The 144,179-nt window shown below is 41.9% G+C and overlaps 3 protein-coding genes across 5 annotated transcripts; 2 read left to right on the forward strand and 1 right to left on the reverse strand.

Moving 5' to 3' along the window:
• Positions 1 to 11,599: 11,599 nt before the first annotated feature.
• Positions 11,600 to 33,196, forward strand: tbcb (tubulin folding cofactor B). The gene is made up of 6 exons (XM_059951394.1): positions 11,600 to 11,909; positions 22,681 to 22,824; positions 29,189 to 29,285; positions 30,592 to 30,783; positions 31,636 to 31,708; positions 31,826 to 33,196. The coding sequence occupies exons 1-6, from the start codon at positions 11,787 to 11,789 to the stop codon at positions 31,941 to 31,943; spliced, it is 747 nt and encodes a 248-aa protein (XP_059807377.1). The 5' UTR covers positions 11,600 to 11,786; the 3' UTR covers positions 31,944 to 33,196.
• A 3,458-nt stretch (positions 33,197 to 36,654) lies between these two features.
• sdhaf1 (succinate dehydrogenase complex assembly factor 1) lies at positions 36,655 to 67,795 on the forward strand. 3 transcript variants are annotated; one of them, XM_059951396.1, is made up of 3 exons: positions 36,670 to 36,835; positions 37,918 to 37,974; positions 50,683 to 51,835. In XM_059951396.1, the coding sequence occupies exon 3, from the start codon at positions 50,713 to 50,715 to the stop codon at positions 50,980 to 50,982; it is 270 nt and encodes an 89-aa protein (XP_059807379.1). In that variant the 5' UTR covers positions 36,670 to 36,835; positions 37,918 to 37,974; positions 50,683 to 50,712; the 3' UTR covers positions 50,983 to 51,835. The 3 variants fall into 3 exon arrangements, 2 of the variants coding, with proteins under 2 accessions (XP_059807379.1, XP_059807378.1); XR_009508120.1 differs by lacking the exons at positions 37,918 to 37,974; positions 50,683 to 51,835 and adding an exon at positions 63,419 to 67,795 and having other exon boundaries at positions 36,655 to 36,835; XM_059951395.1 differs by lacking the exon at positions 37,918 to 37,974 and having other exon boundaries at positions 36,676 to 36,835; positions 50,683 to 51,824.
• Positions 67,796 to 72,519: 4,724 nt separating this feature from the next.
• On the reverse strand, positions 72,520 to 74,782 carry LOC132381806 (mRNA decay activator protein ZFP36L1-like). Its single transcript, XM_059951397.1, has 2 exons — positions 74,292 to 74,782; positions 72,520 to 74,001 (listed from the first exon to the last, which is right to left on the reverse strand). Exons 1-2 carry the CDS (start codon positions 74,328 to 74,330, stop codon positions 73,171 to 73,173), a joined length of 870 nt encoding a protein of 289 aa, XP_059807380.1. The 5' UTR covers positions 74,331 to 74,782; the 3' UTR covers positions 72,520 to 73,170.
• Positions 74,783 to 144,179: the final 69,397 nt, after the last annotated feature.

Here is a 144,179-nt window from a genome sequence, read left to right on the forward strand (position 1 = left end):
CAGTTTTCTTTCATTCATATGCGTATCTAAGGACCTGAAAAGTCCCTAATGTATCTGCCTCTACCCACCATCCCCAGCAATGTGTTCCATGCACTTATCATGTGTATAAAAATTCCCTTTGACAACACCCATAATTTCTTACAATCATCTTTAAAATATGTCCTCTCTTATTAGCCATTGCACCTTTGGAAAAAGGCATTAGCCGTCCACTGGTAGTAGGTATTTCCTAATTACAGTTCCTACAGTAACAATAAGGTGGATAAATCCTCGGGGCTGTATGTGAGGCTAGAGAAGAAAATCCTGATTAGGATAAGTTGGCATAACTTTGTGAAGACAAAGCCTTGCTTGATGAAGCTTCTGAGTTTTTTGAAAAGGTAACAAGAAAGGTTGATGAGGGTAGGGCAATGGATTTCAGGTAGGAAGCTGAGGGAGGTGGTTGAAGGTTCCTCAATATGGAGGATGCTGATTATTGATGTACCACAGGGGTTAATGTTAGGTGGTGGTGTTGACAGTGAAGGTTACTGTAATTTTGAGACGGGAAGGGAAGTACGGATCTTGATCAGATAAGTGGGCTGAGGAATGGCAAATTAATTTCAAGAGATAAGTGTGAGGTGATGCCCCTTGAAATAATAAGGCACTAAGGAATTGTACTGGAACAAAGGGACCAAAGAGTACGAGTGCACAGTTTGATGTCAAAGGTAGACAGTGGGGAAAGGTATTTAGCACCCGGTCCTTAATCTATCTCAGGGCACTGAGTGTAACAGTTGGGACATCAGTCGGGGCTTTGAGCAGTGTAAGAGTTGAGACACCAGCCAGTGCATCGTAGTGCAACACTATTACTGACTGGGACTTCCCGAAGCTCAGGGTTCAATTCCAGCACTGTTCTGTAAGGAGTCTGTGTGCGTTGTTGCCTTGGAATGCTTGAGCTTTCTCTGGATCCTCCATTTTCTTCCCGCAGTCCAAAGATGTACTTGGTAGGTTGGTTGGTCATTGTAGTTGGGTTAGGGTTATCAAGTTTATTGAGGGTTGCTTTGGCTCTAAGGGTGAAAAGGGCTTAGTCAGCACTGTATCACTAAATAAAGTGAAATTATGTTGCAGTTGTACTAGTCATTGGTGAGGCTGCACTTGGAGTATCCTGGTCACCGTGGTATAGCAAGTATGTGATTAAACTGGAAAGAATGCAGTAGATGACATGTGGCTGCTGCAGGAACAGCAGGGCTAAGTTTGGCTAAGGAAGCGTTTGAGGCAGAAAGCATACGAGGTGGGACTAAGAGCGATTACAAGCTAAACATAGAAAATTGGGACTAGATGGGTGGACACTTTGGTCAGTATGGCCTTGTTGGGCTGTATTGCTCTATGACCTGTATCCTGGAATGAAAAACTACATCACATGGCAAAGCTGTCAGTAGGTTGAGAGATGAGCTAATGTTTGAAATAATAAAGGAATTCTATAAAATATAAATTATTTCCACTTGGGGAAATCTGTGACCATAGAGTTTAAAATTATGCCTTTTGTAGCTAGACCATTTAGGATTGGAAAACATCAGAATTGGGCTCCTCATTATTTGGATTGAGACAATTGAATTTTTCAAATTCATTTTCTAGCCATGGTGTAAAATAAGGAATATGAATCATTGTTTGATAAATGTCATCAAGATATAGATCAACAAAACTGAAAGTCTTCCTGTTGTATTAATCTTTCCCCACTTTCCCTATCCAAAGTCTTTTTTCTCACCTCATCTGATTTATGCACCTTTTAATTTCTCCCCTTTCTTCCTCCATCTGTGTTGGAAGGAGTGACAGGAGAGTTACACTTTCACTTAGATCTTGGTTCAGACATATTCAATGTCTCTCGTGAGGCTCTCTGGATGGAAGCTGATTTTTTCTGTTCCGTACTTGGGACACCAGTTGAGAGAAAATCCAAACAAGCCTATGGTTGGTCAAAAAGAGGCAAAAGATGGATTTAATAGAAGAGGGGACAGTACAACACAGGAACAGGCCTTTGGCCCATGCTGTTGTGTTCAACTAATTAGGCTAGTGATACCTAACCTTTTCTATTTGCATATGATCCATATTCCTCCATTCTCTACATATTCATCTGCCTTTCTAATAACCTCTTGAACATCTCTACCGTTTCTACCTCCACCACTCTATGTATATTGCCTTTGAAGTTTCCTCCCCTCACTTTAACTGCATGCCTTGAGTATTTGACGTTTCAACTCTAAATACTTTATTTTTAAATATAGTCTGTTTCAAAACTTAAACCCTTGTAGAATCAAGTCAAGGTGCTCTCCCATTGCCCAGGACTCTTGTTGCTGATCCTTCATATTTATTTGTTAATTGGGTCAGTATGGTAGGGTAGCGGCTATTACAGCTTGGAATGTTGGAGTTCAATTCCAAAGTCATCTGTAAGAAGTCTGTATGTCCCTCCCATGGAGCTTGTGGATTTCCACTACATGCTCCAGTCTCCTCTCGTTCCAAAGACATACCGGTTGGTAGGTCATTGTAAATTATCCTGTGATTAGGCCAGGGTTAAGTAGGTGTGTTGCTGGATGGCGAGGCTAATTGAGCCAGAAGGGTCTGTTCTGCACTGTAAATAGCCTCTTTTGATCCAACAAGCCCGTGTTGCCCAATTATACCCATGTGACCAATTAATTTACTAAACTGTGTTTTTGAAAGATGGGAGGAATCTGGCACATTTACGGTGAGAACATTTATCATTGGCTCCTTTCATTTTAATTTGATTATAAATACTAAAATTAAACATGGTGAGTATGCAGGTACATAAGAGATTAGTACCAATTTCATGCTCACAATCAATAAGGAGTCTCCTCAGAAGCTGTATGGGAAACCCATTACAATTTCATGAGCAGTGTAGAATAATCACAGAGTGACAGATTTGTAATGTAAGCAAACCAGTAGCACCTGCAATTAAGGTGTGTTTTGGGTATCATAGAGACTAACCTCCAATTTGTGTGGCAACTTTGTTTGTTTACTGTTCTCTGGGCATTTTGCATGAATGAACATGCAAGGTGGCCTTGATGTACTTTCTGAATCTTATGACCCTTCCTGTGAGCAAATCCTCATTTGTCCCTGATGTTTAACATTTCTCCTGAATGTTTTGGCATCCAGCCAGTTCTTACTATACATGCCAGCTCCCCAGATAATGCTTTAGATTTACAGATTTTAATTGAAGATCAGTGGGTCATTCAGTCAAATCACAGCAGATGTCTTGTAACTCCAATATCTTGGAGTCCATATTCCCTTAGACCCTTGCCTAAAAGAAAGAACACCGACCATTTTCTAATGATTCCTAGCCGCAGCATTTCCTGGGAAGGAATATTCCAAATTTCTACAACAGTACTATCCTGTTACTGTTACTTGTTTTAATCGCTGGATCACACGATCAGTTAACACAAGTAAAAGATGCATTTAACCACAAGCAATGCTATTTCTTTGTGCGTCTATTTCTTTATTTAGAGATACAACACAGTAACAGGCCCTTTCAGCCAAACTAGCCTGTGCTGTCCAATTACACCCATGTGACCAATTAACCGAGTAACCCATATGACTTTGATATATGGGAGAAAACTAGAGCACCCAGAGGAAATCCATGGGGTCACGGGGAGAACTTCTTACAGATAGTGGGGAAAAAACCCGCGACACTGGTGCTGTAATAGCGTTACAGTAGCCACCACGCTACCATGCCATTCTTAACATATAGTTTCAGTACATTATGGAGCTTTGTTCTAGTACTGGAAGCCGGTGGCTAAAGGCGTGTCATAGGTGACAGTGCTGGAGGCCTCACTGTTATATGTGTAGGGAGTATGATTAGTACATTTGCAGAGATAACACAACAGTTGAAAGTATTAAAAGAAGTCAGAGAGTACCAGACTGCTTGGAGGGAGTGAACAGGTCAGTCAGCACAATGTACATGCCACACTCCCATGGAGACATTTCATTGTGTGTAATTAGGCACTTGACAAAGACTGATAAAAAGAAGTTAGGTTTAAGTGGAGCAGCCATTGTGTGCATGGGCCCATATTAAGAGTGGGGAGTTGAGGCTTTGATACATTAAGACTTTAGCAAGGAAAACTTAGGTTGTGTATGTTTCTTTCATTATTCATTCTTTATTTCTTACTGCTTGTTTAGAGCAGTGGGGATACCAGACAGGACACTGGAATGTTCCTCTTGTGGAGAGGAGGGGTGACCTTCAATGTCCCTGACCATTAGAACTGCGAGAAGTGAATCCAGCTGCAGCTTCAACAGACTGTGTTAAGGAGCTGGAACTGGATGAACTCCAGACCATTCGGGAGGCTGAGAGGTTGATAGGCAAGGCATACATAGATGAAATTACACCCCAGGTACAGGACAACAGTAACTGGCAGACCATCTGGAGGGTAAAAGGGGTAGGCATCCAGTGCAGTGTATCCGTGGCCATTCTCCTCTCTGAACACTTGGGAGAAATGACCTAGCAAGTCTGGCTCTGTGGCTCAGAAGGGAAATGGGAGGGCGCGAGACAAAAAACAAGCTGTGATGATAGGAGATTCATTGGTTATGGGAACAGAAAGGAAGTTCTACAGACGATTCTCGGATGGTTTGCACCTCCTGGGTGATAGAGTAATCTCAGATTGAGTCCACAGCGTTCTTAAGTGGGAAGGTGAGTAGCCAGAGGTTGTGCTCCACATCAGTACCAAAGACATGGGTAAGAGGGAATGTCCTGCAAAGTGAATTCAGGGAATTAGGTGCTAAGTTAAAGGGCATGGCCTCCAGATTTGTGATCTCAGTCTTGTTACCCGTGCCATGTGCTAGTGAAACAAGAAATAGGAAGATCTTACAGTTTAACTCATGGCTAAGGAGTTGGTACAGGAGGGCCTCATATTTTTGGATCATTGGACTCTTTCAGAGAAGGTGGGACCTGTACAAAGGGATGTTTGCACTGGAACTGAAAGGGGACTAATATCCTAATGGGAAATTTGCTAGTACTGCATGGTTGGGGTGGGGGGAGGGGTTAAACTAGAGCTGTAGGGGGATGGGAACCAGAGCACAGGAGAACATAGTGGAGTGGTTGTGGGGAAAGATGTTGTTATATCTAGAATGAAAAGGCTAAGCATTGTGGGACTAAAGCTCTAAACTGCATATATTCCACTACAAGGAGTATTACAGGAAAGGTGGATGAGTTTAGGGCATGTGATATAGCAGGAGGGACACAGAGTCTATAGATGTGAAGCAATGCAGCAGCAAGGTCATGGGCCCTATACAAACTACAGTGGAGGAGGTGCTTGCTATTGAGGCAAATTAGACAATAGACAATAGGTGCAGAAGTAGACCATTCGGGCCTTCGAGCCTGCACCGCCATTTTGAGATCATGGCTGATCATCTACTATCAATACTCGGTTCCTGCCTTGTCCCCATATCCCTTGATTTCCCCTATCCATAAGATACCACCCTATTAGGGTGGCCAAATCCCCAGGCCTGACAATGTGTTCCCTCAAAATCTACGGGAGGCTAGTACAAAAATTGCAAGGGCTCTAGAAGAGGTATTTAAAACATCCTTAGCCACGGGTGAGGTGCCAGAGGATTGGAGAATAGCTAATGTTCTATTGTTTAAAAACTGCACTAAGAATAAACCACGAAATTACAGGCCAGTGAGCCTGACATCAGCAGTATTCTAAAGGTCCAGATATACAAGTACTTGGATAGACAGGGTCTGATTAGGGATAATCACCATGGCTTTGTGCATGGTAGGTCATGTCGAACCAATCTTAAGAGTTTTTCAAGGAAAGGAAGTGGATGATATCTACATGGACTTTAGCAAGTCATTTGACAAGGTTCCATGTGTGAGGTTAGTCAAGAAAGTTCAGTTGCATGGCATTCAAGCTGAGGTAGTAAGTTAGATTAGACAAGGCTTTGCAGAAGAAGCCAGAGAGTGCTTGTAGATGGTTGCCTCTTTAACTGGAATCCCTGAAAATCGTAGCTCAGATGGTAAGAAGGAAAATACCCATCTTCAATGAAATATAACAACAGGGAGATTCTGGTACAAAGACCGATTAGGCCAAAGCTGAAGAAGGGTTATACTGGAGAAGATGCAGAGGAGATTCATTTATTTGTTTCCTGGGACGCAATGCCTCAGTTATGCAGAAAGAGTGGAGAGGTTGAGTTTGTTTTCCCTGGAGCAGAAGCAGCTGAGGAAAATTGAAGGTCACAATTAGGTAGAAAGCAGGATAGCAACACACACAAAAGTGCTGGAAGAACTCAGCAAACCCGGCAGCATCTATGGAAATGATTAACAGTCAATATTTCGGGCCGAGACCAGGATGGCCTGACAGTTTGTTTCCATGCAAAACTTCTCATGATTTTGCATTTGGACCCCAAATATATTAGTTGATCTGCGAAATAGCAGCTCCAATGGAGTAGAAGGCATCCATTTTAACTTCCATGTTCACCTCATCTCTTGCTAACCAGAAGCTACTAGTAAGACAATCAATAGCAGATAAGTACATATTAATTCACTTTAAAGTGTGGATGAGGTTTCCTTTGGTCTCATGCTTGAGACTCAGAACAAAGCTAACCCTTATACTATATCTAAGCTTATTGTGAATCCGGCCAGTGGTGTAGCAGCATTCCCACTAGACTTCGAGGCGGACGGTCCTGAGTTTGAATCCAGCCGCCTCCTTGAACGCTTTCCATCCATGCCATATTGAGCATCAAGCCTCATTAAAACATGACAAAAATGCTAAAGAACACCTGAAATGCCACAAGGCGTGGAAAGGAATAACAAACAAGCTGATTGCAAATGGTTTTTACCGTACCAGCTCAAATCAGGCTCTGCTATACTGTGGAATTACATCAAGGCAACACACATTAAATGCTGGAGGAACTCAGCAGGCCAGGAAGTATCCATCAAATACAGCACAGTTGACGTTTCAGGCCAAGATCCTTTGGCAGGACTGGAAAAAGAAAGTTGAGTAGCTTTAAAAGGTGGGAGAGGGGAGAGAGAAACTCAAGGTGACAGGTGAAACCTGAAGGGAAAGGGATGAAGTAAAGAGCTAGGAAGTTGATTGGTGAAAGAGACACAGGGATAGAGAAGGGGGAGTCTGATAGAAGAGGACAGAAAGCCATGGAAGAAATAAAAGGAGCATCAGAGGGTGGTGATGGGCAGGCAAGGAGATAAGGTGAGAGAGGGAAAAGGGAATGGGGAATAGTGAAGTGGGAGGGCATTACCGTAAGTTTGAGAAATCGTCCATGCCATCAGGTTGGAGGCTACTCATAAGGTGTTGTTCCTCCAACCTGAATGTGGTCTCATCACACTGGAGGCCATGAACATACATTTGAATGGGAATTGGAAATGGAATTAAAATGTGTGGCTATTGGGAGATCCTGCTTTTTTTGGCGGAGGTGCTCGGCAAAGCGGTCTCGCAATCCACGTCAGGTCTCACCAATGTACAGGAGGCCACACCTGGAAGGACTGTTTGGGGGCCTGAATGAGGGAGAAGGTGTAGCTCTTGTTCCACCTGCAAGGATAAGTGCCAGGAGGGAGATCAGTGGGGAGGGACAAATGGACAAGGGAGTCATGTAGAACTCCCTGTGGAAAGCAGAAAGTGGGAAAGATGGAAAGATCTCTAGCCCTATTATCTATTTCACCAAACAACTTCCCAGCTCTTTACTTCACCCCCCCACCCCACTTTCAGGTTTCACCTCTCACCTTGTGTTTGTTTCTCGCTCTCCTCCTCCCGCCTTTTAAAACTACTCCTGAGCTTTTTATCTCCAGTCCTGCTGAAGGGTCTCAGCCCGAAACGTCAATTCTACTCTTTTCAATAGATGCCGCCTGGCCTGCTGAGTTCCTCCAGCATTTTGTGTGTGTTGCTTGGATTTCCTGCATCTGAAGATTTTCTCTTGTTTGCAATGGAATTACATGATAGGCTGAAGGAAAAATATGTTTGTTTATTTATTTATTGTAATATAGCACAGTATTTGTCTGTTTAAAGTATTTGAGATTCAGCGCGGAACAGGCCCCTTGAGTCACGCCGCCAAGCAACCAGATTTAACCTTAACCTAATCATGGAACAATTTACAATGACCAATTAACCTACCAACTGGTATGTCTTTGGACTGTTGAGAGGATACCAGAGTGCACAGAGAAAACCCACACATTTCAAGGAGAGGATGTACAGATTCCTTACAGGTGACCCGGATTTGAACTCAAATGCCCTAACTGCTATGTTATTGTAGCCCGTAGATAGTAATTTCTTTGGTTACTAAGGTAGTTATTCCCATTTCCTAAAAACATCTAAGGTTCTCAGCAAATTCAGCTCAGCTTTCAGCCCATGGGTTTATCTAGAAAATTATAGAAGTGTTGCATTTTGTAATGTTCTAAATGGAATTAAAACTTTCCTATTTGTTTCAGTAAAAAAAAGATCATGAAGTAACAAAAGGGAGTTGTGGGCCATGGGGTGGCAAAGACACACAAACATAAGGAAGATTGCGAAAGAGGGGAGACATGAATCAGAGGGCAGCAAGTAGGTGTAAAGTTGGAAACTCTCTGCAATGCCTTTCTACATTAAAAATGGTATTTAAATAGAAATTGATAGCCAATTTTTAATTTAATTAAAGTGAATACTACACAGATCACAAGACTGGACTTCCAAGTAATAGGTAAGATGCCACTGTTTCTGAAGCCTTGGCTCGTGTGATCGTTCTACAGGGAATAATATTGTTTTGAGATTGTTTTTGGTCTGCCTGTCCATTCTTACCCTGTATTTGCCCAATAGGGCAGGTGGGGCTCATCAGAATTGGACGGCAGCCTGCTTTAGGAGAAGGAAAACTCTGATTTTAAACCTCCATTGCCTCCATGGGAAGGGCTTCAGGAATAAACCTCCGAGGAAGAAATCCAGAGCCAGGGTCCCTAAGGTAGTTTGATGTTGTTTACAACTTCGCTCTGACAAGCTCTGCAAAGACACTGGTGCCAACCTGTACTGGTCCTTCCCTTGGACTACACCAGTGATGCGGAGAAGGGAAACTCACTGCATGGGCATCAGCCGGTTCTCCAGGCTTGCACCCTGGAGAGGACACAGTCCACCAGAGGTGCAAACCCATGATCCCCTGGGATCGGTGGTTGCCTCCTACTATTTGCCCAATTATTAATGCAACTGATCAGATGTTCAGTTCTTTTGTAATGTGGAATTTGACCTCAATCTTCAAGCTTGATAATGCAGGTACTGTACTGCACTCTCCTACTGGGGAAAAGGTGAAGGATTGTACTGTACTTTACCGATTTATCTGTAAATGACCCCGATCCCTTCCCAGCCAATACACAGAAACACTACCACTCACCAACATCTGAGCTGAGTTAGAAGTAACAATTTATCTGTTGCCTTCTAACCACTCAGCTTCTCATATACTGCCAGAGTAATTTTATTTTGTGATACAGTAACAGACCCTTCCAGCCCAACGAGTCCACTCACACCCATGTGACTAATTAACCTGCTAACCTGTACATCTTTGGAATGTGGGAAGAGACCAGCACATCTGGAGGAAACCCACACGGTCACAGGGAGAATGTTCAGTTAATGAATCAAATTTCAATTTACACACATTATCCTTCTGTGATAACACCAAAGCCTCAGCATCCACTAAAGTCTTCCATTTCTCATGTCAGTTGTGGCAGGTGACACTCTCACCCACTGAGTTCAAATTTTGTGGTTTCAAGATCAATTCTACTGACTTAACCTTGAGATCTTTACGCCATCGAATGTGCGATCTCAGAAATCTCGGGGTCCTTATGCCATTGAATGGTCTATCACAGAAAACTCTGGATCCTTATTCTGTTGAAGGTGTGTCATTTAAATATGATGAAAAAATAAAGCTTTAATATCCCTCTTAGGCAGAGATAACGTGCTTGGTCAAGGACTTTTACCCAAGACTAAATTAGCTAGATTTTATGCTACCACTGAATATTGTGGGACCTTGCTTAGCTTTTGTGTCCTACAGTTCACTGGTGACCAGATTTCAATAAAATATCTACTTATTAGCAATAATTAGAATATGTGATTATAAGATCAGAAAATTTTACTGCTCATTCTATTGGCTTAACTTCCCTAACACCTGCAAATGCAGTCCATCTCCCAATCTGTACATATTAAACACAGCTTGCCCAACTTTAAATATATGCCCTTCCCTCCAGTCCCTTTTGCTCACATCTTATCTTTACTTTGCCCATCCCATTTCCCCCAGCTTTCCCTCTTTACCCACTTTCTCCTTATTACACACCCCAGCCTTCTCCCAATTTCTTGATAGTTCCTCCCTCCATCAGCCAGTTCCTCTCCCAGCTTGCAATTCTCCCCGCAAAAGTTCTGATGCAGGGTTTCGACCAGAAAACTCCAGCAATTTCTTTTCACCCCACAGTTCTGCGTGACCAGCTGAGTTCTTCCACCAGATTTTTCACTCCATATTCCAGCACCTGTAGTCTCTCGTGTCTCTCATTTCTCCCCTTTTATACCTCTCAAGCCTAGTCCCATTTTTTTTCTTTCCTTCTATCTGACTCTCTGCCTTCTACAAACATCTGACAGATGTCTATACATGTAGAATAGCACTGACTGACACAGGAAGGCAAGAGGCTACAGCGAGTAGTAGACTCATCAGATCAGAGGGGCTGGCCCTGGAGAGAGTACCAAGGTGCTTAACAAGAATGATCCTAGACTGAAAGGCTTAATGTCTGAGAGATATTTGATGATCTGGACCTGTACTTGGCATTCAGAAGGATAAGAGGCATCTCATTAAAACCTACCGAACACTGAAAAGCCTGGATAGGAAAAGAGAGCTCAGAATTCAATGGCACAGCCATCAAAGGGACATCCCTTTAGAAATGATATGAGGAATTTCTTCAGCCAGACAGCAGTGAATGGTGGGTTCTTAATCGGTAAGAGGGTTAGAAGGCAGTAAAATGGAGTTGGAAAAAAAAATCAGCCACGATTGAATGGGTGACTGGACTCAATGGTCTAAATCTGCTCTTGTATATTATGATTAGTGACATTTAGAAGTGATGTCTCAAGAGGTCATTGTCAGCAACCCTCATCTCTTGCCAAAGCTGACACCAGGCAGCAGCTTCCTCAAGCTTTAGAACAATTCCTTCACCACATGAACCAACCTGAGGACTCTTAACACTACTTCAGACCGTATTTCATTTTCACTCCGTCAATCTTGCACCAGTGTTACATTTATTTTGCACACATATGCTATGTATAATTTGATTTAAATTCACATTTAACTGACATTTGTATTACATAGCAGAAAGCTAATCTCCATGGCTTTATATTATGTATGTATGTCTATAGACAATAAACTAACTTCCACAAATTACCTCTCCATTTGCCACCTTTTTTTGTTCCTTCTCTCTAGCCTCTCCTGCTAATCGTTCCATTAACCTGTTTAATGTTTATCCCTACAACCCTCTCCGTCCCATCCTATTCAAAATCCCCCGTCCTCCTTCACCAATTATACCCCTACCTTCTATTCCCGCCCCTTTACTCAACGCGGCGTCATGATTGGACGTTGGGAAACAGAGGCTGACATAAGATCAGCCAATCAGCGTCGAGATCTGAGTTGTGGTGGAATATTCCAGAAACGGCGGGGCTGCGCCAGAGCAACGGCACAAAGGTTTAAACCGGCACTGGGAGCGGCTGAACATCGTCTCCGCTAGCTTCAAACCTGCGGCCTTTCACAATTTTGAAGCCGACGGTCGGAGCAGGAGGTCCATCCCACGCGGTGTCGAACTGTGACTGGCGGAGATGGAGGCGAACACATATCAAGTGGTATCGTCGGCGGTGGTGAACCTGCGGATTAGCAGCCCCCTAACTTCGTTTATCTCGGAGAAAAGGTTCAACCGTGGCATTATCGTGTCCGAATTCAAGGTGAGAAACTGGTCTGGCCGCGCACGGAGGTGAAAGGCCCGGCGAGTGGGCGTGGTTTGGGAGGCGCCGTGATTATCTGTGGGCGGGGCATGCTGGCACGTGATTGTATGTGGGCGGGGCATGCGGGTACGTGATTGTGGGCGGGGCCTGCGGGCACGTGGTTGTGGGCGGGGCATGCTGGCACGTGATTGTCTGTGGGCGGGGTCTGTTCAAGTGAGACTGAGGGAGGTCAATCATATCGGGTGGACAACACACACAAAATGCTGGTCGGCGTTTCGGGCCGAGACCCTCCGTCAGGACATCGGGCGGAATGGGAATTGTCACATGTACCGGGGAACAACGAAAAGTTTCTTTGATGTTGTTCATACCGATGCATTCGATATTCAGATAATACGAAGTAAAACAATAGCAGAACGTAGAATCAAGTGGAACAGCTACCGATAAAGTGCAGTGCTGCTATAAAATAAAGTGCAAGATCATAATGTGTGGTCAAGAATCCATTTTATACTAGGAACCACTCAGTATCCTTATAAAGAAAGTATCTTTGAGCCTAGAGGACGTCATCCTATCATATCAACCTCTGCTTTAAATACACCAATTAACTTGTCTCCACAGCTGTTGGTGACGATGAATTCCACAGATTCACCACCTTTTGGCAAAATCTCATCTCTATTCCAAAGGGATGTCCATCTATTGTGAAGCTGTGCCCTCTGATTCTAGACTCCTCTCTTTGTCGGCCTTTCAATATTTGATAGGTTTTAATTAAATTTCACCCCCCCCACCCCCAGTACTTCTAAACTCTAGCGAGTACAGGCCCAGAGTCATAAAATGCTCCTCGTGTAAACCTTTTCATTCCTGGGATAATTCTGGTGAATCTCCTCTGGGCCAGCACATCCTCTCTTACTTAGGGAGTCCAAAACTGCTCACAATACTCCCAAGTGAGGTGTCAACAGTGCTGTCTAAAGCCTCAACATTAAGTCTGTGCTTTTATATTCTAGTCCTCTCAAAGTGAATACTAACATTGCATTTGCCTTCCTCACCATCAACAGAACCAGTAAGTTAACATTTTGGGAATCCTGCACGAGGACTCAGAAATCCTTTGGCACCTTCAATTTCTGAATTTACTCTCCATTAAGAAAATTCAGATCAGATTCAGTTTATTGTCATTTAGAAACCACAAATGCAATGCAGTTAAAAAATGAGACAACGTTCCCCCAGAATAATATCACAAAAGCAGGTGACAAAACAGACTACACCAGAAAATCCACGTCACGTTTGGCAATCCCCAATCCAGTGCCCGGAGAGGCTGCTGCATATTAATATCGTGCTACCGTCCAGCGCGTTCCCCAGAAAGGAGGTCCAAAATGGTCTAAACCACAGGCCCCTCGGTTAATGGTAGCGGTCCATCACATAAAAAGTTTGGGAACCCCTGGTCTAGACCCTTATTCCTTCTACCAAAGTGCATGACCTTGCATTTCCCGACACTATTCTTTTGGCCACTTCTTTGCATATTCTCTTAATCTGTCCTGCAGATTTCCTTCCTCAACACTACCTGCCCCTCCAGCTACCTTTGTTTCATCCACAAACTTGGCCACAAAGCCATCAATTCCGTCATCGAAATCATTGATATTTAATGTGAAAAGAAACAGTCTCAACATAGAACCCTGTGGAACACCAGAAGCCAAGCAGAAAAGACTCCCTTTTTCACACTCTTTTCCTCCTGCCAATCTGAACTGACTGGTCTACAACTGAGGAAATCCAGGGTCCGAAGGCACATGGAAGTATTGAGGCCAAGATCTTGGAACTTATTAGTTTTGGGGGGGGGATGATGACGTTGAGTACTGAGCTGTAGTCAATAAAGAGCATCCTGATTTATGCACCTTTGCTGTCCAGATGTTTCTGGGTTGAGTGAAGAGCCAGTGAGATGGCATCTGCTGTAGACCTGTTGCTCCTGTAGGCAAGATGGAGCCTGCCTGAAACAGGTGGTTACAACACACTGCTGGAGCAAGAGGTTAAAGATCTCAGTGAACACACCAGCCAGGTGATCTGCATAGGTATTTAGTACATGGCCAGGAACCCATCCGGGCCAGATGCTTTTCCTGGGTTCACCCTCCTGAAGCTCGTCAGCTTCAGGGACTGAAATCATAGGATCTTCAGGATCTGTGGGAGTTCTTGATGTTCCTCCAAGTTTTGACAGTCAAAACGTAGAAAGCATTGAGCTTATCTGTCTTTCACTGTCTCCTATGTCATTTGATTCAACTTTTTAAGAGGTAATAGTATTCAAGCCCTGGCACAACTGTCAAGTGTCCTTCATTAATTCAAGTTTGGTCTGGAATTTTCACTTTGCATGTGAGAAGGCTTTCAGGAGATTGTCCCTGGGACCTCCTGTAGCTTTCTTTGTTACCAGACTTGAATGCTTCTGATCCGAGTCTCGGCAGATTTTGAATCTCATGGTTCATCCAGGGCTTCTGATTGGTTAAGATTATTATTTAGTGGGGACACACTGGTCTACAGCGGTTTTAATAAAGTCTGTTTAATAAACCATGGTGTATTCATTCAGATATCTAGGTAAGTGCTTGAATGTGGCCCAGTCCACTGATGTGAAGCAATCGTCAGCTACCTCCTGCGACCACTTCTTTATTGTCTTAATCGCTGGAGTTCTGCTCTTTAGCTTCTGCCTGTAGCAGGGAGGAGAAGCCAAGCGAACTGGGGACTGAGCAAGGAACAATAGGCATTCCTTATCTTAGTGTTACAGTGGTTTAGGATGTTGGGATATCTGGTGCTTCAGGCTATATGGTTTGAAGCACATCGGGGTGGACTGTTTGGTGACGGCATCATGCTGTATCACGGGTGCTTGATTATAATTGGCCTCTGGTTCTAAGTAAACTGTGGTCAGGATTATGCAGTCAGGATTCCAGCAGCCCAGTCAGCAGCAGGAGTAGGCCACAGCGACGAGGCTTATTGCCGGTCGGCGACACTTGTTTAAAAGTACAGAAGGGACAAGTGGGGCAGCCGTTGTTGGGAGTAGGCCAGTGGTGAGAGTTGGCTCAAAGGAGGAATTGGCTGTTGGTAAGTTTCTGTTTTTTTTCCCCTCTTACTGTGCCGTTGTGTGTTCTTCATGCCAAATGTTGGAGTCCTGGGAGACCCAGAGTCTCTTAGGGAACTGCATCTGCATGAAGTGCCTCCAGCTGCAGCTCCTTGAAGAGTGAGGAGAACATCAATCAAAGTTACTAGGAAGTAGTCATCCCTAAGTTGCAGGAGGCAAGTAGCTGGGTGACTGTCAGGAGAAATGAAAGTGTGGATACGCAGGTGGTGCCATTAGTTCCCCTCAATAATAAATATACTGTTGTATTCCCCAGGGGAATGCCACAGAAACCAGGTTACTGGTGCTGAGTGTGGGTTCATGGTGCAGAAGAGAATGAAGGAGCTGAGGCAAGCGGTTGTGATAGGGGACTCAATAGTCAGGGAACAAACAGGAAATACCGTGGATATGAATGGGACACCCGAATGGTATGTTGGCTCCCCGGTACCAGGGTCAGGGACGTTTTGGATCGTGTCCATAGCATTTTGGAGGGGGAGGGGGAGTAGCCACATTGATACATATTGGTATAGGAAGGAAAATCAAAGAGGTCATGAACAGTGAATTTGGAGAGCTAGGCAAAAAGCTGGGAATCAGGACCTCCAGGGAAGTAATTTCTGGATTGCTGCCTGTGCCACACGCCATTGAGGGTAAAAGCAGTGTGATTTGGCAGATTAATGCATGGCTGAGAAGCTGGGATAGGGCTTCAAGTTCTTGTACCTTATGACCTGTACAAAAGTGCCAGGTTACAGCTGAACCCGAGGGGGACTAATATCCTTGCAGGCAGGTTTGTTAGAGCTGTTGGGGTGAGTTTAAACTAATTTTGCAGGGGGGTGGGAATTGGAGTAAAGGGATTCAAGATAGAACAGATGGTAAAAAAGCAAAGATAGCGTGCAGTCAGACTGTCAGGATGGCAGGCAGACGATAGGACAAAATTGCAGCCAGCAGTGTTATCAGTGCAACAGGGATGCAGAATCTAAAAGGGTAGCAAATACAGTGCTCAGTGTTATATCTGAATGCACAAAGTATAAGAAATAAGGTGGATGATCCTGTTACAATATTTCTGATTGTCAGGTATGATGTGAATCGTGGCTGAAGAATAGTTGTATAGGTAGTCCCTGAGTTACGAACGTCCGACTTACAGACAACTCGTACTTACGAACCGAGGAAGGAGAATGACACTGTGTTGAGTGTTTAACTTTGTATTTGGCTTAAATTTTTCTTAGTAAGATTCACCCTGACCCCGCCCCCCCCCCCCCCCCCCCCCCCCCCCCCGTTCCAGTCGGCTGGTGGCGCAGTGAGATCAATGCAGGAGAACAGAATAACAGAATTTCCCGGGTTCGATCCATTGATAGACTGTTCCCGTGCTGGGTTAATGTCGATCCAGTGACTCCCGTACCATCCATGCTTGGGTAATGTCGAGCTTGCAACTCAACCTCATAAAAAAAGAACACTGCCACTTCCAGTTTAAATTCCCACACAGAATATTGTGGATGATCAAATACCCAAACCCAGCAGGGCCCCCACTTGTCCCATTTAGCTTGTCTCAATGCGGTGGTCCTTAGGACCCAGCGGACCTCGGGAGCCACTGCCTGTAGTGTTTCTGTTCCATTGACAGGAAGCAATTGCGATTGAAAATAAAGTGTACATAATAAAGCATTTGAAAAAAGGTGAAACCCCATCGGTCATTGGAAAAGCATTAGGCTACAGTCGGTCAACAATTGGAACAATTTTAAAGGATAACGGATAAAGTGAGAATAATGGAGCATGTGAAAGGCGCTGCCCGGATGAAAGCTACAATTATTACTAAGCAATGCAGTGGTTTAATTATTGGAATACATACATTTCTTAAGTGTTTTATATGCATAGAAAGGTAAAAGACTATATACTAAGACAAACGTTTGACTAACTGATGCTAAATAATTCCGGATGTACTTGTTCCAACTTCCGTACAAATCCGACTTAAAGACGGACTCAGGAACGGAACTCGTACGTAACCCGGGGACTGCCTGTAGTTGGAAGCTGAATGTCCAAGTTTACACTTTGTATCAGAGGGATAGGAAGGTAGGTGGGGAGGGGGGTGTGGCTCTGCTGGTAAAGAATGGCATCAAATCAATGGAAAGATGTGACATAGGATCAAAAGATGTTGAATCCTTGTGGACTGAGTTAAGAAACTACATGGGTAAAAAGATCCTAATGCTGGGATGTGGACCACAGATCACAAAGGGAAATGGAAAAAGCATGATAGTCCTGGGAGATTTGAACATACAGGTCGATTGGAAAATAAGGTTGGTAATGGATCTCGAGAGTGAGTTTTTTAAATGCCTATAAGGTGACTTTTTAGAGCAGTTTGTTATTGAGCCTACTAGGGGATCAGCTATACTGGATTGGGTGTTAATACAATGAACTGTAAATTGATTAGGAAGTTTAAGGTAAAAAAAACCCTTAGGAGACAGTAATCACAATATGACTTGAGTTCATTTTGAAATTTGATAAAGAGAAAGTAAAGTCTGACGTAGCAGTATCTTAGTGAAGTAAAGGAAACTACACTGGTATGAGAGAGGAGTTTGCCTAAGTAAGTTGAAGGAGATGCTGGTGAATTGTAAGCAGAGCAGCAATGATGTGAGTTTCTGGGCAAAATGAGGAAGGTGCAGGATAGATGCCTTCCAAAAAATGAAAAAATACTCAAATGGCAAAATAGTACAACCATGGCTGGCAAGGGAAGTCAAAGCTAATGTAAAAGCAAAAGAGAAGGCATACAACAAAGCAAAAGTTAGCAGGTAGATAGAGGATTGGGAAGCTTTTTTAAAAACCTACAGAGAACAATGAAAAGAGTTATTAGGAGGGAAAAGATGAAATGTGAAAGCAAGCTAACAAACAATATCAAAGTGGAGAGTAGAAGTTTTTTTCAAGTATGTTTTAAAAAAAAATAGGTAAGAGTAGATATAGGATTGTTAGAAAATGAGGCCAGAGAAATAATAATGGGAGCAAGGAGGTGGCAGATGAACTAAATGAGTATTTTGCATCAGTTTTTACTGTGGAAGATGCTAGCAGTGTGCCAGATGTTGAAGTGTGTGAGGGAAGAGAGGTGAGTGCCGTTACTGTTACAAGGGACAAGGTGATCAAAAAGCTGAAAGGCCTAAATGTACATTAGTCACCTGGACTACATGAACTGCATGCTAGGGTTCTGTAAGAGGTAGCAGAGGAGATTGTGGAGGCATTGGTGATGATCTTTCAAAAATCATTCGATTCTGGCATGGTGCCAGAGGACTGGAAAATTGCAGATGTCACTCCACTCTTTAAGAAAGGAGAAAGGCACAGAAGGGAAATTGTAGACCAGTTAGCCATCCTCAGTCAATATTGGAGATATTGGAGTCGGTTGTTAAAGGATGAGGTTATGGAGTACTTGGTGACACAGGACAAGATAGGACAAAGTTGATATGTTTTCCTTAAGGGCAAGTCTTGCCTGACAAACCTGTTGGAATTCTTTGAGGAGATTACAAGTAGGATAGATAAAGGCGATGCAGTGGATGTTGTTTATTTCGACTTTCAGAAGGCCTTTGATAAGCTGCCACACATGAGGCTGCTTACCAAGTTAAGGGCCGATGGTGTTACAGGCAAGTTACGGGCATGGTTGGAGCATTGGCTGATTGGTAGGAGACAGTGACTAGGAATAAAACGATCTTTTAGTGGTATTCTGCAGGGGTCGGTGTTGGAATCACTTCTTTTTATGCTGTATATCAATGATTTAGATGCAGGAATAGATGGGTTTGTTGCCAGGGATGATACAAAGATTGGTGGAGGGTCAAGTAGTGCTGAGGAAACAGACTGCAGAAGAACTTAGACAGATTAGGAGAATGGGCAAGAAAGTGGCAAATAAAATACGGTGTTGGAAAATGCATGTTCATGTACTTTGATAGAAAAAATCAGTGTACAGGCTACTTTCTAAGTAGGGAGAAAATCAAAAAATCTGAGATGGAAAGGGACTTGGGAGTCCTTGTTAACGCCCTAAAAAGGTTAACTTTAACTTGCAGGTAGAGTCTATGGTGAGGAAGGCAAATGCAATGTTAGCATTAATTTCAGGAGTTCTAGAATAGAAAAGCAGGGATGTGATGCCAGGGCTTTATAAGGCACCTTGAGTATTGTGACAACACACACAAAATGCTGGTGGAACACAGCAGGCCAGGCAGCATCTGTCGATGTTTCGGGCCGAGACCCTTCGTCAGGATTAACTGAAAGGAGAGATAGTAAGAGATTTGAAAGTAGTGGGGGGAGGGGGAAATGCAAAATGATAGGAGAAGACCAGAGGGGGTGGGATGAATCCAAGAGCTGGAAAGGTGATTGGCAAAAGTGATACAGAGGGAAAGGATCATGGGACGGGAGGCCTCAGAAGAAAGAAGGGGGGGGGGAAGCACCAGAGGGAGATGGAGAACAGGCAAACAACTAAATATGTCAGGGATGGGGTAAGAAGGGGAGGAGGGGAATTAACGGAAGTTAGAGAAGTCAATGTTCATGCCATCAGGTTGGAGGCTACCCAGCCGGTATATAAAGTGTTGTTCCTCCAACCTGAGTTTGGATTCATTTTGACAGTTGAGGAGGCCATGGGTAGACATATCAGAATGGGAATGGGACGTGGAATTAAAATGTGTGGCCACTGGGAGATCCTACTTTCTCTGGCGGACCGAGCGTAGATGTTCAGCAAAATGGTCTCCCAGTCTGCGTTTTGGGCTCCTCATCAAAGAAAAGATGTGATGCTGTTGGAGAAGGTTCAGAGGAGGTTCACAAGGAATATTCTAGAAATGAAAAGGTGATCATACGAGGACTGTTTGATAGCTCTGCATCTGTACTTGCTGGAATTTAGAAGGATGAAAGGGGAATCTCATTGAAACCTTTCGAATGTTGAAAGGCCTAGACAGTAGATGTAGATAGGATGTTTCCCATGTTGGGGGAATCTTAAGACAAGAGGTCACAGCCTCAGGATAGAGGGGTGTCCATTTAAAACTGAGATGTGGAGAAATTTCTTTAGTCAGAGGGTGGTGAATTTCTGGAATTTGTTACCATAGGCAGCTATGGATGCCTAGTCATTGGTGTACTCAAGCAGAGCTTGGAAGTGGCATCAAAGGTTACGGGGAGAAGGCTGGAGAGGGAAAAAGGATCAGCCAAGATTGAATTGCAGAACGGACTTGATGGGCCAAATAGCTTAATTTTTTGTCTTGTGTACAACTCCTGAGATGAATAGAACAGATGGTATTTTACCATGTTCATTGTTGGGGAACACGAGTCTGATAAAACCATCACATCGGAGTGCCAATGAATGTTTATCACGTCTTTCCTTTTGCCTTTCCTGAATCAGCAGTTTGATCCATTCTGTAAATCAAGAAGCCTTTGAATTTTGATTGCTGTATTTGGCATGCCCAGGGAAAGCCACGTTTCAATCAAACATACAATGGAACAGACCCTCAGTTTTCTTCGTTACAGCAGTCTTGCCCTTGGGTCCTCATTCTTTTTCTCTCGCAACTGCACATCTGCCAACAAGACATTGAGTAGAGGAGGCCTCAACTCTTTGCATTTCAGCCTGGCTTGGAGTGTTAACTATTTCTTCCCCCTCCCCCCCCAACCACCTCGCTTTCAGCCATGGCAATGAGCCTTCAACCTCTTAAATATACTGTCTAGTCTGCCGAATCTTCAGTCATTCGTGAGATCTGAAGATCATTCAGTCGATTTAAAAATGCATTGCTTACAGGGAAATTACATGCAGAAGATTGCAGTAAGAGTAGATCAAAAAAAAGGTATATTTAAAAGAATTTTTGGAACAATTTTCTGCAGCCCACAGAATGTCGCCAGTGATCACTGGCACCATTTTGTAACTAGGTGCCAATGCATTTTGTAGACAAATTTTCAAATAGATCAGTATTTAGAGTTGGACACTCAACCAGCCACAGTATGGTAGAATCCGTAAGGGAGTGGATGTGGTATGTTTGGAATTTTGGAAGGCCTTTTGGTAAACTCCCACATAAGAGGATAATGTGTAAGATTATATCACATTAGATGGTGGTATTTTGTACATGGTTTCTGGATTGGTTGACAGGTAAGAAATAGAAGTTGTTTTTGGAGTGACAGACAGTGGCTAATTGGTTATCAAACAGATTATTGTTTGTTAATGATCAAATTGACTTGCCCAGGTTGAACAAGTAAGAAGTACATGGCATATACAGCATAGTACGTAAAAAATTCAAAGTTATCCATTCTAGCAAAAAAACAAAAGGCAGATTATTATTTAAATAGTGATAAATTAGGAAGTGTTCTTGCACCAAATGGACCTGCATGTTACTTAAAGCAAATATATACTGTGGGTTTGTGAAGGCAAAAGATATCTTGACATCCATTACAAGATGTTTTGAGTACAAGAATCAGAATGTCTTGCTAACACTTTAAAGCCTTGGTGAGACCACACTAGAGTGGAGTACAGGTGTCCCCCGCTTTACGAATGTTCACTAAACACCACCTCACTGTTACAAAAGACCTACATTAGTAACCTGTTTTCGCATTACAAAGACAATTTTCGCTTTTACGGAAATTTTTCCCATATAAATTAAAGGTTCTTTGCTTTACGCCATTTCGGCTTAAGAAATGTTTCACAGGAACACTACCTTTGTAAAGGGGGAGGGGGTACCTGTATTGTACTGTTTTGCTCTCAGTAGCTAAGAAGGAATGTATTGAAGATTGATTCCTGGGATGTCAGGAATGCCATCTGAGAAGAGATTAATTACTAGGGCTACGTTTACTACAACGTAGGTGAATGAGGAAGATTTCATTGAAACAAAAAAATTGTGACATTGTACATATCTATGGAGGCATTAGTAAATGATCTTTCTAGAATCAATTGAATCTGGCATGGTTCTGGAGGATTGGAAAATTGCAAATGTCACATCACTCTTCAAGGGAGAGAAGCAGAAGATAGGCCAGTGGTTGGAAGGTGGAGTTGATAGTTAGGATGTGATTTCGGGATACTTGGAGGCTCAAGATAAAATAGGCCAAACTCTGCATGGTTTCCTTAAGGGAAAATCTTTCCTGACAAATCTGTTGGAATTCTTTGTGGAAATGACAAGCAGAATAGACAAAGGTGAATTGGTGGATGTTGTGCACATGGATTTTCAGAAGGCCTTTGACAAGATGACACACATGGGGCTACTTATCAAGCTACCACGGTCAAGATACTAGCATGGATGGAGTATGGCTAATTGGCAGGAGGCAAAGAGTTAGAATAAAGGGAGCCATAGTGATAGGAAGCTCAAAAATACAAGATGTGGTGTCTGACAGGGATCAGCATTGGGGCATAGGTTTCATTTTCTTTATAATGTTGCTTGGATTTTTGAATGGACCTTTAATGGATGTTACAGAGGGAGCTTGCTGTTAAGTGAAGATGAGACAGGAGTGTAGGCTGACAGTTGGAAAGGGATGCCACACACTTAAGTCACATATTTAGAAAGCAGAAGGCTGTTCAGTTGCATTGAGGAGATTTGAGTGAAATTGGTTCAACAGGTGAAAACTTGTAACTATTATTCTACAAGAAGAAAATATACTAATTTTAAATTAAAAATTGAAGACTCTATTTGCCCACACTGTTTAAATTCTAGGTAAAGATTGATGTGCTTACTTTCTATTATTTTTAATTGATCATTTTTATAACAGTGTAAACTAGAACTGATTGTGGGTTCTCCTGCCTCATCCATGGAGCTGGAGTTATTCAATGCAGATGACAAATTCATTGGCTTGCTGGACCAAGATGATGCATTGCTTGGATCTTATCCTGTGGATGATCACTGTCGGATACATGTGAGTACAATGAAATTATTTCATAAAGTTCCATGAACGTAGCTCATCCAACTGTTTAGATTGTAATTTGAATTTACTTCTAAAAGTCTTCATTATTTTACACTGTGTCTTATTACATGGGCGATCATGGTCTATGATCATGATTGTTCTTGGCAAATTTTTCTACAGAAGTGATTTGCCATTGCCGCCTTCTAAGCAGTGTCTTTACAAGATGAGTGACCCCAGCCAGTAACAATAATCTTCAGAGATTGTCTGCCTGGCGTCGGTTCATCACATAACCAGGACTTGTGATGTGCACCACCTGCTCCCGTAGCTTCACATGACCCTAATTGGGGACCTAAGCAGGTGCCCAAGGGTGACCTGCAGGCTAACTGAGCACCTTGCACATCCTTAAATAGAGACATATCTCCACTGCCACCCATATTTCTAACAAAATAATTAATCAGTGCTTATTAATATTTTAAAATTACCTTGGATACGTTCTAATGTAGCTGTAACAGCTCAGGTTCTGTGGGCTGCGTAAGTCTAGGGAAGGCAATCTCTGGTCCTGCCAAACGGTTGAGATTGAGATGCGAGTCCACCCTGAAAACCCTGTTTGTGTGGATACTGCATGATGTGTTACTCTGTTACAAATCAGGCAGTGCACCGCATACAATTAAACGATTTAGCTTTGTAATCTTAATTTGACTAAAGGGTTAGTGAAGAAAAAGCGAAAAGAAAAGGGGCCCATGTTTATGAAATATTCTAATGAGCTCAAGTTTTCCTCTCCACCGATTCTCCTTCAATCTCCTGGCTTTCGTCGGATGGTGGTTCTGCTCCGGCATCTTCTTTCTTCATCTCCCGCTGAACAAAGACCCAGATCATCCTGGTGTCAGGCACACGGCATGAAAACACCCTCCCATCATTGGACGGCTCACATTCCGAAGCACCTGTTATCTCTAACCATGACCCAAACACTGCTTCTACAGAAAACCCATTACATGAGAAGTGAAACCTTTCCCAAGGTGTTACATAGCCTAAATGCAACACATCAGTGGTTCATCTTTTTGGATAGGGCTAAACCAATGACCAGTGTTTGTTTGCGTTCTCAGTGCTACTTGATGATTAGGAAGCCGTCTGAAAACAACTTAACTGTTTTCTGCAAGAGATTACTGAATAGTACTTGTTGTAGTTTGCAGAATTCATAAAGCTTTGTAAATCTTGAGTAACACAAGACTTGCAATGTGTCAATGTATAGTTTTTATTACTATTTGTGACTATGTGGATTTGTACTTGGTGATCTGGTTTCCTCTCACATCCCAAAAACATGTTGGTATGACTGGAAAATTAGACCCAAGTTGCAAAAGGATTGACGGGAAGTTTCTGGTTGGCAGTCAGTGACTAGTGGTGTTCCATGGGGACCACTTCTTTTCATGTTATATATCAATGAAGAAATTGGTGGCTTTGTAGTGTTACGTATTCAGGCAACAATAGATATATGAGTTCGGCAAGGGATTTTATAACAAACAACACTTTTATTAAACACTGAAAACAAACCCCCCCCCCCCCCCAAAAGTAAACAAACACTAACGTAACCGGAAACAGCTGCTGTGCGGCAGCTTAATCAGTTCTTAAAGGGATGTTGCAAAAACAGTTCTTTAAAGTAGTATTGCCAAAAGTTCGAAATGCTCACAGTCCATTTAAAAGGAGACTTTATAAGACGATTTAAATTCTCTTTCACGTTGTTTTGCTTCGATCCCTGACGTCGAACTTTTCCCACGAAGAATTTACGAAACGAAACGGCTTAAAGGCACTGACCTTTCCTTTATCACACTGTCCTCAATCTTCTGCTATCCCGCAGAGATTAACACGAGAACAGTCAACGAATTCCTTCCAAATAAGGATTAAATAAGGTCGAACCCATTTCACCGTCTAAATAGATTCTCCTCGATCTTTAACTCCCAAACTCCGATCTTCATTCTCCACTGGTTTCTCCAACTAGCAGTATTGTAAAGAACCTGCTGGCAATGACCTTTTAAACTTTAGGCATTAGATAAAACTTCATCTTTCAACTAAACTGCGTCATCACATTAAATCACGCAGTGGCATGAAGTCAACTTGGCAAATCCAGTCACGAACTGCCCCTCCTCACAGGGTGGGGTCTTCCTTTTATAACCTGTTTTAAAAAAAAACTGTCACATGACCTCTACTGGCAGGAAAATGACATCACTCCACCATCACAAGACCATTACCTCAAGTCCAGTATAGCTTCAACCCTAGTCACGTGACAAGGGTACCACTGTCATGTCACGAGTACTTAACAGTAGCCACATTTGCGGATGATACAAAGATTGGTGGAGGGGCAGGTAGTGTTGAGGAAGCAGGGTGTTGCAGAGGAATGAATCCATGTACTATTTTGTAAATGGAGAAAAAAATTCAAAGGGACTAGGGAGTCCTCGTGCAGTATTCCCAAAAGGTTAGCTTGCAGGTTGAGTCAGTGGTAAGGAAAGCAAATGCAATGTTAGCATTCATTTTGAAAGGACTAGAATACAAAAGCAAGGATGTAATGCATTGGTCAGACTGCACCTGGAGTATTGTGAGCAGTTTTGGGCTCCTTAAAAAAGTCCTGGCATTGGAGAGGATTCAAAGGAAATTCACAAAAATTATTCAAGGATTGAAAGGCTTATCATATGAGGAGCATTTGATGGCCCTGGGCCTTTAATCACTGGGATTCAGAAGAATGGCGGGGGGGGGGGGGGGGGGCGGCCTCATTGAAATCTATTGAAAGGCCTAACTAGGGTGGATATGGATAGTATGTTTCCTATAATGGGGGAGTCTAGGTCCAGAGGCACAGTCTCCAAATGGAGGAACATCCATTTAGACCAGAGATTAGGAAATGTTTCTTTAGCCAAAGTGTGATGAATCTGTGGGATTCATTGCCATAGACAGCTGTGAAGGCCAGGTTATTGAGTACTGTATATTTAAAGCAGAGTTTGAAAGGTTTTTGGTTAATCAGGGCATCAAAGGTTACAGGGAGAATGGGCAGGGACCACATACCCTTCAGTTAATGATAAGGGTCCATGGCATAATGAAAGGTTGCGAACCCCAGGATGTTCACTTGTTAACACTGGTAAATAGATTCTGCTATTTGTCTGTAAATTGATCTCACTCTGTCCCAATTATTATACCCTATTCCTTTGTTTCTGCTTCATCGTAATTATCTGAGATAGATGTTAACAATTACTTTACAGCTGCTAACAACAATGTGTGATTCCCTCCTGAGTTGGAACCTGATGCCTTAAGAAATGATTGGTATCCTTTTGGATATTAAGGGAAACAATGGTTATTGGATCAGATCAAGAGAATGCCTTCGAGGTGACAAGTTCTGCTGTGAACTTACTGAATACTTCCTCTGCCTCTTGTATTAATTTATATGGGGTAGTTTTACTTCCACAGTCTGCTGAGGCAATACACAATACTAGGGTAAGTCAGCAAAGTCAAGATGTGAAAGGTTAATGGTCCAGGCAGCACTTCTAGAGAGAAAGGGGCAGTTGAACATTTCAGGTCTTGATTTTGCTGAGTTACTCCAGTATTTTATATGCTGCTCCAGAGTCCAGTATCTGAAGTCTCTTGTGACTCCAATCTAATGGTAGCATAGTGAGTAGTGTGAGGCTATTACAGTTGGAGTTCAGTTCCAGCATCCTCTGTCAGGAAGTTTGTACATCCTCAGGGTGGTGCTGTGCTTTGGGCTGGAGGGACCTGTTCTACACTGTATCTCTAAATAAAACTGTGCAAACAGAGTACCATCTCTGTGAGAAAAATATTTGTCTACACTCTAAAGTTCTTCTGATGATGCTACTTTCCTGAACTGACCTCATATCCTGTGATTCTCATAATATTTTAAAATGTATTTATATTTCTAATGATTTAGCCAGCTTGGGTAGAGAAATCTTAACAATTAAATGTACTCTAGGTAAAGAAGGTTCTAACCTTTAATGGCTGGTAAATTAGTTGATCTGTAAAATAATAAACTAATTTACAACATTGCATTGAGGTAGAAAGGAAAGCAACAGAGTTGAGAATAAAGAATTACAGTCCAGCGTGCAGTGTATATAGATAGTAATTGTAGGTGACAATGTGAATTTGTTTTATTTTCACTTCCAGTCTTTAAGATTATAAGACATAGGAGTAGAATTAGGCCATTCGGTCCATCAATTCTGCTCCACCATCCCATCATGTCTGATCCCAGATCCCACTGAACTCCATACATTTGCCTTCTCAACTTCTGCCGATATACCCACGGACTTGGCCTCCACCGCAGTCTGTGGCAGAGCATTCCACAGCTTCACTACTCTCTAGCTTAAAAAAAATTCCTCCTTACCTCTGTTCTAAAAGGTTGCCCCTCAATTTTGAGGCTGTACACTCTAGTTCTGGATACCCCCCCCCCCCCCCCCCCACCACAGCATACATCCTCTCCACATCCACCTTATCTAGTCTTTTCAACATTTGGTAAGTTTCAATGAAATCTTGTTCTCCCCCCCCCCCCCCCACCACATTCTTCTAAATTCCAGTGAGTATAGGCCGAAAGCTGTCAAACCCTTATTGTATGTAAGCCCTTTCATTCCCAGAATTATCCTTGTGACCCTCTTTTTAATCCTTTGAGATATGGGGCCCAAAACTGATGACAATACTCTTAAGTGCAGCCTGACTAGTGTCTTGTAAAACCTCAGCATTATCTCTTTTCTTTTATATTCTATTCCCCTTTAAGTAAATGACAACATTGCATTTGCCGCCTTTACCACAGACTCAACCTGTAAATTAACCGTCTGGGAGTCTTGCACAAGGAATCTTCAGTCCCTGTGCACCACTGATGTTTGATCCTTCTCCCCATTTAGATAAGTCTGCACTATTGTTCCTTCTACCAAAATGTATTATCGTACATTTACCAACACTATTCCATCTGCCACTTTTTTTGCCCATTCTTCTAATTTTTAAAGTCCTACTATCACCATGTCTCCTCAGCACTACCTACCCCTCCACCTATCTTTGTAGCATCTGCAAACTTTGCCACAAAGCCATCAATTCCATTATCCAAATCATTGATAAACAATGTGAAAAGTTACAGACCCAATACTGACCCCTAAGGAACACTAAACTGGTCACTGGCAGCCATCTAGAAAAAGCCCCATTTATTCTTACTAGCTGCCTCCTGTCTGTCAGTGGTAGATTAAGGTTAAGTCCATGTTATCATACTAAGGAAACATTCAATAGTCTTAGAACAGTAGGGTAGAAGCTGTACCAGCCTGTTGTTGGGTGCTTTTAGACTTTTGTATCTGCCCAAGAGAGGGGAGAAGAGAGGATGCCTGGCCTGCTTCTTTTGAGGCTGCGATCCATGCCTTCAGACAACTTGGCTAGAAGAAACATCAGTTGCACTTGTATCTGGTCAACTTTTTTTTTAAAATAAGGTTCCTTTCACCTCTTGCTTTGCTAACTAATTTCTGGTGTGGACCTGTCTGCTTGTAAACAAACCTTGAAAACCAGGAAGTATCATTAACTGGACTCCCTCTATCATAATTAATAGTCTGCCCAGTTAAAAAAGAGCTGAGATTTGCAAAGACTTGTGGAATTTGTGTAACAGGAGATACAATAAATCAAAAGCTAATTATTCTACTCCCCATAAAGATTCAATAAATCAATCACAAGCTATGCTTGTTTTGACAGACTTAAAGCAAGCAGAACTTACAAGTCATTCCTCCATTGGCCATTGTTTCCAGATGCAGCAACTTGGACGCCCAAGAGACTTGTTTTCATATTTTAAATAGCTTGTTTATTTCACACTTATTCCCAAATGTGAGTGCTAAATGCTATGTTTTCATTGACCCATATTTGAAAGAGTTCTCCTCATGTGTTCTGTCCATGTTGTTGCACCAAATGAAATATTTACTCTGACAAATTAAATGAAATTCTTGTCGCAGAGAATCCTTTATGAGACCTGCAAAATCCTTCCTTAGCCAGGGAAATCAGACATGTTTCAAATATTCAAGATGTGATCTCAGCAGAATGTCTTTTGCATTCAAATTGCTTTTTTTAATGTTGCAACTTTTGGGGTTGGATAAAATCATGCTGAAGTGAATTCTTTTGGGCTGTCAACTAAAATGCAGTTAACTGATGTTAAATGTTAATTCTATATTTAAATCCATTAAAATAATTGGTGGGGTATTATCAGATTCAGTGTACACAGGAAGTATGTTTTGGGACAAAACTGAAGCAGTGCAGTTGATAAAATTTTGTTTGGGTTCTGGGGCAGGTTGCCACAATGCAGGATAGTTATTGCTACTTTTCTTAAAGTTAACTGGGATGATTGTTTCAAATCTGTGTTTTCTAGGTAATGGACAAAAGTGGAGTGAAAATGGGAGAATATGAGGATGTTTCTAAAGTTATTAAATATGAAATTTCAAATGAAGCATATGAAAAGAGAACAGGTAAGACACTGAGTAAAATCACGTTCTAGTTAATTTTGACAAGTTTCTTTCCCATTGAAAATAATAAATTTGAAGGTATTTCGCACGTTAAATTAACTGAGTATTTTGCTATCATCTTTGATTTTATTTCTGTAACTATTACTTGGTTAGATAGCCAATGTTGTACTACATTGGTATTGAACAATACACTGAAATTCACAGAAGATACAGATGTAATGCAATAGAATTTGGATGTAACATCCATTCTTTTTGACCATGTTGTTGACACCCCTGTTGTCCTTAAGTTAAGATTTGCTGCAAACTAAACATGATGCCTTGTTGGATGGGATGGAATTTATGTCAATTCTTTTAATCTTTTCATTATCTTTTTCTTACATGGGTATTATTCTCAAAGAAAAAGTGTATACTTCATTAAATGGGAATATTATTCTCAATGTACAGTACTGTGTGAAAATCTTAAGGACATGTATATAGCTAGGGAGCCTAAGATTTTTGCACAGTAACTATATTTATCAATATGGAGCAGAGAGCGCGTTTTTAAATCTGGTGGATCAAAGGGTGTTGGGAATGACGAGGATGTGGACTGGTGACAGAGGATGAGTGCCAGGTGCGAGGGTTGTGGGTGCAGACACACCGAGCCCTGAGATGTCAGGCAAGATGTTTTGATTCCAGACGATTGGTTTATTGATCATTACAGAATGTCTCTCTTGTGCTTTCTGCTTCCTTCCCTTCCCTTTTCCCCAGATATGATTCCCTTCTCCCTGCCCCCTTCCCATTCTCAATCCACAATAGACCCATATCTGAATCAGATTTATCATCACTCATGGATTTTATGAAGTTTGTTTTATTTGTTGTAGCAGTACAGCAGTATAAAGTTACTACAGTACTGTACAAAAGTCTTAGGCACCTGAGCTATGTATATAGAACCATAGAACACTACAACACAGCAAACAGGCCATTTGGCCCTTCTAGTCTGCACCGAAACTTTATTACGTTAGTCCCATTGACCTGCACTCAGTCCATATGCACCTAAGACTTTTGCACATATAGATGTAGCTTAAGCACTCCTAGGCAAAACAAAAAAAAATCACACAAAGTCACAAAGCTTTTTTGCTTAACTTGTATACGAGTCTGACTTGCTTCTGTGACTTTGATTATTTTTTGTTTTGCCTGGGAGTGGTTTACGTGTTATTTATTGCTTCTAGCCATTCAGATAATTAACATGTTAAGTTACATCTACAGTTGAAGTGGTTTTAACTGAAAGTACTTCTGGCTGCCTAGTAACAATGACTTATTTTTATTTCAGATTCAGCTCGTTTATTTATGAAACGCAACAAGCTGGGCTTGCATAATGAGGAGCAGCGAGCAAAAGAAGAGTTGGAGATGGAGCAGAGACGACAAGAGGAGAAAGCTTTGGCAGATGGCATCCTAGTAGGTTCAAGGTGTGAGGTTATAATATCAGGACAGCCAACCAAACGAGGCACAGTGATGTATGTTGGTAAGTCGGCTGTGAAAAGAAAGTTTTTACAGAGGATAATACAGTCCAAGAACATATTGGGTGAACATAATGCAATAGTAATTGAACCAGATCAGTTGAATCAGGACTGAAAATATTGGCATCACTTGGGCAGTCTGGCCTCTCACCATCAGAGATATTCTCTTTGTTCTACCCAGCAGTCCCTAGCCTCTCAGCAACTTAAGGTCAGTTCTTTTTTTCATTTCCAAGTCTCTGATTTGTAAAGTTCCTCTTTTCGTGAAAACTGCAACCTGCTGAGTGTTTCCTGCATTTTTAGACCAGCAACATCTGCAGTTTTTTTAATGAAGTACAATTGTTAAGTCTGTGATTTGAGCTAAGTATAAATTACTTGATGTAAATTAGAAAGTTACAGACACTAATTAAATATATCTGTAGCAAGCCTAAAGTAGATCAGACTCCTTTACATCCATGCAGCTTTGCTTCCACCTTGAATTAAAATTTTATTTAGCCAACCATTACATCAAGCTCAAACACAGAGTGGTAAGATTTGAGCTACTATCAGGAGGTAATACAAGTTATGCTTGGCCGTTTATTGTATTTGCAGCAGATTTATTCTTTATGGGCCTCAGTTATGTTGTACTTCTGATAAATGCTGCATATTTCTACAGATCATTCATTTAAGTAGGCTAAAAAATATACCTCACATAAAATAGTGAATTAGATCTGCTTGTTGGTTCCAGTGGAATTTTTTTTCTAATAACATAACAAGAATCCACAGGCCTGTTAAATCAGTTACTGTCAATTAGAAACCTAGTAGGAGTGATTTTTGGATCTTGGCTGAACTTCCATCTAATTCTAATCTTGCTGTTTCAGGTCAAACAGAATTTAAACCTGGATACTGGATTGGATTGAAATATGATGAACCTTTAGGAAAGCATGATGGCAGGTAAAGTCTTTCCTGTGAATCCCAAGACCTCAGCACTTGGTGATTTTGAATGAAAGAAAAATATAATTGCAAATGTTCATTCACTGTTCCTCATCAATAATTTTGTTTGTTCTGCAGTGTAAATGGAAAAAGATACTTTGAATGTCAGTCCAAGTATGGAGCATTTGTGAAGCCACAGTCTGTAACAGTGGGTGATTATCCAGAGGAAGACTATGGCCTGAATGATGAAATATGATTACTAATCATTCTATATCTTGAAGGCATTGCACAGTGGACTTGTATCCTGATAATCCTGAATTCAATGATTCCTTGTTACAGTTGCATTCAAGTTGCTGGAGTTCCTGAATAGGTTGGGACTATGCACTTATTTGGCTAACATGCTCTGCAGGTTGTTTGCCTCATGATGAAATAGAGGTGTCCATTCATTTTTACATTTGCAACATTTCTAGTTGGCAACTGACACTAGATATTGAAAATCCAGACAGAATTTGCAAAACACATTAACTTGATCAAAAGACACTTAATCGACACTTAGACTCTTTGTAAAATTGCAGTGTAAAATTATTGGTCCAGATGTAAGCAATATTACACTTGTCCATAATTAGGGCTGAACAATGCTCATCATTACTGTGGGTCATGGGTTCCCAACATCCCCTTGGATAATGGTATAGGCATAAACGGCATAAAAAGGGTTGGGAACCCCTGACATAGGGGTTCCCAACCCCTTTGAAGCAAAGAGTTATCTTCTTTCGTGTTCTATCTTTTTATACTTGTGTATTTTGTGATTCTGTTTACTGTGGTAGATACCAGCTGAAGAAAATGATCTATTGATTGCCAAAGTACATTTAGATAATACTGCCATAAACTGTGGTAATTATCACTGAAAGTTGGCAAATTAGTTCAGTTGTTACTCAATTTTACTTTAATTTATTGTTGGGAGACATAGGTACAAACTCTAAGTATTTGCAATCTTTCATCAGTTCTGCCTTGCTTCCATACTGAGCTAAGGTGTTTATGCAGTGTTGCATCAGCTATGTAAAATGTGCTTCATTATTTTACTTCCTAGGAGTTTATAACATAAATCTTTAAAGTTTGTTCTCTTGCCAAACATTCTTTTCTTACCGTTTAAAAGATGAGCTAGTGACTTCTTCCACATTGCTCAAATGTTTTTTCGGCCAAGGTATGGGTGTGCAAGTAAGATTTCAATTTCTTGATATTGAAAGGAAAGTTTTTTTTTTGCCTTAACATGTACATGTTGTTATTGCTGCTGGAAAAGGTTAATCTCTATTGCACAGACTCACTCCATACTTCTCATGCATACTTTTTTTAAGGTTTCTTACTGATTTGTTACCTTATTAGCACGTTTTGAACACATTTGACATTTGGCTGCACTACCGAGGTATTTCTTGCAACAAGATTTCAACACGTGTACATCAATGTTTTCTGCTCTGTAAAACAAAGTGGCGTAATAAAGCATCTTTACCTATGGCGGTGTTTCATTGCAGTTGGGTCTTGGTTATTAATTTGACCATGTAGTTCAATTTCATTTCCAAAGATAGTGCTTTATACAACTGCAAAATGGGTACTGTAATAAATCTTGACTAATGATTCCAGTGCATCCAAATGGTTCTTATCATGTACAGCAAAATAGTTCTTTCCCTGAGGCAGAGAATAGCCATAGCAACAGCATGAAGGGATGTAGATATAGTAGCAACATTAGCATTTACTGGGTAGAGAATCAGTATTTTTTGACCCTCGTGTCTCTGTGCAGGCCTTTCTGCTTTAAGTGTTTGATTTTTATTGATTCAAAAATTGATCTTCTTCATCTTCTATGGCTACCTCTGCCAGAGGTAGAACGGGGAAGCAACATCCCAATCTTTACTCTGTGCTCTGTTTTTAAAAAAAGAACTGTTTAGTTTCATTACAATTATTTCTCATTCTTGTTAAATAGAGTACAAGTTCAAGAGAAATTGTCATTCAACTGTACAGGAATACTAGCCAAATGAAAAAGCATTTGTCTGGGGCCATGGTACCAACAGTCACATACAGCACATATAATTATGATAGTAGAGAAACATAATTGAAATACAGGCATTCCCTGAGTTATGAACGCCCGACTTACAAACCGAGGAAGGAGAACGCCATTCGCCAGTTTAAGTTGAATCATGACGCTGTCCACCATTTTAAGTCATTGCTGTTGACACTGTGTTGAGTGTGTAACTTTGTACTTGGCTTAAATTTTTCTTGGCAAGATTCACCCTGAACCTTTTTCCAGTTAGCACCACCCCTACTTGTCCCTTTTAACCAGTTTCAGTGCGGTGGACTTGAGGACTTGGCGAAGCTCGGGACCCGCTGTCCACAGTGTTTCTGTTCCGTTGACGGAAAACAATCATGGATAGAAATGGACAGGAGCTCCCAGTGGCCACGCATTTTAATTCCACGTCCCATTCCCATTCTGATATGACTATCCATGGCCTCCTCTATTGTCAAAATGAATCCAAACTCAGGTTGGAGGAACAACACCTTATATACCGGCTGGGTAGCCTCCAACCTGATGGCATGAACATTGATTTCTCTAACTTCTGTTAATGCCCCTCCTCCCCTTCTTACCCCATCCCTGACATATTTAGTTGTTTGCCTGTTCTCCATCTCCCTCTGGTTCTCCCCCCTCCCCCTTTCTTTCTCCCGAGGCCTCCCGTCCCATGATCCTTTCCCTCCTCCAGCTCTGTATCACTTTCGCCAATCACCTTTCCAGCTCTTGGCTTCATCCCACCCCCTCCGGCCTTCTATCATTTCACATTTCCCCCTCCCCCCACTACTTTCAAATCGCTTACTATCTTTCCTTTCGGTTAGTCCTGACGAAGGTTCTCGGCCCGAAACGTCGACAGTGCTTCTCCTTATAGATGCTGCCTGGCCTGCTGTGTTCCACCAGCATTTTGTGTGTGTTGTAGTTAGAGGGCGCTGAGCTCGGCGGACTCCGAGTCGTTAGAGGGCGCTGAGCTCGGCGGACTCCGAGTCGTTAGAGGGCGCTGAGCTCGGAGGAGCCGGAGTCGTTAGAGGGCGCTGAGCTCGGAGGAGCCGGAGTCGTTAGAGGGCGCTGAGCTCGGAGGACTCCGAGTCGTTAGAGGGCGCTGAGCTCGGAGGACTCCGAGTCGTTAGAGGGCGCTGAGCTCGGAGGACTCCGAGTCGTTAGAGGGCGCTGAGCTCGGAGGACTCCGAGTCGTTAGAGGGCGCTGAGCTCGGAGGACTCCGAGTCGTTAGAGGGCGCTGAGCTCGGAGGACTCCGAGTCGTTAGAGGGCGCTGAGCTCGGAGGACTCCGAGTCGTTAGAGGGCGCTGAGCTCGGAGGACTCCGAGTCGTTAGAGGGCGCTGAGCTCGGAGGACTCCGAGTCGTTAGAGGGCGCTGAGCTCGGAGGACTCCGAGTCGTTAGAGGGCGCTGAGCTCGGAGGACTCCGAGTCGTTAGAGGGCGCTGAGCTCGGAGGACTCCGAGTCGTTAGAGGGCGCTGAGCTCGGAGGACTCCGAGTCGTTAGAGGGCGCTGAGCTCGGAGGACTCCGAGTCGTTAGAGGGCGCTGAGCTCGGAGGAGCCGGAGTCGTTAGAGGGCGCTGAGCTCGGAGGAGCCGGAGTCGTTAGAGGGCGCTGAGCTCGGAGGACTCCGAGTCGTTAGAGGGCGCTGAGCTCGGAGGACTCCGAGTCGTTAGAGGGCGCTGAGCTCGGCGGACTCCGAGTCGTTAGAGGGCGCTGAGCTCGGAGGACTCCGAGTCGTTAGAGGGCGCTGAGCTCGGAGGACTCCGAGTCGTTAGAGGGCGCTGAGCTCGGAGGACTCCGAGTCGTTAGAGGGCGCTGAGCTCGGAGGACTCCGAGTCGTTAGAGGGCGCTGAGCTCGGAGGAGCCGGAGTCGTTAGAGGGCGCTGAGCTCGGAGGACTCCGAGTCGTTAGAGGGCGCTGAGCTCGGAGGACTCCGAGTCGTTAGAGGGCGCTGAGCTCGGCGGACTCCGAGTCGTTAGAGGGCGCTGAGCTCGGAGGACTCCGAGTCGTTAGAGGGCGCTGAGCTCGGAGGACTCCGAGTCGTTAGAGGGCGCTGAGCTCGGAGGACTCCGAGTCGTTAGAGGGCGCTGAGCTCGGAGGACTCCGAGTCGTTAGAGGGCGCTGAGCTCGGAGGAGCCGGAGTCGTTAGAGGGCGCTGAGCTCGGACGAGCCGGAGTCGTTAGAGGGCGCTGAGCTCGGAGGACTCCGAGTCGTTAGAGGGCGCTGAGCTCGGAGGACTCCGAGTCGTTAGAGGGCGCTGAGCTCGGAGGACTCCGAGTCGTTAGAGGGCGCTGAGCTCGGAGGAGCCGGAGTCGTTAGAGGGCGCTGAGCTCGGAGGAGCCGGAGTCGTTAGAGGGCGCTGAGCTCGGAGGAGCCGGAGTCGTTAGAGGGCGCTGAGCTCGGAGGACTCCGAGTCGTTAGAGGGCGCTGAGCTCGGAGGACTCCGAGTCGTTAGAGGGCGCTGAGCTCGGAGGACTCCGAGTCGTTAGAGGGCGCTGAGCTCGGAGGACTCCGAGTCGTTAGAGGGCGCTGAGCTCGGACGAGCCGGAGTCGTTAGAGGGCGCTGAGCTCGGAGGACTCCGAGTCGTTAGAGGGCGCTGAGCTCGGAGGAGCCGGAGTCGTTAGAGGGCGCTGAGCTCGGAGGACTCCGAGTCGTTAGAGGGCGCTGAGCTCGGAGGACTCCGAGTCGTTAGAGGGCGCTGAGCTCGGAGGACTCCGAGTCGTTAGAGGGCGCTGAGCTCGGAGGACTCCGAGTCGTTAGAGGGCGCTGAGCTCGGAGGACTCCGAGTCGTTAGAGGGCGCTGAGCTCGGAGGACTCCGAGTCGTTAGAGGGCGCTGAGCTCGGAGGAGCCGGAGTCGTTAGAGGGCGCTGCTCTCGGAGGACCGGGAGTGGTTGGAGGGCGCTGCTCTCGGAGGACCGGGAGTGGTTGGAGGGCGCTGCTCTCGGAGGACCGGGAGTGGTTGGAGGGCGCTGCTCTCGGAGGACCGGGAGTGGTTGGAGGGCGCTGCTCTCGGAGGACCGGGAGTGGTTGGAGGTTGCAGCGCTTGGAGGACTGGGGGAGCCGGCGTAACTTGGCTTAGCCCTGATAGAAGCGAGGTTGGTAAAAGGTGGAGGGTGTTTGCGCAGTTAATCCACATAATTACTGGGCATATTCGTTCTCGGTTTATTGGCCGGTAGCTGATGGAGTTGGAAGGGCGGGCTGCTGGTCCCGGGCCCGGTAACTGGTGGGGTCCTGAGGGAAATAAAACTCAATGACAGCAACGAAAACACGGAGTTCAAAGTAAATGTGTAAATCAAATTATGTATATACTACCGTGAGATTCATTTACTTGCAGACATTTAGAAGAAAAATACAAAAATTATTTTACTAATAACTATAAATGAAGACTGACAACAACCAATGTGTAAAAGAAGACTAAATGCAAATGAAAATATCACTGAGAATGTGAGTTGTAAAGATGAAATTAGACTGCAGGTTGTAGTATTAGTTCAGAGTTCCTAGTGAAATTATCCACGCTGGTTCAAGAGCCTGATGGTTGAAGTGTTATGATTTCCTGAAGCTGGTGGTGTGGGTCCTGATGGCAGTGGCGAAAAGAGAACATGTACTGGATAGTGGGAGCCTTTCATGGTGGGTGCTGTGCTCATGTGTTAGTGGCCCATGTAAATGTGCTCAGTGGTGGGGAGGGTGTGGACTGGGCTGTATTTACCTCTTTTGATCATAGGACAAAATAGGAGTTCGACATATGGTGTAGTGCTGACTTTTTAACTTACTGCAAGTTCACTTTAAGTCTTCCCTTCCTCATAACCCTCCAATTTTTCTTATATCCGTGTGTCTCTAATGCCTCCACCACCGTCCCTTGACACTATGTTCTGCGCACCCAGCATTCTCTGGTGTAGAATACGCACCTCTGACATCCAATCATTAAAATTGTGACCCCCTTTGTATTAGCCATTTCTGCCTTGGGAAAAGGCACTGACTGTTCAACTTAATAAGATGATAATGCATCTGATAATCTTACAGGGGCATGCAAAAGTTTGGGCACCTCAGTCAAAATTTCTGTTACCGTGAATAGCTAAGCGAGTAAAAAATGACCATGATTTCCAAAATGCATAAAGTTTAAGATGACTTATTTTTAATATTTTAAGCCAGATTACTTTTTTAGTTCCATCTTTTACAGTTTCAAAATAACAAAAAAGGAAAAGGGTCGGAAGCAAAAGTTTGGGCACCCTGCATGGTCAGTACTTAGTAACACCCCCTTTGGCAAGTATAATAACTTGTAAACACTTTCTGTAGCCAGTTAAGAGTCTTTCAAATCTTATTTAGGGGACTTTTGCCCATTCTTCCTTGCAAAAGGCTTTTGGGCTGTCTTGCATGCACTGCTCTTTTGAGGTCTATCCACAGATTTTCAATGATCTTTAGGTTGGGGGACTGTGAAGGCAATGGGAAAACCTTTCTGCTTTTGCCTCTGGAGGTAGTCCATTGCGGATTTTGAGGTGCACTTAGGATCATTATCCTGTTATAGAAGCCATCCTCTTTTCAGTAGTAAGGTGAAAAGTAAAAGTGGCAGGCAGGCAAATCCAGGGCAAAAAGCAAAAAGGGCCACTTTTCAACATAATTGTATAAGGGCTAAGAGTGTTGTAAAAACAAGCCTGAAGGCTTTGTGTGTCAGTGCGAGGAGCATTCGTAACAAGGTGGATGAATTGAATGTGAAGATAGCTATTAATGAATATGATATAGTTGGGATCACAGAGACATGGCTCCAGGGTGACCAAGGATGGGAGCTCAACATCCAGGGATATTCAATATTCAGGAGGGATAGACAGGAAGGAAAAGGAGGTGGAGTAGCATTGCTGGTTAGAGAGGAGATTAACGCAATAGAAAGGAAGGACATTAGCCTGGAAGATGTGTAATCGATATGGGTAGAGCTGCGGGCAGAAAATGCTGGTGGGAGTTGCGTACAGGCCACCTAACAGTAGTAGTGAGGTTGGGGAAGGCATTTAACAGGAAATTAGAAATGCGTGCAATAAAGGAACAGTAGTTATAATGGGTGACTTCAATCTACATATAGATTGGGTGAACCAAATTGGTAAGGGTGCTGAGGAAGAGGATTTCTTGGAATTTATGCGGGATGGTTTTCTGAACCAACATGTCGAGGAACCAACTAGAGAGCAGGCCATTCTAGACTGGGTATTGAGCAATGAGGAAGGGTTAGTTAGCAATCTTGTGGTGCAAGGCCCCTTGGGTAAGAGTGACCATAATATGGTGGAATTCTTCATTAAGATGGAGAGTGACATAGTTAATTAACAAACAAAGGTTCTGAACTTAAAGAAGGGTAACTTTGAAGGTATGAGACATGAATTAGCTAAGATAGACTGTCAAATGAAAGGGTTGACGGTGGATATGCAATGGCAAGCATTTAAAGATCGCATGGATGAACTACAACAATTGTTCATCCCAGTTTGGCAAAAGGATAAACCAGGGAAGGTAGTGCACCTGTGGCTGACAAGGGAAATTAGGGATAGTATCAAGTCCAAAGAAGAAACATGTAAATTAGCAAAAAAAAAAGTGGCACACCTGAGGACTGGGAGAAATTCAGAGACCAGCAGAGGAGGACAAAGGGCTTAATTAGGAAATGGAAAAAATATTATGAGAGAAAGCTAGTAGGGAACATAAAAACTGACTGTAAAAGCTTTAATATATATACGTGAAAAGAAAAAGATTAGTCAAGACAAATGTAGGTCCTCTACAGTCAGAAACAGGTGAATTGATCATAGGGAACAAAGTCATGGCAGACCAATTGAATAACTACTTTGGTTCTGTCTTCACTAAGGAGGACATAAATAATCTTCTGGAAATAGTAAGGGACCAAGGGTCTAGTGAGATGGAGGAACTGAGGGAAATACATGTTAGTAGGGAAGTGGTGTTAGATAAATTGAAGGGATTAAAGGCAGATAAATCCCCAGGGCCAGATGGTCTGCATCCCAGAGTGCTTAAGGAAGTAGCCCAAGAAATAGTGGATGCATTAGTGATAATTTTTCAAAATTCCTTAGATTCTGGATTAGTTCCTGAGGATTGGAGGGTGGCTAATGTAATCACACTTTTTAAAAAAAGGAGGGAGAGAGAAACCGGGGAATTATAGACCGGTGAGTCTGACATCGGTGGTGGGGAAAATGCTAGAGTCGGTTATCAAGGATGTGATAACAGCACATTTGGAAAGAGGTGAAATCATTGGACAAAGTCAGCATGGATTTGTGAAAGGAAAATCATGTCTGACGAATCTTAAAGAATTTTTTGAAGATGTAACTAGTAGAGTGGATAGGGGAGAGCCAGTGGATGTGGTATATTTAGATTTTCAAAAGGCTTTTGACTAGGTCCCACAGAGGAGATTAGTGTGCAAACTTAAAGCACATGGTATTGGGGGTATGGTATTGATGTAGATAGAGAATTGGTTGGCAGACAGGAAGCAAAGAGTGGGAGTAAATGGGACCTTTTCAGAATGGCAGGCAGTGACTAGTGGGGTACTGCAAGGCTCAGTGCTGGGACCCCAGTTGTTTACAATATAAATGATTTAGACGAGGGAATTAAATGCAGCACCTCTAAGTTTGCGGATAACACGAAGCTGGGCGGCGGTGTTAGTTGTGAGGAGAATGCTAAGAGGATGCAGGGTGACTTGGATAGGTTAGGTGAGTGGGCAAATTCATGGCAGATGCAATTTAATGTGGATAAATATGAGGTTATCCACTTTGGTTGCAAGAACAGGAAAACAGATTATTATCTGAATGGTGGCCAATTAGGAAAAGGGGAGATGCAACGAGACCTGGATGTCATTGTACACCAGTCATTGAAGGTGGGCATGCAGGTACAGCAGGCGGTGAAAAAGGCAAATGGTATGTTGGCATTCATAGCAAAAGGATTTGAGTACAGGAGCAAGGAGGTTCTACAGCAGTTGTACAAGGCCTTGGTGAGACCGCACCGAGTATTGTGTGCAGTTTTGGTCCCCTAATCTGAGGAAAGACATTCTTGCCATAGAGGGAGTACAGAGAAGGTTCACCAGATTGATTCCTGGGATGGCAGGACTTTCATATGAAGAAAGACTGGATCGACTTGGCTAGAATTTAGAAGATTGAGGGGGAATCTTATTGAAACGTATAAAAATTTAAAGGGATTGGACAGGCTAGATGCAGGAAGATTGTTTCCAATGTTGGGGAAGTCCAGAACGAGGGGTTTAAGGATAAAGGGGAAGCCTTTTAGGACCGAGATGAGGAAAAACTTCTTCACACAGAGAGTGGTGAATCTGTGGAATTATCTGCCACAGGAATTAGTTGAGGCCGGTTCATTGGCTATATTTAAGAGGAAGTTAGAAATGGCCCTTGTGGCTAAAGGGATCAGGGGGTATGGAGAGAAAGCAGGTACAGGGTTCTGAGTTGGATGATCAGCCATAATCATACTGAATGGCCGTGCAGGCTCAAAGGGCCGAATGGCCTACTCCTGCACCTATTTTCTATGTTTCATATAACCATGCCTGGACCATATAACCATATAACAATTACAGTACGGAAACAGGCCATCTCGGCCCTTCTAGTCCGTGCCGAATGCTTACTCTCACCTAGTCCCACTGACCTGCACCCAGCCCATAACCCTCCATTCCTTTCCTGTCCATATACCTATCCAATTTTTTCTTTAAATTACAATATCGAACCTGCCTCTATCACTTATACTGGAAGCTCGTTCCACACAGCTACCACACTCTGAGTAAAGAAGTTCCCCCTCGTGTCACCCTGAAACGTTTGCCCCTTAACTATAACCATATAACAATCACAGCACGGAAACAGGCCATCTTGGCCCTCCTAGTCCGTGCCGAACTCTTAATCTCACCTAGTCCCACCTACCCTCAACTCATGTCCTCTTGTTTGAATCTCCCCTACTCTCAATGGAAAAAGCCTATCCACGTCAACTCGATCTATCCCCCTCATTATTGTAAATACCTCTATCAAGTCCCCCCTCAACCTTCTGCGCTCCAAAGAATAAAGACCTAACTTTTTCAACTTTTCTCTGTAACTTAGGTACTGAAACCCAGGTAAGCATTCTAGTAAATCTCCTCTGTACTCTCTCTATTTTATTGACATCTTTCCTATAATTCGGTGACCGGAACTGTACACAATACTCCAAATTTGGCCTTGTACAATTTTAACATTACATCCCAACTCATACTCAATGCTGTGATTTATAAAGGCCAGCATACCAAAAGCTTTCTTCACCACCCTATCCACATGAGATTCCCCCTTCAGGGGGCTATGCATCATTATTCCTAGATCACTCTGTTCTACTGCATTCCTCAATGCCCTACTATTTACAATGTATGTCCTATTTGGATTATTCCTACCAAAATGTAGCACCTCACACTTATCAGCATTAAACTCCATCTGCCATCTTTCAGCCCACTCTTTTAACTGGCCTAAATCTCTCTTTGCAAGCTTTGAAAACCTACTTTATTATCCACAACGCCACTTATCTTAGCATCATCTGCATACTTACTAATCCAATTTACCACCCCATCATCCAGATCATTAATGTATATGACAAACAACATTGGAGCCAGTACAGATCCCTGAGGCACACCACTAGTCACCGGCCTCCAACCTGACAAACAGTTATCCACCACTACTCTCTGGCATCTCCCATTCAGCCACTGTTGAATCCATTTTACTACTTCAATATTAATACTTAATGATGGAACCTTCCTAACTAACCTTCCGTGCGGAACCTTGTCAAAGGCCTTACTGAAGTCCATATAGACAACATCCACTGCTTTACCCTCGTCAACTTTCCTCGTAACCTCTTCAAAAAATTCAGTAAGATTGGTCAAACATGACCTTCCACACACAAATCCCTGTTGACTGTTCCTAATCAGACCCTGTCTATCCAGATAATTATATATACCATCTCTAAGAATACTTTCCATTAATTTACCCACCACTGACATCAAACTTACAAGCCGATAATTGCTAGGTTTACCCTTAGAACCCTTTTTAAACAATGGAACCATATGAGCAATACACCATCCCTGTTTCTAATGACATTTGAAATATTTCTGTCAGAGTTCCTACTATTTCTACACTAACTTCCCTCAAGGTCCTAGGGAATATCCTGTCAGGACCTGGAGATTTATCCACTTTTATATTCCTTAAAAGTGCCAGTACTTCCTCCTCTTTAATCGTCATAGTTTCCATAACCACCCTACTTGTTTCCCATACCTTTCACAATTCAATATCCTTCTCCTTAGTGAATACCGAAGAAAAGAAATTGTTCAAAATCTCCCCCCATCTCTTTTGGCTCCACACTGATTCTCTAAGGGGCCAATTTTATCCCTCACTATCCTTTTGCTATTAATATAACTGTAGAAACCCTTTGCATTTATTTTCACCTTACTTGCCAGAGCAACCTCGTATCTTCTTTTAGCTTTTCTAATTTCTTTCTTAGGATTCTTTTTATATTCTTTATATTCCTCGAGCACCTCATTTACTCCATGCTGCCTATATTTATTGTAGATCTCTCTCTTTTTCCGAACCAAGTTTCCAATATCCTTTGAAAACTGTGGCTCTCTCAAACTTTTAACCTTTCCTTTCAACCTAATAGGAACATAAAGATTCTGTACCCTCAAAATTTCACCTTTAAATGACCTCCATTTTTCTATTACATCCTTCCCATAAAACAAATTGTCCCAATCCACTCCTTCTAAATCCTTTCGCATCTCCTCAAAGTTAGCCTTACTCCAATCAAAAATCTCAACCCTGGGTCCAGTCCTATCCTTCTCCGTAATTATATTGAAACTAATGGCATTGTGATCACTGGACCCGAAGTGCTCCCCAGCACATACCTCCATCACCTGACCTATCTCATTCCCTAGCAGGAGATCCAACACTGCCCCTTCACTAGTTGGTACTTCTATGTATTGCTGCAAAAAACTATCCTGCACACATTTTACAAACGCCAAGCCATCCAGCCCTTTTACAGAATGGGCTTCCCAGTCTATGTGTGGAAAATTAAAATCTCCGACAATCACAACCTTACTACAAATATCAGCTATCTCCTTACAAATTTGCTCCTCCAATTCTCGTTCCCCATTAGGTGGTCTATAATACACCCCTATAAGTGTTACTATTTATTACCCTCAATTCCACCCAAATAGGCTCCCTAGACAAGCCTTCTAATCTATCCTGCCAAAGCACTGCTGTAATATTTTCTCTGACAAGCAATGCAACATCTCCCCCTCTTGCCTCATCAATTGTATCACACCTGAAGCAATGAAATCCAGGAATATTTAGTTGCCAATCACACCCCTCCTGCAACCATGTTTAACTAATAGCTACATCATGTTTCCAGGTATCAAACTATGCTCTAAGCTCATTCACCTTTCTTACAATGCTCCTAGCATTAAAATAAATGCATTTAAGAAATTCTCCACCTCTTACTCTCTGTTTATCCCTGACAGTGCAAACAACTTTACTATCTTCTTTTTCTTCCTTCTCTCCTACATCTTCAGTCTGAGTGCTCCCCTTCTCTATCACCTGCCTATCCTCCCTCACACACTGTCTACAAGCTTTCTCTATTTGTGAACTAACCTCCTCTCTCCTAGTCTTTCAATTTGATTCCCACCCCCAACCATTCTAGTTTAAAGTCTCCCCAGTAGCCTTAGCAAATCTCCCCGCCAGCATATTGGCCCCTCTAGGATTCAAGTGCAACTTGTCCTTGTTGTACAGGTCACACCTGCCCCAAAAGAGGTTCCAATGATCCAGAAACTTGAATCCCTGCCCCTTGTTCCAATCCCTCAGCCATGCATTTATCCTCCACCTCATTCCATTCCTACCCTCACTGTTGCATGGCACAGGCAGTAATCCCGAGATTACTACCTTTGCGGTCCTTCTTCTCAACTCCCTTCCTAACTCCCTATATTCTCCTTTCAGGACCTCTTCCCTTTTCCTACCTATGTCATTGGTACCAATATGTACCACGACCTCTGGCTCCTCACCCTCCCACTTAAGGATATCTTGGACGCGATCAGAAACATCCCAGACCCTGGCGCCAGGGAGGCAAACTACCATCTGGGTCTCCTGACTGTGTCCACAGAATGGCCTATCTGACCCCCTAACTATCGTCCCCTATTACTACAGTCTTCCACTTCCGTTCCCTACCCTTCTGAATGACAGGGCCAGACTCTGTGCCAGAGGCACACTCTCTTAACCGTGACCCACTTGTCTGCCTCCCATGGCCCTGGTGTGACCACCTGCCAGTAACTCCTTTCTATCAACTCCTCACTCTCCCTGACCAGACGAAGGTCATCGAGCTGCAGCTCCAGTTCCCTAACACAGGAGTACTTATTGTCAAAGAGTACAGCCACTGGGGTACTCTCTAGTACCTGACTCTTCCCCTTACCCTTCCTAACCGTGATCCACCTGTCCATCTCCTGTGGCCCCAGTATGACCACTTGCCTGTAACTGCTCTCTATCAACTCCTCACTCTCTCCGACCAGACGAAGGTCAACGAGCTGCAGCTCCAGTTCCCTAACACAGTCCCTTTGGAGCTGCAGTTCGGCGCACCTGCGCAAATGTGGACGTCCGGGAGGCTAGGAGACTCCAGGACCTCCCACATCCAACACCAAGCTGCCCTCACACTCATAATTCCCCTTTCCTCAAATAATAGGAAAAATTGAAAACTAAACCTACCTTGCCTCGCCCGTTTCTGCCTAAGCCCGTTGAGCCAAAGCCCTTAAGCCTTCACTCCGCTGCCCACAAACGACGCTGCCCGCAGTACATAAGGCTGTGTTCCTTTTAAATGTTCCGCGCTTCACTGCTTGATATCACACGCCTGTGCAGTCCCGCCTCTCTTAACCCTGATGAGAAGAAAAAAATCAAAATGGCTCCCACAGCACTCCCATTCTGATTCTCAGGCTTCCTTCTCCAAATTCAGCTTTTTTACAGTTGGTGTGATGTATGCTTCCAGAATCTGCTGGTATTGAATTTAATTCATTCTTCCCTCTACCAATGAAATGTTCCCCATGCCACTGGCTGCAACACAAGCCCAAAGCATGATTGATCCACCCCCGCACTTAACAGTTGCAGAGGTGTTCTTTTCATGAAATTCTGCACTTCTCTCTCCAAACATACCTTTGCTCATTGTGACCAAAAAGTTCTATTTTAACTTCATCAGTCCACAGGACTTGTTTCCAAAATGCATTAGGCTTGTTTAGATGTTCCTTTGCAAACTTCTGATGCTGAATTTTGTGGTGAGGACACAGGAAAGGTTTTCTTCTGATGCAGGTCATATTTGTGCAGGTGTCGCTGCTCAGTAGAACAGTGCACCACCACTCCAGAGTCTGCTAAATCTTCCTGAAGGTCTTTTGCAGTCAAACAGGGGTTTTGATTTGCCTCTCTAGCAATCCAACAAACAGTTCTCTCAGAAAGTTTTCTTGGTCTTCCAGACTTCAACTTGACCTCCACCATTCCTGTTAACTGCCATTTCTTAATTACATTACAAACTGAGGAAACAGGTTACCTGGAAACGCTTTGCTATCTTCTTATAGCCTCCTCCTGCTTTGTGGGCATCATTTATTTTAATTTTCAGAGTGGTAGGCAGCTGCTTAGAGGAGCCCATGGCTGCTGATTGTTGGGACAAGGTTTGAGGAGTCAAGCTTTGAAATTCGCATCACCAGGCCTTTCCTAATGATGACTGTGAACAAGCCATAGCCCTAACAAGCTAATTAAGGTCTGAGATCTTGATAAAAGTTACCTGAGAGCTCAATTATCTTGGGATGCCCAAACGTTTGCATGGTGCTCCTTTCCTTTTTTTCCACACTAAAATTGTACAAAACAAAAATAATACACTAATCTTGCTTAAAATGTTGAAAAGAATGTTTCATCTTTAACTTTATGACTTTTGGAGATCAGTTTACCTTCTACTCACTTAACTATTCACAGTAACAGAAATTTTGTCCAGGGGTGCCCAAACTTTTGCATACCACTGTATTCACCTCCTTCGCTCCGAAGAGAAAGCCCATGCTTTCCTCATAAAGCATGTCTCTAATCCAGGCATTGATTTGGTAAATCTCCTCTGCACCTTCTCTAAAGCTTCTACACCCCATACCGAGGCAACCAGAACTGCAGACAATGCTATAAGTGTGCTGTAACCAGAGTTGTATAGATTTGCAGCATTACCTCATGGCCCTTGAATTCAGTCCTTTGACTAATGAAGCCAACACATTATATGACCTTTAACCACCCTATCAACTTGCATGGCAACTTTGAGGACTCTGGATATAGACCCCCAAGATCCTCCAATTGCTAAAAATCCTGCTGTTTAACCCTGTACTCTGCCTTCCTGTTTGACTTTCCAAAGTGAATCACTTCACACTTTTCTAGATTGAACTCCATCTGCTATTTCTTAGCCCAGCTCTGCATCCTGTCAATGTCCCATTGTACCCTTTAACAACCTTTTGAACTAACCACAACACCAAAATCTGCAAATATACCAGCCCACTCTTCCACTCCGCCATCCAAGTCATTACTAAAACTCTCCAAGAACACAGCTCCTAGAATAGATCCCTGCAAAATGCAACTGGTCTGGGACCTACACTCCCATTTACAACCAGTCTGTACCTTCTGTGGGCAAGCCAGTTGTGAATCCACACAGACAATTTTCCCTGGATCCCATGCATCCTAACTTTCTGTGTGTGCCTACCATGGGGAACCTTTGTTATATGCCTTACTAAAATCTACGTACACCATATCAACTGCAGCACCTTCATCAATGTGTTTTGTTACTTCCTCGAATAAGTTCCTGGGCATTGGTGTTGCAATGGAACATGGTGCAGCCAGACAGGGTACTCTCACAACTATGTGTTGCTTTGGATTTCCAGCTCTACACATTTTCTCATGTTTAGGATACTCTCCACAGTGTATCTATAGGAGTTTGTCAGAGTTTTTGGTGACAAGCCAAATCTATGCAAACCTCTAAGAAAGTAGAGGAGCTGCTGTACCTTTTTGATGTTGGCTCTTAGACTCAGTGGCACTTAATTAGGTACATCTGCTTAATCAGCCAATCTCGTGGCAGCAACTTAATGCCTAAAAGCCTGCAGATGTGGTCAAGAGGTTCAGCATTTATTCAAACATCAGAATGGGGAAGAAATGTGATCGAAGTGACTTTGACCACCCAACGGTCAAAGGAGCCAGACAGAGTGATTTGAGTATCTCAGAAAATGACGATCTCCTCGGATGTTTACAGAGATTGGTGTGATGAAACATCCAGAGGCACACAATGCTTAATTGACCAGTCCTCTTTGTGTAATCTCTTTAGATTTGTGTCATCTTCTTTATGATTGATGTCTCCTATGATCGTAGTACTTACGTTCTTTTCTCTCCTTACTCCTTTTCCTCCACCAAACAACTTATTTATCTCTAATTGGTAGCTCTCATTTAAGCTCACCAACCTGAAATACTTATTCTTTTCCCCTCTTTTTATGGACCTGACCAGCTGCTATCATTTCAGAGGAACTGTCCTGACTCCAACACGCATGGCCCATTACAAAGAAAGCACGGCAGTGCCTCTACTTCCTTAGAAGTTTGCAAAGATTCGGCATGAAATCTAAAACTTTGATAAACTTCAATAGATGTGTGGTGGAGAGTATATGTCATGGCCTGGTATGGAAGCACCAAAGCCTTTGAATGGCAAATCCTACAAAAAGGAGCGGAAACGACACAGCCCAGTCTGTCACAGATAGAGCCCTCAATTCTGGGGTACTAAATTAAGGGTGATCTCAAAGTGGGAGTTCAGTGAATATCATGAGCATATCTACATGGAGCGCTGTTGCAGGAAAGCAGCATCCTACCACCCAGGCCATGCTGTCTTCTCGTTGCTGCCATCACAAAGAAGGTACAGAGATTCAGGACCCAAACCAGCAGCTTCAAGAACAGTTATTACCCCTCAGCCATCAGGCTCTTGAACCAGAGGGGATAACTTCACTCACCCCATCACTGAACTGATCTCACAGCCTATGGGCTCACTTTCAAGGACTCTTCATCTCAAGTTCTCAATATTACTTGCTAATTATTACTAATGTTTGTATTTGCACAGTTTGTTGTCTTTTGCACATTAGTTGTTTGTTCTGTTGAGTGTGGTCTATTGATTCTATTGTGTTCTTCAATTTACTGAGTATGGCACAAGAAAATGAATCTTGGGGTTGTATATGGTGAGATATATGTGGTTGGTTGGCATCCATTTGTCTCAAAGAATAATGGGTGATGATCGTTATCACAAGCCTAGGCAGAAGGTATCCTGAGGTGCCCAGTCAACAAGATTTTCCTCTCGGCCTCACTGGTGTAGTCCAAAGGAAAGCTTATGGAGCAATACGTTTGGCACCAGCTTGGCTACAGGAGCTGCCGGAAGGATGTTCAATGATGTCCAGCTGCCTTAGAGGCTGCACTCGAGATTTGCTGTCTGGGTTTACTCCCGTATCCTTCATCTCTCCCAAAGCTACCCACAAGGCAGTTGTTGGAAAAAGAGAGAGAGCTACCGCTTTTACCTCTTCCAACGGTTCTGAGTGAGGCACAGAGAGATCTGTATTTACTGACAATTACCTTTATTGTTCAAACTAACAAATACGTGAATTCATACACTAAATACCTTGTGCGCACACCTGACTCTCCTGGATAGTCAAAGAATAGCAAAGCTATTACCTGGGCGGAGGAATTTACGCTGGCCAAGCGCTCTTTGTTCCTCGTGGTCCGAATTTATTCTCCACGTGTTTCATGCAGGGTTCTTCTCACTTGTATCTGCGATGGTTATTCTTCGAAGTTACCGCCACCGGCACACACAAAGCATCCACTTTTATATCCATTGCTTATCAATTCAAATGTCACATTCCCGTGTCATTGGCCGCAGGTCATGTGTCTGGCCTTTAACACCTGGTCATTGGCTCTGGTCCAAGCAGCCTCATCTATTATCCTCTTCCCATCAAGGGACAGTTGCTGACTCATGGCTCTTTGTTCTCAGTCAGCAATGAGTTTGAATTGCCTCAGACATTCACAATCCTGCATGTTATAGCCAACCAAAGAACACCCCACAAACAACTCCTTATCTGGAAATGACCTCCAGTCCAGCAGATTACCTGAAGAGTCTTTGTGCCTTCTTTAAAACACTAATCAAGTCCAGCATGTCAAGCTCACAAAATGGAGAATCGAGTGTCTTCACAAAATGGCAGCCTCCATCCCCCAAGCACACGGCAAAAACAAAGACTGCTTCCACTGTCCTTGATTCATTTGAATTCACTGATTTGAAGTTTGTCATTCTTTCTGGCCAACACAGTGGAGCTATTTACCCGTAGCTGGGGATCTGGTTTACGAGCACCAGGGTGTGTCCACACACCGGTGGGCCTGCGTGCTAAATACAGGGGCCAGATCTCCTCCCCGTCCTCGGTAGTTCAGCCCGAGTCCGAAAGGTGCAGTTTCCGTTGTCGCTGGCGAGGAGGCAGCTGTTGGAGAGACTTACACACTCAGCTCTCCTTTTCGCAAAACTGCTAGCCAGCGGTGGAAGCTGAAAGTGAGAGCAACATGCACTACCACACAACAATCATTTTGACAGCGACATACATGTATTTTGATAATAAATTTACTTTATATCCAGTATTTTCTGTGTTAATTTTTGCTAATGGTCAGCCATTAAAAAGAATGAACTATTCTGATAATGATTTCATTGACCCAACTCATTTTTTTTCCATCTGAACTCTTAATTATTTGGAATTAAATCAATGTGATTTGAGTGTGTTAATTTGGCATTTGGATCCACTTTGTTGAGCAAGAATAATTTTTAAAACTATACTTGGTGAACATTTTATTTTGATTGTAAATGACTGACAGAAGGCTTCATAACCTAATTTCTGTGTTTCTCATAGATCCAGATTAATTCAGACTGATTTGACATCATGGTTAGACACAGCAAATTACAGAAACAGGTGTTAAAACTTTACAAGCAATTCCTTCGAGCTGCTAAAGATAAACCTGGCTCTTTGCCTCTGATTCGGGATGAATTTCATAAAAACTCCCAAATATCCAGAACGGACGTGATGCACATCGAGTACCTGCTGAGGAGAGGACAAAGGCAGCTGGAACTTTTAAGGGAGTCAAATACCAAACAAGTTACAGCTTTTATTAAATTCAATCCATCAAACAACCACGTGGCACAAAAGAATTGACATCTTAGTTTTAAAGACTGACTGAAGTTGGTTAATACTATCTTTATGAAGTATGTCTGCAGTGATTGTAACTTGGTTAAGTGTTAGTGCAAGATATGCACTTAATTCAAGAGCCAGATGCTATGGTCTTTGATATATATATATACACATTTATATACCAACTTTCATGACCACACCCCACCCTATGAAGCAATTTTGACTGTAATTATGGCTGAAGTGCAGTAAACTGTAGGTGCATATTTTAAAATAAGTTGAAACAAGTACACCTACAGTCTGCTAAAGTGCAGCTGTAATTGCAGTTAAAATTGCCTCATAGGATGGGGTGTGGTCATGAGAGCTGGTTATAAATATATACTACAGGTGCTCAAATGTATTCCGTCTGCACTATCAGTCCTAATGCAGGATCTTGATCTTAAATGTCGACTATCCCTGTGCTTCTACAAATGCTGCTTGACCCACTGGATTCTTCAATTTGATTTGTTGTGTTTTTGTTGTTTAAATGTAGATCCTAAACTTTCATTCACAAAATCATGAGTAGTGAAGATTTTACACTACATTATTTCCTTCAATAAGAAATTTCTTCAAAATAAACTTTATTCTTTGAAGAGATTTCAGAGACTTCCATATGATCTGTCCTCATTCTAAGATGTGTGGTTAAAATCTGGATTTGGTTCCTAACTGTAATGTTCTGCACTGAATCATGAAGTTTGCTGTTTCTAACAGGACAGGTGTTGACAGGTAAGCAGAACAAGAGAGGTAGCCAAAATGAATGGAACAGTGGTGAGCAGGATTGGCCAATGTTCTTAAGCATATGCCGTAAGATTTGTTATTTTGTGGCAGTGGTACGTTGCAAAACATAATAATAAAAGCTATAATTTACGATAAGCATTTTTAAAAAATTAAATAAGTAGGGCAAAAAGAGAGGGAAAATAGTGAGGTAGTGTTCAAGGGTTCATTGTACTTTCAGAGATCTGATGGTGGAGAGGAAGAAGCTGTTCCTGAAATGTTGAGTGTATGTCTTCAGACTTACGTACCTCTTCCTTGATGGTAGCAATGAGAAGGTGGCAAATCCTGGGTGATGGGGGTTCTTAATGATGAATGCTGCCTTCTTGAGACATCTCGTTTTGAACGTGTCCAGGATATCTTATCAACAAAGCCACACCACTGTCTATGCCTTCCTACCTGTTCTTCTCAATACAAAGTATATCCTTTGATGCTAAGCTCCCAGCTATGACCTTTCAGCCACAACTCAGTGATGCCCACAACTTCATACAGACCAATCTCTGATTGTTCATCCACATTATTTCAAATACTACATCCATTTCAATACAGCACCTTCAGTCCTGCATTCTCCACCTTTTTGAATTTTGCCTCTGTGGTACAACTTAACTCTTTTGTCTGTCTGCATTTGCATCCAATTATTGGCTTGTCCTTCCTTACGTTCATGTTACACCCGTCACCTGCTTGTAAACCTGCTGGGTCAATCTCAGTTCTGTCACACTGGTTGCCAACCCCCTTCCATATTAATTTAAACCACTCCCAACAGCTCCAGCAAACCCACCTGCAGGGATATTCCTGCAGTGATCCTCCTCAGACTCCAGTGCAGCCCGTCCCTGTTGGCCAGGTCACACTGCCCCAGAAGATGTCTGAATCCCTGCCCCCGTTCTAATGTCTGCAATGGCCTTGCTTGTGATAGATCCAATGTAGTTTACAATGATGTGATTTCTAAGAGTCAAGATTGTTTAATGTCATTTCCATTTCCAGGAGACAAGTGTAAAGGAGAACGGAATAATTAGAAATATAGAAAACCTACAGCACAATACAGGCCCTTCAGCCCACAAAGTTGTGCTGAACATTAGAAATTAGAAATTACTAGGCTTACCCATAACCCTCTATTTTTCTAAGCTCCATGTACCTATCCAAAAGTCTCTTAAAAGACCCTATCGTATCCACCTCCACCACCATTGCCAGCAGCCCATTCCATGCACTCACCACTATCTGAGTAAAAAACTTAACCCTGACATCTCCTCTGTACCTACTCCCCAGCTCCTTAAATCTGTGTCCTCTTATGGCAACCATTTCAGCCCTGGGAAAAAGCCTCTGACTATCCACATGATCAATGCCTCTCATCATCTTATACACCTCTATCAGGTCAACCCTCATCCTCCATCGCTCCAAGGAGAAAAGGCTGAGTTCACTCAACCTATTCTCATAAGGCATGTTCCCAAATCCAGGCAACATTGTAAATCTCCTTTGCACCCTTTCTATGGCTTCCACATCCTTCTTGTAGTGAGGCAATCAGAACTGAGCACAGTACTCCAAGTGGGGTCTGACCAGGGTCCTATATAGCTGCAATATTACCTCTCGGCTCCTAAATTCAATCCCACGATTGATGAAGGCCAATATACCGTATGCCTTCTTAAACACAGAGTCAACCTGCACAGCTGCTTTGAGCGTCCTATGGACTCGGACCCCAAGATCCCTCTGATCCTCTACACTGCCAAGAGTTTTACCATTAATACCACATTCTGCCATCATATTTGACGTACCAAAATGAACCACCTCACACTTGTCTGGGTTGAACTCCATCTGCCACTTCAGCCCAGTTTTGCATCCTATCAATGTCCAGCTGTAACCTCTGACCGCCCTCCACACGATCCACAACACCCCCAACCTTTGTGTCATCAGCAAACTTGCTAACCCATCCCTCCACTTCCTCATCCAGGTCATTTATAAAAATCACGAAGAACAAGGGCCCCAGAACAGATCCTTGAGGCACACCACTAGTCACCGACCTCCATGCAGAATATGACCCATTCACAACCACTCTTTGCCTTCTGTGGGCAAGCCAGTTCTGGGTCCACTAAGCAATGTGGATCCCATGCCTCCTTACTTTCTCAGTAAGCCAGGTACCTTATTCCAGACCTGATGCAACACAAAAAAAAACACACTAAGATAAACAATGCAATAATTTAAAAAAAACATTATAAATATAAATACATAAGATTGCTTATATATGTAGATTAATTGTAGATTCATAAAGTGATGGTAGGCAAAGGAGTGTGTACATAAGGTGACTGACAGGAACTGATAAAGTAGTGCTGGTGAGGTGGGTTAATAGGTGGAGCTGTTGATCAGCCTTACTGTTTGGGGGGAAACAACTGTTTTTGAGGCTGGTGGTCCTAGTGTGGATGTTACGTAGCCTCCTCCCTGATGAGAGTGGGACAACAGTCCATGAGCGAGGTGGCCCCTTTTCTGGCATCTTTCTCTATATACGTCCTTGATGATGAGTAGGCTGCTGCCAATGATGAGTTGGGCAGCTTTGACTACCCGTTGTAGGGCCTTCCTGTCTGTTGCAGTGCAGTTTCCATTCCATGCAGTGATACAACGCTCTGTACTGCCCTCTGTATATTGACATGATGTGCATAGTCCAGCTTGAGCCTCTTCAGAAAGTAAAGACATTGTTAAGCTTTCCTGATTGTAGGATCAAAACATTTGTCATTTATGAATTATGGTGGCATACATATGAGGTGATCAGTAAATGATGGCAAGGAACACATAAATGGTGGTAGAAAGGGGAAAAAAAAAACACCTGAAGCATGGGAGTGTCCCTGATAGCTCAATGTTTTTTTTCCTTCACCTAAAAATTGGCTTTATTTGTCATACATGAAGCATAGAGTAAAATGCATCACTTTTGTGTCAACAACTTACACAACCCAGAGGTGTGTTGGAGGCAGACCATAAGTCTCACCATACGTCTAGCATCAACTTAGTACGCCACAACTTACTGAACCTAACGCATATGTCTTTTTGAAAAATATGAATGGAAACCAAAGCACCCAGCTGGAACCACATAGTCATGGAGAGAACATACAAAGGGGGGAATTGAACCCAATCTTCTGACCATTATGCTACTGTTGGTTCAAATATTGCTTGCCATTTCAGCCATGACTGAATATTGACTAATAACTTATGGCAATGTGACAGAATGTTGATTTTGGAGAAGGCGCAATTGAAGTGTAAGGGAACTTGGTAGTACTGGTTCAGGATTGCTTTAAGTATAATTTGAAAGTTGAGTCAAAAGTAAAAAGGCAAATGCAATGTTAGCATTCATTTCAAGAAGACTAACAGGAGAGTGGGAACCAGTATGACAGAGCTGAGGATGAGCCAGCAGGTTTACAGATGGGTGTAACATGAACGTAAGGAAGGACAAATCAATGATTGGATACAAATGCAGACTGAGCAAAGAGGTAAACTGTACATAGAAACGTGGAAAATCTACAGCACAATACAGGCCCTTCAGCCCACAAAGCTGTGCCAAACGTGTCCTTACCTTAGAAATTACCTGGGGTTACCCATATCCCTCTATTTTTCTAAGCTCCATGTACCTATCCAGGAGTCTCTTAAAAGACCCTATCCACCACCGTCACTGGCAGCCCATTCTGCACACTCACCATTCTCAGTGTAAAAAAACTTACTCCTGTCACCTCCTCTGTACCTACTTCCAAGTATCTTAAAACTGTGCCCGCTCGTGCTAGCCATCTCAGCCCTGGGAAAAAGCCTCTGACTATCCACACGATCAACGTTTCTCATCATCTTACACACCTCAGAAGCATAATTCAAAAGGGCACAGAATGCAAGACTGAAGATGCTGTGTTTACATGAATGTAGCATTCAGAATAAGGTGGACAAACTCTTGGTGCAATTAGAGATGTGGGCATCACTGAGTTGTGGCTGAAAGAAACCCATAGTTGGGAGCTTGACATCAAAGGAGATACTTTGTATTAAAAGGACTGGCAGGAAGGCACAGGCAGTGGTGTGGTTCTGTCGGTAAGAGATGGAATTACATCTTCGAAAGGGTCAGAGAATGTCAAATCTTTGTGGGTGTAGTGAAGAAACTGCAAGGGTGAGAAAACCATTATGGGAATATATGGGAACCAGTACATAGGCCTCAAATAGTGGCCAAGATGTGGAGTTGAGATTGCAAACGGAGCTGAAAAAGGCATGTAATAAGGGTAATGTCACAATTGAAGTGAGGGACTTCAATAGGCAAGGGGATTGGGAAAATCAGGATTGCAAGAGAGGGTATTTGTTAAATGCTGATGAGATGGCTTTTTAGAGCAGCTTGTGCTTGAGCCTTCTCAGGGAAAGGCTGACTAAGAATGGGTGTTGTGTAATAACCCAGGTCTTATTAGGGAGCTTAATGTAAAGGAACCCTTAGGAGCCAGTGATCATAATATGATTGAATTCATACTGCAGTTGGAGAGGGAGGAGTATTATTCACACGTATCAGAATCACAAAGGGAATAACAGAAGCATGAGAGAGGAGCTTGCCCAGGTGGATTGGTGGAGGATACTGGCAGGAACTGCGGCAGAGCAGAGATGGCTGAAGTTTCTGGGAATAGTTCACAAGGTGCAGGGTAGATCTGTCCCATAGAAGAAGAAGTTCTCAAATGGCAGGGGTAGGCAACTGTGGCTGATAAGGGAAGTTAAGAACTGCATAAAAGCCAAGGAAAGGGCATATAATGTAGCAAAAGTAAGTGGGATGGTGGATAATTTAAAATCTATTAAAAGGTAACTAAAAAAACTATAAGACAGGAAAAGATGAAATGCAAACTTGCATTTATTAAGCCGGATACCAAAAGTTTTTTCAGTTATATGAAGAGTAAAAAGGAAGTGAGAGTTGATATTGGATCACTGTAAAATGATGCTGGAGAGGTAGTAATGGAGGCAAAGAAATGGCAGATGAACTTTCTGGGTACTTTGCATCAGTCTTCACTGTGGAAAATACTAGCATTGTGCCAGAGGTCCATGAGGGTCTGGGAGCAGGAGTGAATGCCATTGATATTACAAAGGAAAAAGTGCTAGGCAGACTGAAAGGTCTAAGATGGATAAGTCACCTGGACCAGATGGACTCCATCCCAGAGTTGTGATAGAAGTTGCTGAAAAGATAACAGATGCATTGGTCATAATCTTTCAAGAATCACTTGATTTTGGCATGGTCGCGGAGAACTGGAAAATTGCAAATGTCACACCACTCTTTAAGAAGGAAGGAAGGCAAAAGAAAGAAAATTTACAGCCAGTTAGCCTAACCTCAAAGGTTGGGAAAGTGTTGGAGTCTATTATCAAAGGTGAGCTTTCAGGGTACTTGGAGACTAATGATAAAGTCTGTTAGAGTTCTTCGAGGAAGCAGCACCCAGGGTGGTCAAAGGAGAGGCAGTGGATGTCAGTTACTTGGATATTCGGAAGGCATTTGATAAGGTGCCACACATGAGGCTGCTTAACAAGATAAAATCCTATGGCGTAATAGGAAAGGTTCCAGCATGGATAGAGGAATGGCTGACAGGCAGGAAGCAGCAAGTAGGAGTAAAGGAGGCTTTTCTGGTCGGCTGCCAATGATGAGTGGTATTCCTCAGGGATCAGAATTGTGACCACTATTTTTCACACTGTTTGTCAATGATTTAGATAATGGAACTTATGACTTTGTGATAAAGTTTGCAGATGATACGAAGATAGTACTGAGGAAGCAATGCGATTGCAGAAGGACAGACAAATTGGAAGAATAGTCAAAAAATGGCAGGGGGAATACAGTATTGGGAAATGCACAATAATGCATTTTGGTAAAAGGAACAATAGTGCTGACTATTATCTAACTTGGGAGAAAGATCAAACATCAGAGGTGCAGAGGGACTTAGTAGTCCTCATGCAAGACTTCCAGAAGGTTTATTTACAGGTTGAGTCTGTGGTAAAGAAGGCAAATGCAACATTGGCATTTATTTGCCAACTAGAGAGCAGGCCATTCCAGATTGGGTATTGAGCAATGAGGAAGGGTTAGTTAGCAATCTTGTCATGCAAGGCCCCTTGGGTAAGAGTGACCATAGTTAATTCAGAAACAAAGGTTCTGAACTTAAAGAAAGGTGACTTTGAAGGTATGAGACGTGAAATAGCTAAGATAGACTGGCAAATGATACTTAAAGGGTTGACGGTGGATATGCAATGGCAAGCATTTAAAGATCGCATGGATGAACTACAACAATTGTTCATCCCAGTTTTGCAGAAGAAGAAACCAGGGAAGGTAGTGCACTCGTTGCTGACAAGGGAAATTAGGGATAGTATCAAGTCCAAAGAAGAAACATATAAATTAGCCAAAAAAAAAGCGGCACACCTGAGGACTGGGAGAAATTCAGAGACCAGCAGAGGAGGACAAAGGGCTTAATTAGGAAAGGGAAAAAATATTATGAGAGAAAGCTAGCAGGGAACATAAAAACTGACTGTAAAAGCTTTTATATATACGTGAAAAGAAAAAGATTAGTCAAGACAAATGTAGGTCCTCTACAGTCAGAAACAGGTGAATTGATCATAGGGAACAAAGTCATGGCAGACCAATTGAATAACTACTTTGGTTCTGTCTTCACTAAGGAGGACATAAATAATCTTCCGGAAATAGTAAGGGACCGAGGGTCCAGTGAGATGGAGGAACTGAGGGAAATACATGTTAGTAGGGAAGTGGTGTTAGGTAAATTGAAGAGTTTAAAAGCAGATAAATCCCCAGGGCCAGATGGTCTGCATCCCAGAGTGCTTAAGGAAGTAGCCAAGAAATAGTGGATGCATTAGTGATAATTTTTAAAAACTCCTTAGATTCTGGATTAGTTCCTGAGGATTGGAGGGTGGCTAATGTAACCCCACTTTTTAAAAAAGGAGGGAGAGAGAAACCGGGGAATTATAGACCGGTGAGTCTGACATCGGTGGTGGGGAAAATGTTAGAGTTGGTTATCAAGGATGTGATAACAGCACATTTAGAAAGAGGTGAAATCATCGGACAAAGTCAGCATGGATTTGTGAAAGGAAAATCATGTCTGATGAATCTTATAGAATTTTTTGAAGATTTAACTAGTAGAGTGGATAGGGGAGAGCCAGTGGATGTGGTATTTTTAGATTTTAAAAAGGCTTTTGACAAGGTCCCACAGAGGAGATTAGTGTGCAGACTTAAAGCACACAGTATTGGGGGTAAGGTATTGATGTGGATAGAGAATTGGTTGGCAGACAGGAAGCAAAGGGTGGGAGTAAATGGGACCTTTTCAGAATGGCAGACAGTGACTAGTGGGCTACCACAAGGCTCAGTGCTAGGACACCAGTTGTCTACAATATATATTAATGATTTAGACGAGGGAATTAAATGCAGCATCTCCAAGTTTGAGGATGACACAAAGCTGGGCGGCGGTGTTAGCTGTGAGGAGGATGCTAAGAGGATGCAGGGTGACTTGGATAGGTTAGGTCAGTGGGCAAATTCATAGCAGATGCAATTTAATGTGGATAAATGTGAGGTTATCCACTTTGGTTGCAAGAACAGGGAAACAGATTATTATCTGAACGGTGGCCGATTTGGAAAAGGGGAGATGCAACGAGACCTGGGTGTCATTGTACACCAGTCATTGAAGGTGGGCATGCAGGTACAGCAGGTGGTGAAAAAGGCAAATGGTATGTTGGCATTTATAGCAAAAGGATTTGAGGGCAGGAGCAGGGAGGTTCTACTACAGTTGTACAAGGCCTTGCATACGTAGAATATTGTGTGCAGTTTTGGTCCCCTAATCTGAGGAAAGACATTCTTGCCATAGAGGGAGTACAGAGAAGGTTCACCAGATTGATTCCTGGGATGGCAGGACTTTCATATGAAGAAAGACTGGATCGACTAGGCTTATACTCACTGGAATTTAGAAGATTGAGGGGGGATCTTATTGAAAGATATAAAAATCTAAAGGGTTTGGACAGGCTAGATGCAGGAAGATTGTTTCCGATGTTGGGGAAGTCCAGAACAAGGGGTCATAGTTTAAGGATAAAGGGGAAGCCTTTTAGGACCGAGATGAGGAAAAACTTCTTCACACAGAGAGTGGTGAATCTGTGGAATTCTCGGCCACAGGAAACAGTTGAGGCCGGTTCATTGGCTATATTTAAGAGGAAGTTAGATATGGCCCTTGTGGCTAAAGGGATCAAGGGGTATGGAGAGAAAGCAGGTACAGGACTCTGAGTTGGATGATCAGCCATGATCATACTGAATGGCGGTGCAGGCTCGAAGGGCTGAATGGCCTACTCCTGCACCTATTTTCTATGTTTTTATTTCAAGGGGAATAGAATATAAAAGCAGGGAAATAATGCTGAACCTTTATAAGGCACTGGTCAGGCTACATTTAGAGTATTGTCAAAAGCTTTGGGCTCCATATCTCAGAAAGGGTGTTGTCATTGGAGAGAGTTCAGAAGAAGTTCACGATGATGATTCAGGGAATGAAGGGGTTAACATATGAGGAGCGTTTGGCAGCTTTGGACCTGTACTCACCGGAATTTAGAAGAATGCGTGGGGATCTCATTGAAACCTACTGAATGTTGAAAGGACTAGATAAGGTCGATGTGGGGATGTTTCCTCTGGTGGGGGTATCCAGAACTAGAGGGCACAGCTTCAAAACTGAGGGGCAACCTTTTGAACAGAGGTAAGGAGTAGATTTTTATTCAGAGAGTAGTGAATCTGTGGAATGTTCTGCCACAGACTGTGGTGGAGGCTGAGTCCGTGGGTATAGTTAGAACAGAAGTTTCCTGATCAGTCAGTGCATCAAAGGATATGGTGAGAAGGCAGGTGTATGGGGTTGAATGGGATCCGGGATCAGCCATGATTGGAATGGGGAGCAGACTCAATGGGCTGAATGGCCTAATTCTGCTCTTAAGTCTTATGGTCTAAAAGCAAGGATGTAATCTGAGGCATAATACGGTGTTAGTCAGACCACATTTGGAATATTGTGAGAAATTTTGCACCGCGTATCTAAGGACAGATGTTGAAAAAGATTGAAAGGAGGTTCACAAGGATGATCCCAGGAGCATACGCAGAGGGTTTGGTGTTTCTGGGTCTGTACCTGATGGAATTCAGAAGGATCTCATTGAAACCTAATGAATACTGAAAGGCCAGGGTAACATGGATGTTGCCATCAGGAGCAGAGCCCAGGAACAAAGGGTGCACCTCAGAATAAGGGGGTGTCCCTTTAAAACTGAGATGACAAGGAATTTCTTGAGCCAGATGGTAGTGAATCTGTGAAATTTGTTACCACAGTGGGCTACGGGCATCAAGTCATTGGGTATATTTAAGACAGAGATCGATTGGTTAAGGGGAGAGGTGTGAGAATGGGGTTGAAAAAATATCAACCATGATTGAATGATGGAGTAGACTCAGTGGGCCGAATGGCCTAATTATGCTCCTATTCATTATGATCTTAATGAAGGCAAATGATTTATATTTCATTGTGACTTGACTGAATGTTTTGGGTTTTATGAGTAGGGGCTTTAAAAACAACACAAGGCAAAGGGAGTTCATGGGCACTGTAAGAAATAGAACTACTTCAGACATTTTTAAGAATTTCACCTAGCCCATAATAGGCCAAGAGGAAGCTGTCTCATCATTTCCCTCTCCTCTCTATACTGGATTTCTCTCCTCTCCACTCAGTCCTGATGCAGGATTGAAACGCTGATAATCCCTTCCCCCCACAGATGCTGCTCGACCCACTGAGTTTGTTTGTTATTGCAGATTCCAGCATCTGCAGTCTCGTGTGTCCTGTTCTTTTATTTATCTGACTCAATCCCACGTGATGCCTGGAATTAGCTCAGCAGGCTTGGACTGGATTCAACATTGCGTCACATTCCACATCTGCAACCACTGAGGAATGTGTCCAGGGGTTGACTGTGCCTGAACACACACTATAGAAGGCAAACTCAGCAAGCCCATGGTATTTCATCTGCTTTATCGAAGACTTAGCAAGTTAGTAATTCCAAAACCTCTAAACACCAAGTAGCATTCCAGAATTCTGTAATTGGACAGAGTGATGCAGTTACTTTTTATTAACCAGGGCATGCATTGGCCACAATTGATGAGGGCTGTGCATTATTCACTATTAATCCGAGTGTGCTTTGCTCACCATTAGTGAGGGGTACACATTGTTCACCATTAGAGCGTAATAAAGACACACAAAATGCTGGAGGAACTCATCAGGCCAGGCAGCACCTATGGAGAAGAGTCAACGTTTCAGGCCAATATCATTCATCAAGACTTTAATGAGGGGTGTGCATTATTCATCACGAGAGTGCATTCTCGCTTTGACTGTCAAAACTTGGAGGAACATCAAGAACTCCCACAGATCCTGATGATCCTACAATTTCAGTCCCTGAAGCTGACGAGCTTCAGGAGGGTGGACCCAGGAAAAGCATCTGGGCCGGATGGGTTCCTGGCCATGTACTAAATACCTATGCAGATCACCTGGCTGGTGTGTTCACTGAGATCTTTAACCTCTTGCTCCAGCAGTGTGTTGTAACCACCTGTTTCAGGCAGGCTCCATCTTGCCTACAGGAGCAACAGGTTTTTCAGCAGATGCCATCTCACTGGCTAAGTCTAAGCCTTGTCTATTCTCCTAATCTGTCTAAGTCCTTCTGCAGCCTGTTTCCTCAGCACTGCTTGATCCTCCACCAATCTTTGTATCATCCCTGGCAACAAACCCATCTATTCCTGCATCTAAATCATTGACATACAGCATAAAAAGAAGTGATTCCAACATCAACTGGAGGAACTCAGGCAGCACCAATGGAGAAGAATAAACAGTCAACATTTCAGGCTGACATCCTTCATCAAGACTTTAATGAGAGTGTGCGTTATTCACCATGAGAGTGCATTCTCACTGACAGTCAGGGTGAGCTGCTTGAGTAACGCAGGGGAGGGGAGTAAACCGTGAATTGGAGAACTGTGCTAACTAATTGTGAGTAACAGGTGCTTGATTAATGGAGCCTGAAGCAATGCTGAGTAATGCACATTCTGATAAATGGTAATCTGTGACTCACCGTCCCTCTTCACCAAACCCTTCCACCCCCCCACCCCCACCCCAGGAACGTTTTCAGGGGTTGAACCTAGAAGGCAAATTCTACAAAGTTCTACTCAGCTCATTACTATCTCTTCTTTTTATTGCAGACTCCACTAACTTACAGCCTGCACATGTCCAAACACAGCCAGAGTTGTGAATGCACTAAACACCATATCTGCTCACAGTGAATCAATGATCAATTGCTTAACATTCATCACAGCTAATAACTGATTTATTAATCAGGAGGTATTCATTGTTCACCATTACTCTGTTAGTTATTGATCTATTAATCATTGCTGTTCATCGTTTAACATTCATCAGATCTGTCATTTGGTCACCATTATCTTTTCGATATCTGGAATCATAGGCAGAATTAGGTTTTAATATCACTGGCTGTGAAATTTGTTGTTATGTGGCAGCAGTACATTGCAATATTAATGAAAACTATAAATTACAATAAGAAATATATATAAAAATAAAGTTAAATAAGTAGTGTGTAAATAGATGAAAAAAATATTGAAGTAGTATTCATAGGTTTATTGTTCTTTCAGAAATCCAATGATGGAGAGGAAGAAGCTGTTCCTTAAACTCTGAGTGTGTGTCTTCAAGCTCCTGTACCTCCTCCTTGATGGTAGCAATGAGAAAAGGGCATGTCCTGGGTGATGGGGGTCCATAATGATGGATACCACCTTTTTGAGACACCACCTTTTGAAGACGTTCTGGATGTTGGGGAGGTTAGTGCCCATGATGGAGCTGGTTGAGTTTACAACTTTCTGCAGATTTTCCAATCTTGTACAGTGGCCCCTCCACACCAAACAGTGATGCAATCAGTTAGAATGCTCAAATTTATATAGATGTACATCTGTAGGAATTTGAGAGTGACTTTGGTGACATACCAATTCTCCTCAAATAGCTGCTGCCTCTTTTTAATTGCATTAATATGTTGGGAGCAGCATAGATCCTCAGAGATGTTTACACCCAGAAACTAGAAACTGCTCACCCTTTCCACTTCTGATCCCTTGATGAGGATAGGTGTGTATTCCCTCAATTTCCCCTTCCTGAAGTCCACAATCTATTTTGGTCTTACTGACATTGAGTGCAAGGTTGTTTCTGTGACACCAGTCAACCAGCTGATCTATTGCTCCTCGTCACTGTCTGAAATTCTGCCAGCAATAGTTATGTCATTGGCAAATTTAAAGATGGTGTCTGAGCTGTACCTAGCCACACCAACATGGATGTAGAGAGAGCAGAGCAGTGGGCTAAACATGCACCATTGTTGATTATCAGCAAGAAAGAGGTGGTATTTTTAATCTGCATAGATTGTGGTCTCCCTGTGAGGAAGTCAAGGATCCGGCTGCAGAAGGAGGTACGGAGGCCCAGGTTTTGGAGCTTGTTGGTTAGAATGTGTAGAACACTGAGGTGTAATCAATAAACAATAGGTATTACTATTGTCCAGGTCGAGTGGAGAGCCAATGAGATTGCTTCTGCTGTAGACCTATTATGGCAATAGGCAAATTGCAGTGGGTTCAGGCAGGAGTTGATTCTAACTTTGACCTACCTCTCAAAACACTTTATCACAGCAGATGTGAGAGCCACTGGGCAAACGATGTTGAGATGGCTCACCCTGTTCTTCTTGGGCTCTGGTATGATTGTCTCCCCTTGAAGCAGGGCGACGGCAGCAGTGAGAGACTGACGATGCCCTTGAACACCCCCGCCAGGTGGTTGGCGCAGGTTTTCAGAGCCCTACCAGGTACACCATCAGGACCTGACACCTTGAAAGTTGTTCCCATGTCGACCTCCAAGACAGCGATCACAGGGTCACCAGGATCCACACAGGGTATAGTTTTGTTCTCCCTTTTATAGCGAGCATAAAAGGTGTTGAGCTCATCTGGTGGTGAAGCATCACTACCATTCACGATGTTGGGTTTCACTTTGTAGGAAGTAATGGCCTGTAAACCCTGCCTGAGCTGATGTGCATCTGATTCAGTCTCTACCTATATTGGAATTAAATTGGAGTTATTAACTTCAAACATTCTGCATAATCATTCAAAGAGCTGTATAACTCATCTCCTTCTACCTTAGGCCACAAACTTATCAATCACCCATGCTGTGGACACTTTCTGCTAGCCCAAGATCTGTATGTTCCACGACCACTGGCATTGGTGTGTAAATGTAGGAGGGGACTATGTTGAAAAATAAATGTGCTAGGTTTTCTAAAATTGACTCCTTCTACCTTAGGCCATGAACTTATCAATCACCCCTCGTAGTTCTAGATAACCAATCTTGAATGTCACAGATCTAGCCCTCAACAGACTATAAATCTCCTGGTTCATCTATGACTTTTGGTTTGGGTATGTCCGGAATGTTCTTGAAGACAAGCTTTCATCCACTCAGGTCCTGATGAAGTCAATGACAACTGTGGCGTATTCATTCAGGCTCGAAGATGAATCCTTGAATATTGTCCTGTCGACTGACTCAAAGCAATTCTGTGAGTACTCCTCCACCTCCCTTGCCCATGCTTTCTTGGTCCTCACCACTGGTGCTACAGTCTCTTGTCCATGCCTATACTCTGGGAGTAGAAGTTCAGCCAGGTGATCGGACTTTCCAAAGTGTGGATGAGAGATGGAACATGGTGGTATAACAGTGAGAGTTAGTTCTTCTGATTTCACAGGTAATATATTGGTGGCAATTGTTCAGAGTCTTTTTCAATCTGGCCTGGTTGAAAAGATAGGCAAGGCATCTGGGTGTGCAGCTTTGTGCTCAGTTTCTCCAATGCCTGCCTGACGTTGGCCTGATGTGGAATGTACACTGTAACCAGGATGATGGCAGAAAACTCCCTTGGCAGATAAAAAGGATGAAATATGATCACTGGATGTTCCGGGTTGGATGAGCAGGACTTTGAGAGAACCACTATGAGTTAATCATAAAGCATACTCCACCTCCTCTACCTTTAAAAGACTGAGCTGTTTTGTCTTTGTAGAGAATGGTGAATCCATCTGAAATGGTGGGGGAGAGCCATGTTTCCTTGAAGTAAAGTACACAGCAGTCAGAGATGTCTCTCTGGAGCAGCAATCTTGCTCTGAGATCTTCAGATTTATCTTGAGAGACTGTACATTCACCAGTAGGACAGTCAGGACTGGAAGTCTAAGGCCTCTGGATTTCAAACATACCAGAAGTGTAGCATCCCAGCTCCTGTGTTGTTAAAGGGGAACTGCACTTGAGACAGGAGTCTGCCATCTGAGGTTCATTAATTTTGAGTACTGATAGATATTTTAAACATCCTAAGATGACATTGCTTACTGAATCTATGGCTGTGCCAGGATTTCAGCTGTAGTGGTCCTAAATGTGAATTTTTAATGATTCCAATTGGAGCTACATGCATACAATCACTAATAAATGGTGCCGTTGTAGGCTTTTTTTTCAATAGCTGGACACCTCTGGCAAGGCCACTATTTGTTGCCCTACATAATTGCCCCTGAGGGGTTGGGGTGAGTAGCTTTCTTGAGCCCCCACAATTCTTCTGTTGAAGGGATTTCCAGAATTGTTGAGGAGGGAGTACTAGGACCCAGACTGGTGATATATTTGCAAGTCAGGGAACCTGTAGTACTTAATAGTAAAATCTACAGCTTCAGGGAATTCTCCACCCATTTGTGATATTGGTTCAGCTTGTTTGTTTCATTTTCCCTCTGGAGTGGAGGACTTGCTCTGCATTTCACAACTCCCATATAGTTTCGTATAGTTTATATTCTCACACGAACTGCTTTCTTTCACTCACTGACCTGATAATCTTGTTTACAACTTACCTCAGACTCACCCCAGTGTTACTGTATCAGAAACACGCCCACCCCTCAATGACCACCTTCCCTGCAGCTTAATAATCTCCCAATTCTGACAAAGGATCTTTGACACAAAATATTAACTCTGTTTCTGTTCCCACACATCAAAGTGCAAAGTAAATTTATCATCAATGTACATAAATGTCACTATATACAACCCTGATATTCATTTACTTGTGTGTATTCACAGTAAGTACAACAAGTACAGTGGAATCAATGGCAGGCTGCACCCAGCAGGATGGACAAAAAGCAGTGTGCAAAAGACATCAAACTGTGTAGATACTAAAGTGAAAAAATATAATAATAAAAAATAAGCAAGAAATATCAAGAATGTGAATGAAGAGTCCTTGAAAGTGAATCCATTGGTTGTGGAACAAGTGAAGTTGAGTAAATTAATCCCCTCTGGTTCAAGAGCCTGATGGTTGAGGGGTAATAACTGTTCCTGAACCTGGTGATGTGGGTCCTGAAGCTCCTGTACCTTCTTCCTGAGGCAGCAGTGAGAAGAGAGCAAGGCCTGAGTGGTGATGGTCCCTGATGAAGCAAGCAGCTTTCCTGTGACATCGCTCTGTGTAGATGTGCTCAGCGATGAAGAGCACATCTTACTTTTGATGGACTGGGCTATATCCATTTCTTTTTGTAGGATTTTCCATTCAAGGGCATTGGTGTTTCCATACCAGGCTGTGATGCAACCTGTCAATGTACTCTCCACCACACATCTATAGAAGTTTGCCAAAGTCTTAGATGTCATGCCAAATCTTCACAAACTCATAAGAAAATAGAGGTTCTGCCGTGCTTTCTTTGTAATTGATCTTGTATACTGGGTCCAGGACAGGTCCTCTGAAATAATAACACTGAGGAGTTTAAAGTTACTGTCCCTCTCCACCTTTGATGAGGACTGGTTCCTGATATTGAGGATAGGTGGTCTGACTCTCTTGTTGGAAATTGTCATTTCCTGGCACTCCTGTCGCGCACATTGGCAGCATGGCTGGCAATCCGGGTTCAATTCCACCCCAGTTTGTATGTTCTCCTCGTGAACATGTGGGGTTCCTCCACGTGTTTCGCCTGCTCCTTTAAACCAACCAAGTCCTGGTTTCCCACTACAATCCCTAGAACATTTATTATTTATTATACACTATAATAAAACTTTTTATGCATCTAAAAATTGAATAGAAAGTGTATTGGAATACAAAGAGCAGTTACCTCTTGTAATCAGAAAAATCTACCAGTCCAGCACCAGCAAAGTCCTGAAGGTGCTGGATTATCAGAGGTTAATTGTCGCATATGGTACAGAGCAGATTCAGAATCAGGTTTATTATCCCTGACTTATGCTGTGAAAGTTATTGAGTTATGACAGCCATACGGTGCAAGACATAAAAAATTACAGTACTATGAGTTCTGACAAATAAATAAATAATGCGAGAGGAATAGCAGGATAGGGTACATGAACAGTTCAGAAATCTGACAGTGGCAGGAAGAAACTGCTCCTAAGATGTTAAATGTGGGTCTTGATGGTAGCACTGAGAAGAAGGCATGTCTCAGGTGGCGAATGGCCTTAATGATGGGTGTCTCTTCTGACTCTCGAAGATGTTCTCAGTGGTGGGTGAGGACGGTTGTGCCAGTGATGGAGCTGGTTGAGTCTGCAGCTCTGCAGCCTCTTTCGAGTGCATTGGGACCTCCATACCAGGCAGTGAATACACTCCACAGTACAGCTGTAGAAATGTGCTAGAACTTGTAGTGACATACCAAATCTTCTCAACTCCTAATGAAATATAGCATCTGGCCTGCCTTTTTCATGATTGTATCAATGGGCCCAGGATAGACTCTGAGGTATTGAACCCAGAGCCTGAAGTTTATATATACGATCGTTCACCCAGGAGATCGTGAACAAGTTATGCCTTTGGTTTAGTATTGTGTGATGAAAAGGTGAATTATTAATCACGTACTTCAGGAGAATGATCTAATAGGGCTTTACCTAATACTAAGATGAATTGATTTAGTTAAATCAGAAACTGAGGCTGTAAATCCAAGCTGTCATACTCTCTCTTTACCTTCTTAGAGTGATAGAACAATGTCTAACATTCTTTTTCCACTCTGCCTTCAACAAAATGTTTATTTTCCAGCCTTTGTCACTCTGCAAGTATGTCTTGCCACTGTTACATTGTATTCCTCCTGTTCCTGGTCTGCCTTCCCGTGAATGCTGTGTACATTCATAAGAAGGGCCTTTACCCTTGCTGACAGATATCGATACCCATTTCTGTAACCTGCATTAATCACTTTGCTCTTTTTCTTTAAAATTCCTATCTTACTCTCCTCTTTTTACTTCGAAGCTACAGTAAACCCAGTTCACTCTCAGCTCAGTGATGCCCCCCAAGTTCAGCTCTGCTTTCAGGAAACTGAGAAGACCACACCGAGAAAAGGTTGTGGAGACTGAGAACACTTCACACTTGTCATTCTGCTCAGAAACTGTGATAACGAATTCCAGTCCGAGAGTCAGGAAGGTGCCCATACATGCATCAGCATATTTCTTTCTCCAGTGGTTGGGGGTGGGGAATGAGGAGGAATGATGAGGGCTGGTGAATCTGAAATTCATTGCCACAGGTGGTTGTGGAGGCCGGGTCATTGTGCATATTTAAGGTTGATAGATATTTGATTGGTCAGGGCATGAAAGGATATAGGGGGATAGCAGGAGATTGGGGATGAGAGGAAAATGATCAGCCATGATGAAGTGGTGACTTGATGGGCCAAATGGCCTGATTCTGCTCCTATATCTTATTATGGAATAAATTGACAGCTAGTCTGGGAGTGCGTGACAGGACAAGGTAGAGGGAACTTAAAATTATCTGCTGGAGGAACTCAGAAAGTCAAGCAGCATCCTTGGAGGCAGAGAAATAGCCAATATTTTAAGTGAGGAGGTATTTGTGAGGTCAGCAGCTGAATGGAATTAAATGACATGGATTGGACATGATGAGTTTAGACATCGCTTGGAGGACCTAGAAGGGGTGCAGCTTTTCCCTGGTGTATCGTAAGGGCTCCACAAAATGTGGCTGCATTACCCTACCTTCAGTGGGTAATATTGAGGAGTAAATCACTTTGGGGTTGAGATGAGGAAGGACAGGTTATGGGTAGGTGGATGGAATTAGGCTGTTGGAGTGAAGGTGGATGAGATTAGGAGTGTTGGGGTGAAAGTATATGGGATCAGGGATGTTGGAGATGAAAGTGGATAAATTTGGAGATGTTGGGAGTGGATGGAGATGGGGTGATGGAAATTAAAGTGAATGGGATTAGAGGCGTTGGTGTGAAGGTGTTCAGAAACATTGAGGGAAGATGGGATTGGAGGTGAATATGTTTGGAGTTGTTGGGGTGGATAGGGATTGGGCAAGGTTGGTAGTGTTGGAGGTGAAGGTGGATAGGATTAGGTGTTTTGGAGATAGGGATTGGACTGGGTTTGTAATGCTGGGGGTGAAGGTAGGTGCGTTTAGAAATGGGGTGAATGGGATTAGAGGTGTTGGAGATAGGGATTGGGCTTGATGGCTTTCAAGATATTGGGGTGGATGGGATAGAGGGTGTGTGGGCAAGAGATGGAGCTGGGTTGGTAGTGCTTAGGTGAAGGTGGATGGGATTAGGGGTGTTGGTGGTGCAGTGGGTGGGTCTGGAAATATTGGGAGTGGATGGGAGTACAGCTATTAGAGATAGGGATCGAGTTTTGTAGGGGTGAAGGATGATGGGTTTAGAGATGTTGGGTATGTGAATGGTGCTGAGGACAAAAAATCTAGTAGACAGCAGACATGTTGGGCTTGCGTGAGAATTGATTGTCTATTCTCCTGTGCTGGGAAGAGATAGCAATCTCCACTTTTGTGCTATCACAGTAAAATTAACTCAACATGTTTACTGTAATCAGTCAGCACATTCCAGTCTGGGCTTACTGATGTGCTGGGAGTGTGGGAATAGATTGATTCACACTGCTTGAAATTGAGACACACAGATGAATCAGATGGAGATTAAATGTTGAGAGATCTGTAAACCAGTTCCATGCATTACTGATAAGCCTTGCCTTTCCAGAGAAAGGAACAGTGACAAACTTGAAGGTTCAAGACGGACTTTCTGCCGCTATGATCTGTAGATTTTGTGGTGACTGATGGAGCTGCCTGAGGAGTGATTATTGCCCTTTAGTTACGGTACAACTGTTTAGATTACATTTTAAAGAAACTCATTTTAAGTTAAAGATCAGCTTTATTTGAAACACCAAAGCATAGAGTAAAATACATTGTTTGCAACAAAGGATTGTGCTGAGGGCCTCCTGCGGCATTGCCACACTTCGGACAATATACCACGCCTACCTAACCCAACACCTTTGCAATGTGGCAGAAACCCACACGGTTAGAGGAGAATGTGCAAACTCCTGGCAGTGGCTGGAATAGAACCCCGATCTTACAGCTGGTGCTGCAAGAACTGCTGTGCCACCCCACACCAAGACAAATACAGGAGACTTCCTGTAGACTTGAATCTTCTGGTCATCTGGAAAACTAAATTGAATGTGTTTGAATGCCCAAGTTCAGAACTTGCAGCATTACAGCTCACATGCCAGGCTCAATTAAATTTAGTGATAGTTACCTTCCAGCTGCAGAAATGATGGCCACAGGTAAAGCCAACATGCAGGTGAGGATCACTCCAGCAGGGTGTAGTCAAACCCAGACAAAGGAGGTCAGACTGCTCGAGCCAAATTTGCCTACTGTGCAGATAGGTGAGAATGTCAGTGGTGTGTAATCAACCCAAGAATACAGCTTCCCTTTGCACAGTGTCAGAGGAGATGGGGATAACAGAAGGATGTGAAATACACCAAACAGTTGCCTTAACTTCAAAATATCATCCTCGTCATAAGTTTTACTCAACTTTTGGTGATTGATTTTGCAAGTGAGGAATTCAATTTGTTAGAATTGGCTTATCAGTTGTGGATGTTTGCAATTTGTTTGAAAATAGAAGTGTTCTGGCCTGGCCTCAGAATGGTTTAGGATGACAGGGGCCTCATGCACAACAAAACAAGAGTGCACACATTCAGTGGTGACTGGCGCCATGGAAGTTTCAAACACCTTACTGTAGAGAGATTTTTTGGGCGAGATAAATGTTCTAGGGAGTAAAGTCAAGCAGTCTCCCAGCACTAGGTGGTTTAGCTACACTGGAGGCTGGAGAAACAAAAGCAAGAGCGATTGAGAAGGGCAGCTGCTTTTGTGGCCAGCAATGTGATTTCAGCAGGCTACGTTACTATATTAAATAAGGAGTCCACTGCTGCAGCTCAGTTCCACCCCAGCATTGTGTAGATGCTCAAACCATTCCCTGACTGCACAGCACCGAGGCCAGAGTGGATTGAGATGGAGTTTGGAATGGAGCACAATTTTGATCCTCATCACCTGGGAGGATCAGGTAACTTATCAAAGCCAACACATCCTACCCACATTGGGCAGCCCAAGGACTTTTAAAAAAAATTTGTATTAGGCAAAGCAAGATATTGTGTACTTTCCAGTTATCAATTAGCACTGATAAAACAGTGTGCAACAGCTGTAACTATCCCTGGACTCCTTATGTCAAGGTTAATCTGTACTGAAATACAAAACTATTTTGCAATCAGTTTGAAAGATGGATGGTGTACTTGCCATCTAGGCTCATCCCATACAAAAGTACATTTGAGATGGTCAAACAAAAGAGAATGCAGAATACTACTGCAGCTAGAATGTGCATTCTAGGTAGACACCAAGTCCTGAATGATCAAATATATTGGTGTAAACAGATTAAAGTTTAAGGAAATACAACACATTAGAAACTGGGAGAAGCAAAATTTCTGTTTTATTTTGAAATCAGTTATAAGGCACTGGAACCATTATAATTGATATATTCAGAACACGTTTCTTTATAAAGGATAAATTATCTAAAAATATAGTACTATATTATTAAATATACAACATTCCAAAATCTTCAATAAATAATTTAAATATAATCTATATTGTACATTAGGCAGCTTAGAAAAAGGTTGAAAACACTTGGTACAAGGTTAATGCATTGTACTATAGGGTACCCGATTACCAGGTTGAACTACCACAAGCTCAGGACGCTTCCCCCTAGGAAGCATGTGGTAGTAGTTCTGCTACATCGGGGCCACTGGCCCCACCGTCCATGGACGCTTCCCGATTAAGGTCTAGCGTCCATGGTTAAAGAGAGGGAGGGGGCTACTGGGAAAGCACCCCAGTCGCAACTAGGGTAGTGAGATCTTGTCCACCCAGTCACAACCCTAGGGCTCACACAGGGGCGGTGCAGGTGATGCCTGGGTACCCCCAGGGAAAGGATGGGGCTCAGTCAACATCCTCGGAAGGTAATCCCGTCACACACCTACTAGTAGGAAACGTGGCGTGACATCCAGACACCTTTTCCCCACACCCGGGGAGGGAGTAGGGTGCCGCACCTCAGGCCACCAGGCCTCAGTCGGAAACCGAGATCCTGCTGAAAATGGGCAGCCGCCGGGTCTGCTCGAAGACGGGCGACTCCGAGCCGCTGCTGCCCGAATCCTCCTGGTCGGAGAGAGAGTCAGACGAGGGGCTCCTACCGGCCGACGGGCCTGGCTGGCGACAGCGGTGACGGCAAGAGCAGCAGTTCAGGCCCAGCGTCCGGGCCAACTCCACTTCCAGTTCGGGGCTGAAGGCTGCCCGCAGCAACGCCCAGTCGATCTCGCCGGGGACGGCGGCCGAGGGCCCCAGGCCCCCCCAGGCTGAGCCCAAGCCCGAGAAGCTGGCGCTCTGGCGCAAGCGAGGCCGGGGGCCGCGCTCCTCCTCGGGGTTGTGGATGAAGTGACAACGGCTACCATACGGGCAGAAGCCGGTGCTGTGGTAGGTGCGGCACGGCTCCGTCTTGTACTTGGGGTGGCGACTGAGGGTCCGCAGCTCGGCCAGGCCGTGCGCGAATTGGCACTTATCCCCGTAGCGGCAGAAGCTGTTCTCCTGAAAGGGCCGGCACAGCTCCGTCTTGTAGCGGGGCGAAGGTGGCGGCTGCTGCTGCGCGGCCCTCAGCTCCTCCGGCCACTCCCCGTCTCCGGTGCAGCAGCCCAGAGCCGGCCACGGTTTCATGGGCAAGCCGGCAGCGAGGTCCGTGTGTCGCGGCTGCAGCGGACTGTATGTATCGCTAAGTCGAGTCCGGGAGTTGCTGGTTGGCAAGTGGCTGGTGGAGTGGCGGCGGAAACCGGCAGGAGGTGCGACTGTCCGGGGCTCGGGACCCGGCTTCCAGGCGGCGAAGTCTTCGGGATCCAAGAAATTCAACTGCGGGGGTAGAGAGGGAGAATCAGTGCTCATCCACAGAGGCGCGCACCCCACCTTCGCCCGAACCACTCCTATCTGGGAGTCCCTCAACAGAGCGCGTCCCTCCATTTCACAGGCAGGACTCCAGCTCCGCACGTTACCCCCTACAAAAGGGACCGTGCACCTCCAACTGGAGGGCGTTAACCCACCCACCCCTTATTCCAACTCTTCCTATCCTCACGCCATTCCTTCTCGCCACTGAAGCTCCTTCACACAACAACGCCACCGCCAGTACATCGCATGCCTCTTACCTCGGATACAAGCTCGCACAGATTCTTCAGACTGGCCATAGCGCTACTCAAACCGCCTGCAGTTCTCAGCCGCTGCCAAGCGCTCCCTCTCCGGGTTATTATAGCCGCATGGACGTGACGTCTGCATGAGTCACTGGAGGCGGGGCACAAGGGGCGAGTCTCTGTCGTCGGCGGTGAGTCAGCGGGGCGGAGTCGGAAGGAGAGGGGCAAGAGGGCGGGGCGAAAATCGGGAGATTCCCCCTCACCTTGGCCCTCATCTCCCTCATCTGTCTAACATATGCCTCTTCCACAGCTTAACCCTGTCTGCCTGTCTGTCTCACAGTCTCTGTGTGTGGATGAATCTTCGTGCTATCTCGGTTCTTCCTCTATCTCACCGTATCTTCATCTGCGTGCCTCACGGCATGTGTACGTCTTTCTTTCTCTTTGAATGTCAGGCAACATCCCCCACCCGTCCTCCTGCGATTCCTCTCTCACCCACAAATCAGGTTTAATATCACGGTATATGTCCTGAGTTTTGTTGTTTTACAGCAGCAGAATAGTGCAATACGTAATAAAAAGCTGTAAATTACTCTGCCTCTCTCTCTGTATTTATCTATTTGTCTCACTCAGTGAAAGTGTCTCTTTCTCGGTCAGTTTCTCTTTATTGAAATAGGTGTTTTCGTTTAGTTCTGAGCCACAGTGAAAAATCTGTCTTGCATACCGTCCGTACAGTTCATAACAATTCATAACAACGGTGCATTGAAGTCGTACACGGGAACAAAATAACAGTGTGCTGAGTGAGTGAAGTGTTACAGGTGCAAGGTGACACCGAGATAATGGTTAGGTCAACGTTCAAACTTCAAAGCTGAAAATAAATGTATTATCAGAGTACACCATATCCTCTCTTGACATTCATTTTCCTGCGGGCACTCACAGTTAATACAAGAAACACAATATAATCAATGAAAGACCGCACCCAACAGACGGACAAACAATAATAAGATGCAGTCTTGATCCTTGACCAAGGTCAAGGATTATTATGGTGGTTGCCTGTCGTATCCAACGATGACGGGAGACCAGCGCCGGAAAGTTTGTAAAGTTGAAAATCTGTGGCACTCGCTTGATCTCGGAAGTCCAGGTTTGGTACACGTCGTCGTCACAGCTGGGTCTTCCTTGGTTTCGGAGGCTTGCGGAACCGCCTTCCCAGCCGTTGGATCCGCCCAGCCCGCCGGAGCTGCCTTTCTCACCGGGATACGTGGGTGGGCCGCCTGTCGAAGCACTTGGAGCCACAGGCGAGAGCTGAGTGTCCGGTGGGGACCGAAGCTGATCGAGATGCCCTAGGCTGGGCAGGCCAAGTGCTACCCCTCCTTAAACATCCCAAAACAGGGAAACATTCCATATGATAACCGGATCTCTACACCCCTTCTCTCTTTCCGGGACTCTTTCATTTCTCACGCTCTCTGTATCCTCCCTCTCAGTGTGCTTAACTGCCTCCTCCATTTTGTATCCTGCTCTTCTAGTTCCCCTATCGCTGCCTCTATAGTACCCTCTCTCGTTATGTCAATCTCTATCTACCTCTCCCGCTCTCTCACCACCCTCCCTCTCCCACTCCCTTCTCTTTCAATATGCGCGTCCCTCTTTTTTCACAGACCCCCATCTCTAACTCTCTCTTCTTCTCTCTGTCCTTGTTTCTGTGTCCGTATTGTAAATTCACCCGCCCGAGGTCTTTCTTCCTCCCTCCCGGGGGCTGAGGTAGGGCTCCTGTGGGTGGAGGTGTAGAGGGGTAACGGATTGCAGATTGCATTGCTCAGACCGAAGTTGAAGCTTGGCAGCCCAGCTGCCCGGAATCAGAATCACCGGCATCAGTTGTTGTTTTGTGGAAGCAGTGCATTACAATACGAACTATAAATTACAGCGTATATACAGAATAGGTGCAGACGCGGTATATAAAAAGTATTGCAAGAAGGGAGGAAAGATACTGAGGTAGTGTTCATGGGTTCATTGCCCATTCAGAAATCTCATGGCGGACGGGAAGAAGCTGGTCCTGCAACATAGAGAGTGTGTCTTCAGGCTCCTTGATGGTACTTCCTGAATGATGGAGGTCCTTACCTGTGGTCGCTGCCTTCTCGAAGCATCACCTTTTGAAGGTGACCTCAGTGCTGGGGAGGCTAGTACCCATGATAGAGCTGGCAGAGTTTACAACCTTCTGCAGCTTTTTCCAGTTGCCCATGATTGCCTATAACCCTCCAAGTGCAACGCACTGTGCCAGGCCAGGGTTACAGGAGTCCCTGGCACCACGCCGTGACCACTGGCATTACCTTCTGGATTCAATGCCGACATTTGTTCATGTGTTGTTCTGCCTGACTGAGACACACCAGTTCCCCTGTGTTATCTTCTCAAACAGAACCTGCCAATGGATGATTACTGAGCAATTCGGGCAGTGTCTGTGAAAGGGAAACGCTGGGTGCCGATGAGGGGCCTCAGCCCGAATACTCCCATCCAGAGATGACCTGCTGAGTTCCTCTAGCATTCCGTGTGTGTTGCTCAAGATTTCTCTTGCATTTAAATCCAGGAGCTACTGCTCCCAGTAATCTGAGGGTCTGCAATCTGCCCAAAGTGTCTGTCCCAGTTTACAGGTGACCTTACCCCAAACAGCAAGGTCACGTTATAACCCATTTGCTATGATTCACTGGAAATTAAACCCAGCTCAAGTCCAGTCCAAGTTGTATTTCCCTGGTTCAACTCTCACTCCCTATCATCAATGGGTCATGGCCAATGGTGGGGGGGGGGGGTGGGGGAGATCAGAGTGGTCTCATTGTGGCAGACATTGGAACACGTCTGTAACCCTCCAATCCAGTACCTGCCCTGCACATCTCCTTTCTCCATTTCATAAATGCATGCTCTTTCTTTTCGGGCATCTGACCCCTGGGAAAAAGATACCAGCTGTCTAATGTTCTGTCTGGTCTCCCTTCAGTCTCTGCCACTCTGGAGAAAGCAACCCAAATTTGTCCAACCACTCCTCTAGTCCAGACAGCTTCCTGGTAAGCCTCTTCTGTCCCTCTCTGAAGTCTCCATGCCCTTCTGTTGGCATGAAGAAATGAAATATCTGCAATACAGCTAGCTGGAGCAAGTCGGGGGCAGTGGACGAGCAGTCTTTACTCTTGTGGATTTGTGAATGAGGTGGTGGCTGTCATTTTGCAACACGGAAATCTGGAGGAACTCAGCAGCGTATATGGAGAGGAATAAACTGCTGAAGTTTCAGGCCGAGGTACTTGATCAGGAAGAAGAAAAAGCCAGGAATGGGAAGCAGCATAAGCCCACAGGTGACAGATGAGACCAGGTAAGGGTCCCCAATCCTGGCAACATCCTTGTAAATCTCCTCTGCACCCTTTCTATAGTTCCAACATCCTTCCAATAGCGAGGTGACCAGAACTGAGCACAGTACTCCAAGTGGAGTCTGACCGGAGTTCTATATAGCAGTAACATTACCTCTGGGCTCTTAAACTCAATCCCACAGTTGATGAAGGCAAATGCATTGTATGCTTTCTTAACCACAGAGTCAACATGTGTAGCAGCTTTGAGTGTCCTGTGGACTTGGACCCCAAGATCCCTCTGATCCTCCACACTGCCAAGAGTCTTACCATTAATACTATATTCTGCCATCATATTTGACCTACCAAAATGAACCACCTCACACTTATCTGGGTTGAACTCCATCTGCCGCTTCTCAGCCCAGTTTTGCATCCTATTCATGTCCTGCTATAATTTCTGGCAGCCCTCCACACTATCCACAACACCCCCAACCTTTGTGTCATCGCATATTTACTAACACATCCCTCCACTTCCTCATCCAGGTCATTTATAAAAATTACAAAGAGTAAGGGTCCCAGAACAATCCCTGAGACACACCACTGGTCACTGACCATGCAGAATCTGACCCATCTACAACCACTCTTTGCCTTCTGTGAGCAAGCCAGTTCTGGATCCACAAGGCAATGTTCCCTTGGATCCCATGCCTCCTTAAAGTCTTGCATGGGGTAGCTTATCAAATGCCTTGCTGAAATCTATATACATTACATCTACTGCTCTACCTTCATCAAAGTGCTTAGTCACATCCTCAGAAAATTCAATCAGGCTCATAAGGCACGACCTGCCTTTCACAAAGCCACTCTAACTATTCTGAATCATATTATGCCTCTCCAAATGTTCATAAATCCTGCCTCTCAGGATCTTCTCCATCAACTTACCAACCACTGAAGTCAGACTCACTGGACTATAATTTCCTGGGCTATCTCTACTCCCTTTCTTGAATAAGGGAACAACATCCACAATCCTCCAATCCTCTGGAACATCTCCTGTCCCCATTAATGATGCAAAGACTCAGCAATCTCCTCCCTTGCCTCCCACAGTAGCCTGGGGTATATCTCGTCCGGTCCTGGTGACTTATACAACTTGATGCTTTCCAAAAGCTCCAGCACATCCTCTTTTTTAATGTCTACATGCTCAAGCTTTTCAGTCTGCTGCAAGTCATCACTACAATCACCAAGATCCTCTTCCACAATGAGTACTGAAGCAAAGTACTCATTAAGTACCTCTGCTATCTCCTCCATTTCCATACACACTTTTCCACTGCCACACTTGATTGGTGGAATGGTTTTCTAAACTAACTCTTGCAGCATTAAAGTAATCAAAAGTGACATACTGAAGCCCCTGTGGATAATCTGCTAATTCAGAGATCATTTTCAGATATGAAGTTATTGGTGGGAGGTGCTTTGATACGGTAGATGAATCAGTGTAGGTTAACAAGAGTGGTAGTCTGTGCTTGTGAACTGAACTAATTTGAGCCCAGTGCCTGACCTGGTTTGAAATTATCTGATTCAGGTAAAAGCAAATCATTGATATCAGAGGTAAAGCAGCTTTCTTATTGTAACTTATAGATTTTTATTATTATTATTCTGTACTGCTACTGCAAAACTACAGATTTTACTGGTTGCATCAAAGCATGGTATGGAAACACCAATGCCCTTGAACAGAAAATACCATAATAAGAGGATGCAGCCCAGTCCATCGTGGGTAAAGCCAATGAGCACATCTACATGGAGTGCTGTTGCAGGAAAGTGGCATCCATCATCAGGGATCCCTACCACCCAGGAATACTCTCTTCTCACCGTAGAAGAAAGTACAGGAGCCTCAGGACCCACACCACCAGGTTCAGGAAGAGTTATTACCTCTCAACCATCAGGAAGGAGGTACAGGAGCCTCAGGACCCACACCACCAGGTTCAGGAACAGTTATTACCCCTCAACTATCAGGGTCTTGAACCAAAGGGGATAACTTCAGTCAACTTCACTTTCCCCATCAGTAAACTGTTCCCACAACATATTAGCTCACGTTCAGGGACTTTTCATCTCATCTTCTCAATAATTATTATTATGCTTTCTACTTTTGTATTTGCAGGGTTTGTTGTCTGACCTATCGAGTGTGGTATTTCATTGATTCTACTGTGACTGTGAATGCCCACAAGAAAATGAATCTCATGGTTGTATGTGGTGACATATATGTACTTTGATAATAAATCTGATTCTGGTTCTGTGCTCTTGGCCCAGATGCCAAGACTGGCAGACTGGGCTCATCAGCTGTGGCTGGCAGCTCGTCTAGGAGAAGGAAAACTCTGATCTCAAGCTTCTGGTCCCACTCATGGGGAAGGCTTCAGGAGTAAGCCCCAAGAGAAAGATCAAGATTTAGAATCCCTAAGGCAGTCCTACATTGAGTTCTACACTAATTGGAAACTCCTGCAACGCCGCTAGAGCCAAACTGTATCGGTCTCTGCCATTCCTGTGGATTGATCATCTGTGTGGGGAAGGGGAGCCTGCTACTTGGGCAACAATGTGCTATCCATATTGTACTGCCCTGGCTTCTGTTTCACACAGGATGCAACATCCATGGTTGACTCCAACCAAAGGAGGGCCCCTGGTACTGGCCCAGAACCAATGACACAGGCTGACCCTTGAACTCAGTGCCTTGTCTATGAAGAGCAAACATACCATTTGTCTTCTTTATTACCCTGTTGATTTGTGTGGACACAAAATAATTGTGTCCTGATGAAGGGTCAGCCGGAAACGTTGACTGTTTACCCTTTTCCATAGATGCTGCCTGGCCTGCTGAGCTCCTCAAGCATTTTGTGTATGTTACTTTCAGGGAATAATGGAGTAGGATCCTAAGATTTCTGTGGAAGGAAAAGACAGTTAACAGGGGTTGGGCAAATGGATGGTCTTTTATGTGGCGCCTTATTGAAAGCCTTCAGGAAATCCTAGTAAATAATATCCATCTGTTCCCCTGTATCCACTGCACTCGTTATATTCTCAAAGAACAGTCTGCAGCAGATTTCAGCCTCTTTCACTATCACCACTCTCCACTCTTCCATCTGCTCATCACCCTTCCTCACCTGCATTCACCTATCACCTCCCAGCCTCTGTCGATATCGCCACCCTCCCCTCCTCCATCTCCCTATCACCCCTCCTCAACTGGGTCCACCTTCCCTCACCTATATCATTTTATACTGGCTATCTCCACTCTGTCTTCCAGTCTTGACCTGAACCACTCCACGGTGTCTGGCTGCAAGCTTTAAGCTCCCTGTCACCCTTCTCCAGGGGCCTCGCTGTTGACCTTGGCTCTTCGCTTCCCACGACATCCACCTGACAGGTTCCGACTGCGCAAGCCTCAGGTTACTGACGTCACCGAGGGGTGTCTGTGTTCGGGGGGCGTGCAGAGGAAAATTACTCGATGAGCGGCTGCGCTGCGGAAGTTAGGCGGTCAAAGCAAAGGAGATAAGGGCTTTTGAAAACATTGCAAGCTGTCTCAAAGTGCAGTGAAAACACACAGCGTAATGACTTTCAAATTAAATGGGGTAAACACGGAGGAGTAAAGTTCACATTCGCCGGGGCGAGGGGTTAGAAGGGGAGCTGACTTGGAGGGGAGTGTCAGGTGCTGGAGCGAAGCAGGGCGTGTGAAAAGAACTCGGCTCCTCCATTCAGCATCAGCTCAGAAGAGCTGGAAAGAATGTGGTGGAAGTAACAATAGAGTTATGCAGGGGAAAGAAGACAGGCCCATCGTTGTGGCTCCTTGCCCATAACTTCTCATTGCAGGCTTGCTGAGTTCCTCCAGAACTTTGCAGAATCTCTTGTGTTTATGACCCATGCAGACCAAGTTGCCTAACAGGGCTGGCCCCACTGGCCCGTGGTAGCCCATATCCCTCCCGGTCATGGGTTCCCAGCCATGAACCCCTACTATTAACCGAGGGGTCTGCGGACCCCTGCTAGCTCAAAGCCTTTCTTATTAATGTAGCCGTCCAAATCCGATAATTGTTCCCACTTGTTCGGGGTAGCATACACACCGCTCTCTGTGTGACAAAGTTTGCCCCTCATGTCACTTATAAATCTTTCCCCTCTCACGTAAATCCCCTCTAGTTTTGGACTCCTCTACCCTGAGGAAAAGGCTGTGACCTTATCTGGGCTCTTAAGGCAGAAGGAGAGAAAGGCTGTACGGAGGAAGCAGGAAGTATTTGGAGAGAGAGTGGTGGTGTTTCATACACAATTGCATAAGATAGGAAGGTTTATAATTAGTCTTATATGACGTGAAATTTGTTGTGCTGCAGCAGCAGTACAGGGCAAGGACATAAAATTAATATAAATTACAAAATAAATAGTGTATTTAACAATGTGTTGTCAAACTTTTGTACCTCCAGCCCAATGGGGCTGAGAAGAGAGATAACTTGATCGGGAGGAATCCCTTCACTGTGTTGGCTACCTTCCAGAGGAATTATTCTTGGAATTCCTCATGGATTCATCCACCACACAGCAGTATGCCTATCAGAAAAAGACTAATCATCCCACAAAGAATTATAGAACATTAGTGGGAGTTTATTTGGCCCATCATGTCACTAACATGTCATGAGATTTGCTGTTTTCTGGCAGTAGTATTGTGCAAGACATAAAATACACCGCGTGGCCACTTTGTTAGCTACTTCCTCTGTGTGTGTGACCCATCCACTTCAAGGTACATTCAGAGATGCTCTTCTGCACACCACTGCTGTAACACGTGGTTATCTGAGTTACTGCCACCCTCCTCTCAGCTTGGACCACTCTCCTCTGACCCCTCTCATTAACAAGGTGTTTTCACCCACAGAACTGCTGCTCCCTGGATGTTTTTGTTTTGTTTTTCGCACCATTCTCTACAAAATGAAAATCCCAGGGAATCAGCAGTTAGGAATACGCTAACCACCCCGTCTGGTAGCAACAGCCATTCCACGGCCAAAGTCACTTAGATCACATTGCTTCCCGGTTCTGATGTTTGGTCTGAAAAGCAACCGAAGCTCTTGACCATGTCTGCGTGCTTTTACATATCGAGTTGCCGTCACGATTGGCTGGTTATATATTTGCTTAAGTGAGCAGGCGGACAGCTGTACCTAATGAAGTGGCCACTTCAGAAGCAGTTCATTCGGTTGATCCCATTTTGGGGACCCCCTCAGTCTAATCCCACCTTCCAGCTCTGAGTCCACGGCCCTGTATGTTACAGCTCTCCCAAGACGCTTACGTGGCTGGTGCAAATGTGGGGAGGGGTTTCGTTTCTACCCCACCAGCCTCTAGATAAGAAAACTTCTGTCTAGGTCCTTCATCAATTACTTTTACTTTCTGAATGATCTGCCTCAGACTGTAGTGGAGGCCAAGTCCGTGGGTCTATTCAAAGCTGAAGTTGACAGATTACTGATTGATTGGGGCATCGAGGGATATGGTGAGACGGCAGGTGTATGGGGTTGAATGGGATCCGGGATCAGCCATGATGGAATGGGCTGAATGGCCTAATTCTGCTCTTGTGTCCTATGGCCTTGTGGTGTAAATCTCCGCTCCTGATTTTGGGCCCTCTGCTACAAACAGGGGAAGACAGGTCCTTAGAGAGGCAAGGGAAGAAATGCAGGCAAATTGACAGGCTGTGTCGTGGTTACTTGAAATGACCAGGAGACGCAGACAATTCTTCGAGAAGTTTAAACCTTTATTTGCAAACAAAGGCTGAGGCAATCAATGAACTTGTCACCGAAAGCCCACCGAGCTCCGGTGTACAGCATTCTTTACAGTAATTTCTTATCTCAGTTACATTTCGGTTTTATCAGCATACCCAATCAATTTTTAGTTGCATATCATCTATACATTAACTAATCAAACACTCTTGCCTAGCTCTCGGTGCGCCACCAGTATTTCTTTCCAGTTCACATCTTGGGCCTCATTCCTGGCCACGGTTGTTTCTCAGTCAGCCTCCCTTAACCTCGCTCACATTACAGTTCCTGTTCATACCATCCCATCTGCCACCATTATCTCTTCATAAGCCAGTCTATTATATAATATATGGGGTACATTTCAGCTAATTAGTGCTGCTAAGGATAAACAGATGTTCTGTAACTGCCACAGTATGTAGCTAAAAGAATACATGGTATCTAGTAAAACAATACATAGTAAAATATCTCCAGTAAAATAGTACATAGTAATATTCCGTACATAGGACTGATTACATAGTATAGTAAATAGCTAGTACGTAGTGATTTTATTTCAGGTATATATAGTGATTATGTCAGATATATTTCTCAATAGCTGAAGGTACCGTTTCTGAGCTGTAACTCTTGGCTATGCATCACTTTGTTATTCAATGAGATCACAGCTAGTATTGTCGTCGAGTGTTACCTCCCCACACTCACCTCATATCCCTCGATTCTGAGAACATTGAACACGACAGCACAGGACAGACCCTTTGGCCTACAACGTTGTAGCAACCTTTCAACGTACTCCAAGATCAATCTCGCCCTTCCCTCACACATAGCCTTCTGCTTCTTTCATCCATGTGCTTATTTAAAAATCTCGTAAATGTCCCTAATGTACCCTCTACCCTCACCCCTCGCAGTGCCTGCCTCACGCCCACCACTCTGTGTAAACTATTTCTGACATTCATCCAATTACTTTAATTATCCTCAATCTCTTTTATAAATACTCTCAGAAAACAAGATCTTTTCATAGACATGAGGAAATCCGCAGATGCTGGGAATTCAAGCAACACACACACAATGCTGGTGGAACACAGCAGGCCTGGCAGCACCTACAGGGAGAAGCGCTGTCGACGTTTTGGGCCGAGACCCTGTGAGGACAATGTCGACGTCGACAGTGCTTCTCCCTGTAGATGCTGCCTGGCCTGCTGCGTTCCACCAGCATCTTGTGTGTTCCTTTTGTAGACAGACTTCCACAGCTCCATGAAAAGATTTCACTCAGAGTGAATGGCTGATCCCTTATGTAGTGATTGTGCCCACAGTTCTCGACTCACCTGCCAGGGAGAACACAAACCTTGCCAATCCCTGCAAGAATTTTCTTTCATTATTATCACTTTCCATTCTGCAAAGCTCCAGCGGTCAGGTCTGGTTTGCTCAATAAGACATAGAACAGTATGACCCACCACCTTGTGCCAAACATCACACTGGTAAGTAATTAATTGGACTAAACTAATTCCTCTGTCAGCTCAAAGTGAATCTTTCTCCATTCGCATGCCCTTAACTGCCTCTGTTCTAGCTGTCTCCACCACCACCTCTGGCAGCAGATTCCAAATACACACACTCACAGATGCACTCTCACACACACACACCCACACGCTCACTCACACACAGAAACACACACAGATGCACACACTCATACACACAGTCACAGAAACACTCTCTCTCACACACACACATACATACACGCACTCACACACAGATGCACACACACAGTCACTCACACACACATACACAGATATACACACAGAGACGCACACATACATGTACACACTCACACACAGTTACACACACAGACAGACACACACTCACACATACACACAGATACAGACTCACACACACAGAGACACTCTCTCAAACACACACACATATAGAGAGACACACACAGACAGACACACACACACACTGTGGTGAACTACATATACCTGTCTGGACAAGCCTCCCCCCTCCCCCACTGCTGACTGCTCCTGTGGCTCCTCCCACTGACCCCGGTATAAAGGCGATTGAGGCCTGAGCCCGGCCCTCAGTCTCCAGGATGTAGTGTGGTGGTCAACTACTGCTTGTTCCTTCTTCCAGTCAATAAAAGCCGATATCTCGCCTCACATCTCAGAGAGAGTTATTGATGGTGCATCACACATACACACACACACACAGACATACACAGACATACACAATTCTGGAGGAATTCAGCAGGTCAGGCAGCATCTGCAGAGGGGTTTTTGCCTACCATCTCTCACCTCCCAGCTTCTTACTTCATCCCCGCCCCCCTGCCCATCCAGCCACCTTCCCCCCTCACCTGGTACCCGCAGGTTGTACTCTGCTCCCTCCCCACCCCCACCTTCCTATTCCGGCTTCCTTTCCGGTCCTGATGAAGGGTTTCGGGCTAAAACATCGACAGTGTATGCCCCTCCATCGGCGCTGTCTGACCTGCTGAGTTACGCCAGTGTAATACAACATACCAGCTTACTGAGGAGAAATTCTGTTGATGATCTCTTTCACAAGTTCCCTCCATGAAGTCGGACAACAGACCTGTGAACAGTACTCCAGATGAGGTCTCACCAGATCCCTATGTAAATGGAGTAGGAGACTTCTGTTCCAACCTCCTTGCAATCAAGGCTAACACACTATTGTCCTTTCTAACTGTTTCTGATCTTCTATCTCGCTAGAAAGCCAGCAATCACCAATCGGTGTATCCGACCGCTGTCTGTGAGGAATTTGTACGTTCTCCCTGTCTCCTCCGGGTGCTCCGGTTCCTCCACAGTCCAAAGACGTACAGGTTATGGTTGGTAAATAATGGGCGTGCTGTGTTGGAGCCGGAAGCGTGGCTACGCTTTGTGGGCTCCCCCAGCACAGACCTTGCTGATTTGATTTGACACAACCGACACATTTAAATTGGATAAGATTAACTTTATTTGTCACATGTACACTGAAACATTGAAACATACAGTGAAATGTGTCAATTGCACTGTCAAGTAAGTGAGGAGGGTATTGAGCACATACACATTTCACAGTATCATATGCACACGTTTCAATGTCCATGTGGCAGGTAAAGCCAATCTTTAATCTGTTAACTTTCATACACAAGGCTTTATGGTATCAAAACAGCAACCATGTTCAAACTGCACGACATGGGACCTCCAATGTCTTCCTTTCACCTCTTCTGAGTTCCCAAGACACTCAAAGCACTCCGCCTGGCTCCATGATCAAAGTCACTTGGATCACGTTTCTTCTCCATTCTGAGCAAAAACCAAACATCTTCACCATATTGGTGACTAGTCCTGACGAAGGGTCTCGGCCCGAAACGTCTACAGCGCTTCTCCCTCTAGACTATAGATGCTGCCTGGCCTGCTGCGTTCCACCAGCATTTTGTGTGTGCTGCTGTTTGAATTTCCAGCATCTGCAGATTTCATCATGTTTGCTCACCATATTGGTGATTGGAGTACAGCACAGACACACCAGGAGCGACCAAGAGCTTGAAAAAGCGGCAAGTTTTTCGACAGGAGTCATTGATTGGAGTACTGCACAGACACATTCCTGTGCAGGTCTAACAAAGATTTCCAACGGGAATCTAGCGGAACAGTCATTATGGCAGCGGTCATCGTTGGAGTAGTCTGAGGAAGAGTAGGAAGACTTTGGCTCAAACAGCGCTTTGGTGATAACACACAGTTCATTCCTTATTTAATCTAGAGAGAATAGGGGTATGTCTATAGAGCCAGTGTTCTGCTGTGGGATTTCCAGGAGACTCCCAGCTTCCTCAATGGCCACATCTGCACCAGGTACGTCAGCTCCTTAGAGACTGTGTTAGGGAACTGGAGCTGCAGCTCGATGACCTATGGCTTGTTCAGGAAAGTGAAGCGGTGATAGATCGGAGCTATACGGAGGTTGTCACCCCAAGGCTACAGGAGACAGGTGACTATCAGGAGAGGGAAGGGGGGATGTCAGATAGTGGAGAGAACCCCTGTGGCTGTATCCCTTAACAATAAGCACTCCCTTTGAGTAGAGTTGGGGAGGCGGACTTACCCGGGGGAAACAACAGCGGCCGTGCCTCTGGCACTGATTCTAGCCCCGTGGCTCAGAAGGGTAGGGAACTGGGGACTCTATAGTTGGGGGGAGAGATAGGCAATTCTGTGGATGTGAAAAGGAAACACAGATGGTAGTTTGCCTCCCAGGTGCCAGGGTCCGTGATGCATCCACGATATCCTGAAAAGGGAGGGTGACCAGCCAGAAGTCGTGGTACATATTGGTACTCATGACATAGGAAGGATAGAGCTGAGATTGACCCAGCAGGTTTACAAGCAGGTGATGGGTGTAACATGAACATAAGGATGGACAAGCCAATGGCTGGGAAGAAATGCAGACAGAGCAAAGAGTTAAGTTGTACCACAGAGGCAAAATTTAAAAAGGAAAAAAATGTAGGATTGAAGGTGCAGTATTTAAATGGACGAATAAGGTGGACAAACTCACGGTGCAACTAGAGATTGGTCAGTATGATGCTGTGGGCGTCACTGAGTTGTGGCTGAAAGAAGTCATAGTTGGGAGCTTCACATCAAAAGCAATACATTGTATGGAAAGGATCCAGTGGAAGGGGGTGGTGTGGATCTGTCCGTAAGAGATAAAAAGAGGTGGCAGAGGATTAGAATCTTTGTGGGTAGAATTAAGAAACTGCAAGGGTAAAAAAAAACATTATGGGTATCATATATAGAGTCCAAATAGTAGCCAAGATGTGGGGTTGAGATTGTGAGGGGAGCTGGAAAGGGCATGTAATAAGGGTAATGTCACATTCGTAATGGGGGACTTCAATATAGAAGGGGATTGGGAAAATCAGTTGGTGTTGGATCACCAGAGAGGGAATTTGTTAAATGCCTACGAAATGGGTTTTTAGAGCAGCTTGTACTTGAGCCTGCTCGGGAAGGGTTATCTTATTTTGGGTGTTGTGTAATAACCCAGATCTTATTAGGGAGCTTAATGTAAAGGAATCATTAGGAGACAATGATCATAATATGACTGAATTCAAACTGCAATTTGAGAGGGAGAAGCACAAGCATCAGTATCACAATGGAGCAAAGGGAATTACAGAGGCATGAGGGACGAGCTTGCCCGAGTGGGTTGGAAGACGATACTGACAGGGACTACGACAGAGCAGAAAAGGCTGAAGTTTCCGGGAATAGTTCACAAGGCGCAGGATAGATACATCCCACAGAGGAAGAAATTCTCAAATGGCAGGGATAGGCAACCATGGGGGTCAAGGGATGTTAAGAACTGCATAAAAGCCAAGGAAAGGGCATATAAAGTAACAAAGTGAGTGGGAAATTGGATGATTGGGAAGCTTTAAAATCCAATAAAAGGCAACTAAAAAAGCTATAAGAAAGGAAAAGATGAAACATAAGGGCAGACTAGTCAATAATATAAAGCAGGATACCAAAAGCTTTTTCAATGATATGAAGAGTAAAAAGGCAGGTGAGAGTTGACATCAGACCACTGAAAAATGATGATGCTGGTGAAGCAATGGGGGACAAAGAAATGACAGATGACCTTTCTGGGTACTTTGCATTTGCCTTCACTGAGGAAGACACTAGCAGTGTGCCAGAGGTCTGTGAGTGTCAGGGAGCAGGAGTGAGTGCCATTGCTATCACAAAGGGAAAATATGTGAGGCAAACTAAAAGGTCTTAAGGTGGATAAGTCATCTGGACCAGACGGACGGCATCCCAAAGTCCTGAGAGAGGTTGTGAAGAGATAATGGATGCATTGGTGATGATCTTTCAAGAATCACTTGATTCTGGCATGGTCCCAGAGGACTGGAAGATTGCAAATGTCACTCCACTCTTTACGAAGGGAGGAAGGCAAAAGAAAGGAAATTATAGGCCAGTTAGCCTAACCTCAGTTGGGAAAGAGTTGGAGTCCTTTATTAAGGATAAAGTTTCGAGGTAATGATAAAAAAAAGTCAAAGTCAGCATAGTTTCTGTAAAGGGAAATCTTACTGACAAATCTGTTAGAGTTCTTCAAGGAAGTAACAAGCAGTGTGGACAAAGGAGAGGCAGTGGATGTCATTTACTTGGATTTTCAGAAAGTGTTTGATAAGATGCCACACATGAGGCTGCTTAACAAGTTAAAATCCTCTGGCGTTACAGGAAAGATACTGGCGTGGATAGAGAAATGGCTGTCAGGCAGGAGGTAGCGAGTGGGAATAAAGCGGGCCTTTTCTGGTTGGCTGCTGGTGACTGGTGGTGTTCTTCATGGGTCAGTATTGGGACCGATGCTTTTCACATTGTTTGTCAATGATTCAGATTCTGGAATTGATGGCTTGTGACAAAGTTTACAGATGGTATGAAGGTAGGTGGAGGGCTAGGTAGTGCTGAGGAAGCAAAGCGATTGCAACAGGACTTGGACAAATTGGAAGAATGGGCACAAAAGTGGCAGATGGAATACAGTGTTGGGAAATGTATGATAATGCATTTCAGTAAAAGGAACAATAGTGCAGACTGTTATCTAAATGGGGAGAAGGTTCAAACATCAGAGGTGCAGAGGGACTTAGGAGTCCTCGTGCAAGACTCCCAGAAGGTTAATTTACAGGTTGAGTCTGTGGTAAAGAAGGCAAATGCAATGCTGGCATTTATTTCAAGGGGAATAAAATATAAAAGCGAGGAAATAATGCTGAGATGAGACACTAATCAGGCTGCACTTAGCGAACTGTTGACAGTTTTGGGCCCCATATCTCAGACAGGATGGTTTACAAGGATAATTCAGGGGTGAAGGGTTAAGATATGAGGAGCATTTGGCAGCTTTGGGCCTGTTCTCACTGGAATTTAGAAGAATGCGTGGGGATCTCATTGAAACCTACGGAATGTTGAAAGGACTAGATAGGGTCGATGTGGAGAGGATGTTTCCTAAGGTAGGGGCACAGCCTCAAAATTGAGGGGTGACCTTTTAGAACAGAGGTAAGGAGGAATTTTCTGAGCCAGAGAGAAGTGAATCTGTGGAATGCTCTGCCACAAACTGCAGTGGAGGCCAAGACTATGGGTATATTTTAGGTGGAAGTTGATAATTTCCTGATCAGTCAGGGCATCAAAGGAAATAGCAAAAAGTCAGGTGTACGAGGTTGAGTTGGATCTGGGATTAGCCATGATGGAATGGCAGAGCAGACTCAATTGGCCTAATTCTACTCCTGTGTCTTATGGTCTTACGTTTGCCACCTTTTATGCATTGACTTCCTGCCACATGATTGGTTGATTAGATATTTGCTTTATCAAGCAGGTGCCTAATAAAGTGGCCACGAGGTGAGTCTTTATGGTAATAAGTGGCAGAAGGTGTAGTTTGCACCAGAAGCTCTGGCTTAGCTAGTTTGGAAGTTTTGTGTTACAATGGACTCCAATGTTAAGTTCTAAAATAAATTAGTATTACCAATCTCTTGAGGCAGAGTCTTGTTCTGAAACTTCCCCTCCATTGATCCTGCCCAACTTGCCGAGTTGTGTGTGTGTTGCTCAACATTTCTGTTGCATTCCCTCATTTTCCTTACTCTTCTGATTTCAAAACAACAGCCTGGGTGATCTGAAGGTGCTCTCCACAATCGGATTTGGTCAAACTTTTATCTTTTCTGGTATTTGTCCATATTCTTTTCAAAATCTAAATTTCTTTGGTCAGGGACTTCATGTTCCCAAGCGTGGGTTCAATTGCAACATCTAAGTGAAATTTGGATAATTACCTAAGACCATAAGAAATAGGAGCAGAATTAGGCCATTTGGCCCATCTAGTCTGCTCTGCCATTTCATCATGGCAGGTCCATTTCCCTCTCAGCTTCATTCTCCTGACTTTTCCCCATAACCTTTCACGCCTGGCCTAATCAAGAACCTATCAACCTCCACCTTAATGATTTGGCCTCCACAGCTACCACTGGCAACGAATTTCAACAGATTCACCCACCACCCTCTGACTAAAGAAATTCGTTTTCATCTCAGTACGAAATGGATGTCCCTCTATCTGAGACTCACCCACCATGCAAAACATCTCCTCATCTACTCCATCTAGGCCTTCTAACATTTGATAGGTTTCAATGAGATCTCACCTCATTCTTTTAAACTCCAGTGAGTACAGGGCTAGAGCACTCCTCATATGATAATACTTTCAATCCTGGGATCATTTTTTGTGAAATTCCTTTGAACCCTCTCCAATGCCAGCACATTGTTTCTTAGATAAGGGGCCCAAAACTGCTCACAATACTCCAAGTGAGGTCTCACCACTGCTTTATAAAACCTCTACATTCCATCCTTGTTTTTATATTCTAGTCCTCTGGAAATGGGTGCTAACATCACATTTGCCTTCCTAACCACTGGCTCAGCCTGCAAGTTAACTTTTAGAGAATCCTGCATGAGGACTCCCAAGTCCCTTTGCACCTCGGATTTTTGGATTCTTTCCTCGCTTAGAAAATAGTCTGCACTTCAACACGGATGGGGGGGGGGGGGGTGGAATGATGACCTATGATCCATGAGTGGGTTGATGGGACTAGATAAAATAACAGTTTAGCATTGACTAGATAGGACAAATGGACTGTTTCTGTGCTGCAGTGATCTACAACAGTACTGCTCATCTCAGCCCATACTCTCCCCAGCCACTGATTCATGCTTAGGTGGAGAATCTATCCTGATTAAGTTTATTGACAAAAGAACCCAAGGCAAACTGTAGGGAAATTTTGAGTACATTCTTTTATGTTCTGGAATGTTTAACTTTAAAACGTGATGAAGATTTCAACTGCACCGTTCAGAACAGTTTGAAGAAATGCTTCTAACCAAAACAATTCCAGTGCTGAGGGCAGGGCGTGGAAGAGAAACTTTTTTTTTAGAAACTTATTGAAATAAATTCTCATTCTGAGCAGAAATATCAGCTGATTGGCCTTTGACCTTAGCACATGATTCATATTTCATGAGGCAGTGTCACAGCTGGGGTCAGCTCTCAGTGGTACAATGCAGTGGATGTCGATGGAGATGTGGGGAGGATAAAGTGGGCGAGGGTAAACATTGGAGGTTGAGGGTCAGCATGGACTCTGTGGGCCAAAGGGCCTGGTTCACTATTCCATGACTCTCATAAGGCTTTGTCAGTGATAGTGGTCGAGATGTATTGCAGCTTGAACTCTATCAGGGCTGCCCTGTGCATTAGTTATGAGATAAACTGGTGTATTATTGTCACGTATACTCAGGCACAGTGAAAAATCCTGTTTTGCATGCCATCCACACAGATCATTTCAAAGCATCAGCTACAAGGGGAAAAATGCAGAATGAAGTGTAGCAGGGAAGCTAGAGACGATAAGGTGTAAGGCCATTACATGGTAGATTCTGAGAGCAAGAGTACAGGGGACTGTTCAATGGTCCCAGAAGCAGCTCAACAGTGCATCTTTTCAGCCTGGTGTGGGAGGGGAGGAGACAAGAGGGAATGTCTGGGGTGCGTGGGGTGCTGCTTTGCTGTGCAGAAAGAGACCATGGAGAGGAGGCTGGTTTCCCTGATGGACCGTGCTGCGTCCACAACTCTGCAGTTTCTTGTGGTCTCGGGCAAAGGGGGTGGCAGATGTAGGTACAAGCACTTCTGATACTCTGCCTCTAGTACAAGAACAGTTCCTTACCCAACTCTATATTGGGTAGAGTGTGCATACACTCCTAATCTGGTGCCTGCCTCTGAATTCACTTGCCTCTCTCTGTGTTGTTTCAAACCTAAACATTTAAAGTTTTACTCTTTTCTGAAGTGTTATATTATTTCAAAGTTCAAAGTAAATTTATTATTGAAGTACATAAATGTCACCATATACAACTCTTAAGATTCGTTTTTTTGGGGGCATACTCAGTAAATCCAAGAACCATAATAGAGTCAGTGAAAGACCACAGTCAACAGGACGGACAAACAACCAACGTGCAAAAAAGCAACAAACTGTGGAAATAGAAATGAGATAAAATACATAATAATAAGTATTGAGAATATGAGATGAAGAGTTCATAGATAATTAGAAAATGAGTTTATAGGTTGTGGGGAACAGTTCAGTAAGGGGACAAGTGAAGTTCAAGAGCCTGATGGTTGAGGGGTAGTAACCGCTCTTGAACCTGGTAGTGTGAGTTCTGAGGCTCCTGTACCTTCTTCTAGATGCCAGCGGTGAGAAGAGAGCATGACCTGGGTGCTGAGGATCCTCGAAGATGGAAGCTGCTTTCCTGTGATAACATTCCATGTAGGCGTGCTCACTGGCTTTACGGCAATGGACTGGGCCATATCCACTTAGAACCATAGAATACTATGGCATTGATGCACCATCGATAACTCTCGGAGACGTGAGGCGAGATATAGGCTTTTATTGGCTGGAAGAAAGCACAAGCAGCAATTGACCACCACACTGCATCCTGGAGACTGAGGCTGGGGCGGTGTCTCCAATCGCCTTTATACCGGGGTCTGTGGGAGGAGTCACAGGAGCAGTTAGCGGTGGGGGGCGTGTCCAGACAGTTCACCACAGGCACAGTGCAGGCCCTTCAGCCCTCCATGTTGTGCTGACCCGTATAACCCTTGAAAAAAAGTACTAAACCCACACTACCCTATAACCCTCCATTTTTCTTTCATCCATGTGTCTGTCCAAGAGGCTCTTGAATACCCCTAATGTTTTAGCCTCCACCACCATCCCTAGCAAGTCTTTCCAGGCACTCACAACCCTCTATGTAAAAAAACTTACCCCTGATGTCTCCTCTAAACTTCCCTCCCTTAATTTTGTACATATGCCCTCTGGTGTTTGCTATTGGTGCCCTGGGAAACAGGTACTGACTATCTACCCTATCTATGCCTCTCATAATCTCATAGACCTCTATCAAGTACCCTCTCATTCTTCTATGCTCCAAAGAGAAAAGTCCCAGCTCTGCTAACCTTGCTTCATATGACTTGTTCTCTAATCCAGGCAACATCCTGGTAAATCTCCTCTACACCCTCTCTATAACTTCCACATCCACATCCACTTCTTTTTGTAGGATTTTCCATACCAGGCTGTGATGCAACCAGTAAAAATAGTTGTTTTGCAACAGCAGTACATTGCAACACAGAATAATAATAACAATAATAATAATAATAATAATAATCTATAAATTACAATAAAGTTTATAAATTACAGTAAGAAGGCTGTTTTACCTCTCTCCAGAATAAAAAAGGCCTCTGATAACAATCCTTTGCTTTTACCTGAATCAGGTCATTTCAAACTCGTTGTACCCAGTCCAGGTCAGGCACTGGGCTCAAGTTAGTCCAGGTCACAAACACAGACTACTCTTCTTGTAAACCTATGCAGATTCATCAAAGAGCATCCTACCAATAACTTCATATTTAAAAATGAGCCTAGCCTGGGTGGTGAGGGTCCTTGATGACGGACACTCCAGTTTCTGCGATAGCACACCATGGTGGGGAGGGCTGTTCCTAAAGTGGACTAGGCTGTATCTATCCACTGCTTTTTGGAGGATTTTACATTCAAAGGCATTGATGGTGCTATACCAGGCTGTGATGCAACCAGTCCATACACTCTCCATCTATAGAGGCTTCTCATGCCCAATATTCACAAACTTCTAAGGAAGCAGAGTGCTTCATAATTGCACTTTCATCTGGGTCCTCTGCAATGACTTGTATGAAAGTGCAATTATGGAGCACTCTGCTTCCTGAGAAGATTGTGAATACTTGGCTTGAGATTCACCAGTGAGTGTACTTTCACCCTCAGACTGTGAGAGTAAGCACAGCTCCAATAACGTATTTAAGTTTGTTGACGACACCGCTGTCATTGGTCGAATCAAAGGTGGTGATGAATCAGGATATAGGAGGGAGATTGAAAATCTGGCCGAGTGGTGTCACAACAACAGCCATGTCAGCAGGGAGCTGATTATTGACTTCATGAGGAGGAACCCAGAGGATCATGAGCCAATCCTCATTAGAGGGTCAGAGGTCAGTAACTTTAGAACCATAGAACATTACAGTACAGAAACAGGCCCTTCGGCCCTTCTTGGCTGTGACGGAGAAAGATCGCAGAAGCTTCTTGTCCTCAGAATGTGGCAAGTTGGGTGTGATTAGACCCAAAGCAGAGACACACTGATTAGCACAAGAGGGCACTAGATTGGGAACAGACCAATCTGACTGGACCAGAAATGAAAGGATCAGAGCAGAGTCCAACAGAACAAACCAGGATGCACATTAGATTTCTATGGAAGATATTGTCAGTTTTCCCACAATTTCCTATCACATTTCCCTCAAAATCCTGTGTTTTTATAATTAATAATTTTATAATTAACTAGTCTTTATAATACCTGCATGCTATCAGTTTTTAACACGTTTAGTGTCTCCTCCCCTACCATTAAATCTGTCCCCTACTTGTGAAGGCAGATGTGAAGTATTGATCTAGTACGTGACAATGTCTTTAACATCCATGTGAAATTCCCTAATTTGATCTTAATGCGCCCCACTCCTCTGATTTTTACTCTCCACGCCTCCTTCTCCTATTTAAGTCCCTAAGTAACACTTTTGAAATTTCACTTCAGCTGTCAGCTGATCCTCTCACATGTCCACATCATCTGCTTCTCTAATTTCAGATTTCACTTCCTCTTGGATTCTTTTTTAACCAGCCTGTTTCTCAGTGGTGTTTACAACCTGACAACCTCTCCAACTTTTATTTTCCTTTGTATCATGCAGGGAGCTTGGGATTCGTTGTTCATCTGTTCCTCACTTGGGATGTGCCTTGTCTCTACCTGAACCATTTCATCCTTAAAGGTGCATCATTATTTCATTCAGGTGCTCTTTTGTTTACCTGGGCCAGATCCATACACACCTTTCTGAACTTGGCCTTCCTCCAATTAGAATCATGGAGTCATAGAGCCATACATTGCTGTAGCAAAGAAGCTGGCCCTTTGGCCCATCTAGTTCATGCCAAACTATTCTCCTTCCTAGTCCCATAGAACTGCACCCAGACCATTGCCCTCCATACTCCTCCCACCCAGGTATCAATCCCAATTTCTCTTAAATATTGAAATTAACCCACATCCACCACTTCGACTGGCAGCTCATTCCGCACTCTCACCTCCCTCTGAGTGAAAAAGTTTCCCCTCATGTTTCCCTGAACGTTTTACCTTCCACCCTTTAGTTGTAGTCTCCAATCTCAGTGGAAAAACGCTACTTGCCACACATCTATACCACACATAATTCTGGATACCTCTATCAAATGTCTCCTTGTTCTCCCATGCTCTAGGGAATAAAGTCCTAACCTATTCAGCCTTTCTCTATAATTCAGGTGTAAATTCTACCATGGAATTTTCTACCAAGTGGCTGTGGATCTTGGACGAGTCAGGCCACAAGAGATCTGGGTGCGATGGTGGTGTAGCGGTTATTGTGATATCATTACAGGTCGGGGCTTGGAGTTGGGCGTTTAATTCCAGCACTATCTGGAAGGAGTCCGTCTGTTCTCCCTGCGGCTGTGCGGCTTTCCGCGGGTGATCGGAACGGCTCCCACATGCCCGTTAGCAGGTTAATTGACCTCTGTAAATGTCCTGTGAGTTGTTGGGTGGTGCGACCAGTTGGGCTGGAAGGGCCTGTTCTGTCAATAACAAATAAAAAATCCAGGGTTAGCACTGAGGAAGGATGTGAGTCATTTTCTTGTTGAATCGGAAGGAAGGAGTAAGGAGCAGGTGACTTGTTTCTGAGCAACACACACACACAAAGTGCTGAAAGAACTCGGTATTAGACAGCATCTATGAAGGGCAATAAACAGTCATATTATGAATAAACGGGAATAAACATTTGACAGAAAAGCATTTTACTATATGTTCTGATGTACATGTGACAAATGGTGCTAATCTCTATCTTATAAATCTACACTCAGTTGCCACTTTATTAGGTACCTCCTTTAAATAATAAAGTGGCCTCCAAGTGTCTGTTTGTGATCTTCTGCTGCTGCAGCCCATCCACTTCAAGATTCAATGTGTTGTGCACTTAACTTCTGCACACCACAGTTGTAAGGTGTGGTTATTTGAGTTACTGTCACCTTCTCATCAACCTGACCCTGTCTGGTCATTCTCCTTTGATCTCTCCTGTTAGCAAAAGCCACTTTCATTTGCTGAACTGACACTCACTGGATTTTTTTTTTGTTTTTCACACTAATCTCTGTAAATTCTAGAGAATGTTGTGTTTGAAAACCCAAGGAGATCAGCAGTTTCTGAGATACTCAATTCACCCCATCTGGCACCAACAATCATTCCATCGTCAAAGTCACTCTGATCACACTTCATCTCCATTCTGATGTTTGGTCTGCACAACAACTGAACCTTTTGACCTTGTCTGCATTGAATTGCTGCCACATGATTGGCTGATTGGATATTTACATTAACGAGCAGATGTACAGGTCTACCTAATAAATACCTAATGAGTGTAGCTGTCACCTGACTTATTGAGGTTCTCCAGCATTTTGTGTGTCTTGCTCAAGATTTCTCGCTCAGAATCTCTCACGTTAATGACCTATTCAAGCCTGCGCCCTCAGGCACAAATGATCCTCATACTGCTCGATACTCTTCATTTCCAAAAGTTTATATATCCATTTCCTGGATGAGCACAATGACTGTGGTTCTTTGCGGGAAAAGGGCTCGTTCTCGGGGTTCAATCACCGGCTGTTGTGGTTCGTCACACCAAAGGCTCGGCCTAAGAGTCTGGCTCGGACTCGGGCTCTGGAGAAGGCCAAATTGAGGTCGGTGTCACAACAGGAGACCCGTGCGTCGTTGGGGCAATCGGGTTATCTGCGACTGTGTGCCTGGAGACCTGGGGTATCTTTGTGATCTTCAGACACAGAGCTTGAAAAAAAACGACGTAATGGACTCCTAACTTCATAAACCAGCGATGTTGTTTGTTATGTCTCCCTGCTCGCTGGGAAAATGGAGCAACCTTTCTCCCTTATGAGGGAGAGAGAGAACCTGCGGTGTGTCGAATACCGGTGAAATGCAAAATCTTTGTGGGAACTGCAAGTCTGTGTCTTTGCTGTTGCTTTGCGCACGCTTGAGTGCTCAGTGGTGGTGCCGAGGCGTTTTTTTGACTGTGAGGGGAGGGGGGGATTGTTGCTTGCTGCCACTTATGCGTGGGAGGGGGGAGCTGGGGCATCTTTGGGGTTCAAATATTTAACTGTCATTCATTCTTCGGGGCACTCCTCTGTTTTCATGGATGGTTGTGAAGAAAAAGCATTTCAGGATGTACATTGTATACATTTCTCTGACATTAAGTTGTACCTCTGAAACCTTTGGACCGACCCACTGAAAAATAGCAACCCTTACATTTGGCTTGTTATGTATTTTGTAGATTTTAAGGAGATCTTGGTCAGTATGGATGCATTGGGCCAAAGGGCCTGTTTCCATGCCGTCTAACTCAATGACTCTATTACTTAAGTTTTCCCCAGTTTAGAACAGAGAGGAATTTCTTTAGCCAAGAGGGCAGTGAAACTATGGAATTCATTGTCACAGACGGCTCACAGAGTCATCGGGTACATTTAAAACTGAGGTTGATAGGTTCTTGCTTAGTCAGGGCATCAAAGATAACAGGGAGAAGGCAGGTTGAGAGGGAAATAGATCAGCCATGATGGAATGGTGGAGCAACTATGTCTTAAGGTTTATAGTCTTGTACTAACCCCCACTCCCCTGACCCAACTCTACTTCCCACCCCTTCCACCAATGGCAACCCCTCTCCATATCCACTCCCCTCTCTCTCACTTTACCTCCTGAGTGCTTTTCTAAATCTCTTCCCACCACACTACAACAAAGAAGAGCATGAACCTATGGCCTCTTTCACATCCTCTCTAAATTTCCTTCATGGTATTCCCTAGTGTGGCTGCTCTCATGAGAACCTCTGTAGGTCCGCTGTCTTTGGAACCAGCCTCGTAGCAATTCCCAGATAGTCTTCATTAATTCAGGGGTGGGTGTTTGCAAGAACACTGGATTATTTCCCCACCTCTGTGCCAAACAGTGAACAGTTACATCAACTTGAGAGGTGAAGCCAGTGCGAGGGAAAGCAGACCATCGTCTCCAGCCAGAACATCTGCCTGAACCTTTTGTCCTTGGATCTCTGAGTCAGAATCGGAATGTAGGAAGTAGGGACCAGGAGACGGACAAGCCTGCTCGGCTCATCTGACCATACGCTCAGCCCCACCTACTCGCCTTTTCCTCATAACCCTTACTTCCTCCATCTAGCTAATTATATCGAATTAGCCTCAACTGTTTCCTGAGCAAAGAATTTCACAGATTCACTACTCTTTGGGAGAAGCAGTTCCTCATCTCCGTCCTAAATCCATCCCTCTGAATCTCGGGGTTATGTCCCTGAGTTCTAGTCTCACCTTTCCTGCCTCAACCTTGTCCATACCTTTCATAATTTTACATGTTACTATAAGCTCCCCTCTCGTTCTTCTGAATTCCAATGGGTATAGTCAGAGGCAACTCCCTCTCTCCTCATAGGTTAACCCTTCATCTCCAGAATCAACTCGGTGAACCTCCACTACACAGCCTCCAAAGCCAGTATATTATTAAAATAAAAACTGCACGCCATCTTAAAAGTTTCTTCCCCAGTCAGTTAACCTGATTAACCTATCTAGTTAGCCCCTCCCTCCTCAGTTACCGAATGGCACAGTAAACACATTAAACCACATTTTATAAAGCTGTTTACATGCTGGTGTTTATGTAGTTTATTCCATATCTGTACTTCAACCTCTAACTTGATTTTTGTGTATTCTTTATAATTATTGAATGTTGTTGTTTATATTGCCTGACCAACAAATTCCTAGTACATGTAAGGGTTTATGTTGAATCAAGATGATCCTTGAACCTTGATATTTCCTCAAGTAATTGTGGGTTTAACTCATTTGTAGCTGAGACTCCATCCCACTGGCCGACCCAGACCTCCCCCTGCCCTCGCGGGCCCAGCCTTTATTCAGGGGCTGGGCTACTCATGGTGCGGCAATGTAAGGGTTACTTGCTGTAACGACCTCCTCAGGAGTGAGCTGCAGCCAAGGGATTGATGCAATGCAGGTGAAGTGTGTGCCTGCGTTTCCCAGCGTTTTCCTGGAATCCGCTCGGTGGGATATGAAGAGCTGAGCTCTGACTCACACCGCTCTGCAGCTGACATTGGAGCGGCACCGCTCGGCACGTAGCAGAGCTGCCTGCACATGATAACATCTGTCTCCCAGCGTCAAACACACTGCCTCGGGCTGTCAGCCGACGTGTGATTACTGTAGTGGGAACTGGGCTGATGTAATGTGCCCAGTGTTTAGGAAAATATTCTTTCCAGTCTCAGCACATCACCTGACTTCTTGTTCAGGGTGTAAGTGTAATATATAAAATATCAGCATTTCTTGTGCTTATTTGTACACATTCGAGGCCAGACTCACTGTAGCAAAGAAGGCGTCCATTCGGCCCCTCAAGCTCTTGCCAGTTCTCTGCAGAGTGATCCAGTCACGTAATTCTCTGTGTCCTCTGGTCCTAGACTCCCACACTATAGGAAACACCCTCTCCACATCCACTCTATCTGTGTCCTCTGGTCCGAGACTCCCCCACTATAGGAAACATCCTCTCCACATCCACTCTATCTGTGTCCTCTGGTCCTAGACTCCCACACTATAGGAAACACCCTCTCCACATCCACTCTATCTGTGCCCTCTGGTCCTAGACTCCCCCACTATAGGAAACACCCTCTCCACATCCACTCTATCTGTGCCCTCTGGTCCTAGACTCCCCCACTATAGGAAACATCCTCTCCACATCCACTCTATCTGTGTCCTCTGGTCCTAGACTCCCCCACTATAGGAAACATCCTCTCCACATCCATTCTATCTGTGTCCTCTGGTCCATTCAGCCCCTCAAACTCTTGCCAGTTCTCTGCAGAGTGATCCAGTCACGTAATTCCCTGAAGAACTATCCAGTTTCCTTCCGAAATCAGTGATCAAGTCCACAGCTCCCTGGAAGTGGCAGCACAAGTTTGTTAGGGTGGTAGGGAAGGCACTTGGCCAGAGCTAGATAGATATCTGATGGATAGGGGAATCAAGGGATATGGGGACAAGGCAGGGACTGGGTATTGATAAAGAATGATCAGCCATGATCTCAGAATGGCGGTGCTGACTTGAGGGGCCGAATGGTCTACTTCACCTATTGTCTATTGTCTATTGCCTTCAGCTGAGGCACTGCGTTCAAGTAAATAAACTGCTTCTTCACCAGAAAGTCCCAGCCCAAACTGTTTATTCCTCTCAAAATCAAAATAATTACAAAAATTGTTGTTTTGTGGCAACAGCACAGTGAAGTACATGAAATTATTATAAATTACATTATTAAATATATTCTTAAAATAAATATGTAGTGTAGAGTACAAAGTAGTAAGATGGGTTCAGGGACCATCAGAGATCTGGTAGCAGAGAAGCTGTTCCTAAAGTGTTGAGATTGTCTTTTCAGGCTTCTGTATCTCCTCCCAGATGGTAGTAACGAGGACAGTAGTGTCGTGGCTAGCGAAATGCTCTTGTGGGTTTTCATAAATAAAACAGAGTGAGGCATCTTATGTGCAAGGAAAACCATAACACATTTTATTGAACTCCAAACCTGACACCAAAAGTGCATTAAAAACCCTTTATGTAATTATGTCATCACGTCAGACCAGCCCCTTAAAGTGATGCCTCAAGTCAGTGTCGGTGGCTGTGAACTATGTACATTGCCACCAATCACATTAGCCGACACGAGTATAGCGCAAGTGACTCGGGTTCAATTCCTGCTGCTATGTTTTGTGTTCTGTGATCTATATTACGTGTTCTGTATTCTGTGATCTATATTCTCTGTTCTGTGATCTCTGTTGTGTGTTCTGTGATCTGTGATTTATGTTCTCTGCTCTGTGATCTATGTTCTGTGATTTATATTCTCTGTTCTGTGACCTATATATTGTGTTCTGTGATTTATATTCTCCGTTCTCTGATCCATATTCTGTGTTCTGTGATTTATATTCTGTGTTCTGAGATCTATGTAATCTCTTCTGTAATCTATGTTCTGTGTTCTATATTCTCTCTTCTGTGATCTCTGTTCTGTGTTCTGTGATCGATATTCTGTGTTCTGTGATCTATATACTGCGTTCTGTGATTTATATTCACTGTTCTGTGATCTATGTTCTGTCTTCTGTGATCTATGTTCTGTGTTCTGTGATCTACATTCTGTGTTCTGTGATCTCTGTTCTGTGTTCTGTGATCTACATTCTGCGTTCTGTGATCTCTGTTCTATGTTCTGTGATCTATGTTCTGTGTTCTGTGATCTACATTCTGTGTTCTGTGATCTCTGTTCTCTGTTCTGTGATCTACATTCTGTGTTCTGTGTTCTATATACTGAGTTCTGTGATTTATATTCTCTGCTCTGTGATCTATATTCTGAGTTCTGTGATCTATATTCTGTGTTCTGTAATCTATATCCTTTCTCCTGTGATCTTTGTTCTGTGTTTTGTGATCTATGTTCTGTGTATGGTGATCTATATTCGATGTTCTGAGATCTGTTTTGTGTTCTGTGATCTATGTTCTGTGATCTATATTTGGTGTTCTGTGTTCAGTGATCTATGTAATCTATGTTCTGTGTTCTATATTCTTTCTTCTGTGACCTATATACTGTATTCTGTGATCTATATTCTGAGTTCTGTGATCTATGTTCTGTGTTCTGTGATTGATGATCTTTTATCTATTTTCTGAGTTCTGTGATCTATGTTCTGTGTTCTATATACTGTGTTCTGTGATTTATAATCTGTGTTCTGCCTTCTATATTCTATGATCTGTGATCTATGTTCTGTGTTCTGTGATTTATATTCTGTGTTCTTTCATCTATATTATGTGTTATGCCATCTATATTCTATGTTCTGTGTTATGCGATCTATATTCTGTGTTCTGTGATTTATATTCTCTGATCTGTGATCTACATTCTGTGTTCTGTGACCTTTGTTCTGTGTTCTATGATCTCAGTGTTCTGTGATCTGTGTTCTGTCATCTGTATTCTGTGTTCTGCCATCTATATTCTATGTTCTGTGAACTATATTCTGTGTTCTGCCATCTATATTCTATGTTCTGTGTTCTGTGATCTATGTTCTGTGTTCTATATACTGTGTTCTGTGATTTATAATCTGTGTTCTGCCTTCTATATTCTATGATCTGTGATCTACATTCTGTGTTCTGTGATTTAAATTCTCTGTTCTGTGATCTGCATTCTGTGTTCTTTGATCTACATTCTGTGTTCTGTGATTGACATTCTGTGTTCTGTGATCTCTGTTCTGTGATCTGTGTTCTGTGATCTACATTCTGTGTTCTGTGATCTACATTCTGTGTTCTGTGATTGACATTCTGTGTTCTGTGATCTCTGTTCTGTGTTCTGTGATCTCTGTTCTGTGTTCTGTGATCTATGTTCTGTGTTCTATATATTGAGTTCTGTGATTTATTTTCTCTATTCTGTGACCTATATACTGTGTTCTGTGATTTATATTCTCTGTTCTGTGATCTATATTCTGAGTTCTGTGATCTATATTCTGTGTTCCGTAATCTATATCCTTTCTCCTGTGATCTTTGTTCTGTGTTTTGTGATCTATATTCGGTGTTCTGAGATCAGTGATCTATGTAATCTATGTTCTGCGTTCTATATTCTTTCTTCTGTGACCTATATACTGTATTCTGTGATCTATGTTCTGTGTTCTGTGATTGATGATCTGTGATCTATATTCTGAATTCTGTAATCTATATATGTTCTCCTGTGATCTATATTCTGTGTTCTGTAATCTATATATGTTCTCCTGTGATCTATATTCTGTGTTCTGTAATCTGTCTTCTGTGATCTACATTCTGTGCTCTGTGATCTCTGTTCTGTGTTCTGTGATCTATGTTCTGTGATCTACATTCTGTGTTCAGTGATCTACATTCTGTGTTCTGAGATCTATGTTTTGAATTCTGTGATCTATATTTGGTGTTCTGTGTTCTGTGATCTATACCTTGTGTCCTGCCATCTATATTCTACGATCTGTGAGCTGCAATCAATATTCTCGGTTTTGTGATATATCTTCTGTGTTCTGTGATCTATATTCTGTGATCTGTGATCTATGTTCTGTGTTCTGTGATTTATATTCTGTGTTCTTTCATCTATATTATGTGTTATGCCATCTATATTCTATGTTCTGTGATCTATATTCTGTGTTCTGCCATCTATATTCTCTGTTCTGTGATCTCTGTTCTGTGTTCTGTGATTTATATTCTCTGATCTGTGATCTACATTCTGGGTTCTGTGATCTATATTCTGTGTTCTGTGATCTATATCCTTTCTTCTGTGACATTTGTTCTGTGTTCTGTGATCTCAGTGTTCTGTGATCTGTGTTCTGTGATCTGTATTCTGTGTTCTGCCATCTATATTCTATGTTCTGTGTTCTGTGAACTATGTTCTGTATTCTGTGATCCAATTTCTGTGATCTATATTCTGTGTTCTGTGGGAAATTCTGTGTTCTGTTTTCTGTGATTATTATTCTGTGTTGTATGATCTATATTCTGTGTTCTGTGATTTATATTCTGTGTTCTGTTTTCAATATTCCGTGTTCTGTGATCGATATTCTGTGATCTGTGATTTATATTCTCTGTTCTATGATCTATATTCGGTCTTCTGTAATCTATATCCTTTCTCCTGTGATCTTTGTTCTGTGTTGTGTGATGTATATACTCTGTTCTGTGATCTATGTTTTGTGTTCTGTGATCTCTGTTCTGTGTTCTGTGATCTATGTTCTGTGTTCTGTGATCTACATTCTGTGTTCTGTGATCGACATTCTGTGTTCTGTGATCTCTGTTCTGTGTTCTGTGATCTATGTTCTGTGTTCTATATACGGAGTTCTGTGATTTATATTCTCTGTTCTGTGATCTATATTCTGTGTTCTGTAATCTATATATGTTCTCCTGTGATCTATATTCTGTGATCTATGTTCTGTGTTCTGTGATATATTTTCTGTGATCTACATTCTGTGTTCAGTGATCTATGTTTTGTGTTCTGTGATCTATGTACTGTGTTCTGTGATTTATATTCTCTGATCTGTGATCTACATTCTGTTTTCTGTGATCTACATTCTGTGTTCTGTGATCTACATTCTGTGTTCTGTGATCTCTGTTCTGTGTTCTGTGATCTACATTCTGAGTTTTGTGATCTATGTTCTGTGTTCTATATACTGAGTTCTGTGATTTATATTCTCTATTCTGTGTTCTATGTACTGTGTTCTGTGATTTATATTCTCTGTTCTGTGATCTATATTCTGAGTTCTGTGATCTATATTCTGTGTTCTGTAATCTATATCCTTTCTCCTGTGATCTTTGTTCTGTGTTTTGTGATCTATGTTCTGTGTATGGTGATCTATATTCGGTGTCCTGAGATCATTTTGTGTTCTGTGATCTATGTTCTGAGAAATATATTCGGTGTTCTGTGTTCAGTGATCTATGTAATCTCTTCTGTAATCTATGTTCTGTGTTCTGTGTTCTATATTCTTTCTTCTGTGATCGATATACTGTATTTTGTGATCTATATTCTCTGTTCTGTGATCGATGTTCTGTGTTCTGTGATTGATGATCTGTGTTTTGTGATCTATATTCTGAGTTCTGTGATCTATGTTCTGTGTTCTATATACAGTGTTCTGTGATCTATATTCTCTGTTCTGTGATCGATGTTCTGTGTTCTGTGATTTATATTCTGTGTTCTGAGATCTATGTAATCTCTTCTGTAATCTATGTTCTGTGTTCTATATTCTCTCTTCTGTGATCTCTGGTCTGTGTTCTGAGATTGATATTCTGTGTTCTATGATCTATATACTGCGTTCTGTGATTTCTATTCACTGTTCTGTGATCTATGTTCTGTCTTCTGTGATCTATGTTCTGTGTTCTGTGATCTACATTCTGTGTTCTGTGATCTCTGTTCTGTGTACTGTGATCTGTGTTCTGTGATCTACATTCTGTGTTCTGTGATCTCTGTTCTGTGTTCTGTGATCTCTGTTCTGTGTTCTGTGATCTATGTTCTGTGTTCTATATATTGAGTTCTGTGATTTATTTTCTCTATTCTGTGACCTATATACTGTGTTCTGTGATTTATATTCTCTGTTCTGTGATCTATATTCTGAGTTCTGTGATCTATATTCTGTGTTCCGTAATCTATATCCTTTCTCCTGTGATCTTTGTTCTGTGTTTTGTGATCTATATTCGGTGTTCTGAGATCATTTTGTGTTTTGTCATCTATATTTGGTGTTCTGTGTTCAGTGATCTATGTAATCTATGTTCTGCGTTCTATATTCTTTCTTCTGTGACCTATATACTGTATTCTGTGATCTCTGTTCTGTGTTCTGTGATCTACATTCTGAGTTTTGTGATCTATGTTCTGTGTTCTATATACTGAGTTCTGTGATTTATATTCTCTATTCTGTGTTCTATGTTCTGAGTTCTGTGATCTATATTCTGTGTTCTGTAATCTATATCCTTTCTCCTGTGATCTTTGTTCTGTGTTTTGTGATCTATGTTCTGTGTATGGTGATCTATATTCGGTGTCCTGAGATCATTTTGTGTTCTGTGATCTATGTTCTGAGAAATATATTCGGTGTTCTGTGTTCAGTGATCTATGTAATCTCTTCTGTAATCTATGTTCTGTGTTCTGTGTTCTATATTCTTTCTTCTGTGATCGATATACTGTATTTTGTGATCTATATTCTCTGTTCTGTGATCGATGTTCTGTGTTCTGTGATTGATGATCTGTGTTCTGTGATCTATATTCTGAGTTCTGTGATCTATGTTCTGTGTTCTGTATACAGTGTTCTGTGATCTATATTCTCTGTTCTGTGATCGATGTTCTGTGTTCTGTGATTTATATTCTGTGTTCTGAGATCTATGTAATCTCTTCTGTAATCTATGTTCTGTGTTCTATATTCTCTCTTCTGTGATCTCTGGTCTGTGTTCTGAGATTGATATTCTGTGTTCTATGATCTATATACTGCGTTCTGTGATTTCTATTCACTGTTCTGTGATCTATGTTCTGTCTTCTGTGATCTATGTTCTGTGTTCTGTGATCTACATTCTGTGTTCTGTGATCTCTGTTCTGTCTTCTGTGATCTATGTTCTGTGATCTACATTCTGTGTTCTGTGATCTACATTCTGTGTTCAGTGATCTACATTCTGTGTTCAGTGATCTACATTCTGTGTTCTGAGATCTATGTTTTGAATTCTGTGATCTCTATTCGGTGTTCTGTGTTCTGTGTTCTGTTATTTATATTCTGTGTTCTTTCATCTATATTATGTGTTATGCCATCTATATTCTATGTTCTGTGTTCTATATTCTCTCTTCTGTGATCTCTGGTCTGTGTTCCGAGATCGATATTCTGTGTTCTATGATCTATGTTCTGTGTTCTGTGATCTACATTCTGTGTTCGGTGATCGACATTCTGTGTTCTGTGATCTCTGTTCTGTGTACTGTGATCTGTGTTCTGTGATCTACATTCTGTGTTCTGTGATCTACATTCTGTGTTCTGTGATTGACATTCTGTGTTCTGTGATCTCTGTTCTGTGTTCTGTGATCTCTGTTCTGTGTTCTATGATCTATGTTCTGTGTTCTATATATTGAGTTCTGTGATTTATTTTCTCTATTCTGTGACCTATATACTGTGTTCTGTGATTTATATTCTCTGTTCTGTGATCTATATTCTGAGTTCTGTGATCTATATTCTGTGTTCCGTAATCTATATCCTTTCTCCTGTGATCTTTGTTCTGTGTTTTGTGATCTATATTCGGTGTTCTGAGATCAGTGATCTATGTAATCTATGTTCTGCGTTCTATATTCTTTCTTCTGTGACCTATATACTGTATTCTGTGATCTATGTTCTGTGTTCTGTGATTGATGATCTGTGATCTATATTCTGAATTCTGTAATCTATATATGTTCTCCTGTGATCTATATTCTGTGTTCTGTAATCTATATATGTTCTCCTGTGATCTATATTCTGTGTTCTGTAATCTATGTTCTGTGTTCTATATTCTCTCTTCTGTGATCTCTGGTCTGTGTTCTGAGATCGATATTCTGTGTTCTATGATCTATATACTGCGTTCTGTGATTTATATTCACTGTTCTGTGATCTATGTTCTGTCTTCTGTGATCTACATTCTGTGCTCTGTGATCTCTGTTCTGTGTTCTGTGATCTATGTTCTGTGATCTACATTCTGTGTTCAGTGATCTACATTCTGTGTTCTGAGATCTATGTTTTGAATTCTGTGATCTATATTTGGTGTTCTGTGTTCTGTGATCTATACCTTGTGTCCTGCCATCTATATTCTACGATCTGTGAGCTGCAATCAATATTCTCGGTTTTGTGATATATCTTCTGTGTTCTGTGATCTATATTCTGTGATCTGTGATCTATGTTCTGTGTTCTGTGATTTATATTCTGTGTTCTTTCATCTATATTATGTGTTATGCCATCTATATTCTATGTTCTGTGATCTATATTCTGTGTTCTGCCATCTATATTCTCTGTTCTGTGATCTCTGTTCTGTGTTCTGTGATTTATATTCTCTGATCTGTGATCTACATTCTGGGTTCTGTGATCTATATTCTGTGTTCTGTGATCTATATCCTTTCTTCTGTGACATTTGTTCTGTGTTCTGTGATCTCAGTGTTCTGTGATCTGTGTTCTGTGATCTGTATTCTGTGTTCTGCCATCTATATTCTATGTTCTGTGTTCTGTGAACTATGTTCTGTATTCTGTGATCCAATTTCTGTGATCTATATTCTGTGTTCTGTGGGAAATTCTGTGTTCTGTTTTCTGTGATTATTATTCTGTGTTGTATGATCTATATTCTGTGTTCTGTGATTTATATTCTGTGTTCTGTTTTCAATATTCCGTGTTCTGTGATCGATATTCTGTGATCTGTGATTTATATTCTCTGTTCTATGATCTATATTCGGTCTTCTGTAATCTATATCCTTTCTCCTGTGATCTTTGTTCTGTGTTGTGTGATGTATATACTCTGTTCTGTGATCTATGTTTTGTGTTCTGTGATCTCTGTTCTGTGTTCTGTGATCTATGTTCTGTGTTCTGTGATCTACATTCTGTGTTCTGTGATCGACATTCTGTGTTCTGTGATCTCTGTTCTGTGTTCTGTGATCTATGTTCTGTGTTCTATATACGGAGTTCTGTGATTTATATTCTCTGTTCTGTGATCTATATTCTGTGTTCTGTAATCTATATATGTTCTCCTGTGATCTATATTCTGTGATCTATGTTCTGTGTTCTGTGATATATTTTCTGTGATCTACATTCTGTGTTCAGTGATCTATGTTTTGTGTTCTGTGATCTATGTACTGTGTTCTGTGATTTATATTCTCTGATCTGTGATCTATGTTCTGTCTTCTGTGATCTACATTCTGTGCTCTGTGATCTCTGTTCTGTGTTCTGTGATCTATGTTCTGTGATCTACATTCTGTGTTCAGTGATCTACATTCTGTGTTCTGAGATCTATGTTTTGAATTCTGTGATCTATATTTGGTGTTCTGTGTTCTGTGATCTATACCTTGTGTCCTGCCATCTATATTCTACGATCTGTGAGCTGCAATCAATATTCTCGGTTTTGTGATATATCTTCTGTGTTCTGTGATCTATATTCTGTGATCTGTGATCTATGTTCTGTGTTCTGTGATTTATATTCTGTGTTCTTTCATCTATATTATGTGTTATGCCATCTATATTCTATGTTCTGTGATCTATATTCTGTGTTCTGCCATCTATATTCTCTGTTCTGTGATCTCTGTTCTGTGTTCTGTGATTTATATTCTCTGATCTGTGATCTACATTCTGGGTTCTGTGATCTATATTCTGTGTTCTGTGATCTATATCCTTTCTTCTGTGACATTTGTTCTGTGTTCTGTGATCTCAGTGTTCTGTGATCTGTGTTCTGTGATCTGTATTCTGTGTTCTGCCATCTATATTCTATGTTCTGTGTTCTGTGAACTATGTTCTGTATTCTGTGATCCAATTTCTGTGATCTATATTCTGTGTTCTGTGGGAAATTCTGTGTTCTGTTTTCTGTGATTATTATTCTGTGTTGTATGATCTATATTCTGTGTTCTGTGATTTATATTCTGTGTTCTGTTTTCAATATTCCGTGTTCTGTGATCGATATTCTGTGATCTGTGATTTATATTCTCTGTTCTATGATCTATATTCGGTCTTCTGTAATCTATATCCTTTCTCCTGTGATCTTTGTTCTGTGTTGTGTGATGTATATACTCTGTTCTGTGATCTATGTTTTGTGTTCTGTGATCTCTGTTCTGTGTTCTGTGATCTATGTTCTGTGTTCTGTGATCTACATTCTGTGTTCTGTGATCGACATTCTGTGTTCTGTGATCTCTGTTCTGTGTTCTGTGATCTATGTTCTGTGTTCTATATACGGAGTTCTGTGATTTATATTCTCTGTTCTGTGATCTATATTCTGTGTTCTGTAATCTATATATGTTCTCCTGTGATCTATATTCTGTGATCTATGTTCTGTGTTCTGTGATATATTTTCTGTGATCTACATTCTGTGTTCAGTGATCTATGTTTTGTGTTCTGTGATCTATGTACTGTGTTCTGTGATTTATATTCTCTGATCTGTGATCTACATTCTGTGTTCTGTGATCTACATTCTGTTTTCTGTGATCTACATTCTGTTTTCTGTGATCTACATTCTGTGTTCTGTGATCTCTGTTCTGTCTTCTGTGATCTATGTTCTGTGATCTACATTCTGTGTTCTGTGATCTACATTCTGTGTTCAGTGATCTACATTCTGTGTTCTGAGATCTATGTTTTGAATTCTGTGATCTCTATTCGGTGTTCTGTGTTCTGTTATTTATATTCTGTGTTCTTTCATCTATATTATGTGTTATGCCATCTATATTCTATGTTCTGTGTTCTATATTCTCTCTTCTGTGATCTCTGGTCTGTGTTCCGAGATCGATATTCTGTGTTCTATGATCTATATACTGCATTCTGTGATTTATATTCACTGTTCTGTGATCTATGTTCTGTCTTCTGTGATCTACATTTTGTGTTCTGAGATCTATGTTTTGTGTTCTGTGATCTCTATTCGGTGTTCTGTGTTCTGTGATCTATACCCTGTGTCCTGCCATCTATATTCTATGATCTGTGAGCTGCAATCAATATTCTCGGTTTTGTGATCTATCTTCTGTGTTCTGTGATCTATATTCTGTGATCTATGTTCTATGTTCTGTGATTTATATTCTGTGTTTTGCCATCTATATTCTCTGTTCTGTGATCTCTGTTCTGTGTTCTGTGATTTATATTCTCTGATCTGTGATCTACATTCTGTGTTCTGTGATCTATATTCTGTGTTCTGTGATCTATATCCTTTCTTCTGTGACATTTCTTCTGTGTTCTATGATCTCAGTGTTCTGTGATCTGTGTTCTGTGATCTGTGATCTATGTTCTATGTTCTGTGATTTATATTCTGTGTTCTGCCATCTATATTCTCTGTTCTGTGATCTCTGTTTTGTGTTCTGTGATTTATATTCTCTGATCTGTGATCTACATTCTGTGTTCTGCCATCTATATTCTATGTTCTGTGAATTATGTTCTGTATTCTGTGATCCAATTTCTGTGATCTATATTCTGTGTTCTGTGATGGAAATTCTGTGTTCTGTTTTCTGTGATTATTTTTCTGTGTTGTATGATCTATATTCTGTGTTCTGTGATTTATATTCTGTGTTCTGTTTTCAATATTCCGTGTTCTGTGATCGATATTCTGTGATCTGTGATTTATATTCTCTGTTCTGTGATCTATATTCGGTCTTCTGTAATCTATATCCTTTCTCCTGTGATCTTTGTTCTGTGTTCTGTGATCTATATACTCTGTACTGTGATCTATGTTTTGTGATCTGTGATCTCTGTTCTGTGTTCTGTGATCTATGTTCTGTGTTCTGTGATCTACATTCAGTGTTCTGTGATCGACATTCTGTGTTCGGTGATCTCTGTTCTGTGTTCTGTGATCTCTGTTCTGTGTTCTATATACTGAGTTCTGTGATCTACATTCTGTGTTCTGTGATCGACATTCTGTGTTCTGTGATCTCTGTTCTGTGTTCTGTGATCTATGTTCTGTGTTCTGTGATATATTTTCTGTGATCTACATTCTGTGTTCAGTGATCTACATTCTGTGTTCTGTGATCTACATTCTGTGTTCTGTGATCTCTGTTCTGTGTTCTGTGATCTATGTTCTGTGTTCTATATACTGAGTTCTGTGATTTATATTCTCTATTCTGTGTTCTATGTACTGTGTTCTGTGATTTATATTCTCTGTTCTGTGATCTATATTCTGAGTTCTGTGATCTATATTCTATGTTCTGTGATCTGTGTTCTGTGATTTATATTCTCTGTTCCGAGATCTACATTCTGTGATCTGTGATCTATATTCTGTGTTCTGTGAACTATATCCTTTCTTCTGTATCCTCTGTTCTGTGTTCTGTGATCTGTATTCTGTGTTCTGCCATCTATATTCTATGTTCTGTGTTCTGTGATCTATATTCTGTGTTCTGTGATCTATATCCTTTCTTCTGAGATCTATGTTTTGTTTTCTGTGATGTATATCCTGTGTTTTGTCATCTATATACTGTGTTCTGTGATTTATAATCTGTGTCCTGCCTTCTATATTCTATGATCAGTGATCTATGTTCTGTGAATTATATTCTGTGTTCTGTCATCTATATTCTGTGTTCTGCCAACTATATTCAATGTTGTGTTCTGTGATCTATATTCTCTGTTCTGTGATCTCTGTTCTGTGTTCTGTGATCGATGTTCTGTGTTCTGTGATCGATGTTCTGTGTTCTATATACTGTGTTCTGTGATTTATATTCTCTGATCTGTGATCTACATTCTGTGTTCTGTGATCTATATTCTGTGTTCTGTGATCTATATCCTTTCTTCTGTGATCTTTGTTCTGTGTTCTGTGATCTCAGTGATCTGTATTCTGTGTTCTGCGATCTATATTCTATGTTCTGTGTTCTGTGATCTATATTCTATGTTCTGTGTTCTGTGATCTATATTCTATGTTCTGTGTTCTGAGATCTATGTTCTGTATTCTGTGATCTATATACTGCGTTCTGTGATTTATATTCACTGTTCTGTGATCTATGTTCTGTCTTCTGTGATCTATGTTCTGTGTTCTGTGATCTATATTCTGTGTTCTGTGATTTATGTTCTGTGCTTTGTGTTCTATATTCCGTGTTCTGTGATCGATATTCTGTGATCTGTGATCGATATTCTGTGCTCTGTGATCGACATTCTGAGTTCTGTGATCTGTGTTCTGTGATCTATATACTGTATTCTGTGATCTATGTTCTGTGATCTGTGATCTATATTCTGAGTTTTGTGATCTATGTACTGTATTTCTATATACTGTATTCTGTGATCTATGTTCTGTGTTCTGTGATCTATATTCTGTGTTCTGTGATTTATGTTCTGTGCTTTGTGTTCTATATTCCGTGTTCTGTGATCGATATTCTCTGATCTGTGATCTACATTCTGTGATCTGTGATCTATATTCTGTGTTCTCTGAACTATATCCTTTCTTCTGTGTCCTTTGTTCTGTGTTCTGTGATCTAAGTGTTCTGTGATCTGTGTTCTGTGTTCTGTGATCTATATTCTATGTTCTGTGTTCTGTGATCTATATTCTATGTTCTGTGTTCTGAGATCTATGTTCTGTATTCTGTGATCTATGTTCTGTGTTCTATATTCTTTCTTCTGTGATCGATATACTGTATTTTGTGATCTATATTCTCTGTTCTGTGATCGATGTTCTGTGTTCTGTGATTGATGATCTGTGTTCTGTGATCTATATTCTGAGTTCTGTGATCTATGTTCTGTGTTCTGTATACAGTGTTCTGTGATCTATATTCTCTGTTCTGTGATCGATGTTCTGTGTTCTGTGAATTATATTCTGTGTTCTGAGATCTATGTAATCTCTTCTGTAATCTATGTTCTGTGTTCTATATTCTCTCTTCTGTGATCTCTGGTCTGTGTTCTGAGATTGATATTCTGTGTTCTATGATCTATATACTGCGTTCTGTGATTTCTATTCACTGTTCTGTGATCTATGTTCTGTCTTCTGTGATCTATGTTCTGTGTTCTGTGATCTACATTCTGTGTTCTGTGATCTCTGTTCTGTCTTCTGTGATCTATGTTCTGTGATCTACATTCTGTGTTCAGTGATCTACATTCTGTGTTCAGTGATCTACATTCTGTGTTCTGAGATCTATGTTTTGAGTTCTGTGATCTCTATTCGGTGTTCTGTGTTCTGTGTTCTGTTATTTATGTTCTGTGTTCTTTCATCTATATTATGTGTTATGCCATCTATATTCTATGTTCTGTGTTCTATATTCTCTCTTCTGTGATCTCTGGTCTGTGTTCTGAGATCGATATTCTGTGTTCTATGATCTATATACTGCATTCTGTGATTTATATTCACTGTTCTGTGATCTATGTTCTGTCTTCTGTGATCTACATTTTGTGTTCTGAGATCTATGTTTTGTGTTCTGTGATCTCTATTCGGTGTTCTGTGTTCTGTGATCTATACCCTGTGTCCTGCCATCTATATTCTACGATCTGTGAGCTGCAATCAATATTCTCGGTTTTGTGATCTATCTTCTGTGTTCTGTGATCTATATTCTGTGATCTGTGATCTATGTTCTATGTTCTGTGATTTATATTCTGTGTTCTGCCATCTATATTCTCTGTTCTGTGATCTCTGTTCTGTGTTCTGTGATTTATATTCTCTGATCTGTGATCTACATTCTGTGTTCTGTGATCTATATTCTGTGTTCTGTGATCTATATCCTTTCTTCTGTGACATTTCTTCTGTGTTCTATGATCTCAGTGTTCTGTGATCTGTGTTCTGTGATCTGTGATCTATGTTCTATGTTCTGTGATTTATATTCTGTGTTCTGCCATCTATATTCTCTGTTCTGTGATCTCTGTTCTGTGTTCTGTGATTTATATTCTCTGATCTGTAATCTACATTCTGTGTTCTGCCATCTATATTCTATGTTCTGTGAATTATGTTCTGTATTCTGTGATCCAATTTCTGTGATCTATATTCTGTGTTCTGTGATGGAAATTCTGTGTTCTGTTTTCTGTGATTATTTTTCTGTGTTGTATGATCTATATTCTGTGTTCTGTGATTTATATTCTGTGTTCTGTTTTCAATATTCCGTGTTCTGTGATCGATATTCTGTGATCTGTGATTTATATTCTCTGTTCTGTGATCTATATTCGGTCTTCTGTAATCTATATCCTTTCTCCTGTGATCTTTGTTCTGTGTTCTGTGATCTATATACTCTGTTCTGTGATCTATGTTTTGTGATCTGTGATCTCTGTTCTGTGTTCTGTGATCTATGTTCTGTGTTCTGTGATCTACATTCAGTGTTCTGTGATCGACATTCTGTGTTCGGTGATCGACATTCTGTGTTCTGTGATCTCTGTTCTGTGTTCTGTGATCTATGTTCTGTGTTCTGTGATCTCTGTTCTGTGTTCTGTGATCTATGTTCTGTGTTCTGTGATATATTTTCTGTGATCTACATTCTGTGTTCTGTGATCTACATTCTGTGTTCTGTGATCTCTGTTCTGTGTTCTGTGATCTATGTTCTGTGTTCTATATACTGAGTGTGGTGAACTATGCCTGTCGGGACACGCCCCTGCTGACTGCTCCTGTGGCTCCTCCCACAGGCCCCTGTATAAAGGAGACCTGCGGCCTGAAGATCGGCCTCAGTCTCCAGGACCTTGTATGATAGACACTCACTCCTGGTTCCTTCTTCCAGTCAATAAAAGCCGATATCTCGCCTACGTCTCAGTGTGAGTTATTGATGGTGCATCAATTTTATTGACTGGAAGTTTTAAAACATGGAACCCGTTTTGCGTCCGGACCGGTTGGATTTGGACCCTCAAGACCCTGACGCAGCTCCTCACTCATAAAGGAGGACCCTCTATCACTGTGGATATAGCAGGGATACCCGAACAGAGTGAAGAGCACAGCGCGGGGGACCGGGCCTTCATTCAGTCGGAGGTGCAGCGGCTGCTCAGGGAGGGGATCATTGAGCCGAGCACAAGCCCTTGGAGGGCCCAGGTGGTTGTTGTTCGGACTGGGCAGAAAAATAGGATGGTGGTGGACTATAGTCAAATCATCAATAGGTTTACGCAGCTTGACGCATACCCCCTACCCTGCATCGCGGATATGGTCAACCAGATTGCTCAGTATAAGGTGTACTCGACAATAGATCTGAAATCCGCTTATCACCAGCTCCCCATCTGCCCAGAGGACCGCCCCTACACCGCCTTCGAGGCGGGCGGCCGGCTCTATCACTTCCTGCGCGTCCCTTTCGGTGTCACGAATGGTGTCTCTGTCTTCCAGAGGGAAATGGACCGGATGGTGGACCAGTACCAACTGCAGGCCACATTTCCCTATCTGGATAACATCACCATCTGTGGTCATGACAGGCCAGATCACGACGCCAACCTCCAACGGTTTCTCCAAGTGGCCGCAGCTCTGAACCTTACTTATAACAGGGACAAGTGTGTTTTTGGTACCACCCGCCTTGCTATACTTGGGTATGTCGTGGAAAACGGGGTTATTGGGCCTGATCCCGCACGTATGCGCCCCCTGTTAGAGCTCCCTCTTCCCACCACTCTCAAGGCCCTCAGACGGTGCCTGGGGTTTTTTTCCTATTACGCCCAATGGGTCCCCCATTACGCAGACAAGGCTCGCCCCCTGGTCAAGTCTACCTCGTTTCCCCTCTCTGCTGAGGCCTGCGCGGCCTTCAACTGCATTAAAGCGGACATTGCCAAAGCTACGATGCATGCAGTGGACGAGACCGCTCCCTTCCAAGTGGAGTGTGATGCCTCCGATTTCGCTCTGGCTGCTACCCTTAATCAGGAAGGCAGACCAGTAACATTCTTTTCTCGCACCCTCCAAGGCTCTGAAATTCGGCACTCCGCGGTGGAGAAAGAAGCCCAGGCCATAGTGGAGGCTGTTAGGCACTGGAGGCACTATCTTGCTGGCAAAAGATTCACTGTGCTGACCGACCAGCGCTCGGTTGCGTTCCTGTTCAGCAACCAACAGCGGGGCAAGATCAAAAATGATAAGATTTTGCGGTGGAGGATAGAACTCTCCACCTACACCTATGATATCCTGTACCGGCCTGGCAGACTCAATGAGCCCCCTGATGCCCTATCCCGGGGAACATGTGCTAGCACACAGCTCGACCAGCTGTACGCCCTTCATGCACAACTTTGCCATCCGGGGGTCACCCGATTTTACCATTTTGTGAAAGCTCGGAACCTGCCTTACTCCCTGGAGGACATCAGGATGATGACCAGGGACTGCCAAATTTGTGCCGAGTGCAAACCGCACTTCTACTGTCCTGACACGGCACAACTTGTCAAGGCCACCCGCCCTTTTGAACGCCTGAGTGTTGACTTTAAGGGCCCCCTTCCCTCCACTGACCGCAATGTCTATTTTCTCAGTGTTATTGACGAGTTCTCATGGTTCCCCTTTGCCATCCCCTGCCCCGACACCACTGCCACGTCCGTCATAAAAGCCCTGCGCCAGCTCTTCACTCTGTTCGGGTATCCCTGCTATATCCACAGTGATAGAGGGTCCTCCTTTATGAGTGAGGAGCTGCGCCAGTACTTGCTAGCTAGGGGCATTGCTACCAGTCGGACCACGAGTTATAATCCCCGGGGTAATGGCCAGGTAGAGCGGGAGAATGCCACAGTGTGGAAGGCCACACTTTTAGCCCTTAAGTCCAAAGGGTTGCCGGTCTCTCGATGGCAGGAGGTCCTCCCTGAGGCACTCCACTCCATCCACTCCCTGTTATGTACGTCCACCAATGCCACCCCTCACGAACGCCTATTCTCTTTTCCCAGGAAGTCTGTCACTGGGACCACCCTACCAGTTTGGCTGACGTCCCCGGGGCCAGTGCTGCTCCGGAAACATGTGAGGAGCAATAAATACTCCCCGCTGGTGGAGAGGGTTCACCTTCTCCATGCGAACCCCCAGTATGCTTACGTGGTCTTACCTGATGGGCGGGAGGACACGGTCTCCATCCGCGACCTGGCACCCGCAGGTGCAGCAGACCACTACCCTGAAGGCTCTCCGGTAACTGTGAACCCTGCACCAGAGGTGACACCGTACTCACCAGGCCCTACACAGACTCCTCACGACACTTGTATACCGGGCGTTTCGTACGCATTTATACCAGGCGCCTCACACATGCATGAGGGATCACCGGCGCCTAGTGGGCAAGAACACGCGCAACCCCCGTCCCCTGTGCAATCGCCAATGTTGCCGGCACCTATGCGGTCACAGCCGGTGCTACGTAGATCGCAGCGACAGATTCGACCGCCTGATCGGCTTGACTTGTAAGAACCTTTGCTACATGAGGACTTTTTCAAACGAAGGGGGGGTGAATGTGGTGAACTATGCCTGTCGGGACACGCCCCTGCTGACTGCTCCTGTGGCTCCTCCCACAGGCCCCTGTATAAAGGAGACCTGCGGCCTGAAGATCGGCCTCAGTCTCCAGGACCTTGTATGATAGACACTCACTCCTGGTTCCTTCTTCCAGTCAATAAAAGCCGATATCTCGCCTACGTCTCAGTGTGAGTTATTGATGGTGCATCACTGAGTTCTGTGATTTATATTCTCTATTCTGTGTTCTATGTACTGTGTTCTGTGATTTATATTCTCTGTTCTGTGATCTATATTCTGAGTTCTGTGATCTATATTCTGTGTTCTGTGATCTGTGTTCTGTGATTTATATTCTCTGTTCCGTGATCTACATTCTGTGATCTGTGATCTATATTCTGTGTTCTGTGAACTATATCCTTTCTTCTGTATCCTCTGTTCTGTGTTCTGTGATCTGTATTCTGTGTTCTGCCATCTATATTCTATGTTCTGTGTTCTGTGATCTATATTCTGTGTTCTGTGATCTATATCCTTTCTTCTGAGATCTATGTTTTGTTTTCTGTGATGTATATCCCGTGTTTTGTCATCTATATACTGTGTTCTGTGATTTATAATCTGTGTCCTGCCTTCTATATTCTATGATCAGTGATCTATGTTCTGTGATCTATATTCTGTGTTCTGTCATCTATATTCTGTGTTCTGCCAACTATATTCAATGTTGTGTTCTGTGATCTATATTCTCTGTTCTGTGATCTCTGTTCTGTGTTCTGTGATCGATGTTCTGTGTTCTATATACTGTGTTCTGTGATTTATATTCTCTGATCTGTGATCTACATTCTGTGTTCTGTGATCTATATTCTGTGTTCTGTGATCTATATCCTTTCTTCTGTGACCTTTGTTCTGTGTTCTGTGATCTCAAGTGATCTGTAATCTGTGTTCTGCGATCTATATTCTATGTTCTGTGTTCTGTGATCTATTTTCTATGTTCTGTGTTCTGTGATCTATACTCTATGTTCTGTGTTCTGAGATCTATGTTCTGTATTCTGTGATCTATATACTGCGTTCTGTGATTTATATTCACTGTTCTGCGATCTATGTTCTGTGTTCTGTGAGTTATATTCTGTGTTCTGTGATTTATGTTCTGTGCTTTGTGTTCTATATTCCGTGTTCTGTGATCGATATTCTGTGATCTGTGATCGATATTCTGTGTTCTGTGATCGACATTCTGAGTTCTGTGATCTGTGTTCTGTGATCTATATACTGTATTCTGTGATCTATGTTCTGTGATCTGTGATCTATATTCTGAGTTTTGTGATCTATGTACTGTATTTCTATTTTCTGTGTTCTGTGATTTATATTCTCTGATCTGTGATCTACATTCTGTGATCTGTGATCTATATTCTGTGTTCTCTGAACTATATCCTTTCTTCTGTGTCCTTTGTTCTGTGTTCTGTGATCTAAGTGTTCTGTGATCTGTGTTCTGTGTTCTGTGATCTAAATTCTGTGTTCTGTGATCTGTATTCTGTGTTCTGAGATCTATGTTTTGTGTTCTGTGATCGATGTTCTGTGTTCTGTGATCTATATCCTGTGTCCTGCCATCTATATTCTACGATCTGTGACCTGCGATCAATATTCTCTGTTTTGTGATCTATATTCTGTTTTCTGTGATCTATATCCTTTCTTCTGTGATCTTTGTTTTGTGTTCTGTGATCTTTGTTTTGTGTTCTGTGATCTATGTTCTGTGTTCTGTGATGTATATCCTGTGTTTTGTCATCTATATACTGTGTTCTGTGATTTATAATCTGTGTCCTGCCTTCTATATTCTATGATCTGTGATCTATGTTCTGTGTTCTGTGATTTATATTCTGTGTTCTTTCATCTATATTCTGTGTTCTGCCATCTATATTCTATGTTCTGTGTTCTGTGATCTATATTCTGTGTTCTGCCATCTATCTCCTATGTTCTGTGTTCTATCTATGTTCTGTATTCTGTGATCCAAATTCTGTGATCTATATACTGCGTTCTGTGATTTATATTCACTGTTCTGTGATCTATGTTCTGCTTCTGTGATTTATGTTCTGTGTTTTGTGTTCTATATTCTGTGTTCTGTGATCGATATTCTGTGATCAGTGATCGACATTCTGTGTTCTGTGATCGACATTCTGTGTTCTGTGATCGACATTCTGTGTTCTGTGATCTATATTCTGTGTTTTGTGATCTCTGTTCTGTGTTCTGTGATCTATGTTCTGTGTTCTATATACTGTGTTCTGTGATTTATATTCTCTGTTCTCTGATCTATATTCTGTCTTCTGTGATCTATATTCTGTGTTCTGTAATCTATATATGTTCTCCTGTGATCTATATTCTGTGATCTGTGATCTATGTTCTGTGTTCTGTGATTTATATTCTGTGTTCTGAGATCTATGTAATCTCTTCTGTAATCTATGTTCTGTGTTCTATATTCTCTCCTCTGTGATCTCTGTTCTGTGTTCTGTGATCGATATTCTGTGTTCTATGATCTATATACTGCATTCTGTGACTTACATTCACTGTTCTGTGATCTATGTTCTGTCTTCTGTGATCTATGTTCTGTGTTCAGTGATCTACATTCTGTGTTCTGTGATCTACATTCTGTGTTCTGTGATCGATGTTCTGTGTTCTGTGATCTATATCCTGTGTCCTGCCATCTATATTCTACGATCTGTGACCTGCGATCAATATACTCTGTTTTGTGATCTATATTCTGTTTTCTGTGATCTATATCCTTTCTTCTGTGATCTTTGTTTTGTGTTCTGTGATCTATGTTCTGTGTTCTGTGATTTATAATCTGTGTTCTTTCATCTATATTCTGTGTTCTGCCATCTATATTCTATGTTCTGTGTTCTGTGATCTATATTCTGTGTTCTGCGATCTATCTCCTATGTTCTGTGTTCTGAGATCTATGTTCTGTATTCTGTGATCCAAATTCTGTGATCTATATACTGCGTACTGTGATTTATATTCACTGTTCTGTGATCTATGTTCTGCTTCTGTGATTTATGTTCTGTGTTTTGTGTTCTATATTCTGTGTTCTGTGATCGATATTCTGTGATCTGTGATCGACATTCTGTGTTCTGTGATCGACATTCTGTGTTCTGTGATCGACATTCTGTGTTCTGTGATCTATATTCTGTGTTTTGTGATCTATGTTCTGTGTTCTATATACTGAGTTCTGTGATTTATTTTCTGTATTCTGTGACGTATATACTGTGTTCTGTGATTTATATTCTCTGTTCTCTGATCTATATTCTGTCTTCTGTGATCTATATTCTGTGTTCTGTAATCTATATATGTTCTCCTGTGATCTATATTCTGTGATCTGTGATCTATGTTCTGTGTTCTGTGATTTATATTCTGTGTTCTGAGATCTATGTAATCTCTTCTGTAATCTATGTTCTGTGTTCTGTGATCGATATTCTGTGTTCTATGATCTATATACTGCATTCTGTGACTTACATTCACTGTTCTGTGATCTATGTTCTGTCTTCTGTGATCTATGTTCTGTGTTCAGTGATCTACATTCTGTGTTCAGTGATCTACATTCTGTGTTCTGTGATCTCTGTTCTGTGATCTATTTTCTGTGGTCTACATTCTGTGTTCAGTGATCTACATTCTGTGTTCTGTGATCTACATTCTGTGTTCTTTGATCTCTGTTCTGTGTTCTGTGATCTATGTTCTGTGTTCTATATACTGAGGTCTGTGATTTATATTCTTTATTCTGTGACCTATATACTGTGTTCTCTGATTTATATTCTCTACTCTGTGACCTATATACTGTGTTCTGTGATTTATATTCTCTGTTCTGTGATCTATATTCTGAGTTCTGTGATCTATATTCTGTGTTCTGTAATCTATGTTCTGTGTTCTGTGATTTATATTCTGTGTTCTGAGATCTATGTAATCTCTTCTGTAATCTATGTTCTGTGTTCTATATTCTCTCCTCTGTGATCTCTGTTCTGTGTTCTGTGATCGATATTCTGTGTTCTATGATCTATATACTGCATTCTGTGACTTACATTCACTGTTCTGTGATCTATGTTCTGTCTTCTGTGATCTATGTTCTGTGTTCTGTGATCTACATTCTGTGTTCTGTGATCTCTGTTCTGTGATCTATTTTCTGTGGTCTACATTCTGTGTTCATTGATCTACATTCTGTGTTCTGTGATCTCTGTTCTGTGTTCTGTGATCTACATTCTGTGTTCTGTGATCTACATTCTGTGTTCTTTGATCTCTGTTCTGTGTTCTGTGATCTATGTTCTGTGTTCTATATACTGAGGTCTGTGATTTATAATCTGTGTTCTGCTTTCTATATTCTATGATCTATGTTCTGTGTTCTGTGATCGATGTTCTGTGTTCTGTGATCTGTGATCTATGTTCTGACTTCTGTGTTCTATATACTGTGTTCTGTGACTTATATTCTCTGTTTTGTGATCTACATACTGTGTTCTTTGATTTATATTCTCTGATCTGTGATTTATGTTCTGTCTTCTGAGATCTATGTTTTGTGTTCTGTGATCTACATTCTGTTTTCTGTGATCTACATTCTGTGTTCTGTGATCTACATTCTGTGTTCTGTGAGCTAAATTCTGTGTTCTGAGATCTATGTTCTGTGATCTATATCCTGTGTTCTGCCATCTATATTCTATATTCTGTGTTCTGTGATCTATATTCAGTTTTCTGTGATCTATATTCAGTGTTCTGTGATCTATATTCTGTGTTCTGAGATCTATGTTTTGTGTTCTGAGAACTATGTTTTGTGTTCTGTGATCTATGTTCTGTATTCTGTGATCCAAATTCTGTGATCTATATACTGTGTTCTTTGATCGAAATTCTGTGTTCTGTTTTCTGTGATTATTATTCTGTGTGGTATGATCTATATTCTGTGTTCTGTGATTTATATTCTGTGTTTTGTGTTCTATATTCCGTGTTCTGTGATCGATATTTTGTGATCTGTGATTTATATTCTCCGTTCTGTGATCTATATTCAGTCTTCTGTAATCTATATCCTTTCTCCTGTGATCTTTGTTCTGTGTTCTGTGATTTATATTCTCTGTTCTGTGATCTCTGTTCTGTGTTCTGTATTCTATATACCGTGTTCTGTGATCGATATTCTGTGTTCTGTGATCTATATACTGCGTACTGTGATTTATATTCACTGTTCTGTGATCTATGTTCTGTGTTCTGTGATCTATGTTCTGTGTTCTGTGATCTACATTCTGTTTTCTGTGATCTACATTCTGTTTTCTGTGATCTACATTCTGTGTTCTGTGATCTACATTCTGTTTTCTGTCATCTACATTCTGTTTTCTGTGATCTACATTCTGTGTTCTGCCATCTATATTCGATGTTCTGTGTTCTGTGATCTATATTCTGTGTTCTTTGAACTATATCCTTTCTTTTGTGTCCTCTGTTCTTTGTTCTGTGATCTGTACTCTGTGTTCTGCCATCTATATTCTATATTCTGTGTTCTGTGATCTATATTCTGTGTTCTGTGATCTATATTCTGTGTTCTGAGATCTATGTTTTCAGTTCTGTGATCTATGTTCTGTGTTCTGCCATCTATATTCTATGTTCTGTGTTCTGTGATCTATATTCTGTGTTCTGTGATCTATATTCTGTGTTCTGCCATCTATATTCGATGTTCTGTGTTCTGTGATCTATATTCTGTGTTCTTTGAACTATATCCTTTCTTTTGTGTCCTCTGTTCTTTAATCTGTGATCTGTACTCTGTGTTCTGCCATCTATATTCTATATTCTGTGTTCTGTGATCTATATTCTGTGTTCTCTGATCTGTATTCTGCGTTCTGCCATCTATATTCTATATTCTGTGTTCTGTGATCTATATTCTGTGTTCTGTGATCTACATTCTGTGTTTTGTGTTCTGTGATCTATATTTGGTGTTCTGTGTTCAGTGATCTATGTAATCTCTTCTGTAATCTATGTTCTGTGTTCTATATTCTTTCTTCTGTGATCTATATACTGTGTTCTGTGATCTATATTCTCTGTTCTGTGATCTCTGTTCTGTGTTCTGCATTCTATTTACTGTGTTCTGTGATCGACATTCTGTGTTCTGTGATCTATATACTGCGTTCTGTGATTTATATTCACTGTTCTGTGATCTATGTTGTCTTCTGTGTTCTATGTTCTGTGTTCTGTGATCTACGTTCTGTTTTCTGTGATCTACATTCTGTTTTCTGTGATCTACATTCTGTGTTCTGTGAGCTAAATTCTGTGTTCTGAGATCTATGTTCTGTGATCTATATCCTGTGTCCTGCCATCTATATTCTACGATCTGTGACCTGCGATCAATATTCTCTGTATTGTGATCTATATTCTGTGTTCTGTGATCTATATCCTTTCTTCTGTGATCTTTGTTTTGTGTTCTGTGATCTATGTACTGTGTTCTGTGATTTATATTCTCTGTTCTGTGATCTACATACTGTGTTCTGTGATTTATATTCTCTGATCTGTGATCTACATTCTGTGATCTGTGATCTATATTCTGTGTTCTGTGAACTATATCCTTTCTTCTGTGTCCTCTGTTCCGTGTTCTGTGATCTGTATTCTGTGTTCTGCCATCTATATTGTATGTTCTGTGTTCTGTGATCTATATTCTGTGTTCTGAGATCTTTGTTTTGTGTTCTGTGATCTATGTTCTGTGTTCTGTGATAATTCTTCTGTGTTCTGTGATGTATATCATGTGTTTTGTCATCTATATACTGTGTTCTGTGATTTATAATCTGTGTTCTGCTTTCTATATTCTATGATCTATGTTCTGTGTTCTGTGATCGATGTTCTGTGTTCTGTGATCTGTGATCTATGTTCTGACTTCTGTGTTCTATATACTGTGTTCTGTGACTTATATTCTCTGTTTTGTGATCTACATACTGTGTTCTTTGATTTATATTCTCTGATCTGTGATCTACATTCTGTGATCTGTGATCTATATTCTGTGTTCTTTGAACTATATCCTTTCTTCTGTGTCCTCTGTTCTTTGTTCTGTGATCTGTACTCTGATTTCTGCCATCTATATTCTATATTCTGTGTTCTGTGATCTATATTCTGTGTTCTGTGATTTATAATCTGTGTTCTGCCTTCTATATTCTATGATCTATGTTCTGTGTTCTGTGATCTGTGATCTATGTTCTGAGTTCTGTGTTCTATATACTGTGTTCTGTGATTTTTATTCTCTGATCTGTGATCTACATTCTGTGATCTATATTCTGTGTTCTGTGAACTATATCCTTTCTTCTGTGTCCTTTGTTCTGTGTTCTGTGATCAAAGTGTTCTGTGATCTGTGTTCTGTGTTCTGTGATCTAAATTCTGTGTTCTGTGATCTATATTCTATGTTCTGAGATCTATGTTTTGTGTTCTGTGATCTATATCCGGTATTCTGTGTTCTGTGATCTATATCCTGCGTCCTGCCATCTATATTCTACGATCTGTGACCTGCAATCAATATGCTCTGTTTTGTGATCTATATTCTGTGTTCTGTGATCTATATTCTGTGTTCTGTAATCTATATCCTTTCTCCTGTGATCTATGTTCTGTGTTCTGTGATCGATGTTCTGTGTTCTGTGATCTGTGATCTATGTTCTGACTTCTGTGTTCTATATACTGTGTTCTGTGACTTATATTCTCTGTTTTGTGATCTACATACTGTGTTCTTTGATTTATATTCTCTGATCTGTGATCTACATTCTGTGATCTGTGATTTATATTCTGTGTTCTTTGAACTATATCCTTTCTTCTGTGTCCTCTGTTCTTTGTTCTGTGATCTGTACTCTGATTTCTGCCATCTATATTCTATATTCTGTGTTCTGTGATCTATATACTGTGTTCTGTGATCTATATTCTGTGTTCTGTGATTTATAATCTGTGTTCTGCCTTCTATATTCTATGATCTATGTTCTGTGTTCTGTGATCTGTGATCTATGTTCTGAGTTCTGTGTTCTATATACTGTGTTCTGTGATTTATATTCTCTGATCTGTGATCTACATTCTGTGATCTGTGATCTATATTCTGTGTTCTGTGAACTATATCCTTTCTTCTGTGTCCTTTGTTCTGTGTTCTGTGATCTGTGTTCTGTGATCTATATTCTGTGTTCTGTGTCCTTTGTTCTGTGTTCTGAGATCTATGTTTTGTGTTCTGTGATCGATGTTCTGTGATCTATATCCGGTATTCTGTGTTCTGTGATCTATATCCAGCGTCCTGCCATTTGTATTCTACGATCTGTGACCTGCAATCAATATGCTCTGTTTTGTGATCTATATTCTGTGTTCTGTGATCTATATTCTGTGTTCTGTAATCTATATCCTTTCTCCTGTGATCTATGTTCTGTGTTTGGTGATCTATATTCTGTGTTCTGAGATCTTTGTTTTGTGTTCTGTGATCTATGTTCTGTGTTCTGTGATAATTCTTCTGTGTTCTGTGATGTATATCCTGTGTCTTGTCATCTATATACTGTGTTCTGTGATTCATAATCTGTGTTCTGCCTTCTATATTCTATGATCTATGTTCTGTGTTCTGTGATCGATGTTCTGTGTTCTGTGATCTGCGATCTGTGATCTATGTTCTGAGTTCTGTGTTCTATATACTGTGTTCTGTGATTTATATTCTCTGTTCTGTGATCTACATACTGTGTTCTGTGATTTATATTCTCTGATCTGTGATCTACATTCTGTGATCTGTGATCTATATTCTGTGTTCTTTGAAAGATATCCTTTCTTCTGTCCTCTGTTCGTTGTTCTGTGATCTGTATTCTGTTTTCTGCCATCTATATTCTATATTCTGTGTTCTGTGATCTATATTCTGTGTTCTGTGATCTATATTCTGTGTTCTGCCATCTATATTCTATGTTCTGTGTTCTGTCATCTGTATTCTGCGTTCTGCCATCTATGTTCTATATTCTGTGTTCTGTGATCTATATTCTGTGTTCTGTGATCTATATTCTGTGTTCTGAGATCTATGTTTTGCGTTCTGTGATCTATGTTCTGTGTTCTGCCATCTATATTCTCTGTTCTGTGTTCTGTGATCTACATTCTGTGTTCTTTGATCTCTGTTCTGTGTTCTGTGATCGATGTTCTGTGATCTACATTCTGTGTTTTGTGTTCTGTTATCTATATTTGGTGTTCTGTGTGCAGTGATCTATGTAATCTCTTCTGTAATCTATGTTCTAAGTTCTATATTCTTTCTTCTGTGATCTATATACAGTGTTCTGTGATCTGTGATCTCTGTTCTGTGTTCTGCATTCTATATACTGTGTTCTGTGATCGACATTCTGTGTTCTGTGATCTATATACTGCATTCTGTGATTTATATTCACTGTTCTGTGATCTATGTTGTCTTCTGTGTTCTATGTTCTGTGTTCTGTGATCTACGTTCTGTTTTCTGTGATCTACATTCTGTTTTCTGTGATCTACATTCTGTGTTCTGTGAGCTAAATTCTGTGTTCTGAGATCTATGTTTTGTGTTCTGTGATCTATATCCTGTGTCCTGCCATCTATATTCTACGATCTGTGACCTGCAATCAATATTCTCTGTATTGTGATCTATATTCTGTGTTCTGTGATCTATATCCTTTCTTCTGTGATCTTTGTTTTGTGTTCTGTGATCTATGTACTGTGTTCTGTGATTTATATTCTCTGTTCTGTGATCTACATACTGTGTTCTGTGATTTATATTCTCTGTTCTGTGATCTACATACTGTGTTCTGTGATTTATATTCTCTGATCTGTGATCTACATTCTGTGATCTGTGATCTATATTCTGTGTTCTGTGAACTATATCCTTTCTTCTGTGTCCTCTGTTCCGTGTTCTGTGATCTGTATTCTGTGTTCTGCCATCTATATTGTATCTTCTGTGTTCTGTGATCTATATTCTGTGTTCTGAGATCTTTGTTTTGTGTTCTGTGATCTATGTTCTGTGTTCTGTGATAATTCTTCTGTGTTCTGTGATGTATATCATGTGTTTTGTCATCTATATACTGTGTTCTGTGATTTATAATCTGTGTTCTGCTTTCTATATTCTATGATCTATGTTCTGTGTTCTGTGATCGATGTTCTGTGTTCTGTGATCTGTGATCTATGTTCTGACTTCTGTGTTCTATATACTGTGTTCTGTGACTTATATTCTCTGTTTTGTGATCTACATACTGTGTTCTTTGATTTATATTCTCTGATCTGTGATCTACATTCTGTGATCTGTGATCTATATTCTGTGTTCTTTGAACTATATCCTTTCTTCTGTGTCCTCTGTTCTTTGTTCTGTGATCTGTACTCTGATTTCTGCCATCTATATTCTATATTCTGTGTTCTGTGATCTATATTCTGTGTTCTGTGATTTATAATCTGTGTTCTGCCTTCTATATTCTATGATCTATGTTCTGTGTTCTGTGATCTGTGATCTATGTTCTGAGTTCTGTGTTCTATATACTGTGTTCTGTGATTTTTATTCTCTGATCTGTGATCTACATTCTGTGATCTATATTCTGTGTTCTGTGAACTATATCCTTTCTTCTGTGTCCTTTGTTCTGTGTTCTGTGATCAAAGTGTTCTGTGATCTGTGTTCTGTGTTCTGTGATCTAAATTCTGTGTTCTGTGATCTATATTCTATGTTCTGAGATCTATGTTTTGTGTTCTGTGATCTATATCCGGTATTCTGTGTTCTGTGATCTATATCCTGCGTCCTGCCATCTATATTCTACGATCTGTGACCTGCAATCAATATGCTCTGTTTTGTGATCTATATTCTGTGTTCTGTGATCTATATTCTGTGTTCTGTAATCTATATCCTTTCTCCTGTGATCTATGTTCTGTGTTCTGTGATCGATGTTCTGTGTTCTGTGATCTGTGATCTATGTTCTGACTTCTGTGTTCTATATACTGTGTTCTGTGACTTATATTCTCTGTTTTGTGATCTACATACTGTGTTCTTTGATTTATATTCTCTGATCTGTGATCTACATTCTGTGATCTGTGATCTATATTCTGTGTTCTTTGAACTATATCCTTTCTTCTGTGTCCTCTGTTCTTTGTTCTGTGATCTGTACTCTGATTTCTGCCATCTATATTCTATATTCTGTGTTCTGTGATCTATATACTGTGTTCTGTGATCTATATTCTGTGTTCTGCCTTCTATATTCTATGATCTATGTTCTGTGTTCTGTGATCTGTGATCTATGTTCTGAGTTCTGTGTTCTATATACTGTGTTCTGTGATTTATATTCTCTGATCTGTGATCTACATTCTGTGATCTGTGATCTATATTCTGTGTTCTGTGAACTATATCCTTTCTTCAGTGTCCTTTGTTCTGTGTTCTGTGATCAAAGTGTTCTGTGATCTGTGTTCTGTGATCTATATTCTGTGTTCTGTGTCCTTTGTTCTGTGTTCTGAGATCTATGTTTTGTGTTCTGTGATCGATGTTCTGTGATCTATATCCGGTATTCTGTGTTCTGTGATCTATATCCAGCGTCCTGCCATTTGTATTCTACGATCTGTGACCTGCAATCAATATGCTCTGTTTTGTGATCTATATTCTGTGTTCTGTGATCTATATTCTGTGTTCTGTAATCTATATCCTTTCTCCTGTGATCTATGTTCTGTGTTTGGTGATCTATATTCTGTGTTCTGAGATCTTTGTTTTGTGTTCTGTGATCTATGTTCTGTGTTCTGTGATAATTCTTCTGTGTTCTGTGATGTATATCATGTGTCTTGTCATCTATATACTGTGTTCTGTGATTCATAATCTGTGTTCTGCCTTCTATATTCTATATCTATGTTCTGTGTTCTGTGATCTGCGATCTGTGATCTATGTTCTGAGTTCTGTGTTCTATATACTGTGTTCTGTGATTTATATTCTCTGTTCTGTGATCTACATACTGTGTTCTGTGATTTATATTCTCTGATCTGTGATCTACATTCTGTGATCTGTGATCTATATTCTGTGTTCTTTGAAAGATATCCTTTCTTCTGTCCTCTGTTCTTTGTTCTGTGATCTGTATTCTGTTTTCTGCCATCTATATTCTATATTCTGTGTTGTGTGATCTATATTCTGTGTTCTGTGATCTATATTCTGTGTTCTGCCATCTATATTCTATGTTCTGTGTTCTGTCATCTGTATTCTGCGTTCTGCCATCTATGTTCTATATTCTGTGTTCTGTGATCTATATTCTGTGTTCTGAGATCTATGTTTTGCGTTCTGTGATCTATGTTCTGTGTTCTGCCATCTATATTCTATGTTCTGTGTTCTGTGATCTATATTCTGTGTTCTGTGATCTATATTCTGTGTTCTGCCATCTATATTCGATGTTCTGTGTTCTGTGATCTATATTCTGTGTTCTTTGAACTATATCCTTTCTTTTGTGTCCTCTGTTCTTTGTTCTGTGATCTGTACTCTGTGTTCTGCCATCTATATTCTATATTCTGTGTTCTGTGATCTATATTCTGTGTTCTGTGATCTATATTCTGTGTTCTGTGATTTATAATCTGTGTTCTTTGATCTGCATTCTGTGTTCTGTGATTTATATTCTCTGATCTGTGATCTATATTCTATGATCTGTGATCGATGTTCTGTGTTCTGTGATTTATATTCTGTGTTCTTTCATCTATGTTCTGTGTTCTGTGATCTGTGATCTATGTTCCGAGTTCTGTGTTCTATATACTGTGTTCTGTGATTTATATTCTATGTTCTGTGATCTACATTCTGTGTTCTGTGATTTATATTCTCTGATCTGTGATCTACATTCTGTGATCTGTGATCTATATTCTGTGTTCTGTGAACTATATCCTTTCTTCTGTGTCCTTTGTTCTGTGTTCTGTGATCAAAGTGTTCTGTGATCTGTGTTCTGTGTTCTGTGATCTAAATTCTGTGTTCTGTGATCTATATTCTGTGTTCTGTGATTTATAATCTGTGTTCTGCCTTCTATATTCTATGATCTATGTTCTGTGTTCTGTGATTTATATTCTCTGATCTGTGATCTACATTCTGTGTTCTGTGATCTCTGTTCTGTGATCTATTTTCTGTGGTCTACATTCTGTGTTCTGTGATCTCTGTTCTGTGTTCTGTGATCTACATTCTGTGTTCTTTGATCTCTGTTCTGTGTTCTGTGATCGATGTTCTGTGATCTACATTCTGTGTTTTGTGTTCTGTTATCTATATTTGGTGTTCTGTGTTCAGTGATCTATGTAATCTCTTCTGTAATCTATGTTCTAAGTTCTATATTCTTTCTTCTGTGATCTATATACAGTGTTCTGTGATCTGTGATCTCTGTTCTGTGTTCTGCATTCTATATACTGTGTTCTGTGATCGACATTCTGTGTTCTGTGATCTATATACTGCATTCTGTGATTTATATTCACTGTTCTGTGATCTATGTTGTCTTCTGTGTTCTATGTTCTGTGTTCTGTGATCTACGTTCTGTTTTCTGTGATCTACATTCTGTTTTCTGTGATCTACATTCTGTGTTCTGTGAGCTAAATTCTATGTTCTGAGATCTATGTTTTGTGTTCTGTGATCTATATCCTGTGTCCTGCCATCTATATTCTACGATCTGTGACCTGCGATCAATATTCTCTGTATTGTGATCTATATTCTGTGTTCTGTGATCTATATCCTTTCTTCTGTGATCTTTGTTTTGTGTTCTGTGATCTATGTACTGTGTTCTGTGATTTATATTCTCTGTTCTGTGATCTACATACTGTGTTCTGTGATTTATATTCTCTGTTCTGTGATCTACATACTGTGTTCTGTGATTTATATTCTCTGATCTGTGATCTACATTCTGTGGTCAGTGATCTATATTCTGTGTTCTGTGAACTATATCCTTTCTTCTGTGTCCTCTGTTCCGTGTTCTGTGATCTGTATTCTGTGTTCTGCCATCTATATTGTATGTTCTGTGTTCTGTGATCTATATTCTGTGTTCTGAGATCTTTGTTTTGTGTTCTGTGATCTATGTTCTGTGTTCTGTGATAATTCTTCTGTGTTCTGTGATGTATATCATGTGTTTTGTCATCTATATACTGTGTTCTGTGATTTATAATCTGTGTTCTGCTTTCTATATTCTATGATCTATGTTCTGTGTTCTGTGATCGATGTTCTGTGTTCTGTGATCTGTGATCTATGTTCTGACTTCTGTGTTCTATATACTGTGTTCTGTGACTTATATTCTCTGTTTTGTGATCTACATACTGTGTTCTTTGATTTATATTCTCTGATCTGTGATCTACATTCTGTGATCTGTGATCTATATTCTGTGTTCTTTGAACTATATCCTTTCTTCTGTGTCCTCTGTTCTTTGTTCTGTGATCTGTACTCTGATTTCTGCCATCTATATTCTATATTCTGTGTTCTGTGATCTATATTCTGTGTTCTGTGATTTATAATCTGTGTTCTGCCTTCTATATTCTATGATCTATGTTCTGTGTTCTGTGATCTGTGATCTATGTTCTGAGTTCTGTGTTCTATATACTGTGTTCTGTGATTTTTATTCTCTGATCTGTGATCTACATTCTGTGATCTATATTCTGTGTTCTGTGAACTATATCCTTTCTTCTGTGTCCTTTGTTCTGTGTTCTGTGATCAAAGTGTTCTGTGATCTGTGTTCTGTGTTCTGTGATCTAAATTCTGTGTTCTGTGATTTTTATTCTCTGATCTGTGATCTACATTCTGTGATCTATATTCTGTGTTCTGTGAACTATATCCTTTCTTCTGTGTCCTTTGTTCTGTGTTCTGTGATCAAAGTGTTCTGTGATTTGTGTTCTGTGTTCTGTGATCTAAATTCTGTGTTCTGTGATCTATATTCTATGTTCTGAGATCTATGTTTTGTGTTCTGTGATCTATATCCGGTATTCTGTGTTCTGTGATCTATATCCTGCGTCCTGCCATCTATATTCTACGATCTGTGACCTGCAATCAATATGCTCTGTTTTGTGATCTATATTCTGTGTTCTGTGATCTATATTCTGTGTTCTGTAATCTATATCCTTTCTCCTGTGATCTATGTTCTGTGTTCTGTGATCGATGTTCTGTGTTCTGTGATCTGTGATCTATGTTCTGACTTCTGTGTTCTATATACTGTGTTCTGTGACTTATATTCTCTGTTTTGTGATCTACATACTGTGTTCTTTGATTTATATTCTCTGATCTGTGATCTACATTCTGTGATCTGTGATCTATATTCTGTGTTCTTTGAACTATATCCTTTCTTCTGTGTCCTCTGTTCTTTGTTCTGTGATCTGTACTCTGATTTCTGCCATCTATATTCTATATTCTGTGTTCTGTGATCTATATTTGGTGTTCTGTGTTCAGTGATCTATGTAATCTCTTCTGTAATCTCTGTTCTGTGTTCTGCATTCTATTTACTGTGTTCTGTGATCGACATTCTGTGTTCTGTGATCTATATACTGCGTTCTGTGATTTATATTCACTGTTCTGTGATCTATGTTGTCTTCTGTGTTCTATGTTCTGTGTTCTGTGATCTACGTTCTGTTTTCTGTGATCTACATTCTGTTTTCTGTGATCTACATTCTGTGTTCTGTGAGCTAAATTCTGTGTTCTGAGATCTATGTTTTGTGTTCTGTGATCTATATCCTGTGTCCTGCCATCTATATTCTACGATCTGTGACCTGCGATCAATATTCTCTGTATTGTGATCTAAATTCTGTGTTCTGTGATCTATATTCTGTGTTCTGTGATTTATAATCTGTGTTCTGCCTTCTATATTCTATGATCTATGTTCTGTGTTCTGTGATCTACGTTCTGTTTTCTGTGATCTACATTCTGTTTTCTGTGATCTACATTCTGTGTTCTGTGAGCTAAATTCTGTGTTCTGAGATCTATGTTCTGTGATCTATATCCTGTGTCCTGCCATCTATATTCTACGATCTGTGACCTGCGATCAATATTCTCTGTATTGTGATCTATATTCTGTGTTCTGTGATCTATATCCTTTCTTCTGTGATCTTTGTTTTGTGTTCTGTGATCTATGTACTGTGTTCTGTGATTTATATTCTCTGTTCTGTGATCTACATACTGTGTTCTGTGATTTATATTCTCTGATCTGTGATCTACATTCTGTGATCTGTGATTTATATTCTCTGATCTGTGATCTACATTCTGTGTTCAGTGATCTATATTCTGTGTTCTGTGAACTATATCCTTTCTTCTGTGTCCTCTGTTCCGTGTTCTGTGATCTGTATTCTGTGTTCTGCCATCTATATTGTATGTTCTGTGTTCTGTGATCTATATTCTGTGTTCTGAGATCTTTGTTTTGTGTTCTGTGATCTATGTTCTGTGTTCTGTGATAATTCTTCTGTGTTCTGTGATGTATATCATGTGTTTTGTCATCTATATACTGTGTTCTGTGATTTATAATCTGTGTTCTGCTTTCTATATTCTATGATCTATGTTCTGTGTTCTGTGATCGATGTTCTGTGTTCTGTGATCTGTGATCTATGTTCTGACTTCTGTGTTCTATATACTGTGTTCTGTGACTTATATTCTCTGTTTTGTGATCTACATACTGTGTTCTTTGATTTATATTCTCTGATCTGTGATCTACATTCTGTGATCTGTGATCTATATTCTGTGTTCTTTGAACTATATCCTTTCTTCTGTGTCCTCTGTTCTTTGTTCTGTGATCTGTACTCTGATTTCTGCCATCTATATTCTATATTCTGTGTTCTGTGATCTATGTTCTGAGTTCTGTGTTCTATATACTGTGTTCTGTGATTTATATTCTCTGATCTGTGATCTACATTCTGTGATCTGTGATCTATATTCTGTGTTCTGTGAACTATATCCTTTCTTCTGTGTCCTTTGTTCTGTGTTCTGTGATCAAAGTTTGCTGTGATCTGTGTTCTGTGTTCTGCGATCTAAATTCTGTGTTCTGTGATCTATATTCTGTGTTCTGTGATTTATAATCTGTGTTCTGCCTTCTATATTCTATGATCTATGTTCTGTGTTCTGTGATCTGTGATCTATGTTCTGAGTTCTGTGTTCTATATACTGTGTTCTGTGATTTATATTCTACGTTCTTTGATCTACATTCTGTGTTCTGTGATTTATATTCTCTGATCTGTGATCTACATTCTGTGTTCTGTGATCTCTGTTCTGTGATCTATTTTCTGTGGTCTACATTCTGTGTTCTGTGATCTCTGTTCTGTGTTCTGTGTTCTACATTCTGTGTTCTTTGATCTCTGTTCTGTGTTCTGTGATCAATGTTCTGTGATTTATATTCTCTGTTCTGTGATCTACATTCTGTGTTTTGTGTTCTGTGATCTATATTTGGTGTTCTGTGTTCAGTGATCTATGTAATCTCTTCTGTAATCTCTGTTCTGTGTTCTGCATTCTATTTACTGTGTTCTGTGATCGACATTCTGTGTTCTGTGATCTATATACTGCGTTCTGTGATTTATATTCACTGTTCTGTGATCTATGTTGTCTTCTGTGTTCTATGTTCTGTGTTCTGTGATCTACGTTCTGTTTTCTCTGATCTACATTCTGTTTTCTGTGATCTACATTCTGTGTTCTGTGAGCTAAATTCTGTGTTCTGAGATCTATGTTTTGTGTTCTGTGATCTATATCCTGTGTCCTGCCATGTATATTCTACGATCTGTGACCTGCGATCAATATTCTCTGTATTGTGATCTATATTCTGTGTTCTCTGATCTATATCCTTTCTTCTGTGATCTTTGTTTTGTGTTCTGTGATCTATGTACTGTGTACTGTGATTTATATTCTCTGTTCTGTGATCTACATACTGTGTTCTGTGATTTATATTCTCTGTTCTGTGATCTACATACTGTGTTCTGTGATTTATATTCTCTGATCTGTGATCTACATTCTGTGATCTGTGATCTATATTCTGTGTTCTGTGAACTATATCCTTTCTTCTGTGTCCTCTGTTCCGTGTTCTGTGATCTGTATTCTGTGTTCTGCCATCTATATTGTATGTTCTGTGTTCTGTGATCTATATTCTGTGTTCTGAGATCTTTGTTTTGTGTTCTGTGATCTATGTTCTGTGTTCTGTGATAATTCTTCTGTGTTCTGTGATGTATATCCTGTGTCTTGTCATCTATATACTGTGTTCTGTGATTTATAATCTGTGTTCTGCCTTCTATATTCTATGATCTATGTTCTGTGTTCTGTGATCGATGTTCTGTGTTCTGTGATCTGCGATCTGTGATCTATGTTCTGAGTTCTGTGTTCTATATACTGTGTTCTGTGATTTATATTCGCTGTTCTGTGATCTACATACTGTGTTCTGTGATTTATATTCTCTGATCTGTGATCTACATTCTGTGATCTGTGATCTATTTTCTGTGTTCTTTGAACTATATCCTTTCTTCTGTGTCCTCTGTTCTTTGTTCTGTGATCTGTATTCTGTGTTCTGCCATCTATATTCTATATTCTGTGTTCTGTGATCTATATTCTGTGTTCTGTGATCTACATTCTGTGTTTTGTGTTCTGTGATCTATATTTGGTGTTCTGTGTTCAGTGATCTATGTAATCTCTTCTGTAATCTATGTTCTGTGTTCTATATTCTTTCTTCTGTGATCTATATACTGTGTTCTGTGATCTATATTCTCTGTTCTGTGATCTCTGTTCTGTGTTCTGCATTCTATTTACTGTGTTCTGTGATCGACATTCTGTGTTCTGTGATCTATATACTGTGTTCTGTGATTTATATTCACTGTTCTGTGATCTATGTTGTCTTCTGTGTTCTATGTTCTGTGTTCTGTGATCTACGTTCTGTTTTCTGTGATCTACATTCTGTTTTCTGTGATCTACATTCTGTGTTCTGTGAGCTAAATTCTGTGTTCTGAGATCTATGTTTTGTGTTCTGTGATCTATATCCTGTGTCCTGTCATGTATATTCTACGATCTGTGACCTGCGATCAATATTCTCTGTTTTGTGATCTATATTCTGTGTTCTGTGATCTATATCCTTTCTTCTGTGATCTTTGTTTTGTGTTCTGTGATCTATGTTCTGTGTTCTGTGATTTATATTCTCTGTTCTGTGATCTACATACTGTGTTCTGTGATTTATATTCTCTGTTCTGTGATCTACATACTGTGTTCTGTGATTTATATTCTCTGATCTGTGATCTACATTCTGTGATCTGTGATCTATATTCTGTGTTCTGTGAACTATATCCTTTCTTCTGTGTCCTCTGTTCCGTGTTCTGTGATCTGTATTCTGTGTTCTGCCATCTATATTGTATGTTCTGTGTTCTGTGATCTATATTCTGTGTTCTGAGATCTTTGTTTTGTGTTCTGTGATCTATGTTCTGTGTTCTGTGATAATTCTTCTGTGTTCTGTGATGTATATCATGTGTTTTGTCATCTATATACTGTGTTCTGTGATTTATAATCTGTGTTCTGCTTTCTATATTCTATGATCTATGTTCTGTGTTCTGTGATCGATGTTCTGTGTTCTGTGATCTGTGATCTATGTTCTGACTTCTGTGTTCTATATACTGTGTTCTGTGACTTATATTCTCTGTTTTGTGATCTACATACTGTGTTCTTTGATTTATATTCTCTGATCTGTGATCTACATTCTGTGATCTGTGATCTATATTCTGTGTTCTTTGAACTATATCCTTTCTTCTGTGTCCTCTGTTCTTTGTTCTGTGATCTGTACTCTGATTTCTGCCATCTATATTCTATATTCTGTGTTCTGTGATCTATATTCTGTGTTCTGTGATCTATATTCTGTGTTCTGTGATCTACATTCTGTGTTTTGTGTTCTGTGATCTATATTTGGTGTTCTGTGTTCAGTGATCTATGTAATCTCTTCTGTAATCTATGTTCTGTGTTCTATATTCTTTCTTCTGTGATCTATATACTGTGTTCTGTGATCTATATTCTCTGTTCTGTGATCTCTGTTCTGTGTTCTGCATTCTATTTACTGTGTTCTGTGATCGACATTCTGTGTTCTGTGATCTATATACTGCGTTCTGTGATTTATATTCACTGTTCTGTGATCTATGTTGTCTTCTGTGTTCTATGTTCTGTGTTCTGTGATCTACGTTCTGTTTTCTGTGATCTACATTCTGTTTTCTGTGATCTACATTCTGTGTTCTGTGAGCTAAATTCTGTGTTCTGAGATCTATGTTCTGTGTTCTGTGATCTATATCCTGTGTCCTGCCATGTATATTCTACGATCTGTGACCTGCGATCAATATTCTCTGTTTTGTGATCTATATTCTGTGTTCTGTGATCTATATCCTTTCTTCTGTGATCTTTGTTTTGTGTTCTGTGATCTATGTTCTGTGTTCTGTGATCTATGTTCTGTTTTCTGTGATCTGTGATCTATGTTCTGACTTCTGTGTTCTATATACTGTGTTCTGTGACTTATATTCTCTGTTTTGTGATCTACATACTGTGTTCTTTGATTTATATTCTCTGATCTGTGATCTACATTCTGTGATCTGTGATCTATATTCTGTGTTCTTTGAACTATATCCTTTCTTCTGTGTCCTCTGTTCTTTGTTCTGTGATCTGTACTCTGATTTCTGCCATCTATATTCTATATTCTGTGTTCTGTGATCTATATTCTGTGTTCTGTGATCTATATTCTGTGTTCTGTGATTTATAATCTGTGTTCTGCCTTCTATATTCTATGATCTATGTTCTGTGTTCTGTGATCTGTGATCTATGTTCTGAGTTCTGTGTTCTATATACTGTGTTCTGTGATTTTTATTCTCTGATCTGTGATCTACATTCTGTGATCTATATTCTGTGTTCTGTGAACTATATCCTTTCTTCTGTGTCCTTTGTTCTGTGTTCTGTGATCAAAGTGTTCTGTGATCTGTGTTCTGTGTTCTGTGATCTAAATTCTGTGTTCTGTGATCTATATTCTATGTTCTGAGATCTATGTTTTGTGTTCTGTGATCTATATCCGGTATTCTGTGTTCTGTGATCTATATCCTGCGTCCTGCCATCTATATTCTACGATCTGTGACCTGCAATCAATATGCTCTGTTTTGTGATCTATATTCTGTGTTCTGTGATCTATATTCTGTGTTCTGTAATCTATATCCTTTCTCCTGTGATCTATGTTCTGTGTTTGGTGATCTATATTCTGTGTTCTGAGATCTTTGTTTTGTGTTCTGTGATCTACATTCTGTGTTCTGTGAGCTAAATTCTGTGTTCTGAGATCTATGTTTTGTGTTCTGTGATCTATATCCTGTGTCCTGCCATGTATATTCTACGATCTGTGACCTGCGATCAATATTCTCTGTTTTGTGATCTATATTCTGTGTTCTGTGATCTATATCCTTTCTTCTGTGATCTTTGTTTTGTGTTCTGTGATCTATGTTCTGTGTTCTGTGATTAATATTCTCTGTTCTGTGATCTACATACTGTGTTCTGTGATTTATATTCTCTGTTCTGTGATCTACATACTGTGTTCTGTGATTTATATTCTCTGATCTGTGATCTACATTCTGTGATCTGTGATCTATATTCGGTGTTCTGTGAACTATATCCTTTCTTCTGTGTCCTCTGTTCCGTGTTCTGTGATCTGTATTCTGTGTTCTGCCATCTATATTGTATATTCTGTGTTCTGTGATCTATATTCTGTGTTCTGAGATCTTTGTTTTGTGTTCTGTGATCTATGTTCTGTGTTCTGTGATAATTCTTCTGTGTTCTGTGATGTATATCATGTGTTTTGTCATCTATATACTGTGTTCTGCTTTCTATATTCTATGATCTATGTTCTGTGTTCTGTGATCGATGTTCTGTGTTCTGTGATCTGTGATCTATGTTCTGACTTCTGTGTTCTATATACTGTGTTCTGTGACTTATATTCTCTGTTTTGTGATCTACATACTGTGTTCTTTGATTTATATTCTCTGATCTGTGATCTACATTCTGTGATCTGTGATCTATATTCTGTGTTCTTTGAACTATATCCTTTCTTCTGTGTCCTCTGTTCTTTGTTCTGTGATCTGTACTCTGATTTCTGCCATCTATATTCTATATTCTGTGTTCTGTGATCTATATTCTGTGTTCTGTGATCTATATTCTGTGTTCTGAGATCTTTGTTTTGTGTTCTGTGATCTATGTTCTGTGTTCTGTGATAATTCTTCTGTGTTCTGTGATGTATATCATGTGTTTTGTCATCTATATACTGTGTTCTGCTTTCTATATTCTATGATCTATGTTCTGTGTTCTGTGATCGATGTTCTGTGTTCTGTGATCTGTGATCTATGTTCTGACTTCTGTGTTCTATATACTGTGTTCTGTGACTTATATTCTCTGTTTTGTGATCTACATACTGTGTTCTTTGATTTATATTCTCTGATCTGTGATCTACATTCTGTGATCTGTGATCTATATTCTGTGTTCTGTGAACTATATCCTTTCTTCTGTGTCCTTTGTTCTGTGTTCTGTGATCAAAGTGTTCTGTGATCTGTGTTCTGTGTTCTGTGATCTAAATTCTGTGTTCTGTGATCTATATTCTATGTTCTGAGATCTATGTTTTGTGTTCTGTGATCTATATCCGGTATTCTGTGTTCTGTGATCTATATCCTGCGTCCTGCCATCTATATTCTACGATCTGTGACCTGCAATCAATATGCTCTGTTTTGTGATCTATATTCTGTGTTCTGTGATCTATATTCTGTGTTCTGTAATCTATATCCTTTCTCCTGTGATCTATGTTCTGTGTTTGGTGATCTATATTCTGTGTTCTGAGATCTTTGTTTTGTGTTCTGTGATCTATGTTCTGTGTTCTGTGATAATTCTTCTGTGTTCTGTGATGTATATCCTGTGTCTTGTCATCTATATACTGTGTTCTGTGATTTATAATCTGTGTTCTGCCTTCTATATTCTATGATCTATGTTCTGTGTTCTGTGATCGATGTTCTGTGTTCTGTGATCTGCGATCTGTGATCTATATTCTGTGTTCTGTGATCTATATTCTGTGTTCTGCCATCTATATTCTATATTCTGTGTTCTGTGATCTATATTCTGTGTTCTGTGATCTACATTCTGTGTTTTGTGTTCTGTGATCTATATTTGGTGTTCTGTGTTCAGTGATCTATGTAATCTCTTCTGTAATCTATGTTCTGTGTTCTATATTCTTTCTTCTGTGATCTATATACTGTGTTCTGTGATCTATATTCTCTGTTCTGTGATCTCTGTTCTGTGTTCTGTATTCTATTTACTGTGTTCTGTGATCGACATTCTGTGTTCTGTGATCTATATACTGCGTTCTGTGATTTATATTCACTGTTCTGTGATCTATGTTGTCTTCTGTGTTCTATGTTCTGTGTTCTGTGATCTACGTTCTGTTTTCTGTGATCTACATTCTGTTTTCTGTGATCTACATTCTGTGTTCTGTGAGCTAAATTCTGTGTTCTGAGATCTATGTTCTGTGTTCTGTGATCTATATCCTGTGTCCTGCCATGTATATTCTACGATCTGTGACCTGCGATCAATATTCTCTGTTTTGTGATCTATATTCTGTGTTCTGTGATCTATATCCTTTCTTCTGTGATCTTTGTTTTGTGTTCTGTGATCTATGTTCTGTGTTCTGTGATTTATATTCTCTGTTCTGTGATCTACATACTGTGTTCTGTGATTTATATTCTCTGTTCTGTGATCTACATACTGTGTTCTGTGATTTATATTCTCTGATCTGTGATCTACATTCTGTGATCTGTGATCTATATTCTGTGTTCTGTGAACTATATCCTTTCTTCTGTGTCCTCTGTTCTTTGTTCTGTGATCTGTATTCTGTGTTCTGCCATCTATATTCTATATTCTGTGTTCTGTGATCTATATTCTGTGTTCTGTGATCTATATTCTGTGTTCTGCCATCTATATTCTATGTTCTGTGTTCTGTGATTTATATTCTGTGTTCTCTGATCTGTATTCTGCGTTCTGCCATCTATATTCTATATTCTGTGTTCTGTGATCTATATTCTGTGTTCTGTGATCTACATTCTGTGTTTTGTGTTCTGTGATCTATATTTGGTGTTCTGTGTTCAGTGATCTATGTAATCTCTTCTGTAATCTATGTTCTGTGTTCTATATTCTTTCTTCTGTGATCTATATACTGTGTTCTGTGATCTATATTCTCTGTTCTGTGATCTCTGTTCTGTGTTCTGCATTCTATTTACTGTGTTCTGTGATCGACATTCTGTGTTCTGTGATCTATATACTGCGTTCTGTGATTTATATTCACTGTTCTGTGATCTATGTTGTCTTCTGTGTTCTATGTTCTGTGTTCTGTGATCTACGTTCTGTTTTCTGTGATCTACATTCTGTTTTCTGTGATCTACATTCTGTGTTCTGTGAGCTAAATTCTGTGTTCTGAGATCTATGTTTTGTGTTCTGTGATCTATATCCTGTGTCCTGCCATGTATATTCTACGATCTGTGACCTGCGATCAATATTCTCTGTTTTGTGATCTATATTCTGTGTTCTGTGATCTATATCCTTTCTTCTGTGATCTTTGTTTTGTGTTCTGTGATCTATGTTCTGTGTTCTGTGATTAATATTCTCTGTTCTGTGATCTACATACTGTGTTCTGTGATTTATATTCTCTGTTCTGTGATCTACATACTGTGTTCTGTGATTTATATTCTCTGATCTGTGATCTACATTCTGTGATCTGTGATCTATATTCTGTGTTCTGTGAACTATATCCTTTCTTCTGTGTCCTCTGTTCCGTGTTCTGTGATCTGTATTCTGTGTTCTGCCATCTATATTGTATATTCTGTGTTCTGTGATCTATATTCTGTGTTCTGAGATCTTTGTTTTGTGTTCTGTGATCTATGTTCTGTGTTCTGTGATAATTCTTCTGTGTTCTGTGATGTATATCATGTGTTTTGTCATCTATATACTGTGTTCTGCTTTCTATATTCTATGATCTATGTTCTGTGTTCTGTGATCGATGTTCTGTGTTCTGTGATCTGTGATCTATGTTCTGACTTCTGTGTTCTATATACTGTGTTCTGTGACTTATATTCTCTGTTTTGTGATCTACATACTGTGTTCTTTGATTTATATTCTCTGATCTGTGATCTACATTCTGTGATCTGTGATCTATATTCTGTGTTCTTTGAACTATATCCTTTCTTCTGTGTCCTCTGTTCTTTGTTCTGTGATCTGTACTCTGATTTCTGCCATCTATATTCTATATTCTGTGTTCTGTGATCTATATTCTGTGTTCTGTGATCTATATTCTGTGTTCTGAGATCTTTGTTTTGTGTTCTGTGATCTATGTTCTGTGTTCTGTGATAATTCTTCTGTGTTCTGTGA

The sequence above is a fragment of the Hypanus sabinus genome, chromosome 26 (assembly GCF_030144855.1).
Source record: "Hypanus sabinus isolate sHypSab1 chromosome 26, sHypSab1.hap1, whole genome shotgun sequence".
Taxonomy (NCBI): domain Eukaryota; kingdom Metazoa; phylum Chordata; class Chondrichthyes; order Myliobatiformes; family Dasyatidae; genus Hypanus; species Hypanus sabinus.

Bases quoted from the DNA above. Each gene is read 5' to 3' on its own strand.
- tbcb (XM_059951394.1), top strand. From the start codon at position 11,787: ATGGAGGCGAACACATATCAAGTGGTATCGTCGGCGGTGGTGAACCTG. The intron at 11,910-22,680 runs GTGAGAAACTGG...TTTTTATAACAG, and splicing joins TTATCGTGTCCGAATTCAAG to TGTAAACTAGAACTGATTGT. The intron at 29,286-30,591 runs GTAAGACACTGA...TTTTTATTTCAG, and splicing joins AGCATATGAAAAGAGAACAG to ATTCAGCTCGTTTATTTATG.
- sdhaf1 (XM_059951396.1), top strand. From the start codon at position 50,713: ATGGTTAGACACAGCAAATTACAGAAACAGGTGTTAAAACTTTACAAG.
- LOC132381806 (XM_059951397.1), bottom strand. From the start codon at position 74,330: ATGGCCAGTCTGAAGAATCTGTGCGAGCTTGTATCCGAG. The intron at 74,002-74,291 runs GTAAGAGGCATG...CTACCCCCGCAG, and splicing joins TGTGCGAGCTTGTATCCGAG to TTGAATTTCTTGGATCCCGA.